The sequence below is a fragment of the Pleurodeles waltl genome, chromosome 1_1 (genome assembly GCF_031143425.1).
Source record: "Pleurodeles waltl isolate 20211129_DDA chromosome 1_1, aPleWal1.hap1.20221129, whole genome shotgun sequence".
Taxonomy (NCBI): Eukaryota; Metazoa; Chordata; class Amphibia; order Caudata; family Salamandridae; genus Pleurodeles; species Pleurodeles waltl.
Window position 1 is genome coordinate 427,173,254 of NC_090436.1, and position 144,179 is coordinate 427,317,432.

Below are 144,179 nucleotides of genomic sequence, written 5' to 3' on the forward strand. Positions count from 1 at the left end.
GCTAAGGTCTTAAATAGTAGGGAAAATGCGGAATTCTAGGGTCAGTTTGTGTGAGGAACGGTCTATTTTTTAAATTATTCCCCCTTGTTGTTCAGCTCATTCAAGTACATTTTGTAGTTTCTTTGTAAATTCTATAAGTGGGTTATATTCAAAGTGAGTGCAACTGGTGGGCTCCTGCACATGTTCTGTGACCTTGTTTTCATAAAATTCTGCAAACCTGCAAACAATATTACAAGGGCACCAACACATCTGCTAATTTATTGTGATTTTCTCATTTTTAGCAGGCTACATTTTTGTATTTTCATAAGGCTCTGAAGCGTGACCTTTCAAGCTGTTTTGGAAATGAAATACTTTCCTCCTTGCATGTTACGCTGCACCAATGTAAGAGATTGGATTATTATTTGGGGAGTGTGACTGCCAATCTCAAGGAATAATCACAACTCTCATTGGGGCGAACATCAATTTAAACTGAGGTCAGCCCTCTAGTAGTCATGGCACAGAGAAGACAGGTCTACCTAAGGGCAACGAGTACAGTATTTATGCAGTACCAAAACAGTAATAAAACAAAAATGGCAAACAATAAAAATCCCAAAGTGAATCAAATACATAGAGTAAACTACAGTAAACAAAATTAGTGAAATGACAGAAATCCAATATGGAAAACCAGAGATCTTTTTTAATATTTCAAGTAAAATAGTGCAGAAATGCAGAGTGCCAAGGATGATCAATGGTCACGGTAGACCAGGACCAAAGTACCATTTGAGACTAACCACAACGGAGCATAATGCGGAAATACCAGCTAGGCTTTCCCTACTTAAAGATCTTTACGTTTGACTTAGTCTTTTAAATCTCAGTTAACCACAGGAACACTGTGCTAAGGCCCCCAGGACCTCAGCGAGAGGAGCTACTCAAAGTCTCACAAGATGTCATGCAGTGTCCAGTTGCCACTGGTGAGCTGGGTACTTCCAAGAAAATGCCTCTTGCAGCTTGCTGTCTCCCTGTAGCTAGCACAGGTCAGCTAGCTGACTCTTGGGTTCACTTCTTTATCCTGAATAAAAGGTAGCAGGTCCAGGCCTTCAGGGTTCCTCTCAGGCCACAGACTACATGTCTAGTCCACTTCTGATCTACCAAAAGTCCAGAAAGTTTTCTGAAGAGCGTGCCAAGGAATGCCACATTTATACTAGGCACTAGCTAGTTAAAAGAGGTGACTCCTGGCTCCTCCATAACCAATGGGTAAATGTTCCCAGGCCCAACCCACCATTTCAGTAGCCTATGGCACAGTCCCAAATTACAATGTCAGGGCATTTTCAAGATTTTTAGTCTTTGGCCCCACGAAGCATGACCTTTAAGGGTTGGGGTGGGAAAAGTGTTTTATGGTAATCTTAGTGTCTTCCACAGGGTCCTTCAGCAATCACATAGGAAATCCACAAAAAATGTCTTTGCATACTGTTCTGGCCCTTTCACCCATACCACAAGTGTTACATGTGGCTCAACAAACCTGTCAAGCTGGATGTGACACTGTGCTGTCAAACGGAGGCCCACAGCCCCCTCTCTGCATATTTTGTTGCTCTCAGGAGAGTCATTTCTGCCCATTCAGGTAATCCTGTTTGCACCTCAGAGACATTTCACACCTATTCAAAGCCAGCACAACAGGCTTAGAGCAGGCATAATCTTATGCTAATTAGCCCTCCAACAGTTTAGGTAGGTAAGAATTAACTTTCTAATCTGGTATTCTAGTTATTTGTTACTGCTATTGCATCTTTGTGAGTTAATTGCAAAGAGCTTCAATGCCCACGTAAGCATGATATAAAATTCCCCAATCATAAACATGCAAAACTTAGTATTCAATCTTAATTAATATTTTTTCAATATACCTCATTTTATCAACCTCATAAGCATGAACGACTGTGTTGCCTTGCCAACATTTGAAATGGGGCTATTCAGATTGCAAACGGATCTCACTGAGGTATCTGACTTCCTCTAATTCAAACATACACACAAGCAACAAAGGACTACCAATGAGTGACTGATTATCATTTAAGCAAGGGATGTGAAAATTGTTCTGTAAGACTTTGTCTTCTTCATATTAGGATAGAATGGTTAGTTCAGATGAAACAAATAGTATTGACACTGGTAGGAATGAAGACAAGGCAGCCTCAAACATCATGTATTATTCATTATCCCTCGTTCAAAACTGATTTTCCTTAGAAATCTACGGCAAACGTGAGCTTCCCCGTACTCTACAAAAAACTGTCTTGTAGTTCAACCAAGAAGGGGTGTTATATTATTGCAGGTTGAAGGTCCACTGTAAAGACAAATGTAATATTAGTTTGTTTCACCAGCACCAAATAGAGAAATACAAGGATGAGGAGTGAAGGAGGGAAGTTTTGTTTTCAGCTCTCTGATGTTTCACCGAAGGGAGAGGTATGCCATTATTTAGCAACATCATATCAGCATCCCACTTGAAAGTGCATGGGCGATCCCAATAGAATAAATGGGTATGAACAGAATGAAGGAATGTCTTGTTAAACATACTGAAGTCTGGTTGGTATGGTCACTGTTTAGAAGTGGATGTTAGGTTGCCCTGTTCAACCATGGGTGTCCATTGACAGGCTTGGGGTGCAGAAACCATACCATATTTTCAAAATATCCCCATAGGGAAGAGCTTGATTGAAGTTCTTTTTCTCTCATTTAGCCGTGCCAGTGAGACCCAGAAGCTGGCACCATACCCCTACCTCCCTTTGAGGCTCAGTGACTGTGAGCTATGGGAGGAGGGAGTGGGAAGCCCTGGTGTACCCTGCAGTACAGCCTCCACCTTTTGCGTTCCTCTGCGCACTCCTTGCATTTGGGAGAGGCAGGGGAAAGAAAAAGGCTGTTTGGTAGAACCTTGAAATCTCGAGAATAGCTGGCCTATACCAGTTTATATAGGCCACTGCTGCTCCATTGTCTTCAATGGAGCTCTCAACATTCCAGTGTTTCTAATAATGTCTTGCATTGCCTTTCCCCACGCAAGGTGAAGCAAGGGCAATGCAAGCCCTTAAGGGATATTTACTATGGTACACAGAGCTGTGTGTAGCATAGTAAATATGGGGTAACACAATGCAGCATAAGTTGCTGTCTTGTGTTACTCTACCCTGGGAAGGCATTCCATGGGTGTTCCCACGCATCCACCCATGGTTTTTGGCTCATTCCAAGATTTCCTATCAATAGTAAAGCTGGGAAAATGTCAAAGTGCTACGCCTTCCAAGGGGAGGTGTAACTAGGAGAACGAGGAGTGTGCTGCATTCTGCCTGAAGACAATGTTGGGGTTGGTCTGCAATGTAGATGGCAATCCTCTCGGGAAGCAGGTAGATTAGCACCAGCAGAGCTGTATGTCAAACAAATAATATATCCCAGGACTGTTATGGCTGGAATGCCCTCTGCCCCTTCTGGGTCAGCGAACCATTTATATAATAAAGGCATGGTGTGTTGGAAGCACAGCTCTGATGCAATGCTGTGTCTAGATGTTAGAAGCTGTTTCCTGAACAGCCAACACAAGAACTAGGATATTGTGTACAATGTTCCTAGCCTTGGACAGAAAGTACTGCTTAAATGTTGTGTACAGTCTAGCAAGCAAACAGAGAGAGGAAAAAGACCCAGAAGATTGTTTTGTGCAGGAAGGTGTCCCTTCCTTCACAAAAACAATCCTGCCCGCAATGCAGGCACCCTTCCATCAAGGTGCAAGGGTACCTCGGTTGGCCCTTGCACACTCTAGTGCAGCAGCACAGAAAGAGAGTAGGAATGAGCCATATCTTATGAGATTTGGCGCATTCCTGCCCTCTGCATTTGGCACAGCACAGCTAATTGTGTTGCGCTGCATCTAATGTTTAGTAAATCTGCCCATAAGTCCTCAAAGTCAGAGGGGAAGATCCAGCTCAGCTCCACTGTTATATTTGGACTAGAATCCTTTTGTACCACCATTATGGCAATGCTGTGTATCTTGGTTTCCATAATCCTGCATCAGGAACCCACTGAGGTTGCATAACATGGTGGTCCTTCTTGTGTAGGTCTTCCCAAGTGCAATTATGTGCCTGCTTTGTACCGGTCTGGTCACTGGCTGCTCATAAAGCAAAACATTCCATTTTAAGTGCTCTGCTTTGGGCAATGATGCTAGCATACACCGGACCTCAATTCCCTTGTGGTCCTCCTTCTCCACCCCCTCACCTTTCTGCACAAGCCCAGATTGATTGTTCTCTCAATTTGTTGACACTACGTGCTTGAAAAGGTACTTTTTTAAAATCTACATTTCTGCTTCTAGAATTACACAGTTCAACTGAGAGAGCTAGACCCCCTCCAGTCCAGCTCTTTCAGATCTCCAACTTTTTTACTGAAAGCTTTTCAGTCTCATGTCTTCCTTTAGCCTTTAGCTCTGGTTCTTCTCCTTTCTCTCTTCTATGTGATTTCCTAGTGCAGTACAGACCTCCAAACAACAGCTGTGCCTTAAGATGCTTAGTATAAATTCTAAGATGTTTTAATCAATTTTCCTGGCGCACCATACTACATTGTCAAACATCAGCAGGACTAAAGTAACTAAAAATGCCAAAAATGTGCTCTGTATTACCTAAAATCCTACAATAGTGAAACTTTTTCCCCTGAAGATTGCAAAGGAAAACCCACACTTCCTTCCAGTGCCCCAAATGTATGTTGTGGTCATTCCTGTGGCCACACCCAAAAAATCTATATATGTGGTTAGGGGTCTTGTGTAGACCTCAAAGCTCCTCGAACACCCTTGGAATGCATGCTGCAGGTGTACAGCTTTCCACACGCCATGCAGATTTCCATCTCTTCAAGATTTTGAGGTCAAAGCCCAGTCCAAGATGCTGCACCCATAAATTAGTTTGTTCAGGTGGTAAATGCACTTGCTGAATAGATCTGTGCACAACCTCTGCTCACAGCCTGTATCATCATAAAAAAGGTCTCAGGGGGTCAATGTGTCAGATACAGAGTATTGCTTGTAAAATATAGGTCACAGATTTGTATTCTATGTAAGATAGCTCAGTGGGTTAGTGAGTGACAAGTACATTCTTTGTTAACCCGCAGGTCACAAGATACAATCATAGCAAAATAGCTAACATCAGGTTTAATAATTCTAAAGATGGTAAAATGAGTTTCATTGGGTATTCATAGGGTTATAAAACCAGAGATCCTCTAATCCCTCCACATAAAAGTCTATCTATAATTTCCCAATTACAGGCAACTTGTGACGCATGTGTCGCCTGTGATAAAGAAATTGCATAACCCCTCGGCATTAGTAAGTTATTACAGTTTAGTTCCGACTCTTAAAGCTGCCAGCAACAAGGGTGAAAAGCAGGTCATGGAGCATAATTGCCGCCACCGTTTAAACAAGTAAAATGGTACTGGGTTTTCTTTGTTCTCATGCGTATTTATAAATTAAAAGGCATTGATCAGGAAGCAGATCTTCGTGGTGAGGTCTGTGCTACAGGCCCTTATCCCTTGCACGACTGGTCGCTCGGAAGTAGTGTTAATCCCTTGTGGATTTTGGTGCTCCCCATTGAACCGTTTAGCAAGTAGAACCAATTTGTTTCTACAAAGAGAGGTTTTGAACCTCAAATATTTTATTTTCAGAATTGTATCATACAGAAAATGATTGGACTAGTCCAGATCAATCAATTAATGAATCAATAAATCAGCATTGAAAGCTTCGTTAAAGGGTAGAAATAAAAAAAAAACGAATTAAAGTTTGATGAGCAAATTTCAAAGTCTAAAATGGGAGAGAAATCTGTCATGTATTCACTTCCAAGGGTCAGTAAGAAAGGCTCTCTGCACATGCAAAATAATACATTTTTATGGGGCTCTGAACGATTTCAAAAATGATTACTGTTGTTCATGATCCTCACAAATACTAACCCAATCTAAAATTTGCAGTGTGAAAAAGTTGCAAACTAATACGTTTAGAAAACGGGTCATAATTCTACAGCACGGAGCTTCTTACAAACACCACCTGTGCTGGAACAAATATAGTTATAGCATTTGTGATTTTGCTAAGCACAATCGCGAGTTAAGACTATTTCTTCTTATAACAACTTGTGAAGGAGGCTGTCCCTACCCATGAAACACATTTAAACTTTATTCTACTCAGGCATGAAAATACAAGTTTATCCACGAGGTGCTGTCAAACGTCACAAAATGATGGAGTTTCAGGCCAACAATCTCTGTTAACCAGAGTTCGAGTTTCCATTGGTGCAAAGCATGAGATCTCAGAACAACTTTATCAACAGCAACATGTTTATTTTTTTCCAGATTATAGGCCATTCCAGAAAACATGGAATCTCTCCATATTTCAAGACAGCAATTTTTAAATCTGATTTACACAAAACAGACCCTATTTTTTTGGCAAAAAAACACTAACTGCTTTTTGGTGTATTAAATTTTGCACTACAGGTTCTGCTTTTATTCTTAGTGTTTGAAATAAACATACAAGAGCTACACACCAAGGATTTAATCAGCGTGTGGTAAGGTGATGATATGGCCATGATTTTCTAAGGAGTAAAACACCCCCTGGTGCACATTTTAAGGATATTACCAGTCACCGCAGAGATCAATGACCTCATAAAGTAATTCCAACTTTGGCCTTGTTCCTCTATATATTTATGGAACTCCTCAGTGACTTGCATTATCCTTATGTGTGGCAGGGGGTACTTTATCCCATATAAAGTGCCAAAACCAAACTAGTATTACTAGTACAATAAGAAAATTAATCATGTAATTATACAGCCACATCTTACACAGATAATTAAAATGAATCACAGTTTATCTCTTGTCAAACTGTAAAGTGATATGTTGAGAGCCATTGTTTCCACTAGTGGGGTGTAAAAGGTGTGATCTCCAGTACCTGAGGGCAAGTCAGCTGTCAACTGAATGTTTCACTGGTGACTTACTAATAAGGGCATCAGCGCTCAGCCCTATTTGTTTCCTACCCTTTTGTTTTCAAATATACTACCAGTGAATAATAGACTATGATTCCTTATTTGTGTAATAGAAAATAAAGGTCGGCTCTCACTAAGGGCAAGCAGTCTGAAGGAGTTAAATCTTATGGATGGCACAAACACCATTCATTAGAGAAATTGTCCAGGGCTTATAAATTTCCATTTCTGACCCAAGAGGCTTACCATGCGTCAGTGCCTCCTTATTTTTGACCTATTGAAGTGTTGCTGATAAAGGTATCCTTGGGCATGTTAGACTTTGGATGAGGTGTAGCACCTGGTGTTACAGGAACAGTGTCACCTCACCTACCCCACTCATGTCAAAGGATGAGTTTGGGGAGATGGTTGGGGACGGAGTGGGTTGAGGGGGCAGGGGGATGGGTCAGTGAGCTTCATGGACTCCTCCATGGCACATGTTGAGGTAACAAAAGCAGAGTCTGAGCTGTAGCGGGGAAAATACAAGTTTGAGTGTGCAAAGTACATCAGCATGGCCGGTAAAGAAGGAGCTGAAGGTAAGAAGAAAAAAAAACTTCAGAACTGTTTTGCGCAGGCAGGTTAGACCATGTGCATGCATGTTTCTGTGTGCAGTATAGAATGTAAAAAATACACCTCATGAAGAACAGTTTCAGGTTGAAATAGGTTATTTATTGAAAGCCTGCGTTTCACTATAGTACATTAGATTATATTGATATTGACATCTGTCAAAAGTAGTAGTTGACAACACTGCCATGAAAGAACCAAGAGATGCTGATTTGCCATGTGCTCTGTGTATACTGCCAATAATATTCTTATGTGCAAAGCAAAATTATTGTGTATCAAATCATATGAAGGTGAGTTTTTTATGTAGCAAGCAATGCATGTTTGGACCTTCACTTCATCTATGAGTGGGTACCATGCTATTAGTATTGAAGTTGGGACGTCCCCCAGGCTCTTGCAGTTCCTTTTGTCCAACTTCTCCAATGTCCTGGCCAACAGCTTAATTAGGGTAACATCCTGAAAAGAGCAGCCTTATGCTCATGTGAGAAGACCTAATCTAAGGGTGTCCTCTCTAAATGGTCACTCATGGATTATGGTGATTGACTGTGAAAAGTGTTTGATTCCCTGAACTGTGACTACCGGTTTCAAGTCCTAAAACTTACAAACCTTAGTCATAAATTCCAGTTATAAATCGGTCTCCTGTCACGGACCCATGTGCATGAGTCTGGATCAATAGAGAGCTATCCACCCACTTCCTACAGAGGCATGCATCAATGTTTCTTCCCCTCTTCTCATTATGATTTACAATAGATAATAAACCATTAACAGCCCAGATGAGAATTGACAGTCCTGCTACAGAGACTTGACTGGGGTGGAGGGAGAGATGATCAAGTGTCACAGTGTGTAGACAATCTATTTTTATATACCAAATGCCCCAGAGGGAGGGTCCAGAGAGAGAGAAAACCCTCAACAGCTTTGGTATTGTGTCCACCCTTCTATTCAAATATGACCAGTTAGTCATCTACCTGTTACAGGAGGGAAAACAAACTAAAAAACCCAACTGACAATAGCCAAAGATAGTTTTAAACATTTAAGGATGCACATCACTAAAGACCCCCAATGAGCCCAAGATTGTTTCACATATTTAAGGATGCATGTCACTAAAGACTCACAATGAGGGCAGGACTCAAACTTGGCACCTCTCTTGAGTGCTACCAAAAATGACTTGTGCTGCCTACTTACTCTCCCCTTCCTATCTTGATTGTTGACAGAGTTACCATATTTAAAATGGTCTCTCTCCTAAATCCTAAAACTGTTGTACATGCTACAGAATTATCCATTTGAATTCCCACTGTGCCTTTCAAAAGTATGTGAATACTCCAGAATCTTCCTATGGTCCCATGAGACAAAGTGGTATTTGAAAAATGTGTCCAGTCATGTTAAGATAGGTTCTTGGTGATGCATACATACAGTTATAATACGGAGGCCCCACTTGTTGGTGCCCAATGACTGGTTATTCCATCAGAGAATTGATTCGGCCACAGGGAGAAGATGCCAGAGCTGTCAGACTGATCATTCCTCATGCCCTATTCAGAGGCACAGCAAACTAGCTCACTCCAAAACCATTAAAGTGGTTTTTGACCGTTTTATAATTGTATATGGTTTGAAGGCTTACATTTAGGCTCCATTTTAGCTTTCATTTTTAACTTAGCATCTTTTGTTCTAAATGGTGGTTTGTGCACTCATAATGTGCCAGACACACATTTATTCCTGGACATTGTCACCCTGTAGTTGGCACAGTTAGTTGGAGAGTCACACACTTAGAAAACAATGCCCTTGTTGTGTTTTTGTGCTTGTAGGAGACATCTCATTCTCTCCCGACTAACTAAAGACACTGTTATGCACCTCTGGCACAGAACAAGAAGGATAGTGTTTTATTATTTAACCTTTTAGATGCGGGCGTAGGCCACACTCCCTCCCTGGTGCGGGTGACGACCAGTGGCCGACACCAGGGAGGGGGGTAAAAATCCTCCGGTGCAATGCACCGGAGGATTTTTTTTTTTTTCACCGTGGGAGACGCGGAAGAGCTTCCGCGTCTCCATCCCACCCCCCTCCCGCCCCCTTATGACGTCAGCGCGAGGCGCGCTGACGTCACAGTTTTTCCCCACCGGAGAAGGAGAGAAGCAGGTAAGCGTTCTCTTTTTCTCCGGTGGGGAAAAAAAGGCCAAAACGGCCTCCCCAGATGCCAGGGAGGCATCGATGGAAAGGGGAGGCTCTCCCCTTTCCATCAATGCCTCCCTGGCACCGTTTCCTGGCCATGGATCGCAGTGCGGCTGCGATCCATGGCCAGGAAACGCCCCTAGGCACCAGGGATCTTCTTTGGGAGGGTCGGCCCCCTTGTAAAAGGGCCGCCCCCCCCCCGGGGGCAATATTTATTTATTTACACGGTTTTGGGGGGCGATCGCGCCCCCCACGATATAAAAAAAAGTTTTTAAAAAAAAATGGCGGGGTCGGCCCTTGGAACACGGGCCGACCCCAGGGGGAGAAAAAAAACCATGTAGTTTTGCCTGGGGGGGCCGATCGCCCCCCCAGGATAAAAAACAAAAAACAAAAACAAAAAATGTTGGTGGCCAGCCCTTGGGGTGACCATCAATGGGGCCATTTTTTTTTTTATACATGTGTGCTTTGCCAAGGGCAAGCACACATGTATAAAAAAAAAAAAAAGGTTTGTGACAAGAGTGTCTTGTTTTCTCTCTCTCTCTCATATATATGTGTGTGTATATACATATATATATATAGACATAGATATATATATATTTTTTTTTTTTTTTTCAGGACAAGCATTGCAGCGCCCATGTGCTGCTTTTCTGACTTGTTGGTGTGTATCTGGGCTTCTAACAACGCCCATCACTATCACTCGTTCGTGGGCTTGCCCTTCAAAAATCCTTTGATTACATTGGAAAATTATTTACCTTTGTCCCTCCTTGGGGAGGTTTTGTTACCGCCTTGGCCATCGCCCCTGGTACATGGCTAATTGCACTTTTGCTGTTACGTTTAACTGCGAGCGAACTTCTTTTCCTTTTGTGTATCTCTTCACATGATGCTCATGGTGGCCGTGGCGCTGTGAATCGGCTCTCTTATGTGAAAGAGTTTAACTTTCAATTATCAATTTATGTGGCAAGAAAAGTTGGGTTAGGAGTTTATAACGCTCATAGCTCTAACTCGAGCAGATGCGAGACCCATTGCATTGTAAATGCTTGTTATTCTTGTGTGTGTTGTTTTATAATGGTGAACAATTTCACCGCACTCCACGAGGACCGTGATCAAGACTCCTTGGTGAGTGGAAACACGTTGGCGATTATTGACTGCAATAAAATACACATTTATTTGTACCTCGTGGAGTGCGGTGAAATTTTTCGGCATTAGATAATTTCTAGATTGGTCTTCTCTGTCACTGGGCACCGGCAGTGGAGTGTGCCGCCCAGCAACCCTTCAACCACTTTGTTTCTAAACATATATATATATTATTATATATGTGCGCAACACAAATTGGTTAAAAAGATTGTTGCGAAGCGCACTCCACTGCCGGTGCTCAGTGATGGAGGAGAGCAACCTCGAAAATATTTTGTGAACAAGAATCTCACCGCACTCCACGAGGTTCAAATTGACATGTTTAATTGCAAGTATAAACAATGAAAGAAAAGAGGGACTCATTTACTGTGATCAAGACTCCTTGAGAGTCGAAACGCGTATGCGGCTGTTGCTTGCAATAAAAGATGCCAATTTGAACCTCGTGGGGTGGGGTGAGAATCTTGTTCACACTATATATATATATATATATATATATATATATATATATATATATATATGCATGTCTTTTCTGTAGTGGCAGTTGCCATAAAGTAGCTGAGTGGATTAGTAAAGGCAAGCGTTACCTGCGCTTTAAAACAAATGTAATGCCAGGGGGACTAAGGAGATATGAGTGGCACTTTTGCTGGGTAGTACTGAGGGAATTAGAAGAGGAGGTAATGGGAGGCAGAGCACCAAAAATGACTGTTGCACAGGGTGTGTGGTAAGGTGAAGTAATACATTATTTTTTTTTTTTTTTTCAGTGTTTTCAGAGAATCTGCAGAATTGGAGAAGAAGTGAAGGTAAGGTGACGACATTTCCTGTTGTACACAACAAACATACCCACAAGCAATTTTGTGACTATCTGCCTTCTACGTAGGCTAGTAATTTAGAGGGACAGTTTAGCCAGTTGCAGAGATGGCGTCTCGTTGGATGACTGCTGATCAAGCCCTAGCTCGGGTTATGGAGGACAGTTCTGATGTAGGCTCAGAGACTGAGACAGCAGACACTGAGACAGCATCTGAGGGAGAGGACAATGGGGCAGATTCTGGGAGTGATTTTTCAGTCGGCGGAGTCCCATCTGACAACACCTCTTCCAGTGAGTCTGAAGGAGACAATGACGAAATCCGTGCTGTCCCTTCACAAGCACATTCTGGGCAGCGGGACCACATTGGGTTAGCCGAACCCAGAGAGCACGTGCTTGCTGCCGCAAGCACAGAGAGAGTGCTCTCTTGGCAGCCCCCCTGTTTGGTTCAGCCCCAAATTCCACCTTTTACTGGTGACGCTGGATGTAAAGTCAATACAGCTAACTTTTTGCCAGTCGACTACATCTATCTGTTTTTGGATGTTGACTTTCTTCAGAAAGTTGTGCAGCAAACAAATTTGCGTGCAGACCAATTTCTGAGGGAGCGCGGAGGCACTCTAGGACCCCGTTCTAGGGCACACCAGTTGACTCCCACTTCGCTGGCGGAGTTGAAGATATTTTTGGGCCTTACGCTCAAAATGGGGTTAGTGCAGAAACCCACCTTGCAGTCCTACTGGACGACTCACACGGTTTGGGTAACTCCCATCTTCGCACCATACATGAGCAGAGATCGTTTTTTGCTACTGCAGCGCATGCTGCATTTCAATGACAATTCTGCTGCATTGCCCCGGGACCATCCAGATCATGACAGGTTGTTCAAAATTCGGCCTGTCGTGGAACATTTGTCTGCCAGGTTTCCAGAGATCTATACTCCTGGAAAGAATATAGCAGTCGATGAGTCCTTGATCCTGTACAAAGGACGGCTGCTTTTCAGACAGTACATTGCGAGCATAAGAGCTCGCTATGGCATAAAGCTGTACATGCTGTGTGAGAGCTCTACTGGCTATGTGTACAGCCTGAGAGTGTATACAGGGAAGGATTCTACCCTAAACCCTGTAGGTTGCCCTCCCGCGTTAGGGGTCACAGGTAAGATTGTATGGGAACTTGTCCAGCCACTTCTTCACAAAGGTTATAACCTTTATGTGGACAATTTCTATACAGGAGTAGAGCTGTTCAGTGAGCTCTACAAAGCTGGCACTGTGGCCTGCGGTACAGTTCGTTGTAACCGCAAAGGATTCCCGCGGGAGCTTGTTTGCAAGAAGCTCCAGAAATCACAGAGTACTGCATTGCGTTCTAATGAACTGCTCGCAGTCAAGTTCCTAGATAGGTGTGATGTATACATGCTCACTACAAGTCATGATGAGAGCACTTCTCCCATCACGGTTTGGGGTCAGATGGCCGAAGTCCACAAGCCCATCTGTATACTCGATTACAATAAGTACATGGGTGGAGTGGACAAGAACGACCAGGTTCTTCAACCATACAATGCGTGTCGTAAAACTCGCACTTGGTACAAGAAACTGTTTACCCACCTGATTCAGATGGCAACATATAATGCGTATGTTGTTTACCATCAGACAACAACAGGAAGACTCATGACTTTCCTTGACTTCCAGTTGTCTGTAATTGAAAGCCTCACTGCTGTTACAGAAGAAGCAGCAGCCTCCACCTCATATGTTCTGGAGGAAGTGGCAAGGCTGCAGGAGCGACACTTTGCTGATCGCATACCTAAAACACCCAAAAAGGATCGTCCATGTCGTCGCTGTAAAGTGTGCTCAAAGCATGGAAAGCGGCAGGAGAGTCGGTATTACTGTCCCCAGAGTCCATCACAACCAGGCCTCTGTATCCCTACTTGCTTAACGTTGTATCATACTAAAGCAAAGTTCTGGGAAATCGACTGAGGTTGAGCTGCTGTTGGGTAATCCTTTCAGTGGCAGTGCATGGATACCGAACGTCCATGGGCCACTGCTTCGTTAGGCAAGGAGCCACAGAATTTTACTTCATCATGGACTTCCTTTTGGCGTGGTCGGTGTTCTGTTCAATTAACATGCATTTTCTTCCCCCTACTGCATATACTAGTGGACAGAACATATGCCACATTGCCACGGAGTACCCTTTCTTCACCTGCATGTCTACCTTACTTTCAACAGTAGATATGCTCTCTCAGTTCGAGGAATCACTTTGTACGGCATACTTGGAAACCCCCAACTTGCTTCCACAAACTAGTATAGGTTCACTTGGCTATTATACAGGATTAGCCAGGACTCTGATGAGAACAGAGACATGGATGGGTAAGGAAAGCTTATGGTGGGAGTGCCTTCACAGGGTTATTGCACAGGTAGAAGGCAGATAGTAAAGGTAGTACAGATGTACATCATCTACACCTATGGATCCAAACCCATTGGTGCCATCCCAGCACTCAAGGAGAATGACTTGTATAGGTCAGTGTTTGACCTGCTTTTCATGTTCATCCTCCATCAGAACTTAGTAGATGTTCAGTTTGCTGTATAAGTGCATTATAGTCACATCACTGCACATAATGTTGGCTGGGACATATGCTACGTTCTCATGGACTCCCCTATGTACCAAACACTACCCTTTTCCATAGCCTATGACCTTCTCTTTAGGGAACATCATGAGAAATCCCCAGCATGTCTCCCTTAGTTTCAAAGGTAGATATGCTCACTCAGTTCGAGGAATCGCTTTGTACGGCATACTCGGACACCCCCAACTTGCATCCACAAACTGGAAGGAGTTGGATTTAGCACAGAGAGTGCGTTAAAGGCGCATGAAAAACATGTCTTCCTGAGCCTCAGGTGGCTGTCACAGGAGTCATTAGTAAAGATTTGTTATGCATGCATTTGGTAATGTTAAGGAAGAAGGAGGCAGTTACTTGACAGGTGGTAAAATGTAGTCAAACTTATTCCGTTCTGTGGCGTGTGAATGTGATGGGCCCTTGTCTGGCAGCGGTAAGTTAATGTGAGTGCAGTGATTGGTTGGATTGGGCCTGTGGCTGGCGATATGAAAGGGTTGTTTGTTGTGTGTGAATGGCGTGTGAATGGACCATAAAGAGGTTGGTGCCTGGACGCGGCTTTATGGCCCACCTTCAGAAGGCTTGGTTTCAATATTCAGATACTTTGATAAGTAATCATGCTTTGAAACCATAATTTCTGGAGGTGCTAAAACCAACCAGTGTGAGTGGTGGGTTAACTTTAACAAACTAGTACCAGGGGAGTCCAAGGGTGCAGGACTTGCATGGCTCTCACCAGTTTTCCTTCACCCAGAACCCCTTGAAATTACATTATGTGCTTAAAAAACACATTTTCCTTGCATTCCAATGAGCAGAAGTCCAGGGATCTGCAGGGATCCTCAAAATTCCTACCACCCAGTGTTTCCCCACTTGTCCTGATAAAAACACAACCCCGTTTGTGTGCCTGCGCCTAGTGCCTGCTTCAGGAATGAATCACTCCAGGGTTAACAGTAGACCTCAAGCAAGGACTACCATTGACCCTTGTGTGATCCATTCCTGTTGCGGGCGCTAGGCCTACCCAGACAAGTGAGGTATCATTTTTATGGCGAGACTTAGGGGGACGCTGGGTGGAAGGAAATTTGTGGCTCCTCTCAGATTCTAGAACTTTCTGTCACCGAAATGTGAGGAAAACTTGTTTTTTTAGCCACTTTGAGGTTTGCAAAGGATTCTGGGTAACAGAACCTGGTCAGAGCCCCGCAAGTCACCCCATCTTGGATTCCCCTAGGTCTCTAGTTTTCAAAAATGCACAGGTTTGGTAGGTTTCCCTAGGTGCCGGCTGAGCTAGAGGCCAAAATCTACAGGTAGGCACTTTGCAAAAAAAACACCTCTGTTTTCTTTCAAAATATTTGATGTGTCCACGTTGCGCTTTGGGGCGTTTCCTGTCGTGGGCGCTAGGCCTACCCACACAAGTGAGTTATAATTTTTATCAAGAGACTTGGGGGAACGCTGGGTGGAAGGAAATTTGTGGCTCCTCTCAGATTCCAGAACTTTCTGCCACAGAAATGTGAGGAACATGTGTTTTTTTTAGCCAAATTTTGAGGTTTGCAAAGGATTCTGGGTAACAGAACCTGGTCCGAGCCCCGCAAGTCACCCCATCTTGGATTCCCCTAGGTCTATAGTTTTCAGAAATGCACAGGTTTGGTAGGTTTCCCTAGGTGCCAGCTGAGCTAGAGGCCAAAATCTACAGGTAGGCACTTCGCAAAAAGCACCTCTGTTTTCTTCCAAAAATTTGGATGTGTCCACGTTGCGCTTTGGGGCGTTTCCTGTCGCAGGCGCTACGCCGACCCACACAAGTGAGGTATCATTTTTATCGGGAGACTTGGGGGAACATAGATTAGCAAAACAACTGTTATTGCCCCTTGTCTTTCTCTACATTTTTTCCTTACAAATATAGGAGAGTGTGTAAAAAAGACATCTATTTGAGAAATGCCCTGTAATTCACATGCTAGTATGGTCACCCCGGAATTCAGAGATGTGCAAATAACCACTGCTCCTCAACACCTTATCTTGTGCCCTTTTTGGAAATCCAAAGGTTTTCTTGATAGCTATTTTTATCGGGAGACTTGGGGGAACATAGATTAGCAAAACAACTGTTATTGCCCCTTGTCTTTCTCTACATTTTTTCCTTACAAATATAGGAGAGTGTGTAAAAAAGACATCTATTTGAGAAATGCCCTGTAATTCACATGCTAGTATGGTCACCCCGGAATTCAGAGATGTGCAAATAACCACTGCTCCTCAACACCTTATCTTGTGCCCTTTTTGGAAATACAAAGGTTTTCTTGATAGCTATTTTTTACTCTTTATATTTCAGCAAATGAATTGCTGTATACCCGGTATAGAATGAAAACGCACTGCAGGGTGCAGCTCATTTATTGGCTCTGGGTTCCTTGGGTTCTTGATGAACCTACAAGCCCTATAAATCCCCGCAACCAGAGGAGTCCAGCAGACGTAACGGTATATTGCTTTCGATAATCTGACATTGCAGGGAAAAGTTACAGAGTAAAACGTAGAGAAACATTTATGTTTTTTTAACCTCAATTTCAATATTCTTTTATTTCAGCTGTTATTTTCTGTAGGAAACCCTTGTAGGATCTACACAAATGACCCCTTGCTCAATTCAGAATTTTGTCTACTTTTCAGAAATGTTTAGGTTTCTGGGATCCAGCATTGGTTTCATGCCCATCTCTGTCACTGACTGGAAGGAGGCTGAAAGCACAAAAAAATTGCAAAAATGGGGTATGTCCCAGTAAAATGCCAAAATTGTGTTGAAAAATTGGGTTTTCCGATTCAAGTCTGCCTGTTCCTGAAAGCTGGGAAGCTGCTGAGTTTAGCACCGCAAACCCTTTGTTGATGCCATTTTCAGGGGAAAAACCACAAGCCTTCTTCTGCAGCCACTTTTTCCAATTTTTTTGAAAAAAACTAAATTTTCCCTGTATTTTGGCCAATTTCTTGGCCTCCTTCAGGGGAACCCACAAAGTCTGGGTACCTCTAGAATCCCTAGGATGTTCGGAAAAAAGGACGCAAATTTGGCTTGGTTAGCTTATGTGGACAAAAAGTTATGAGGGCCTAAGCGCGAACTACCCCAAATAGCCAAAAAAGGGCTCAGCACTGGGGGAGGGGGGAAACAGCCCAGCAGCTAAGGGGTTAAACAGCATCCATGCTGAAGTCGGCAAGTGGCACTTTGCACTGACTATCATGGAACTGCAATGAGCTAACTGAGATGCAGCCCTGCTTGCCCTAACCTTCATCCTGAGAAGAAAGATGGCAGTGCAAGAGAAATGTATGGGCTGCACATTTAGATGAGTGTATGCATTAATGTACTAAGACCGGCTTCCTGACACCTAATGCCAAGGTATGGGGTTAAATCATTCCAACAAGCCTGGGAGCACGGTACTCCCCTTATAGTCTTGCCATGGCAGTGACGTTCCAGTCGGAACATTGCAATACACGGTCCTGCCGGGCTGCCCGGCTGGAACAGTGTTAGGATATTGGCCTCAGCTCCCTTAAGAGAGCTGAGGCCAATACCCTAACTCTCCAGCACCCTCGAAAATGCGAACTGTCTGCAAAGCAGACAGTGCACATTCCAATGGTCCTGGGCAGAGCCCTCTTCCCCCCAGACACAGGCTGTCTGCCAGCCTTTTCATGGCAGGGTCCCCGCCCTGAAATGGCTGATGGAAAGGAATTGTAATCAGTCAGGCCATGCTGAGTTCAATGCCACCATGGCTGATTACAAGCCCCACCACCTTCACAGTCGGGATCTATGATCCTGGTGAGGGCGGCAGTCTTCAGATGGGTCCACCCACCAAAGTCACAATTTGGCAGCCAGACCGCCACAGCCGCGGCGGTCCAACCACCACCGCAAGTTTGGCAAACTCATAATGAGGCCTTTAGTCTCTAATGTGAACTTTTGTTGACCTAGTACAAAGTACTTCCGAATTCATAGGAACCATATAACAAGAACGTGTGAGCTAGCTGAGCAGATTCTCACACTGGAGTGTCATTGTAATATCTATGGTGGGTTATGCCTATGGCCACAGTCACATAGTATTTCCTACAACTAACCAATGAATTTGAAATGCAGAAATCCAAGTTTAATAGCTACTCACAATTAAAATGCATGCTAGGGAGGCATCAAAAGGTGCTGGATGATGTCTGCAGCACAACTCCCTTGAAGCTCAACTAGCACGTGGCTTGCTTAAAGCCTTGTGTATATTTATTTATATATATATATTAGTATGGACAGCATCCTAGAAGTTAAAACGGATGGGGAGACAGATTATAGGCCCTTTAGAAGTCACTATTTGGTGGGAGACTGAGATGGTGGCCCGAGACCTTATGATTCCCACTAACCTCCTTGTAAAATAATGTGCCTTCATATCCCAACCCCGACAAAAGTCCTTCAACTCTACATCATTCCATACCCCAAATTGGCACTATTGGGAATAATGGAGGAGGAATGTTTCCCATGGAGTGCCACGACTCTCATGCGCTTTGATTTCTTCTAGTGAAGCAGGTTATCAATAGAATTGAAAATTCACCACAGGCCCTCCTGTACAGGAATGGATCACTGGAATTGACAAGTGTGTCATGATGGAAAAACCCACATACCAAGTAAGAAGCTTCCCCTATAAATATGTCAAAAGTTTGGACCCCTCAATGACCTATTTTGTGACTACCTTGAGAATTAGATATGTCCTTACACAAAGAGTTTGATCTGTGTATGTATTATAGTGCGGTGGTTATTTGTTATTGTAGGAAGCAGTCATGTCATACGTGCTCCTAATGTTGTTCCATACGCTGTTTATTTGTACTTGTAACGGTGCAAACACAAAGTTACAAATTCATATTTCTTCATTCTCCCAATGCTATATGGCAGAATATCTTTAATAAATCCAAGTATGACATTGTAATTCAACGTGACAATTTAAAGATAAAATGCCAATTCAAATGGCCTGGCAACACTGTCATGTATGAACCAAGAAATATACATGCACACCACATATATAGCCAATATTGTTGCGTCATGTGAAGCAAACTTATTGTGTAATAAAGTATACAAATTCACATCCTAATCTTAACTTCAAGGCGGTCTCAAGATTTGATGATGTATTAAACGAGGCATGGTGACTAATTTTACTAGAATCAAATAATTAAGCCAAGGGCAGAAGTCTGGACTTCAGCCCAAGTGTCCTGTTAAACTAGTGTGCATTTTGGCTACTGAACGGATAACTTCTCCTCTCTCCTATTTCTACAAAAGAACAATGCTTTGTATTCAACTTGTTTCGTGACCTAAGTTAGTTCACTACCGTTAATGAAAACATGCATAGGTTAATTCAATCTTACATGACTGAAGTATCAAATGGCAAAATGTCGTTCTGGAAACATGAGCAAAGTACAGCACATGAGAAGGCAGGGCACTACATAAATATCAATCTTACTCTATCCCCGAGCTTCACAAACATTAAAGAGGGAAATGGGCAGCACCTCAATAAACCCATTCACAATACAGAGGACTCCTAACTCTGCAAATCTTCCATGAAACACAAACACACTTTGCAACCTAGTTTGTCTACAGACACACACAGCAGAAAAAGCACCTTTTTGATTGTATGTGCTGCTGGCCTGTGTCTAGTGGTTATGGTTTTTAAAAACTGTAGTAGGTTGGAAAAGTGATACAAAAGTGCCATGCCAAAGCCAGAAATTCAGTCTGAGCCATGCTTGAGCATGGCTCATGTCCGGTGTGACTGTATGTATGTATAAGAGTGTACAGGCTGGCTCCTGGTATGGATTGTAATTCTAGTCACTGATTTGCCTTACTGCCTTCAGTGGTAAAATTACGGTCTCTGGCAAGTTGGTGGTAGTTATTAGTGTTTTGGAGCCACACAAGGCAAATGGACTTTCTCTGGGCAAGTGGAACTGCAATGCTACTGGGACAAGTCAGCTTTGAATGTCACTCCATGAGAGTACTGGAATATATCCTGATTGCCATTTCAAAGTTTTTTCATCTAAGAAAAAGTATGCGAAAATGCGCTCTGAAACGCACAATTTTACCAGTTGCACCTCACTGAAGGGCGGGGCGGCACGCAGAGAAGGGTGGAGGGGGGAATAAACATCCAATATATATATATATATATATATATATATATATATATAAATATATATATATATATATATATATTTTTAAACTTTTACCTTCACTCTCCGTCGCAGGGACAGGCTCCCAGCCTGCCCTGCGACCAATACTGACACTGCTCAGAACAGCATCAAGATTGGCTGGGAGCACCCAGCCAGGGTGCTCCCTGGCAGACTGGGAGCCTGTGCCTGCTCTCTCCAGCCCGGCAGCACAGTTCCGGGCTGGAGCAAGCACACTGCGTATGTGTGTTTGGCCAGCCTGAGACGGTTCGTCACCTCCAATGCCCCCACCTCTCTACAAAAAAACAATAACAGTTTATTATCGTTTTCTTGTAAAGATTTAGCAGTTGCCGCTGCTGGCATGAGGTGGAGGGGGTTCAACAATCCTCCACCCTAACGAAGGAGCCACCCCTGGATTTTACCCAGATTGTTCAAAATTCTCAGAGGAAGAATTCTGTGACAGCTGAGCTGCACTCTTAACTCTTATACCTTGCAGTTCGGGTAGGTGCTACGCCCGACCACTTTCAACCACCGCAGGCTGCCATTGGATTGCTTGTCCATGAATTGAGACATTTGCTTTGGAGCTGCGTTGGAGGAGAAGCCCGTGCCCCTTGAAGGCTGAAGTCAGACGCACACGCTCAATGTGCGCTGATGCCAATAAATGTGCACCTGGGTCTGTACATTCATCTGTGTGCGAGGCAGTGGAGGTGAATTGCTAGGACGGCCCGCGACCAGGCTGCAGTTCAAAAGGAACTTCCCGCACCGGAATCTGAGAAGTTCTCAGTGTATTCCAGCAGGACCTCTAGCAAGGGCACAATGCTTCTCCTACCATAAGAAAAGATATAGAAAACAAACAAGCACCCCCCTTTGAGGACTTTTCCCAGTTTGAGTCCTAGAATTAGGTGGAGCCCAAGTCAAATGGTTCTGCTCCTCTCTGCCCACTGAAAGATAACATGTTCTATACGAAAGGGGATCGTATCCTGCTCCATGTAATCAGCAATCTCCAAGTAAATAGCTTGTGCTGGTAAAGCAAATGAGAACTCAAAGTCACAGTGTACGAGCGGCATGAAGCTAAGCTTCCCTGTTTTATGGGCCATACTACTCATGAAAAAAATTCTCGGTGTGTAATCATGCGCCTCAGATGAGTCATGTGTTCCTCGCGTTATCTTGAGCACACTTTGTTTTCTGCAGATATGGAAAAAATTGCACCGCCAAGCATCATATTTCTGTACGTGGAAGAAGACTATTAAAATGCAGATTTGCTCATTTTGTGAACTTTGGCCCACCACCCTCAAATCATGCTATATATATATATATATATATATATATATAAATATATATATATATATATTTTTTTTTTTTTTAAACAGTTCAGCTCTTTGCACTTGTTGTGGTGAAAGGGATTGTGCCTTTCTTCCTCCGGAAAAATCATTGCTTTTGGGCTCTTTGAATGTGCACTGAGAAGAACCTTCAAGCATTTTATATCTCTTCTGATGCCACTCAACACATGTTGACTTGTCACACACCTTTGGGCAGTGATTGTCCCTCTCCACATAATAAACCTAGTGCAGATGCAATGAGCTACTTCACACTGTAAGGAAGGTATCTGTTGCAATCCCTGCTCTGACTGGTTAAGGAACACCAAACATCCCAAAGAGAAATACTACTAAGTAAGAATTGCCTAGAGTGTGGAACAGGAGCTAAAACGTGTGCATGGGGGTAATGTGCACCAAGGACACTGAGCTGAGCACCAGCTGCCCCTCCAACCCCTTCTCCCCCCACCCAAAGGAAGTTTGCTGTGCAATTCTCATTTGAAACTATTGTTTGTCTGATCACAACTGATGAGGGCTTCTTTTTTTAAAAACTATTGAAGAGACGAGATAAGACCAAAAAAAAGACAGAAAAGTTACTCAAAAGCCTCTAGTTTAAATGTGTGAAGCCAGCTTCATCTGTTTTATATTCAAGTGTATTTCTGAGTCTTCTTAGGAGTAGTTTTTATGAGAAGGACTTTAAAGTGTGTGATAGCATTTCAAGTTGGTTCATGTGGGCCTTGACCAACAATGTGGAAGAATAGCTGAAAGTTATGTAATGGGGCAGTCTGTAACCAAGGAGAATGTGATATGAGCACCAACTCCCAGCCCACTGTTGAGCTCAGAGTCCCGTGAACAGGACCTCATCCTTTCCACCTTGCACAGCCCTTATGTTTAAGGTCATTTCATCTCTAGAGCTAGGGTTTCTCTTAGTTAGGGTTTGGTCTCCTATGGGGCCGCAGTTCCCATTGGACCAGGTCACCTGAGCACTAGTTATTTATAAACCGAGTTTAGGGTGTTCAGCAGGGGCCTCCAGGTGAAAGGGGTCAGAGTGCAAGTGTTGTCTACTAGGGCCTGGAAATGGCCTAGAGAAAAGCTCTACATTTCCACATTTTGAAATCTAGATAAACAACCACTCATTTAGACAACGTCTATCTACCACCACCCCATAGCTATCAAACCATGCACATCACCCATATAGCCACATCAACGACAAAACTAACCACCACACAACCAAAACAAAGTGTAAGACCTCAACTGAAGGAACTAAAAAACACAATGTCATGTATGATAGCTAGGTTTCCTAATCACACCTTCACATCAGAGCCCTCCACACTCCATTCACACCACCAGACAACATTGCAGCTACACCACTAGCTTCCACAAAAGCCCCCCTCACACACACACACACACCTTAAGCCTCAAAATTCTCTAACCCAACAAACTTCTCTCCACCCCAGGATGAAACAAGGCAACCCTCCTAGTCCACCTACAGAAATACCCACCCAGGCCTTTTTTCTCCTCCCATACTAGACCACACATCTCCCTCAGAGATCACTATGAAAGTAGGCGGAAAGAAGCAGACATTAAAATGCTTATTCTTCAGTGCAAGATTCATGAATAAAACGATACTTGAACATTTTTGATGTACCCTCAGAAACCACACCAGGTCTCACCTTCATTGTACAGAAACATGGCTTAGCTAATACTTTTCACATGCACACCACAAAACCATAACACCCCAATTTTGCAGCATCAACCAAAATCGTACTGGCAAGATTGGAGGAGGCCTTGTTATCCATAAAAATCAGTAACTAAAATAACACACAACAACCACACCATTAGCAGCAGTGAATCTTTGATGATGTGACTTCACCCCATTGCAACTATCAAGTATTCCTTGCTTTTCATATAGAGACCACTCAGCATTGCACACCTTAAATATGTTACAGGATACCGCGTCCAAATAACATCTGAACCACCCAAACCTGTACTTTCTTCGAGACCTCAACATATGGTTTGGCAAGAAGAATCCAACTACAATCACAACCAATCCTGAAGCCTCCAACAAATTGTTCTCCAACTCACACCACTAGACACACTTTGTGGGTGTCAAATATGCCCCTTTGGTACATGCTATACTACAGACAACTCCCCCATAAGTTAGAGCAACCACATCATCATCATCACCTTCAGGACCAACACACCCATCAAAGACAACACTTCAAAGGTTCCTAAACGACCAACAAAAATCCTCAGACATACCGTGAGAAAATCTAGATCTCTGCAAACAACTCCTATTTTAAAGAAATCCAATAAATATGGGACCTCAAGACACACACACCTTATAAAACTGGATCTTCACCGTACTAGACAAACAGATACCTATACAACCACATCCAAGGTGAACCAGAAAAAAAATAAGTGGATTAAAGACAACATCAAACAAATAAAAACATAACAACATACTAAAACACAGGTGTAGAAAATAAAGAGATGAACAGGATAATCTCAAGCTATGCCACAACAACAGAGCTTACAGAAGAGTCATCAGAACCATGTAAAGACACTACTCCACAAGCATAACTGAACTGGACTGCCCATCTAAGGAACTCCACAAGAATCAAGCAGAAATTCACAGTCCAGAGTGCTAAAACGGAGAAATACCACAATCACAAGACATCTGTGACAAAATCGCCATGGAATAAAAATTAGAAAGTTAGCTTAAGCATAACACCACTAAAAACACGACCCAACCATCACAGAAAAAGACAAAGCAATCCTACACCACTATGTATTTTTGATAACCTCTCTGAAAAGGATTTCCTCAACATAATCATCACTAGCAGACCATCAGGATCACCTTCAGATCCAGGACCTCCAAACATCTTCAAAGAAGGCTTTCACACAACCTGTGCAGGAGTGGGCATAACCAGCAGTGTACTCAACAAGTTCCTAGAACTATGTTTATTCCCACCCTAGCTGTAAGCGTTCTACATTAGAACATTCTGAAAAAAGAAAACTCTCAAATCATCTGACCCCAGCAAACTAAAACCCTATATCACCCATTTGTAGGAAAAATATTTGAAACAGTAGTGTTTACTCAACTTTTACAGAAGAAAATGACTTGCTGTCAGACTAGTAATTCAGCTTCAGATCAGGCAGTCACAGAATCAGCCAAAACAGCCATTTGGGATTAACTAAACTCACATTGGACAAGAACAGAGTGGCCGCTTCGTTGCTTCTGGATTTATCAGCTGGCTTTGACACCACCACATGTCACTGCAAAGAAGTCATCACTTCGGAATATGTGAACATGCTTTAAAATAGATTGCTTTTTACCTCCGAGACAGTGTAGTTCCATACCAACTTTCACAACAGCTCATCACACCCAATACTGTTGTCCCTCAGGGTTCCAACATTTATGTTAACTTATTCAGCATCCACCTAATCCCTTTCCCAGAACTGATTAAACCATTTAACCTCACCTGTTACTATGCAGATGACACAAATCATTCTAAAAAGAGATGGCCCAAAAGACCTCTACAGATAAAAACATGATGACTGCTTTCACACCATAAACTCATTGATGACTAACCACCTAAAGTGCAACACAGCAAAGACAGATCATGACCTATGGGCAATGGCAAAATACTAACCCACTGCCATATTGCCAATGAACTCAAGGCCCCCTCCAACAGCTTCAAGAGAAATCAAATATAGGGGTAACCATGGTCTCAAAACTATCCATGATACAACATGTCAACAATGTCACAGAGTGTCTTCTACACCATGAAACCAATGTATCCCATCTTACCATACTCTGGACACCAACAAACTACAGCTGTGACTATGCTAACCACCTATTCTTTGATGCACCAAGATTCATCAAACGCAAAATAAAATTAATCCAACATCCTGCCGCAAGAAGCCTCCTCTGCCTTCACCCAAGAGAATGCATGACTTCAGTCATGTAATCACTTTACTGGCTACCTACAGCTAGAAGCACAATGTTCAAGGCATAGAGCAATGTCCACAATGACATTCAAGGAAAATGACCTTTATACCTGTAAGTTAAGTTCATGCCATACAAACAAAACATGCTACAAGCTTGCAACATGGATCATCATACCATATGACCTTATCATAAGAAATTAAAAGGAGGCACCGCTTTCTCAATACAACCCACAAGACTCTAGAACTCACAAGCCAAAATTAGAACCCATCCAGAGCATAAACGCTTCAGAAGTCAGTTGAAAACATGGTTATTTCCAAACCACACTTAGCACAGTGAAACAAGAGTATTTCATGGTGTAGCTGTAATGTTTCTTTTCCACCATGTTGGAATAATAGATTTGCTTTTTGTTTGCTGCTGAAACCAAACTCCTTCCTACCTGTCCAGCACCTGGAGACATTGAGACTACCTTGGCAAAATTCTTACCTCTAATGCCTGAATACCAGAGTCAAATGATGAATGATAAGCAGTTACCCTTTTTAAAGTATCAGATGCGGTATTACACTGCAAGTGCAAATTGTTATGAACTTAATATTTTTGAGCTAGAAATAATTTAGTTGAAATCTGCAAGCTCTGCAACAGACATGGGTTGTGTGTCAAGTGTGGTGCATTCATGGTAACATGGATAACACCACAATCTCAGAATCATGAAAATACAGTAAAATAATTTATGCTACGATTGAGTTACTACGAAGGTTGATTTGTTGCTATAAGCAAGTGCTTGTATTCAGGTATGAGATGCCTTATTTAGGGAATCTGATGTGGGTCAGGGAGACTGTTACCCATGGAGGAGAAAGACATTCACTCTGGGATAGGGATATATAGGAACCATGCCAATGTGCACACCCCACTATCCACCCACTCTTTCCCTGATTAGTTTCAATGCTACAATAGGTTCTTGAAAGGTTCAAACAGCTTATTTTACAAGATAATTCACTAACGTGTAACTCAGTCAATCTCTCCAATCTTATATTGTCTCATCAACCACCAATTACACTCTTTTACAAACAAAACTAAGTATAAATAGACAGAACCAATAGGACAAAATCAAGTCTCACCCATCAAATACCAAACATTTTCACTTACAATACATTGATAACACATTCACTCAGCATAAGAACATATTGACACTATTGATAGCACATCTTCTCAAGTAATTTCTAACTATGGTCTGCAATGAATATTTGAAAAACATTTGAAAAGTCAACACAACTATGAAAAGTACTGTGATGCCATATCAATGGTAGATTTTAAGCGAAATAAAAAGAAACATCATATCGGACCCGGGGTAGTCACTAGGACCAAAGGGAGACAGAGTTTGCCCAACTCTTGAAAATGATGACAAGCAATAGGATATGCCCATACAGGCTAAGAACACAGACATCAACACTAGTGTCCACGCAGACTCATACCAACAGGATGTAGTAAGGTTGTTGACAGCATTGTCTCCTAATAGGGACATCCACTACAATAACCCCAAAGCAGAAGACAACAGGAATGGGGCAGAGGGAACACAAAGGTTCCCTTTTTGATGAGAAACCTTAGAAGAACCACAAACACAAACTTAATGTAAAGAACAAAACTCACAAGGCTGGGAACAGCTTTAAGACAGAAAGCAGGACACAAGCACATAGCAAACACTCACCCTTATAGTGGAAGTTCACAGAATGATCATGCGTCCATTGGGGTAAATCCCCTGTAACAAACTTCCATGATGCCATCTGAGGCAAGGAACAGCACTCTGATGTGCTCTAAAGGGCGCATGATGCAAAATATATGAAGTGTGCAGCGTTACATCAGCTTTAATAAGTGTGAATAATTAAGACAGTCAAAATTGATAACATGAATACCTGAGGATTGAAAATTTATTAATTGAACGTTAATGGGTCAATCAACGAGTAAGATTAAGAATCCTAATGTGAAAAGCCCCATTATAAAAACTACTGAAATGCCTTTGGCACATTCTTAGGGCCCTATTCATAAGGAATTAAAAATCAGCACTCCTAGAAGTGCTATTCTATCGCCGATGCAACTTTAAAATAACTGCACAAAACTAGGCAGTAGTGCGCTTGGACCCCTGCACCAGGCACAGCTTTTCATTTTGCACTACTGGGCGAGTTTTAATTATTCTTTAATAGCTGTTATTCCCCCATGCCTAACTGTACATGTACATTTTCTCTTCTTGAGGAAACAGGAAAAAATGTTTCCATTGGAATAAACCCCTTGTCTTAAACCCCATCAGCATTTTAAACGCCATCATTGTTAAAAGAGCACTGTTACCCTTCCCCACCCCCTTCTCCACACCCCCAAGGAAACTTACTTTCCTGAAGTAAATCTTTGGCCATTTTTGGGTGGGAAAGGGTATTAGAGTAGTCTGTGAATTCCAACAAATGTGTGTTTTGGGGCATCCACTAACTTTCAAGGCAGTCTTGATCCTCCCAGTACTACGCAGTTGCACAAAATTCTGCAGTAGCAAGGTTAGGAGGGTTGTGAGGCAGAGCGGGACGGGGATGGGATATTCAGCTGAGTATTTAAGAGTCAGGCGGGGATTTCACAGCCTCTTCCAGATTCTTCCACTCCGCCAAGGGAATAATTTTTGCAGTATGGCCACCCACCCTACAAGACATGAAGGTTTTGGGGTCGGGTACACCTGGTGGGTCTTTTCCATATGCCATTGTAGGACAGGTTGTGAGGGTGTTGGGTGGTAGTTGGAGAGTAGAGAGTCAGATGCCAGTGGATCCACCCCTCAGAGGGCGGGAGAAAGGAGCAAAGGAGAAAGAAGACATTCTTTTTGTGGGATATCTGTGGCATGAGAAGGTGGATGCATTGGAGGATGTTTGGGAATGAAGTGAGGAACACTTTGGGAAAGGAAGAAGGTTATTGTGAGAAAGTGGAAGGAACTAGGGACACATTATGCCGTGAGGTTGGTGGGGTGTAGAAGAGAATCATGCTTGATATGTTTTGATGTTATAAGTGTTGAATTGTGTTTTATATGTTTTTGCAATCCTGTCCCATTCTATAAATAGATGAATCATACTAGATGAAGAACGTGAGCATTAAAAACATAGTAAATTGAATCTAAAATATGACAAGGTCTTCAGCAGTGGCTTGTCTGTTTACGCTTGCGAATCTATCTAGCTTCACACATATGAACTGAAAATGAACAGAATAAAAGAACATCTTTAAAACACATTTGCGTCAATAAAAATTAGTTAAAAGTAATTAGCAATAATGTACATAAAATCACCAGCTTTAGCATAATCAGACGACCTGAGTCACTCTCACTTGGGAGTTTTGTTAAAGACAACTGGTTAATGTTTAGAGATAGATTTTGCATTCCACTGTGTTCCTGTTGCACTTGTCTTTTTGTCCACATACACACAATTATTGTTTCACATTTCATTGTGTGGCTAAGGAGTGATGTGGTAGAAGGGAAAGAGATAGCCGATTCTACTCTAGTCTTAATTTTGTAGCAAACGCTAAAACAACCCCTAAGTAGTTTCAAAAGATCAAGTTAAACATTACACTTGGGTGTGTGCCATGAATACTTTAACCACGTGTTTCCTGAAGTTCAGCAGGTACACTACATTAATTCTTTGCTAAGCAGCAGTGAAATATAAACGTGATTGTCTTGGTTCTCGTTCTATATTTGAAAAAAAGCTAAACACTTTAAAAATACTCATTTTCGAAGGCAGGATTGGACCCGCGTTAAAACCCACTCTCTAGTTAGGTCTCAGTCCTGAGAGGGGTGTGTGGGGAAGAAGAGAGCAAAAGTGGTGAAGGTGGCGTTGGCATGTTGGTAGATTCCACTTTTTCTTCATATTTCGGAGGCGGGTCGGACACGTAGTTGGGACCAGGAAGAATGTCGGAAGGGCTAGTCACGGAAATTGTATACACAGATTCTGGACCCCTGTCCTCTGCTCTGTCCGGGCTAATAACGCTCAATCTGTAAAGAAAAAAAACATGTCACCTGCGATTTATATTCACCCCACATCACACACCCACAACTGAGCCATAGAATTATCAGATCTACTGAAAACAGAGACGCACACTCTATTGCCAGGTCTCCGGATGTTCTGACTCCAGGGAACCTTGGCAAAACTATTCAGGTTTCTGGAGGGTGATGAGGAGATACGCGAATGGGTTTTATTTTCTTTCTACCAAATTGAGTCCATTCACGGCCAAATGATGACCATAATGCCTAATGAAATGAAGGTGGAGCTTCCAGAGACACAAAAGCTAGAGGTGTTTATGTAAAAAGATAACAACCAGTTCAGACATTTGAGAATTTCTGATTTAAAAATATTTGTGTTGAGCTACAGTAAAGAGACTATAGAAAAACTATAGAAAAAGCTCAGGCTGCCACGTAAAGATATTAAAAATTATATTCTCTAACACAGGAAAATGTGACGAGAGAGGTAATGTAATGATTGGACCAAGCTGGAAATGGGAAGAAGGTAAGAATGAGGGAAAAGTTGAGGAAAGATAAGCGAGACAGTGAGTGAACAAGAGGTGACCGGAAGGAGGAAGCTGGATGACGAATGATGAGAAAAATTGGTGTCTGAGGCCTGTCTCCTAGCAATCCCTCTCTGTTTTGAATGTGCATGGTGAGGGTTGGAGACATCACCACACCAAGCAAGACAGGCCTTGGCAGGAATTAGCGCAGTCGGATCAGTGTGGAGTCGGCCCATGTATGCATGGTGGGCTCCTGCTTAAATAAACTTTGTAAAATCTACTGCATTCTTTTTACATGACAATTCAGTCTATTTGATTTAAAATATAATTTAAGAATATACAACACGAACAAACTTGTCGGGTTTTATGTTGTATTGGTTGTGTTACGTTTGTATAATAAAAGGGGCACAATACCAGATTTTGATGATTTTCCTGATTTTACCTTTCGTGGCTTGCCCCAATTAAATACTGGTCAGGTGACAACACTATGGTGAGTAGCTCTTCCAGATCAGGCTGCAATTTATAGTTATTCTGACCCATTATAAAGTCAGGACTACAATTCCCAGAATGATTCAACTCCCTAGACTCACACTGAGAAACTTAAGAGCTCCTTGGCCTGATGCCAAGGCAACACATCCCCCATCCCAGAACTATCAAGTTTTACAGATCCGTGCAGTGGAGGATTTATAAGTTGAGCATAGCAGCTAGCAAGCGCTGCTTTTTCCGACGTGTTGGTATGTATCTGGGCTTTTAACCACACCGACTGCACGCCCATCACTATCACTCGTTCAAGGGCTCGCCCTTCAAAAATCCTTTATTTGCGTTGGTAAATGCTTTACGTTTGTCCCTCCTTGGGGCAGTTTAGTTATCGCCTTGGACATCGCCCATGTTACATGGCTAATTGCCCCTTTGCCAATATGTTTGACTGCGAGCGAGCTTCTTTTTCCTTTTGTGTGCTGCTTCAAGCTGATGCCGTGGCGATTTGAATTGGCTCGCTTATATGAAACTATCACTTTTCGTTTTCAATTTATGTGGCAAGAAAAGTCTGGTTAGGAGATTACAACGTTAATAGCTCCACTCAAGCAAATGCGAGACACATTGCATTGCAAATGCTCGTTTTCTTTGCATTCTGAGAGTTGTCCTCCTTTGTCCACTGCTTAATTTTAGCCGGTGGTTGCTGGTAGGGGGCACTTATTTTTGGGCACCAGCACTTATTTTACTTACCATATCAGATATTTACTGAGGAGAAGAGCAGGCAAACATGTATCAGAAAGGTGTGATGAAAGGGCAGTTAATTAAAGAGGCACAAGAAGGTTTGAGATTACCAGCCTTAGTGTTTGGTGCACCAAGAGTTTAAGCAGAGCACTGCTTTAACCCACTATAAAATTAAGGCTTCAATTCCGAGATGGCAAGGAATACACCTAGAAAGTATGTGTTATTCATGCGTCGGCATGGAAAACTTGAGATCTATGCATTCCTTAAATTCTAGAAAAGTCAGTCTGAATGTTTATGGCTGAGCTGCCCCTCCTCCCTGTCCACAACAGACAGACCCCCCACCCTTTTTATAGTCAGCTTTGCAAATTCTGAAGTTTTCCAGGTCCCTGAATGAGCAACTGCTATGTATGAGGTCTTTATTTGGCATTCTGGGACTTTAAGTCCCAGTTATCCCTTTATAAGATCAAGACTATTAGTTTAAGAATGCAAAGTACAAATCAGGACTGGATCACCTACTCATCCATGGACCCAAGTATCTTGAGAGCTCTGCTTAAGCAGCTGTCTGTATTGTGATCTCCTTCTATTAACCTGCTGCTGTAGATGAATGCGTTTATAAAGGCCGACAGCACCAACTTTTTTATGAGGACACTTAACTGCCATATGTATCCGTCGTTAATACCTTCATTAGAGCTCAAAATGCAAATACCTTCTACTCCAGTAGCTGTGCATCGTACCTCCCATGGTGATCCCTTGCTCCCAGGCTCAATGTAATCATGGAATTCATAACATGATATAGCCCTGTTGCTTGTCCATCTATGGTGGCGAACTCCTGGTGTTGCTTTGCCAGCCTCCTTCCAGTCCATGCACTGTGCTGCTCTTCTGCCCTGCCCGATTTCAAACCACCCACTAAATATGCATCCGATGCTCAACTGCCTGTCCATCTAACGCCCTGTGCTGCTAGTACCAAGCGGTCCGATGTCATTTTTGTTTGGTAATGTAAATAGTTGCATCCAGCCAAAATACCGGGCATCCATCTGGACTTTCTTTATTTAAAAAAATGAAATAACCAAATGGGCAAACTGATAACGTTGTGTTTTTTTTGTTTTTTTTAAGACCAAACCTTCTAGAATGCCCTGTCCTTCTAGAGTGCCCTGTTTGGTAAAACGAAATCCCAGGACCCGAAAGGTGCTCCACGTACAAGAATTTATCTTGCAGTACCTCATACTAGCAAGACAGTTTTTTTTGTTGCCCAAAACACTTGGGGTGGTAATCCTGGAAGTCCAACTGTGTCTTGGGGGAAGTTATTCTACATTATCCAGAGTAGAAGCTGCTGTTGGCTGACATGGGGTCACTGACCGCATTACAGAAACTTGGTATCCTTCAATTTCTGAGGCATGGTGTGGTGGGCACCACAGAGTAAGACACTGGCTTTAAAATTAGGTGTTCCTCCTATTATTGTAATGTATACCTGTCCATTACACAAGTATTTTCTCATTTTGGATAGTAACTGTGGCCAGCGTTTGTTCTTAAAATGCAAGTCAATCCGTTGCCACCATGTGTCTAATAAAGATAACTAAACTGTCATTTATTTTCCTTGTGGGTAGGCTGAGGCATTGTTCTTATTATTTGGTATTATTGCACGGTGTATATGACGCTTTCTCTCGGTCCTATGTGAATGGTGGCATGATGACAGGTGTACTGTAGATGGTCATTTTTACCTCTTGTTTTCAAGGGCACGGGTGTGGTACTGGAGGCACTGGCAGGTCTCTCTGGAGGGATTTTAGAAGGCAGTATGTCTTGTGGAGGTGAAAAGAGCTGTTCTGCCTGGCAGAGGGGCCCAGGGACCTTCTCTGTTGTGTGTCAGGCTGACTCTTACTGTGCGATAAAGAGGTAGGTGAACTATTTTAGGGAGGAGGGTGTTGGAGCTACTGTATCATGTGTGTTGATCAGTGACATCTTAAGAATTCTGGGGGCTCTGGTCCAAACAATTTGGAGTCCTCGTCTTAGAACAACTCTGAATTTATTATCCATTGTCAACTCATTCAAGCCCTCAGTAGCAGCAGGTAAGACATTGGTACAGCTAAACCCTGGGAGCTAATACACCATACCAACTGCAACAGTGATACATTTATATATCTGATCTCTTGCCCGTGTGGCCCAAGATAAGCTGGAATGACAACACTCTAGGTCAAGAACCACATCAAACATTAATGTACGATAAGGTGCAAGAGACAAGTGACCAAGTTAACCAAGAAAGGCCACTCAGCAGAGGACCTACGATGGACTGTTCTGGATAAGCCAGACATGCCCTCATCAGTGACCAACAACTCCTGTTTATTAAAGAACAACGGTGGTCTATCTATGAAGTGGCAGGACTGGCCTGAATGATGCCATCCCGTGGCTGTCTATCCCCCGATGTATACAAATAGCGTTTGCAGCATGGACAAAACACGAGGCATACATAGCCCGACAGTATCGGTATAGATTGCATTGCAGACATGTGAAAAAGGTTTCTAATCACTATGCACTCTTCAGGTACCCCTTTAGTAGAGTACTTCCCAACATAAGGTGAACCACAGCTGAACTTATGCTCTGCGCCCCAAAAAAGAGCCTGGGTGACCACAGGTTGACTAGACAGTTGCGACTTAATATAGATCATAACGTGTATTAAACATAGCTACACAGTCTGGGGGGTTATGTCTCTCGGATCTGTAAGACAGGACGTGGTGCCAGCATGACACCGGTAATAAACCTTTGCTTCAGGGGAGGTTGGTCCAGCATCCGGGCTAACTCACAAATACCGGCGTGTGAGCCGTCTGTAGTCTGGCAATCTTAAATTCAAAACCCACTAAGCCTTGACGCGAGTGTGTGCGGGCTCTTTCTTAAACCCCGTAAGGGTTTTATCTTGTGAAGCAGGTAGTGTTACCTTTACGAGGTAACAATTTGGGAGCGGCTCCATCTCCCAACCTTCTGCGCCTTTCGTCATGAAGTCCGACGGGTGCAGCAATAGTATTAGGTTGGTCACGTGGAAATTTATAAAATGTATAAATACTGGAGTGTGAGCTGTCTGTAGCATGGCAGTCTCAAGTGCAAAACCCAGAAGCTTTTTGTACAAGTGTTTGCGCGCTCACTTGTAATCCAGTAGGGGCTTGTACCATGTGTAGTTAGTTATCGCTACCTCCATTAAAGAATTACGTGGAAGCGACTAGATTTCCCAAGCTCCCTTGTTATTTGGCATTCACTCTGACCGACGCAATAGTATTAACTACCCTTACCAGCTTGCTAGCACCACGTGACATGCCGGTAGACAGCTGCTCTCAATTTAGCCATTGTCTTGAGTGGTATAAAGACGTCCGACTGTTTATTTCTTCCCAAGGCCGTCGGAAGGAGCACGTACGAAGATGCATCACACTAGGTGAGGATGCCTTCACGGCGTCGTTCTGGGTAGACAAAGCGGCAGTAGGTTATTTTACCGAGGTGTCTCAGGGTGGGGAATAACATTTTAAAGGCTACCATTTATGCTGTGGATACAGCGCACTGGTGGTTTGATCCAGTGCACTGGTGGTTTGATCCAGTCACCACTTACGCTGGCCCCTTTGTCACTTTCAAAACTGGCCGGGTGGGCTTGATTTATCGACCCCAGTCCAGTTCCAGCAGAAGGACACATGCGGCTGAGCCGTGGGGGATGAAGGCTCCCAAATTTGAGTATTTAGCTTTGAGACACTTTTTGTCATCCCACCGACTGTACAACTGGGACACACATTGTGACAAAAATGAGACCAGTGAGGCATTTTAGTCTGAGTTGCAATATAGAAATGCCTACTGAGATATGCCTCATCAGTTCAAGGAAACTGTGTATTATCTTCACCTGTCTTGGGTCTCGCCTACCTTTTTCAGGTTCTTACAAATTTCACTTTTGTACCTACTACTATAGAGGTGAACAGTACCCCAGAGCTCCTCGACAGGGACTGAGGTGCGGTGTTGAACCCGACCAGTTACTGGTAAGCGACACTGTTTGTTTTTTGAAAAATATTTCACAAATTGTGTGTATATTTTCATTAATCAAATTAAATATTTCATTAGATTGTAACTTCAAGTACCCATACTAGATATACTATAGGCTAACCTATGTAAGGGGGTAACTTGCCCTAGCTTAATGATAGGTGCCTCGGTATAAAGTTTTGTTATAGATGGGACACTAAAATCCTCTTAAATTGTTATATTATTTTTACAGGTTGCGCCTTTGGAATGTAGTAACCGCGCTAGCCTTTTTGGTGCCAGGAGGCACTGGATGGTGCTGTATACATCTTGTACACAAATTGGTTGACTTGTTTTTAAGCACACAGCAAGGCAAAAATTCATGTTAGGTCCTGAAGAAAGCCACTACACCCATGTGGAGGGTGACATGGAGACACACGTCGACCTCCTTGAGTGTGAACAGACGTGGCTACGATCCTGTCCTGTCATGGTTTTAATCCTAATCCAGAGATGCACGACTCTGGAGTTAGTTTTTAACACACAGTACTTTCAGGCTCTTTTTACACAGTAGTTTATACTTTGCCCCTACACCACACCTTGCTCTCCCACACAGGTTGTAAAAACCTCTTGAAAACATCCGTAAGAGCTCCCCACTCCTAGTGGAAAGGTTGTAGCCTGCACCATGATCAGTTGTCACGTGGTGAGGAGGTTCCCAGTGATTAAGCATGCCACCTCTGGGTGGGTGAGGAAATTCGTCCTATAAAAGGGGATATTCCTATCACAGCTAGGTCACATCATTGATATGCTTTTCATTGGCTTTCCTTTTTCTTTTTCTGCCTTTATTCATTCTCGCCACAGACATAGGGGTTTGGTTCTCTAATGATATCTGGTGATTGCCCCATCACCCATAAAAGCATCCTCCTGGTCTTCAGCCGAACAAGGGATTTCCTTTTGTCCCTTATAGCAAGCGCTGTACTGGACTAGCCTGCCCAATTTAGTCCTGCTGATGTCTATGCATTGCTGCTGTGTCTTGTATCATTTACTTAATTAAGAAAATTGACTCTGAATAAGGTTAATTGGTGCTGTAGCCAGAGGTGAACCCCCAGATATACCACTGCATTTAGAATCCCTCCCCCCACACAGAGACATACAGGCCTTAGAACAGGTAAAATGGCACAGAAGTATGAGAACTCACTGCACTAAAATTAGTTCATTCACAATGTACAATGAGCTGTGACATTTTAATTATTATTATTTGCATTAGGGCCCATGGCTCCCTTGTTACACCATAGCTAGGAAAGGGGTTAAGACAATGTAGGGGTAGCCAAAGATGAGAGGAACTAACAGATCCTAAACAGAATGTGTAAAAAAAAAAGTCAAACTCCGGGATGGAAGATGCAAGAAACAGAGGAAGACGCCAGAGTTCCACTTCCTCCAAATGTTCCTGTGAAGAGTCCTCTTGGGCGGTAACCTAGAAGTTCCTACTGCAGGAAATATGTATATGCACTGGTGGGGTTTATACTTGAGGAACTCAAGCATGAGGATCCAGCCGTACTGGGCAGGACAATAAGGAAGGGCCCAAAACCTGTGTTAATGTGAGAAGGAAAATGTTGAAGTTACAGAGAACTACCACACTCTTTACCTACAAAAACCCTGGTGGCATTTTTAAAATCAATGATTAATAAAAACAAAAATCCTCCTTTTGAAACCACCACTTAAAGCTTCAGATGCGCTGGGACTAGGGGTGTGGGAGTGCTGCAGGACCCCCATAAGACTTGAAAATGAACTATAAAGGGTGTCCTTCAAAGGTTTTTACTCTGGTAGCAAAATTTGGATTATTAAAGAAATACTGTCAAATGTCTCCTATGCTTTAGTGAGGTAATGTTAAAGGACTGCATCCCAATTTGAAAGATCACTCCAGCGCCAACACATTCACTGCTGCTGATTGACATGCCAATAAATGCATGGGGTGTAGGATGTATGTCATGCTGATCCAGGAAGAGATTGAGTGGTCCAAAACCCATATCTCTCACCAAAGGAAGAAAGAAGAGAAGTGACACTTTGAGGGGCATAAAAGATGCCCAGTGAAAGGAACTGTCCATGCTAACCAGAAGACCCACGAAGTGTTGCATCACCCCAGACTGCCTTGACAAAGTAATTTTCCTATCACCCCTGGTGTTGCAGGCATTACCCTCTTGTGGTTTCAGTACATCACCTGTGAGAAGGTCTCACTGGTAAATGGTAAGGTGCCGAGTAAGCTTTGTATCTTGGATAAATTACTGCAGTGTTGTAAAACGCAGTTAATAACTATTGGCATGTGTACAGTTAGCACCCGGAGGAGTACAGTTTAGGCCTCTATTATCATCTAGTGCATTCTAAACTTGCCGATTAAGATGAATAAAGTGCATTTCAAACCTGGATTTCTATACGGAATCAAGATGTTTACATTGCTCAAATTAATACCTGGATTTGAACTGCTGGTATTATTCACTTTTCCTCCAATGTACAGTTTAGCTTCCTTGGTCAATATAATAATACACCTTGAAAATAAACACTGTTGCAAAACAGAACCACACATGACTTAACAACGGTGTTGGAACAACAATAACGTCTTTTCCACGCATGCCTTTACAAAGAATATTGTTGTAAAAACATGCTGAGTAAAGGCACATGCAGAAACGGCATGTGTGGTTCCGTCAATGCCACCCTCCCACCCCTAATAAATAAACTACCCTGACCCCCACCCACCCACCCTAAGCCCTAATAAAAAAAATAAAAAATAAAAACTACCTGACCCCTTCACCCCTGCCCCAAAGAACTAAACTATCCCACACCCCCTACTCACCCTGAACCCTAAAATCTTCCACCACCCCCAAATAAATACCCAGACTCCCCCACCCACCCTAAGCCCTAAAAAAATGAAAACTACTCTGACCCCCCACACTCCTGCCCCTAAAAACTAAACTACCCCTGTAGGAAGCTGGCCTGGTGTGTGGTGGGTACCTAAGGTACTTACACCTTATACCAGGTCCAGGTATCTGCTATCAGTGAAGTGTAGGCAGTGTCTAGAAGCCAGCCTCTCTAGAGGTAGCCGTGGATTAGCACCAAAGCTTATCTAGGAGACATGCACAGCTCATGCAAAACCACTGTTGTCACACAGCACTTGCACACATGAAAGAAAACACAAACACTCAGTTGTACAAAAACATAGGTATTTATTTTTGTTTACACAATAGCACAAAATACTAGAAGAGGTCCCTCAGCGACAGTCTACAGGTGCAGAGACAGGACCCACAGGAGTCCCACAGGATGGGGACACAAGTCATAGAAGGAGCCCACGCAGCACTACAGAAAGGGATCCCACGCCACAGGAGGAACACGCGGAGGGCTGTGCGTCACAGGAAGGAGTGCTGGGGACCGGAGCTACACATCACCTGAAGATCCCTTGGAAGAGATGCAAATAAGCCTTGGCAGCTGCAAGAGACACTGCACGGGGGTACTGTCCTGTGTGGGAAGGCAAGGGCTTACCTCGACCAAAGTTGGACAGCCGGTAGAGCTAGTACAAACTGAAAACAGGACGCCTTCAGAGGGTGCATAGCGGGTGGAATTGTTGCTATTGCTGGCAGGGGCCCTGCAAACAATGTTGCAGAAGAGTTCTTTTCTTGGAGGCAGCTTGTGTCCTGAAGGTTCCAGTCACAGTTTTGGAGGCCAGGAGTCAAAGTGGATGTTGCAGTGGAGTCCTGCTGGAGTCTTGCAAGCCGAATCTGAGGACCCACCCAAGAGAGACCCTGAAAGGGGGATTGGTCATCTAGCCAGGTAAGCACCTATCAGGAGGTGGCTCTAACATCACCTGCCAGGCCAAGCAGATACTCCCAGAGTTCCCTGCCAACCTTGGAAACAAGATGGTAGAACCCAGGACCCTCTGGGGGAGCTCTGAGCATCACCCCTGGGGTGGTGATGGACAGGGGAATGGTCACTCCCTTTTCCATTGTCCAGTTTCACGCTAGAGCAGGGACTGGGGGTCCCTGAACTGGTGTGGACCGGTTTATGCATGGAGAGCACCAAATGTGCCCTTCAAAGCACACCAGTTGGTTGGGGAGGCTACCCCTCCCAAGCCAGTCACACCTTTTTCCAAAGGGAGAGGGCGTTACCTTATTCTCTGAAAGGAAATCCTTTGTTCTGCCTTCCTGGGAATAATCAGATCATGCAGCAGGAGGGCAGAAACCTGTGAGGGGTGGCTGCCCGGAAAACCCTGTCAGACTGGTGGTAGCAATGCTGGGGATCCATCTAAGGAGCCCCCAGAATGCACGGAATCATACTTCCTATACTTGCAACAGTATTGGGTTATGATTCCAACATGTTCGATGCCAAACATGCCCAGGTTCGGAGTTACTATTATGTAGTTGGACATAGGTAGTGACTTATGTCCAGTACTCACGTAAAATGGTGTCCCTGCACTCACAAAGTCCAGTAAAATGGGCCTGGAATTTATGGGGTTACCTCTGCTAATGTAGGGATGGCCTCACACACAGGTACCGGCAACCCTGCCCTCTGGGCTGGAGAGGGCCTAACATATGTGTGACTTATAGTGACACCTGGTGCAGTGACCATAGTGAAAATGGGTGCATGCACCCACTTCACGCAGACTGCAATGGCAGGCCTGCAGAACACTTTGCAGAACACGGTGACAGAGTAAGTGCTGCAGCTCATAGGGATCCCCTGGTACCCTAGTGCCCGGAGTACCTAGGTACCATATACTAGGGACTTACATGGGGGGGGACCAGTATGCCAATTGTGGGAGGAAAAAGGTACAGTTACCAAAATTTACAGGAGAGAGCATAACCACTGGGGTCCTGGTTAGCAGGAGCCGAGTGGACACAGTCAAACACACTGACAACAGGCAGAAAATGGGGTGTAACCATGTCAAGAAAGAGGGCACTTTCCTGCAACCCCGACAACCCCCACCCACCCTGAGCCCTAAAACCTTCCCCACCCCTAAAAAGTAAACTGCCCTGATCCCCCACCCACCTTAAGCCCTAAATCCACCCTACAGCTTAAAACTACCAAAACCCTGCCCCAACTCCTTACCTCACCATGTCCTCTCCTGATCCTTCCTCCCTTCAACCTTCCCCACCCTTAAAAAATAAACTACCACGCCCTTAAAAAAATAAACTACCCCAGCCCCCCACCCACCCTAAGCACTAAATCCAATCCCACTTACCTCAACGCATCCTCTCCCGATCCTTCCTCTTTTCCAGCCCTTCCTTAAACCTTTCCCGCCCCTGAAAAATATACTACCCCACCCTAAGCCCTAAAAAAATTAAATACCCCAACACCCCCACCCCTAAAAAATAAACTACCCAGTCCCCCACCCACCCTAAGCCCTAAAAACTAAACTTCTCTAAACACATCCACTCCTAAAATAAAAGTAGTCCGACCTCCCACCCCTAAAATTTACCCCCAGCCCCACTTGCCTCACCGCATCCTCTGAGTAGTTTTGCACATTCTTGGTCAAGGCAGAGGTAAAGGCATGCATTGTTGCGGCAAGCGTTGTTCCGCTTGCATAGGAAACGTCCGCATTGTTGGCAACGCATTGTTTAGGACGTTTCCCAATAAACACTATTAATGAATGCTGGGACAAGAGTGATCATCAGGCGGCGCATGTGTTTTTCAGATCCTTGTAGTGAATGCGGTTCATCTACTCACAGGTACTTTTGACTTGAGCAGTAAGCTTGGTGACTTTCATCGGACCCTCATATGCCCCAGACTGGATGTCATTCAGCTTAATTAACTTCTTGTGCAGTAACCCTCATGCCGGTAGACTCTGCATCTCGGGCATGCTTCCTCAACCACAAACCAGGCATGGAATCCAGTTTTCCAGCTGTCAAGAATTAGACCATGAGCCTTTGAGTGATTTGTTAAAAATCTGTGCACCCAAGGCCCCATCCCTACATTAAGCTTCCAATATCTTTATAAGGTTAATCATAAAGATGTGCTATGGAAAGCTCCTGGTCACAGGGATCGAATTACAAATGACTTAAAGTTGTCACAGGGATGGTTTTGCCGATGGAAACGGAGGTATCCAAGGGCAATAATATAGTGGTAAATCAACAGTAGCAGCTTTCTAAGCAGCAGGGTTACAGAATGGTGCCTACATCACACCCACACGTTATACTGTATATGCATTTGAACCTTTTATCTTAGAGACTGTCTATACACCAGGCTATTACTATGGTTGGGATCAATGGCACCTTTAGCGTAGAAGAGAATGTGGATTCAGGGCACCAAGTGTTCATTGCTAAACAGTAAATACTCCCTCCTCCAACAGTTTTTAAGAACATTAATTATATTGTGATTTTTTGTTGAATGCAAACCTTACTCCAGAAACTTCAGAGTTCTGTACAAACACTGCATTTTCTGGGAAAGCACAGAAGGACAGCTCTATGCATAGAGATTATAATGTAATCAGTAGTAACCGTTCTAGCCATTTCAACAGCAGAGCCATTCAGGAGAAGTAAGCGCTAAAATACCTGTTAGGTGACAGTTCGCTCTATAACTATAGCCTTGAAATTGTTTATTTGAAGAGTATAGTTGATGGTTACAAAAGTAACATGTTTTTGGTGAATACACAGTATGCAGGGTGGGTGGAGATCTTGATGGTTTTCAAATAATCACACTGCGATACCCAGTAGACAAAGCATTGTTATGCATAGGAACTGCAGAGAAAACTCTGCTGGGACCATGCAGTGACTGGCATTTGCGCCACTGGTTTTGAAGGACAGATTTCATGCTATAGGAAGGTCTAGACATTTTGTGCACAGTACAGGTCCTGGGGAGTCCAAGCAAATGGCATGCAGTTGAAACAAGAACGTTAGGTATACTTTGAGGCCTTGCATGTTTTTCTCAGAGTTAGATGTTGCCGTTTGAGTAAGATTAGGTCCATGTCCTGACTGCAGAGGTTGAGTTTACTAATTTGGGTCTACACAGAGAAATTTGAAATGATGGTGTTATGTACACAAAATATGTACCACATAGTGGCTGCAGATGTCATGGTTAACAGTAAAAGACCAAACCCTGTCCATGCTCCAGGCACAGGTTGTCTATTATTCTTGAAAGTGGTGCCGTGATCTCATGTTCATGCTGCAGATTATTGCTGGTTATCCTTGAAACTTGTAGGATGGCACTCTCCTTAATAGCAGGTAAGTTCCTTTATAAGATAAAAGGTAAACGTTCAAACGTGCAATTTTGACCTCCTGGTCAGCGTCTGTTGCCCCTCCCAGTGTAGCAGCTCCTCCTGCTGCTGCCTCTGCTTGGTCAAAGTGAGAGCTAGCCTGACTCAGTTTGAGGCCCTCCTCCACCCGCAAGCTCCTGCCTGCACCTCATCCCTGGTGGCTTAGTGCCCATCTGCCAGCAAGTATCTTCTTTCTCTGTCTCTCTTTACTCCTGCCTTTACTTGCTTTTTAGTTCATTTTTCCTTTTCTGTCTGTTCTTTAATTTTCTCCCACTTACCTCTCCTCCATCCCTCCCTCATTCTCCCCTTGCCGCTGCTCCCCTTGCGGCCCCACCCCACTCCCCTTGTGAAGCCCTTCTTAATGGCAGCCACAGCATTGTGAGAGGGCGGCGACTCTGACCTCCTGGTCAGCGTCTGTTGCCCTGCCCAGTGCATCTCCTCCTGCTGCCTCTGCTTGGGCAAACAGAGCCTGCCTGACTCTCAGTTCAAGGCCCTCCTCCACCCGCAGGCTCCTGCCTGCACCTCATCCCTGGTGGCTTAGTGGCCATCTGCCAGTAAGTATCTTTTTCTCTCTATCTCTCTTTACTCCTGCCTTTTTACTTCTGCATTTACTGCTGTTTTACTTCGTTTTTCCTTTTCTCTCTTCTTTCCTTTTCTCCGTCTTACCTCTTCTCCTTCCCACATTCTCCCCGTGCCACTGCTGTCCCTGCAGCTCCGGCCGCCTCACCCTGCAAAGCTCTTTTCCCACACTCCTAACTGACCGGATCTCCCGCCTCCCTCCCCTTCTTAATGGTGGCCACAGCACTCTGAGATGGCGGTGACTCTGACCTCCTGGTCAGCATCTGTTGCCCTCCCCAGTGCAGCTCCTGCTGCTGCCTCTGCTTGGTCGAACTGAGAGCCTGCGTGTCTCTCAGTTCGAGGCTCTCCTCCACTCAGAGGCTCCTGCCTGTGCCTCATCCCTGTTGGCCTAGTGATCATCTGCCACAAAGTATCTTCTTTCCCTCTCTCTCTCCGTCTCTTTACTCGTACCTTTTTACTTCTGTTTTACTTTGTTTTTTCTCTTTTGTCTCTTCTTTCATTTTCTCCCTCTTGCCTCTTCTCTCTCATGTTCTCCCCGCACCGCTGCTGCACCTGCGGCCCAGCACCCTTCCCCCTGCAAAGTGCTTTTCCTGCCCTCCGACCCGACCGGACCGGACCCCGCTTCTCGCTCCCCTTCTCAATGGCGGCCACAGTGCAGCCGTGCAGCGGGCGCACCAGAGGCAAACTCATCTGCACCTGGACATGCCCAGCACAATGGACCCTGGTTCTTGCCCCGTCGGCAGGTTCAACAACAGCACTCTACGCTCCCTCATCCTGGGAAGATCAGCAGCCTGCCACCAAGCCGACCCCAGGAACACCCGTGGACCTTTTTCCTTGCCGCACCCGCTCCAGCATCCTCCAAGGGCCACCCCATGATCCTGCACCAAGCACGGACAGCCACCTCACGTGCATACTCAACATACGCTCCCTCGTCAAACACGCAGCAGAAGTCTGGGACCTCCTAGACTCAACAGCGCCGGATGTCGCCTTCTTCACAGAGACTTGGATCACCCCCACCACCACCCTGGACATATCCATGGCCATCCTGGACAACTACAAAAATCAGCCACAAGGATAGAGCCAAAGAGCCTGAAGGAGGCATTGCCATAATCTACAAGAACAACTTCCGTCTGACTATCACTATCGAGTTACAGTCTCAGTCCATGCTCGAGCACCAACATTTCCAGATCCAGACCAATCCAAACATCTCCCTACATTGCCCCCTCATCTACAGGCCACCCAGACCCTGACCCCTGTTCTGCAAAGATATCGCCGACCTCGTTGCCCCCCCAGGAACTCACCTTCTCCAACTACATCCTACTCGGCGACCTCAATTTCCACCTTGATGCCCTCTATGACCCCAATACCTCAAACCTGCTGGACAACCTCACAACCCTCCGCCTCAACTTGTCAACATCTCCACCTACAGAGCCGGACACATTCTCGACCCTGTTTTGTCAGCAGGGGACAACATCACCATCTGCCACACCTCCAAACACCACTGGACCAACCACAAGAGCATCTACTTTACCTACACAAAGAACAGAGCACACCACCACAAACCTGTCCCCCAGGCAGACTCTGGGGCAAAGTCACAGAAGCACAGCTCACCAATGCTCTAAACCACTCCCTCCCACCAGACACAGCAGACGCAAATGAAGCCGCTAGCAAGCTACATCTCTGGCTCTCAAACTGCACCGGCAACGTAGCCCCCCTAAGGAAATCAGAAGGGAATCGACAGAGCAAAAACACCCAAGTGGTTTATGCCAGACCTACAGGAATCAAAGCGCACCTCCAGACGATTGGAACAGAAATGAAGGCTCAGCAAATCTACTGAAGACCGCAAAGAATAAAAAAATGCAGTCACCGTACACCACCAGAACATCAGAGCCACCAAAAAAAGCTGCCTTTCAAGCACGCCTCAACACCAGCACTCAAAACAGCAAAGAGCTCTTCGCCATCGTCAGAGTTCACGAACCCTGGAGCAGACAGCCTCCCAAGACCTCTGCAATGACCTTGCCACCTTCTTTCACCGTAAGATCCATATACGAAGGCTTCAGGAACTAAAGCCTGCCAGCACCATTTACCGCCACAGACCTAGGTCCTCACCAGACACTGAACTCCTGGACCCTCATCACTGTAGGACACCCATGAATTATGAACTCCATCCACTCGGGAGCTCCCTCGGATCCATGCCCTCATCACATCCTCAACCTGGTCGGTGCCACCTTTGCACCGGAGCTCTGCCGAATCAACCACCTATCCTTTGAAACCACCACATTCCCCTCAGACTGAAACATGCCAAAATCAGCTCGCTACTCAAGAAACCCACCGCCGACCCTAGGGAGCTGCAGAACTACAGACCCATCTCTCTGCTCCCTTTCCCAGCCAAGGAACACAGAAAGCTGTCAACCAGCAACTCACCGAATTCCTCAAGACACTCCGTATCCTAGACCCATCCTAGTCCAGATTCAGAAGCAACCACAGCACTGAAATCTAACTCTTAGCAGCCACTGATGACATACGCATCATACTGGACCGCAGAGGCACTGCCTCTCTCATCCTCCTCGACCTTTCCATCGCATTTGACACGGTATCCCACTCCACCTTTGCTAAAGGCTGCACGACGCAGGCATCTGAGACAAAGCCCTGAAGACACTTGCTGAGGAGGGCCCCAAGGATCCCCACTGAGCCTGGCACTTTTCAACATGTACATGGCCCGCTCGCTAAGATCACCAAACAACATGGGCTAAACACAGTCTCCTACACCAACGACACCCAACGGATCCTCTCCCTGTCCGAGGAATCTGCTCAAGCCAAGAGGAATTTCCACAACGGGATGAGATCAGTCACCATCTGGATGGGAGGTCAGCTGCCTCAAGCTCAACTCGGTCAAGACAGATCCTCGTGATCGGTTCCACCCCTTCTGCCCGGAACGACTCCTGGTGGCCCACGTTTCTAGGTAACACCCCCACTGACCATGCACGCAACCTGGACATCATCCTGGACTCCTCTCTATTGATGATCTGTCAAGTTAACACCGTCTCTTCATGAAGCTTCCACACACTGTCTCCTGCGGAAGAGCTTCAATTGGATCCCCCCCTCTCCCGACACGAGAGAGTCACCCACGCACGCATCACCAGCAAACTGGACTACGGCAACGCACTATGCCGGCATCACCAAGAAAGCAGTAGCCAGACTCATCCTGGACATCCCCAGATACAGCTGAATTTCCTCCCACCTCAGAGACCTACATTGGCTCCCAGTCAACAAGCGCATCACATACAAACTCCTAATCCACACCTTCAAGGCACTGCACAACATAGGACCGGCATACCTCAACCACTTCCTTTCCTTCTACGTACCCAACAGACGTCTCCGTTCCTCCCAGCTCGCCCTTGCAGCCGTTCCCAAAATCCAGAAGAGTACAGCAGGATGAAGATCCTTCTCCTACCTAGCAGCCCAGACATGGAACACACTACCCCTCAAGCTCAAGCAGACCGCATTACTAAAGCAGTTCAGGAAGGACCTCAAGACATGGCTCTTCAACTGAGCAGCACGCCTACAGTCAGCACCTTGAGACCCTATGGGTGATTATCCACGCTTTACAAATCCATGATTGATTGATTAAATGATAAGCTATCAAACGTAAAAGTATATTACAAAAATTAAAAAGCATAGATTTCTTTTACAGCAACTTTTGGAAGGACCTTTAATCTCTATATGTTGATTACTGCAGTGAAGCATGAAGAACCCAATTATGCTTTCTTTCAACTAGTTCTCAGCTCTGGGTTTTGGCCCAACGTGCACCTCTCCTTGTGACATAAACCTTACCCTTTAGTATTAGGGCTTTGAGAACAAAGCTCTCTTTAGGAAACATACAAGTTAGTCTCTGAATACTAATGAAGTTATCTTTCAAATGTGTATAACATTAGAATGTAATTTATTTTAAAGTTAGACTTGACATCTTGGGACAGGAAGATTCTCCTGCGTGTTTTGGTGAATGTGTGCTTCAAAGATCTGCCAAAGTGCCTTTGCCAGGCCCCACGTTGACAAAGTGCTTGATATGTACCCAAGGAGTATCAAGTGGCTATCACCTTTTTTTATGAAACTGTACAACATGCAATTGTGGCTATGAGACCAGTGGAATCCATTTTGGACTTCCTCTGATAAAGCATGGCACAAAATAGAAGCTTACTAATCTCTCTTCTCCCCCGTCCCCCAGACGAGCAGGGTGTATTCCGGACTGTCCATCAGATTTTGTGAAGCACCAGATATTAACGGGTAGGAGAATGAAGACATGGCCTCCTATAGAAATTCCCTTTCAGTGGAGGCCTGCCAATTGTTCCCACTTGAGTGTATCCTTTAGAATATATGGAAGGTATTGAGGGGAGGGGGTAAAGACAAAGGCCGCATTTGTGGCTGCCACAGCCACTAAATACAAGTGGAATTTGCTGGTTAACTGCAACGCCAAGAGAGCAGGCAGGGTCCCCAGTACACATCGCATCTAGCAAGGACCTTGTGCCAGGGTCCCAATGCATTCAAGAATGTAAATACTTTATGAACCCTGCTTCTGAGGCACAAGGAGATTAGATCTCACTCCTGACTACTAAGAAGTCAGATGCCATTAGGAGTTTCAATCTGCAAAGAAACAGACACTAACTGGCTTGCACTTCCCACTGGGAGCCTGCATCTGTTATTTGCCTCCCATATTACTATTGCTTTACTATTGCTTTGCCTGTAACACCTCCTTAGAACTAAGTATATTCCCTGGCATAATCAATTTATGTGGTGTTATATACTTGGTATAATAAAGCACTTTATCAAAAAGCTAACACAATGGATGGGGCAGATGTTAAGTTGTGTGTGATTTTGGAGTTCTGAGTCTCTACCTCCACAATACCTCCCTGGAAAGTGCTGGAATGATTTCCTAGCTACTCTGACTGTCAAGTGCTAAAACTGTGTTTTTTGGTGCTCAGTTCTGAGAAACAGATTAGGTGGGGGAACATGGACACCGGTGGTAAAAGGCCTCAACCACCTAGATTGTGGCCTTGTACCGTGTGTACCGCAGGACTCCCAAAACTGGCATGGCCTTAACCACCTGGGTTCTGACCCAGTGACCTGCATATTCCCCAAAGACCCCCAAAGCTGTTGGGGCATGATGCAACAAGACCACCAACATAAAATCTTTACTTTTGTTGTCTGGCAAAATCAATAATATAAGTTTCTATGTATCAGTGAGACTATATTAACTACACAAAATCACCTGTACGGCCATCTAACTCCTAAATTTAAATGTCAGATTTTTCTAAATATGTCCCAAGATCATCCAAAATAATTCTACTGAGGGCCTGGCAGACTGTGTGTATGCTGTCACCCGATGTGGCTTGACAAAAGATCTAGGTAGTACACAGAAGAGTGTATGCAAACCCAACCCTCATTTGAGCCAAATGTTTCAAACTTAAATGGTTTAAAATTCTACATTTTCACTAGCAACAGATATATATATATATTTTTTTTAAACAGTAGTAGCCTCTCTACCAACCTTCACGCTACCTCCTTACCCACCTCTTCTCTTCCTTTCAAGCTTGTTACAAACCCTTGCTGATGATAAACGCGATGAATGCCCCCTTGCACCTCTTACACCTTGAACCTACCCTATTTGCTTCCCAATCCCACTACTCCCTTAGACCAACTCTCTTCTAGGCTGACTTTATCGATTTTTTTTTTTAGTTGACCATTCTTTTGCATTGTTCAAATTATTATTATATTCTCCTTTTATTCATCTGTAAGGTGAATCATTTACTTGCATTTCATTGTCATTCGAACCAACTTGAAATACTCACAGGTATAATTAGGAAACACAACATGTAAATGTTCACTGAGTAGGAGCGAGGGAGGTCATGGGCTCGATTACAGTTAAATGTATACAGTCCACTTCAAGTTTGCTACACAGCAGATTCCAAAACCTTCTCTTAAAGTGATAAACAAAGACCAGAATCTCATTCAATAGTTCAGGCCCTCTCAGAAGACTAGGTCTCATGGTATTCATTTGAAGACCTGATGTTTTATTTCTAAAGAATACACTTCTAAACTTGTCATACCTGGCAATGCATCCGAAATAGAACCCTTCTCTTTTAAAAAAATCTAAAAAGGGGTACAATTCTGAAAACAGCCTTCATGATGTATATGGAAATTAGTGAGGAATATTATATTCTAGCATACACTTGCCAGGGGTGAAGTTTAATTTATCAGATGAACTCACTAAGGGCCTCATAACACTTATGTGGACGGTGAGACTGCCACATTCGCGTGCAAGGTCAGACTGCCACTCTCCAGGCGGTTCATCACCCAATTATGACCCTGAAGGCAGACCTGCCAGGAGACCGCCGCCCCCACCAGGAACAGTGTTCCCAAAAGGCTAACGGCAGTCTTGGTTGTAGTCTGCCAAGGCAGCGCTGAGCTCAGCCTGGCTGATTACAACCTTGTTCTCAGCCAGCCTTTTCATGAGTTTTCCCACCATGAAAAGGCTGGCAGAGAACAAGGGCAGCCCCCCCGCCCAGCACCCTTGGAATGCGCACTGTCTTGTAGACAGTGCGCATTCCACGGGTACTGGTTGGCCTCCTCTGTGCTATGAGATAGCACTCGGCTTCGTTAAAGGCACCAAGTGCTATCTCGTAGCACTGTCCCTGCCAGTCTGACTGGCGGAACATTGTAATAGGGTGGATGGAGGATGCCACCACAGTTTGGTGGTCCTGCTTTGTGACTGCCAAACTCACAATGAGGTCATCAGTCCTAAATGTTCCAGCACACTCTTGCTCGGACACCAAAATGCTACAGAGAATCTCAGAAATCAGTGATTCAAAATCCACATTTATCGACTGTGCCTTAGAGTATAGTCCTAATGGAAGCCCATACCGGTTAAAATTTCTGAATAGCGACATGTCTTCATTAGAAAATACACTAGGGCATAATTTTTAACACCTAACCCTAAAATGCTTTGTTTTGAAAGCTTCACCAAAAAGGGCATCTTCTTAAATGGAACGAGCACTGTAACAACAACACATACCAAGAGCACACAAAACCTAGAGTACCGGGTGCAATGCGATGAAATGCTACGCTACCTTACTGTGACAGGTAGTTTTCCAAACAGCCACTGAACCCACTGAGCTATCAGTGTGGGACAGAAGTTGGGGAAAATACATTTATTAGCAAAATGAAAAATATTGACGGATATGGGTTTAAACATGCAATGTCCTATTGGGATAATAACATGTTTCTTCACAGTTAATATTCTAAAAAGCGTTTTTGGTAAAATTGGCAGGTTATTTATAAAATTATTTTCAACTTTTTTGACAATAGTCCCATGTGATAGATTTCAGCGATCAAAAGTGATTAACAGTATATACAGGTGATTATTAATGTTGAAGGGCTATTAACTACATTGTAGGGCATAGAAATGTGTGCACGGACGGCCTCCAAAAGATGACATTTTCTACTTATTATGTAGATAAAAAAATATTAACAGGTGGCGATGTGGCCTAAGGCCAAAGGTGCTGGCTTTGGAACTGGGAAAGCAGAGGCTTGATGTACAAAACCATTTTGCAGCCCCATAGCCTGCAATTCTCAAAACTAATAGGGTTTGTGACTGCAAGTACGAAACTTCGGGTTCAGAAACACGTTATAGAGTCGCAAAATGAGTTTATAAACTCATAATAAAATCGCTATTTGGAAGAACTGTGTTTCCAGATAGTGATTTGTTAAGGTACAGATCAATTTTCTGCAACAGAAATCCAGCTGCAAAAAAATGAATTTGTACAGACACCCCAAAGGAGGTGTTAACCCATTTGGCAATGGGAAAGGGTCCACTTGCTACCCCATCCTCTTTGGTCATGTTAAAAAAATGTTTGTTGGGGGATAAGTCAGTGGTGCAAAGGACCATTGCTATCTCTCAAAGAAACAGAAAAGACATTTAATGCAGCCTTGTTTTGTTCAAGGAAGGACTGCATTTTAAAAACAAACTGACCCCAGCAAGCCACCAATTCCTCATCCCTGTGATGGCATCCAATCATAGAGAGTCACAATTTACGACTTACCTCACGATTGTGTGGGTTGGATTGCAACCTACTACAAATCAGAATTTTGTGAAGGGACCCGTTAGTAAATAGGTTGGTTTGCAAAATTCCCTACCATTTACAAAAAGTTGGTGTGCAATTTGGGACTACTTTTGCCAATGGACATTTTGTATCTCATGCCCCACATTATAGTCTACCCTGCGATTCTGGGCAAATCACTTAGGGGGTCATTACGACCCTGGCGGTCGGAGACCACCAGGGGTAATGTAGCGTCCGTACCGCCAACAGGCTGGCGGTACGGAGACCGTTTTAGCCCCGGCAGTGATAATCCGCCAGGGCAGCGCTGCATGCAGCGCTGCCCTGGGGATTATGACACCCCTACCGCCAGCCTGTTTCTGGCGGTTTGCACCGCCAAGAAGAGGCTGGCGGTAAGGGGTGTCCTGGGGCCCCTGCACTGCCCATGCCACTGGCATGGGCAGTGCAGGGGCCCCCTAACAGGGCCCCGGCCAGCTTTTCACTGTCTGCATAGCAGACAGTGAAAAGCGCGACGGGTGCTACTGCACCCGTCGCACGGCCGGGTCCATTAGGAGCCGGCTCCTATGTTGCGGCCTCATCCCCGCTGGGCCGGCGGGCGCAAATAAGGTTTGCGCCCACCGGCCCAGCGGGGATGTCGTAATGGGGTCCGCGGGAGTACGGCCGCATTGGCGGCCGCACGGCGGTTACCGCTTGGCGGGCAGCGGTAGCCGCCCGCCAAGGTCGTAATGACCCCCTATATCTCCTTGTGCTTTAAAAACATGAATTTAACCTTGTGTAATGTAAACTGATGCTCATGTAAAGCACTCTGATGCCCTTGGGCCAAGTTTGTTCTACATAAAACTGCAAAAAATATTAATATTTAAAAAATTAAAAACGTGTATGTAAGAACCGTAAAAGTCCTGCAAAAAGTTTCAAACTGTTTATACTTTAACCAGCCACACTTTGTCTTACCTGCCATTAAATATACTGCTGTACGATGGAGGGTTTTCACCATTTTGCAAGCGGATGTTCAGACTGTTGCTCCATGGGGAGTGTGGTTCAGCAAAATAAGGTGGAGGAGGTGGTGGAAATGCCAAGACAGCATCACCTAGGGAAACATTAAAATCATCAGTGGGCAATATTTACTGTGTGTGACATATGCATTAGGTGCTTAAACCTCATGTTGTTTCACCTATAGCAAAGCAGTTGTTCCAAAATATAGAATGAGCCTCCAGGCATCTCAACTGGGCTACTTAGTCTGGTTAATTACGGAAAATACTGCACTTGTTTTTTTACATTTTAACCAAGTAATTTTCACTTACTTTAATGGGATGTACAGTGCTATTCATCATGCAGCAAGAATATTGTGATATGTATACACAATATACATAGAGACATGTCCCTGCTGGATACGTTCCCAATGTTATCTCACCAGCGGTGTAACAAAGGCCCCGTAGCCTCTGCAGTGCCCCCAAACCGCAGGGGGGCAGGGGGACACTGAGGCCAGTACCCTTGCCTGAGAGCTTGTGAATGAGTCCAAAGGATGGCCGCTTCATGTACTTTGAAGACAAGTTTTGTTATACCACTACATCTCACATTTCAAAAACTTGGATTACCAAATGCAAAATATTACCCCTGAGACTACTATTGTAACGAAAGGATGAATAGGAGCATTGTAATTGACTGAATCCAGACAATCACGGAAAGGATTTCAAGGGAAAGATCCCTTGCCTTCCCATTGGAGACATGGTGCATGTGAAACCTTAAAAAACACACTCAATGTTAAGGTCACTCACTGCACTCTTGCAAGGAACTCAACTTGTCTAACAGTCTTAATTGACAAAATCTATGGAAACCCTTCATGGGGTTTTTAAAAACATAACTTTGGATTGATTAATTCAATTAAATAATTATATACTGTCATTTGTCCAAGAAACTAGAGATGTATAATAATTCTCGTGCCAATCACCATTAATATATAAGTATTTGTGAAAATGATCATGCTTTATTTTTTGTGTGTGCATCACAACTCTTCATGTTACGCATCTTCCACATGTTATGTAAAATCTTCAACTGGCTATCACTGGACACAAGACATACCATCACGCAGGCATTAATTACAACCACATTGGACTACAGCAACTCACTACACATTGACATCCACACTGGCATCCAAACCCACACCACACCATTCCTAACAGAGATTCACTGGCTCCCCATCCAGAATCACTTGCAGTTCAAACTTTTCACACAAGCATTCAAGTGAATACACAACACGGGACCCGCATACCTCATTCACCGGCTTCACTTCCACCATCCCACAAGACAACTTCAGTCAGCATCAATCCCACTCCCACATACCCCTCATCACCAGAAGCAGAATGTGAGGTCAGTCATTCTCCTACCAAGCTGCTAAGTCCTGTAGCAACCTCCTCCAACACACCAAGGGCATCCTCATCATTTCTTGAATTCTGCTAGAAGCTGAAGACCTGGATATTCAAAAAGTCTTCTGGGACTATCATGATTGCCTATATTCAGGTCCAGTCTCACACACCTACACTCACCTACTCAGCTCCTGGATACCCTCACAGGTGACCAGCAGCGCTCTACAAATCCATCTTACATTACATTGCACAAATTCACACAGACAAGCGAGGCAGAATCTCTGTGGAGGCTAATCCAACAGAAGGGAGCAAAATAATTGAGCGAATTAGCAAACTTGCAAAATTCACCCAGGTTCCGTTTCCTGTGGAGAAGAATCATGGCTGTTCCAGAGACAAAAAAAGAAAGTGGAAAAGATAGTTTTAGGTGGACTGTGAGGAGCCAAGTAAATTTATAACCATAATGATATTTGCATTACAGTAAATACCTAACTCAAAACCCTGACAGTGCTCTTGAAAGCAACTTCCTCAATATTGAAGCCTGTGTCCAACACCTGCTGGCACTGTAGGAGGTAAGTACCAAGCACAGGCTACACTTCTGGATATTTTGCTTTGCTATACTGCCGAAGGTTTAGCAGGCAGTAATTAACTTAATGCATTCACCATTACGGTAGTTATATTAACTGGCCTCTGACATATTTCTGGTTTCGTGCATTTCTCACTGTATGTATCAAGGAATTTTTGTTATGCAGGGATTTCTCCCTTTTCTTTGCTTTAAAAAAAAAAAAAAGGAAGCAGGCGTTTGATGCGTAACCAGTGGAAGTGGGCAGAATTGCAACAACTCTAACATCAGCTTAGCATAGATAAAAAAAAATATAAAATGTTGCTCACTTCAAGCCAGTGAATGTTACAGTCTGTGTGGACCGCAACTCTGAGTATGATAATGCATCATGAGGGTGGGTAAAGCTGGGTCTGTGGATTGACGGATGTAGATGATCTGTTCCTGCTTGCGGGCCTATGCCTCTCTGGGATTTTATTATATGTGGGCCCTTAGATACAAGAGTGAGTGTTAGGTGTGCGTAATACATGATTTCTGTTGGAATAGACGTGTGGAGGATCTTAGAGTGTATGGGAGTTCTTTTGACAGACAGATCACTCTCAACAGACTAAAAGGCTCATATAACCATTTTTCTTTTTAAATATGTTGGAGTACATTGAAGGGATGTGTGCGTTGACACGCCAACATTTCCATATGTGATAGAGCGTTCCGTACTAATAAATTACCTGTATTTGGACGCTCTTGGGTCGATGAATCTTTTGACCAAGTGGGGCTCTCTTCACCCGAGATCAATCAATTCAATCAAACCAATAATCAATAACGAACATAAGCAATGCCCTGATCAACATAACACTTCACAATTAATCCAGAAAACATTTCGGTGAACCATGACCTTTCGGTCATGAATAACCACACCAGTTTATTCAAAGTTAATGAATTTATTTCCCTATATTAACAAAGCTAGCACGATATAAATGTGTCTCAACACCAAATGATATATGTAAATGAACATTAATAGCTGTCCATAACGGCAAAAAAGATGCAATCTATGCAGCATTTGAATAACAATGCATTCGATAATAGCAAAGCAAACCACTAAAACTATAATCTGTAATGAGCTAATTGCATACATTAGTCAGCATAACAAGGTCTCAAATTGCATCGTGCAGCAAATGAATCCTCATCTAACCTCAAATTAGCATCTGCATGTGGGACTTCATGCAAAAACAATTTAGCAACATTGATTTGGAAAACTCCTAACTAGGGCTCTTATCAAAAATCAGCAGTTGGTTACCTAAAAGAAACACAATGCAATTGTACATTTTCCTTTCATATTTACCAAATTCAATCAGCATTCAAGGAAGTCTTCGTCTCACAGGTACCGGTTTCCGATCAGCATGGGACAGGGGCAAAGGGGCAGGGTGGACGGGGCAATTGCCTCACAGCGGCAAGATAAAAGACAAAATTACTACTTCATGCAAAGGGACGAATCAAAGTTAAAGTCTCTAGGGCGAGAATTACTTAAAGTCTCTTTCTCTCGATTAGAGAAAGCATCAAAGTCTCATTCAAAATGGCGTCGAACATCAATTGGCATCGTAGAAGATGGCAAAATGACGAAGTCGGCAAGATGGACCATAATGTCAGCAATGTCCTGCAAAAGGCGGGTAATGGCTGGTAAAGGCTAAAAATGGCTGCTTTCCTCTTGTGCACCAGGTTTAAATAGACAACAGTTCAAATCCAGTAGGGTCTTCCATTGGTGAGTTCATAGGTTGGCTTCAAATTGTCCAATCAAAAACTACAGTTCACAAGCTTCTACCTAGGCATACATTATCCTTGGAGTCGGGAACGTAAGTTGCAACATATTTTACCAATTAACTCACTTTCAGAGCGTCCATTGTCTGCACCTGCAGATTGACCTTGGAGCAAAGAAGAAGATGCCAGGCTGGCACGAAACCTTAAAGATAAGCATGTGAACCGATCTCACTGGAAAAGTACAGCTTCAAGCAAGAATACACATTTTATTAGCACGTTAGAAAAACACGAGCATCTAAACCGTGAGACAAGGCAACTAGGCCAAAGCCTCCACTAAAGTTATGCTAAGTTAAAACATTTCAAACAAGCAAATCATAGCACACGTTTACGGTTATGTCAGATTAGTACAATTCTAATACATCACGTTATATAAAGCACGCTTATAAATGTTGGCGAACTACTCTGAGGGCACATTTGTCCCCGTACAATCTTTATTAGTTCGGTTAAAGTCACACTTGATTATTGCAGTACTACGTTTATGCGCTAATAAATGTAAAACCTTAATTTCTGCGTCATCAATCCCTCCTCTGATGACTACTTGTCATCACACAAAACCATTCCCACAAATTTTATTCCATTAAAATTCTGTCAGTTCTCTCTGCCTTTTAGTTCCCCTTGTTCTTGCTTTGTATTCTTCTGCCATTCTTTTCATCATTTTCTCTTCCTTCCTTCTCTTAATTCTTGCCATGATCGTTAGTATTCCCCTCTTTATTCCCCAAATCCCAAAGATGCAAATTAGTACTATTAGTATTCCCTGTATTATTTTTAGTAATATTCCATTCCAAATGCCACCAAGCCAATTTCCCACTGAAGCAATTCCCTTTCCAACCTTCTCCCAAACTCCTGGTTCTTTCAATTCCTTCAAGTCTGCACTCTCTTTTGTTAGATTTGCAAGCATTGTTTTAATTTTTACACTGTTGTCTGGTATATACGTGCAACAGTGACGCGCACCAAGCATTTTGCAAACGCCGCCAACCTTTGCTAAAAGAATGTCTAGGGCAAGCCTGTTTTGAAGAGTCATAGCTCTTTCTGCTGCAAGTTCAGCATCCATCAGGATTATAGCACCTGAAAACTTTGTCAACATGTTATCCACTATAGTAGACAACTTTCTTATTTTGATGGAATTCAACACAACTCCCAATGAAGGAATCATGGCTCCAAATATATCTCCTACCACAGCAGCTGCGGTCTCTCTTTTCTGGATACGATGAGATCCAGACGTCTTTGGAATCACCGATAGGTCATCCAGTTGATAAACCTTTGGGAACACTATACCCAAATAACATCTCCCCCACCATCCCTTTGGGAGACGATAATAGGCATTATGCCCACAAATGTAATATACACCCGGTATGACAGGGTCAAGTCCGTTCAGCATGGATGTCCATTTGGCCTTAAAGATGAACGTATGTTTACATTCACTCGCTCCCACGAAAATGTTATCATAATAAGATTCACCACGATATATACAAAATTTCCCTACATGCCAAGCATCTAAAGCTATTCTCCCTTGTGTTTTTATTGCGGCAAAAGCATAATGATCTACTGAAGTCCTCTTACTTAGCTATTTTTCTAATTTCGCATTAATTTGTGCCCTTCTATCATCTGTGCGATCTAAAAAGCTTATTTCTACTGCAGTGAGCGAGCAGGTAAGGTTTTCCCTATGAGCGTGAGCTGTTTCAAAAGGTTGCATTGGCTCGAAAAATTCCCTCATTATTTTAGCATCCCAATCTTTAGCAATCTGGCTTAGCTGCGTTATTATAGGAACATATGCAAAGGTAACATCATAATTTGAGTAAAAATACTGTATGTTAGTTTGACCATAAAATCTAGAAGTTACTAAACTACATGTAATCCCATATGTAAGAGGCATGTGGTGATAAGTCACCCCTTCCTTTACCGATGTCGGTATCTGTGTACACACATAATCTTTCGCATCCATAGTCTCAACATATTCTGTTAGTAGGCGATAGAAAACATTATACGAAAGTTCCTTTTTATCATGCAAGTGTCTCTCATCTAATTCTAGTCTTTTCAATGCGGTTAGTTCAGTGACAGTAACAGGAGCAGAATTAGAAGCATCAATTTTCTCATTCTCACCCTTACCACGCGTTGCAAGCACTATTGCCATTATTATTAGTACACATGCAGTAATCAAGCCTATACACGCATATTTACAATATTTCACTCTACTGTTTTGTGTCATGATCTGTATAGAATCAGAGAGCTAGAAGCACCTATAAAAAAAACGATTTAGCAATTAGTTACAAAGCTGAACGAGCGCAATGTTCACACAGTTTTCTTCAGGAGCCCAGTCACTTATCTGTTAGCAGCATTTCTCTCAATTCGGCATTAACTCAGTCTTTTTTTTTTCCAGTTAGCAACGTTGTCTCAAATCGGGTTTAAGAGTCAATCAGGTTATCAAAGTCTTATCAAGTTAGCAAATGTCTCATCTGGTTTAGCAATGTCTCAGCTGGTTGTATCACGTTAGATTATAGCAAGCAATGTCATTTATCAGCTTTTTTTTTTTTTTTTTTTTCTTCAGTCAATAGTGTCCATAAAACTTTTCTTTTCTATTGGTATCTCTTCTTCTTCGTTCTCGAGGCTAAGAGATACAAATTCGTCAGTCCAATCGTCATTGACTACATATGCCCATTCTGGACCGGAATATCTCCTGTTTGGTATCCTTTTCCTTTTCAATTTTGCATCTCTCTTTGATTCTGCCTCACTGGTACTTTCCTCTTTGGCCAAGTCTTTTTCTTCACTTGATGTTGGTATCACGACAGACACTTCCTTTCTTTTCTCTTTCACTCTTGGCCCTTCACCGTCATTCAACGTTTCTCTAGTCCTTACTTTTACTGGTGATATACTCGGTTTTCTCTTTGCACTGTGTCCACTTGATGGACCTGCGATCTCCTCTGAAGAAGTTTGAACAGTTTCGTTCTGTTCTGCCTTGTCCCCTCCTTCTGGGGAGTCGATCACGTTTTTCTTTTCTTTTTCTGTACCGTCTGCTTCTGGGAAAGCCCTCCTCTGATCAGGCTCTCCTGCTTCTTCACCTCTTTCGAGCCCTTTGTCACCGTTACTTTCTTCAGGCTCTTTGTCACTTTCAGCTGCTTCAGGCTCTTTGTTACCTTCAGCTGCTTCGTCGCTGTCTGAGGTTTCTCCTTGGTCTTTCCCAAGTGAATCGGTTGTTTCGTCCTCAGAGAATATTTCTCTCTCTTCTATTTCTGCCTGTTCGCTTCTAGTTCTGTTTTGCTCTGTCTCAGCGCTTGGCACTTTGTTATCAGGTACTGGCAGTCTCAGCGCTTCAACTTCCTCATCTGTGGGACACAACACTTTCTTTGTATGACTGGCGTGAATCCAGTTGGGAACTCCCGCACACTTCACAGTGGTAGTGGTCGTCAGGATCACTTGGAAAGGGCCTTTCCAACGGGGTTCCAGACACGACTTCCTCACGTGCTTCTTTATCACGACCCAGTCACCTGCTTTCAGTGTGTGTCCTGGACCTTGGATCGGTGACAAGGTGGTTGCTTCCACCTGGTGAGAGAAAGAGCGAACCACGTCAGCCAGACCTTTGCAGTAGTCTAACACCATATCATCTGTAATATTCAAAAGCGCGTTTGCGGGAACTGCAGGAAGTCTCATGGCCCTGCCCATGAGAATTTCGTGCGGGGACAATCCAGTCTTTCTGTCAGGGGTGTTTCTCATTGACATTAACACCAAAGGCAATGCGTCAGGCCATTTCAAATTTGTCGATGCACATATTTTCGCCATTCTTGATTTCAGTGTACCATTTATCTGTTCCACCAGTCCTGAGGCCTCTGGGCGATCGCTACAATGCAGTTTTTGCTCAATGTTCAGCGCTGCGCAAAGTAACTTTATCACCTCGTTATTGAAGTGACTTCCTCTATCTGATTCTAAAGAGATCGGGAATCCGAAACGTGGTATCAACTCCCTCAACAATAGTTTTGCAACTGTAAGGCTGTCATTTCTACGTGTGGGGTATGCTTCAATCCAGTGACTAAAAATGCACACAATCACCAACACATACTTCAGACCTCCATGCACAGGCATCTCAATAACGTCCATCTGCATTCTGCTGGACGGGCCACCCGCCCTACCAATGTGGCTCACGTTCACAACCGTTCCCTTTCCTGGGTTCATCTGTTGACAAATGACACAACGATGGCAAACTGCTTCTGCAACTTGACGGAATCTGGGGTTAAACCAATCAGTTTTGAACAATCTTATCATGGCATCTCTCCCTAGGTGAGCCTGCCCATGATAGAACCGCGCTAGCTGCGATAAGAGACTATTTGGTAAAACAAATTTTCCTTCATTTGAAACCCACAACTCATCTGGTCTCTTTGTACATTGTGCCTTAATCCAGGAAACTCTTTCATCCTCTCCGACGCTATTCTGTAATGCTTTTAGCTCATCCATTGTATCCACGACCTTCAAGGCAAATGCTTCAGCTGGTTCGAGTTCTGGTTCACTTATCGAATTCCATTCATCCCTGAGCAATATACAGTTCAAGGCACAAAATCTTGCGACTTGATCCGCATATGCATTTCCCAGGGAAACATAGTCCTGTCCTTTTGTATGAGCACTACACTTTACCACTGCAATTTCGGCTGGCATCTGAATGGCATGTAACAATTCCCTTATTCTCTCCGCGTTTTTCACTGGGGACCCTGAAGAGGTCAGGAAACCTCTCTGTGACCATAGTTGCCCAAAGTCGTGCACAATTCCAAACCCGTACTGACTATCAGTGTAAATGGTAACCTTCATCAATGTAGACAGTTGGCATGCTCTTGTAAGGGCTACAAGCTCTGCTACTTGTGCGGAATAGACTCCTTGAAGCCAGGACACCTGTTACAGTACATACAGCATATCCTGCTTTCAATATTCCCAATGCATCTCTTAAACATGATCCATCAACAAAAACAATTTGGTCATTTTCATCAAGCTTAGTATCCTTAATGTCAGGTCGAGGTTTTGTGCAAAATTCAGTCACCTGAAGGCAGTCATGCTCGACGTCTTCAGCGTTCTCAATTTCAGCATTTTCACCGGGAAGCAAGGTTGCTGGATTCAACGTAGTGCACCTTTTCAGCTGCACATTCGGTGAGCCCAGAATTATCGTTTCATACCTTGTGAGTCTTGCTCCAGTCATGTGTTGCGTTCGGGAGCGGGTCAAAAGTATCTCAACTGAGTGAGGGACCATGACTGTTAATGGGTGTCCCATCACTATTCCTTCACTCTGAGTGAGGCTGATACCAACTGCTGCTACGGCGCGCAAACACCCTGGAAGTGCTGCTGCGACCGGATCCAAAGTAGCTGAAAAATATGCTACTGGTCTGTTTATGCCACCATGGGCTTGGGTCAAGACAGACAAAGAACATGCATCACGTTCATGACAAAACAATGTGAAAGGCTTTGTGTAATCAGGCATACCTAAAGCTGGAGCCCTGCACATGCATTCTTTCAATTCAATAAAAGCATCCATCTCATCTCCTTTCAGCTCAATTTCATCCAAGGCATCCTTCTGGGTCAGTTTCAGTAAAGGCTTTGCTAGAGTTGAGAAGTTGGGAATCCACTGGCGACAGTAGCTCACCATCCCCAAAAACTTCCTCACCTCCCTCCTCGTCTTTGGTGGACTCATTTGAAGTACACTTGTTATTCTTTCCTTCATTATTCTCCGTGACCCTTTCTCTATCTGATGACCCAAGTATTTTACTTTCTTCTGACAGAACTGCAACTTTGAAGGAGACACCTTGTGTCCATTCCTTCCCAAATGGTTCAGTAGAGCAATGGTGTTGGCTGTGCAGCCACTTTCTGTCTTAGAATTGCCATTCGAGTCAACCCTAGTACAGTACATCGATGACTTACTGATTGCATCTAACGCTTCCAAGTCCTTCTTTAGAATCTGATTGAAAATTGACGGTGACTCAGAAAACCCTTGAGGAATTCGACACCAACTGTAAACTCTGTCTAAGAATTTGAAACAAAAGAGAAATTGGCTGTCCTCATGAAGAGGCACCGAAAAGAATGCTTGTGACAAGTCGATGACGGAGAACCACTCGGCATCGCAAGGGACTTGAAACATTATCACAGCTGGATTCGGTACTACAGGGCAGCATTTAACTACGATGTCATTTATTTTCCTCAAGTCCTGCACAATTCGGACCTTTCCACTCGGCTTTATCAGTCCCATGATTGGTGAATTACATGGACTGCTTAACACTTCTTTCAGTACTCCCTGTTTTACAAACTCGTCAATGAGTTGGGCGACTTTCATGAGGGTGTCTTGTGCCATGTGGTATTGTGGGGTCTGGGGAAAGGTTACATTGGGTTTTACGGTCACTTTCACTGGTTCCACTCCTTTCACCAATCCCACCTCTTTTCCGGTCATATCCCACACTTCCTTTCCGACTGTTTCCCGTAACTCAGCTGGAATATCTTCTTCAGTTATCATCGGAAAAAGGTTAATCAGAGGATATTCTTCATCGACAGTTTCCATCTCATCCCCTTCTACACTGTCCTCTTCTTCCCCATCACTGCTCGTCTGAATTCTAATTCCATTGTGCGAACACATAATCGAACATCCCAATTTGCACAATAGGTCTCTCCCTAACAGTGCTATCGGGCTTGAGTCACATACCACAAAATTATGTATCCCTTGATAGTTACCAATGCTGACTGGTACTGGGTCTGTGATTGGGTTCGTCAGGTGCCTGTTTGCTACTCCCACTACTTGAACTGTTCTCCCTGAGAGTGGCAAATTTGGTACTTCAATGCTCCTAACAGTTGAACGTGTTGCTCCTGTGTCAACCAAGAATGAAACACGATGACCCATGACTCTTCCCTCCACATATGGACCCTTTTGATCAACGTCCAAGGATGCTGCAAGCACACAATTTCCCTCCTCATCTGAACTTTCACTCTTCCCATACATTGTTTATTCCATTCTCACTGTGTAATGGGAACTGTTGTACTGTGCCATTTGTACTCATCACCTGACCCGAGACCTGTGGAGGAACCATCACTTGCTGCTGACTCACTGGTGCCAAGGGTATTTGCATTTGCTGATTAGGTACCATGGGAAACTGCTGTTGCATTGGCTGCATTTGCGTCATCTGCATACGGGGCATCTGCATCTGCTGCGGCTGCATGGGCTGTAATCCCTGCAGCTGATTTATGGTCTGAAAATTTGGGTTTGGACCTCTCATTTTCGGTCCCCTCATTGTCTGGAATGCATTGACATCATTGTTTTGCTGACCAACACCTGCACCTTCCTGCACCACCATCGGGCACTCGCGTTTCCAATGTCCGACGATTCCGCACACGTGACACGGCATCACCCTTTTCATTGCCTGCACACCATTCGGAATCACAACAGTGTTCAAATCCGGACCATTACTCCCAAAGCCTCCTCTGCCTCTGCCTCTCGCCTGTGGCTGAAACACCATATTTCCCTGCGGCTGCGGTATCTGCTGTTGAAACCCTTGCAACCCTTGCAAACCTGTCTGAGCTGCTTTAAGTTGCATCATCATCACTTTCTCTTTCAACCTTTTCTGTTTCACTTCAATTTCGTCGCTACAGTATTTCGCATAATTCAACACCTCATCAATCGGTTTCGACTGCCAACAAATCAAATGCGTCTTTATCATCTGACTTATCTCTGGTCTCAGCCCTTCCACAAATCTAAACACAAAATGAAGCATGTCCTTCGCCTCTATTGTTTCCGTGCCACTGTAGTTCTTGAACGCCTTCAACAACCTCTCATAGTAACCATGAATCGACTCTTTAGCCTCTTGGGCAGTTCGATCAATCTTCTGCCAATCCACATTTTTCGCGGCAACCTTCGTCTTCAAATGCTCAATCACCTTATAGTACAAGCTCATTACCATAGGCGATGGTGCACCCGTATCTCTGTCTCTCTCTGGTTCACTTGTCGGCCAACCTACAGCCCTTTTGCAGTCTTCCCACAAATCTGCCGGAACCACAATCTCAAAGAGGGTGTTCAGGTCCTCCCAAAGACATTTTGCAAGCTTCACAAACCTATCAGTCTGTTGATACCATTCAATCGGTTTCTCTCTCAGTTTGGGAAAATCGTCCGTAAAAGACTGAATGTCGCTTCTGTGCCACGGTACATGTATTAATTTTCCCCCTGCTGTCTCCCTCATTGGTAACATGGTTATTGCATCACTACTCTGTGGTCTTTTCTCCTTGTGCTCTGTGACACTGTCTTTCCTCTTTTCCTTTTTCTTTGCCCATCTGCTTTCCCACTTGTCTAAGCACCTCCACACTTGTGCACTCTGCAGCAATGCTCTAAGGTGCGTTTTCATGCCTGCTGACCTCATGTGTTCAAAGTCTGTGGTCCTGAAATCCAATCTATAGCTCCTGCTCAAGTGTTTTGTCTTGTCTATCTCAACCCCGTTTTTGTCAGCTATTTCTTGCAACCTTCTATGTACCTTGTTCACTTCTCTCGTAATCCTAGGACATAGATACCTCAGCTCTTCTTCCGAGTAGGACTCAAACCGATTCACACCCATAGTCCCTTCCACCAATTCTTCTGCTTCCATGTTCAACCTGACCCTATTCAGATAGTCTTCTTCTCCCTTCCCACTGGCTGAGCCTTGTGTGGAATTCAGACTGTTGAACCACTGTGTCAGCTGTTGAGCATTCAACCCCATCAGTGTAGCGTTCACATCGACTGCCATTGATGGTTGCGGCGACTTTTCAGTGTTCGATGATAGCGGTATCATCAGTGGGGGACTCGACCTCACCACTGTTGACTGAGCACATATGGGACTAAACTCCATCAAGGACCCAGATCCAGTTGGCTGAGCCGCTATCGGAGTTGTCTCTGGAGTGTTTTCTATGCACCTCCTTTCCGTCCCATTCTGCACCACTGATCCTTGACCGCTCATACCAGAGTTAGGCTGAATGTACAAAGGTACCGGTGGACCTACAGTAATGGGTAGGGATATCGCATCTGGGTTCTGTCCATTCCCCAGGTTCTGAGGCATGTTCATTCCCACACTATGGGTCATCATTGCCGGCATGCCCGTCTGACTCCCCGTCATCTGAGCATGTGCGGTTCCCCCCTGCATCTGCTTTTGAGGCATCAAAAACTGGGTTGATTCAGCTTGTGCCAATGTTGGGTTGCGACCATTCTGTACTCCCATTACGGTTGGATCTAGAATCATTCCCGTACCGTTGTCACTGCTGTAGTACCTTGGGACCTGCGGCTGATAATTTTCTGCTGTTTTCAATATAGGCACTAGTACCGCCAACGCCGATTTCACACCTCCATTCTCTCCATTCGCAAGCTCCGAGATCCCGGGAAAGTCGCGGGGGACTTAGGGCATCATCATTCTCTCAATCTGTTTTACCCAAGAAAAATCTAATTCAACACCATATACCTCTCGAGTGGGGTCCCAAAATGCCAAACCGTCCTCTGCTACCATCTACTGATAGAGCGTTCCGTACTAATAAATTACCTGTATTTGGACGCTCTTGGGTCGATGAATCTTTTGACCAAGTGGGGCTCTCTTCACCCGAGATCAATCAATTCAATCAAACCAATAATCAATAACGAACATAAGCAATGCCCTGATCAACATAACACTTCACAATTAATCCAGAAAACATTTCGGCGAACCATGACCTTTCGGTCATGAATAACCACACCAGTTTATTCAAAGTTAATGAATTTATTTCCCTATATTAACAAAGCTAGCACGATATAAATGTGTCTCAACACCAAATGATATATGTAAATGAACATTAATAGCTGTCCATAACGGCGAAAAAGATGCAATCTATGCAGCATTTGAATAACAATGCATTCGATAATAGCAACGCAAACCACTAAAACTATAATCTGTAATGAGCTAATTGCATACATTAGTCAGCATAACAAGGTCTCAAATTGCATCGTGCAGCAAATGAATCCTCATCTAACCTCAAATTAGCATCTGCATGTGGGACTTCATGCAAAAACAATTTAGCAACATTGATTTGGAAAACTCCTAACTAGGGCTCTTATCAAAAATCAGCAGTTGGTTACCTAAAAGAAACACAATGCAATTGTACATTTTCCTTTCATATTTACCAAATTCAATCAGCATTCAAGGAAGTCTTCGTCTCACAGGTACCGGTTTCCGATCAGCATGGGACAGGGGCAAAGGGGCAGGGTGGACGGGGCAATTGCCTCACAGCGGCAAGATAAAAGACAAAATTACTACTTCATGCAAAGGGACGAATCAAAGTTAAAGTCTCTAGGGCGAGAATTACTTAAAGTCTCTTTCTCTCGATTAGAGAAAGCATCAAAGTCTCATTCAAAATGGCGTCGAACATCAATTGGCATCGTAGAAGATGGCAAAATGACGAAGTCGGCAAGATGGACCATAATGTCAGCAATGTCCTGCAAAAGGCGGGTAATGGCTGGTAAAGGCTAAAAATGGCTGCTTTCCTCTTGTGCACCAGGTTTAAATAGACAACAGTTCAAATCCAGTAGGGTCTTCCATTGGTGAGTTCATAGGTTGGCTTCAAATTGTCCAATCAAAAACTACAGTTCACAAGCTTCTACCTAGGCATACATTATCCTTGGAGTCGGGAACATAAGTTGCAACATATTTTACCAATTAACTCACTTTCAGAGCGTCCATTGTCTGCACCTGCAGATTGACCTTGGAGCAAAGAAGAAGATGCCAGGCTGGCACGAAACCTTAAAGATAAGCATGTGAACCGATCTTACTGGAAAAGTACAGCTTCAAGCAAGAATACACATTTTATTAGCACGTTAGAAAAACACGAGCATCTAAACCGTGAGACAAGGCAACTAGGCCAAAGCCTCCACTAAAGTTATGCTAAGTTAAAACATTTCAAACAAGCAAATCATAGCACACGTTTACGGTTATGTCAGATTAGTACAATTCTAATACATCACGTTATATAAAGCACGCTTATAAATGTTGGCGAACTACTCTGAGGGCACATTTGTCCCCGTACAATCTTTATTAGTTCGGTTAAAGTCACACTTGATTATTGCAGTACTACGTTTATGCGCTAATAAATGTAAAACCTTCATTTCTGCGTCATCATATGTCATTACATACATGCAGAGAACTGATCACACGCCTCGTTAAAAAGAAACCCCAATTCACAACATATTCTAAAATATATTACTCATGAGTGCACCTTGTATTGTACTTATGGAAGGGGCCTCTTTAAGGAGGATATCTTTGGGCCTGGTGTGTTTCTGCCTGTGCGTTTTTGGGTGGGGTGTTAGAAGTGTGGGGCGAAGGGTTGTGCAGGATCATCTACACTATGACCTGTGTTCCCCATTGCCAGTGTCGTGCATGACAGCCAACCTCATCCTTTGTACATGCCCACACCACTTTCTTAGATGGCTTAAATCTCCTAGAAAACACAAGCTCAAACACAACAAGAGACACCCTCCTCAACCTCAATGATATACTCAATTTCAAAGGAAGTACACACAGCTGGTCGGACCTGGAATTCAAAGGCTGTGTTTCTGGTGGTTTTTGTAGGTCCAGTTCCCAGATAAACATATAGGATGTTTTATTTTCATAAAAACAATGCCGCAGACAGTATTTGGAGCATATACTTATATGCAAGACAGAAGGCACCCAGGGGCACTTCCTCAATCAAGTGCGTCATTTCAGACTTTCATTAAACTCTTGCAAGGTATTCAATCTTTGTAGCCATGTCCTGACCCAAAGATTTTGCTTTGCATCTTTATTTTATTTGGTTCTTGAAATACAGCTTCAAAACCCTACATTAGGGTGGCTGAGCTCTTCACATAGAAGTGTGTCTATATTTGCCTTGAAGCCGCGCGCAGTGGTCACAGCAACTGCCTCTGGAGCTAAAGATCTTGGGCAAATCACTTAATCTCCCCATGCCCATGGACAGCGCCCAGACACCATCCCGGGTGATAAACTGCGCTATATAAATCTACACATTACATTAAAGACATACACATGCGAGCAAATATTAGGACCAGTGAGTGTTTAAACATTGAAAAATAAATATAGACCAGATGGAGATTGACCAGAGCAACTATGTGGATAAAATAAAAAATAAAAAAAAATCAGGAGGACAGAGTGTAACACAAAAAGAGGTTGTCAATGTGGAAATTTTCTGAATGCCAATCTTCAACATGCTATGGCTTCGAGACATTACTCGAAGACACAAGCAGTTTCTGGGAGAGATTGTTGTTTTGTCTGTCAACACGATAGTATGTTTGAGTGTGTGTGTGTGTTCTTGATCTTGCTGCACCGCCAATAACAGACGACACAGTGCACGTTCGTTTTTGAGCAACGGCCCAGCGGTCATGGTTATCGCTACTCAGGGTCTTCCATCCAACTAACCACACCCGTTTGCCACACCACATTTATTACCTAATTGCACGTAACCCACGGGCAACAACACAATACCAAACAAGGAGGGGTTACGTCAGCAACACCCCTCGCAGCCAAAATATTGTAGTGTACGCATCCCCGTTTCGTCATGGGTGCGACACTAAAATGGTCTGGGATGGAGTGATTAATTGCACACTTCTTTGACAAGCAGGCTGTTTTTGTAGGCAAATAGGAGTTTCAAGCAATGCCACATTATGGATAATGATACACAAGATGTGCTCAAATCGTTTGGCATGTAAGGGACGTGTACGAACATGCATAATGATCCGATGCGAAGCAGACGAAGGGCGCAGAGCACATCAAGGATGGAATATCGTATGTTATGAAATCACTGGAAAATAAACAATGAAAGAAAAACTGAAAGTGAATGGATTTGAGTGATTACATATAAATGAAAACTGTGGTATTAATCGCATATAAGTGAAGAAAAAAGGAGCAACCCAGAAAAGGGACCAGAACAGAGATGATAGTGGGTAAATACGGCCTGGTTACTGGACCATTAGCTTCTTGACATTTGTACATGCCCCCCCCAAGATCAAAGAGGGATACCCCAAAAGCACACTGATATAAGAGGAAAGGAAGAAACCTAGTATTAAGCAAGGGAGTTCACAGATACAGGTTTTCACCATATGGGCTGCAGCATGAAAGGTTGCTTTGGGAGGAGCCAGGCATGAATTGTTTTTGAAATGCTCATCACCAGTGGTGGAGATTAATAATTATCTCGTTGGGGGGGCAGGGGGCGAGATTTCATTTTAGCTTAACAGCAATCATCCTGAATTGTACCTCCTTCAAGACAGTGGTAAAGTCTAAAGGCCATTAGGGAAATGTGCAATCGTTTCATATATAACTAACTGTCATCAGCATACTGGTGACAGGAGTTTCTGTTTTACCAATTTGTTTCCTGATGGCTCCACAGAGATAATGGAGAAATAGGGGGTATGGGAGGATGGGGCCTTGGGAGACATCAAAAGGGACAGAGTGAGGTGTGGAGCGAGAAGATCACATTTTTATGCATTGGAATCTGTTTCAGGGGTATGGCTTGCAGCATTTGAGCACTGTTCCGACTACACCAACTTTGTGACTGAGTTTTGAGGAGTATGTTGTGGACAACAATGTTTAAAATGGTTTGCAAATTGAGAAGGAAAAGGAGGGATGAATGGTAATCACCAAAGAAGCAGAAGGTGTCCGAAAGGTTTTGCCTTGAATGGAGCTAAAAACTAATTGAAAGTCCTCTGACATATTGTTATTGTTGGTGTATTTTGTCAAGTTGGTTGACAATACAGCCAAGGAGCGGTTAGAAATTGGGTCCCAAGTTGGCAGAAGTATGCACCCTGTGCAAGTAGAGACTACAATCCTAGTCAGGGTAATCGCACCACAACCTAAATTATCCTGCGGTCACCCTCTGGGAACTTGGCACCGTGCAAACAGGTTTAACTTAGTAGGCAATGTGTAAAGTAATTGTGTAATACCTCATATAGTAACAGTGAAAACACCACAAAAAGTACTCCACACCAACAGGCTCTGTGTCAATTCAGTAGGTGCTGCAGCAATTTTCCAGCCTCGAGACAGGAGCTGCATCGATTCTGCAGGCAGTGTGTCAATTTTCTGGCGCAATGGATTTTCTCTCTATGGTGAAGTTTTTGATGGCCTCGAAACTTCTTAACAAGAGGCAAGTTCACTCCAAGCCCTTGGAGATCACTTTTGGGGGAAGGCAACGCCCTTCCAACAGTCAGGGAGCAGTAGGGCAACAAGGAGAGCAGTCCTTCCAGAAAAGCAGGCAAGATGAGCCCTTTGGGCAGCTCAGCAGTCCTTCTGATAGAGTATAGTTGTAGGTCCAGAAGTGTCTGATTTTCTTTTTTTTTGGGGGGGGGGGGGGGGGGGGGGAGAGTGGGGGGAAATCACAGACCCAGTATATATACACCCAACTGTACCTTTGAAGTGTAGGAGACTTCAAAGGGTGGTTTTGAAGTGCACCAGATCCCTTTTCAACCCAAGTCCTGTCTGCCAGGAGATCTGTGGGTGGCACAATCAGTGCTGCAGGCCCACTAGCATTTACATTATAAGACCTGGACACACGTAGTGCACTTTACCAGGGAATTATAGGTAAATTAAATATGGAGACTGGGTATGAGCCAATGTTACCATGTTTTAATGAGCGCGCACATGCACTTTAGCACTGCTTAGCAGTGGTAAAGTTCGCAGCGTCCTAAAGCCAGCATAAACTAGGCTGAAAGAGAGGAGGAAGAAGGCAAAAAGTTTGGGGTGACCCTTCAGAGAGGACCATTTTTCCAACAGGAGCTTTATGAAGAAACTGAGGCCTGTGATTGGTCCAAAATTGCATGTGTAAAATCATGGGAGCCATTCAGGCTTAGCATTAGTATTATAAATAAACTGGAGACAATGCTGCTTTCTAAAGTAGCCATCAAGTGAACAGCTCCCAAGATGTGGTTGAGGAAGTAAATCATGTCTTCATGAAAGTACCAACCTTGGCGACAAGAAGCTTCGACCTCTGGAGTCTGAGGGATTTTGCTGACCGCATTCAATATTTAAGGTAGATCATCATATTGAAATAGTTTTAAAAGCAAACATTGGTGAAAATGGAGATCAACACGGACTACTCAGGTCACAGATCCTGCAGATTGAGTGTTAAAAGACCCCTAAAAAAATTAAATCACTAAGGTCCAAAAGATTTAGAATATGTCGGAATTTACCTGCACTTATAGTAAATGGCATTATAGAAGTGAAGCAAATAGTTAACCAAAATAATAAAGTAAAACTACTTTGTACTTTATTTCAGATGCTATGTTACTTTACTGACAGAAGGTAAGTACAGACAGGAGGTATTCACATGGTTTGTTATTATTCTCAACCATTGAAAATCAGAGTACCCACAGGAAGAATTACAAAAATCTAAAAAAAAAAAAAAAAAAAAAAAAAGACCCGAGAGACATGACAAAACCAACAAAGTTGCCTGCTGAACAGCCAACAAATCCCCTTCTGCCCCTTCAGCCTCGCTCCACCAGGCTGCAACCCAGGCTTCATAGTTCTAGTGGCAGCCCATCTTATGGTTTGAGTGGGAATGAGAACTTGGTGGGAAATCTTCTGTTTGAAAATGCCACTTTTAGAAAGTGGGCATTTTCTTCCTTAAACCATTCTTTGACTCTGCCTGCCTGTGCATTCCCTGTCTGGGTCAGAGTGACAGTTGGGCTGTTTGTGAATCTCCACTAGACAGTGACACAAAGAGAGATGGGGTGTAGCCTGCATAGTCTGATGGGCCATCTGGAGAGGAGTGGAGGAAGAAGGGGTCACTTGCACCTGAATGGGCTGTGCCTGCCCTCACACAATGGTATCTCCGACCCCCTGGTGTGGGTCTGGAGCCAGGCCTGGGCAAGGCAGGATCCTGATAACACAGGGACTTCTCATTGAAGTTGGGCAACTTCAAAGGCAGAAAGGGGTAGAATCTGACCCAAAACCCCAGACTTTAGCTTTTCTTAAAGATTTGCTTCTGGAACTAAGAGGAACGTCTGCCAAGGAGAAGTGCTGCCCCTGCCTGTGACGGTGCTTTGCTGGGCTATCCTGCAGTTGCTGCTTTTGCCTGTGAAAGGGGACAAAGACTGGATTTAGTGCTATATTCCTGCTTGAGAAATATCCCCAAGGGCTTGGGCTGAGCTTGTCCCCTGTTCTGAAGTGTCAGGGCCATCAAAGACTTCCTCTGCCAGCACCTGGACCTTCTGCTGAGACTCCTGCCCTGCCAAGTGGTGCCTAATCCAGACCCAGGGCTCTTGAAAGGAGAAGATGGTAGAAAAACCAAGTGAACAGACTTCAGACGACTCCAGACTGACACCGCTGCTGAATCCCATGACGCCACCTGCAACCGAAGCCATGTTTCCTTGCTGGAGTGCGATGACTCTGCAGGCCCAACATCGCTGCAGCTTCGCCGAAGTCCGCAACTCCATGGAAGTCACGCACCCAGTTCATGACAGCCAGATATCGACTCCACCGAAAGTTCAGATCTATTGCTTCGCACCGACACCGCCTCACACCCACCACTCCACAGCAAGGACCAGACAACTTCACGTCACCTCCGCTCCTTCACTCTGCAGCACCGGAACAGATGCTGCCTCGGATCCAGCTACACTACGATCCCCAAATCAGTACACCAGCTTGTTTCCTTATTTTCACAAGGTACTCTGGGACTCCGTGACCAGCATCATTGGCGTCGGACAGTTGAGGACGACTCCGTCACAACACCATGATATCACCAATGCAAAGCATTTGGGTTCCTAAGCGCTATATTGTAGTTTAATCTTTTAAAAATTCAGAACTTTGTGTATGTTGGATTTTTGACATTTTGGTCTTGTTGTGTTCAGATAAATATTGGCTATTTGTCTAACCTGGTATTTAGTCATTTTGTAGTGTTTTCACTGTATTACTGTGTGTATTGGTACAAATACTTTACACATTATCTCTGGGTTGAGCCTTTCTGCTCGTGCCAAGTTACCAAGGGGGTGAGCGGGGGTAAACTGGGTGTGTTTCTCATTTGCCCTGACTAGAGTGAGGGTCCTTGCCTGGACAGGGGGTAACCTGACTGCCAACCAAAGACCCCATTCCAAACACCTTCCCTCCCAAAAAGGTTAAGTGAAGCAGATAGTTCTGCTACACTTCAAACATTCGCGCTCAGCAGTTTGGAACTGTTCTTTCAAAGCAGCAATCCATTACTGGGTAATCAAGGCAAGGAACCAGACAATCTCCAGTGCTCGTGTTCAGCCTTGAAGCCTTAACACGGAAGTCACCATTAGCTCTTTGCTAGTTACTTATTAACTTATATGATGGAAAACAATTCCTGACACAGCAGCTTTTAGAGAAGTCCGTCTCTCCAGTGTGATGCAAACACATTCCATCATAACTTTCCTTTTAAGAGAAATACAGGGCAGCTCCTGGGACATACGGTGAAACTTTGACACGGTTTATCCTACAAACAGAGCTACATTTGTACAAGTCTTAGTATAATCCAGCGGATCTCATCTCCATCATAGTGCTCAACGCGAGACCAGCAGAGCTCGACCCACGCCAGTTCTTCTCGAGGAAAACGGAAGAGTGATGGGTGAGATGATTGAACTAGTCCCATCCTCTGGAAAATATTTTGGCACCATTCCGGTCCAGGTGTGTTTTTTGGTCCACTATTCCAGTGAAAACAAACCACCCCACGCGATCGCCAGTGGCAGTGATTAATTCAGACATTTCATCCATCACTTTGTTATTTGGGGCAACAGGTGACCTTCAAAATAGCCGCTAGGATACTCTTCATAACTGTCACTCTTCGGACTAAAGGTTTTTGATCAATTGTAATTTTATAGCCCATGTTATTTTGTGTTATGCACCCATAACACCTGAGCCTCCCGGGCACAACTTTTATTCAAAATCTGAATGTAGCCCACATGCGCTGGAACCCGCTGTGATTGGTATTGGCCAAATATATATTCCATTGTCAGATTATAATGTGCCAGAATGGTTTCACACACTTTAGGCTTCAACGACTGCTGTCGTAGGAGACCAACAAACTAGGACTCATTCTCTGCCAACATTAGTTTAGCTGTTCAGTTACCCAGATGCTGAGCTATGTAGCTTTGTAGTAAAAATATTTATCCAGAGCCAACATTTGGCTTTAGGGTGTCAGGCAAAACACTAACACTTTGGTGCCTGCAGCATTGTCTCTCCTGAAACTGTAGTTTTGGTCTAAATTAAATATTTGCTGGTGGCAGCTGAGGAAATATTTGATTAAACACTATGAAAGTCCTCAAATTTTCAGTTTCTGTCCAGACTGGTCTACGGGGAACTAAGCAATCTTTGTACCAAATAGTGCCAGTTCGCTCCTGGCACCAGAAACCTTTACTGTGCAGATAAATTGAATGCCAGGGACTTTCATTCTAGATTGGTCTCGCTGGGTAGCAAGGTCGAGCCATCAAAACTTACAGTTTTAGAGTGCTGCAGGTTTAGAAATTCAAAAATAATTATTAGTGTAGAAAAACGTATTTCAGCAAAGAAACTGACCTCTTGACTAGTACAGTAAACTTACGGCTTGCCCACGGCCTTTAGAGTGGTACTCGCAATTGATAAATAAATTATATATGTATTTAAAATCAGTAGAACTGGCCAGGAGCAACAATCGCTTATGTTGGGATTTCGACTCAAACCTTCCCCTGTGCATGATGGATTACATTATGGGCAATTTCTTACTAGTCCATTCATGCTTTCACCAGTCTTCGTTCACACCTCCATGGCATCATGCATATTAATTCTCTTCCTTTATGGATCATGCTCATACAGACTTCTCCCTCACCATCGATCCTATTTCCACATAAAAGCAGCAGAGATGTTTCATATTTGCAGGCTATGTGATCTATGTAGGTTGAATCTTCCAGTTGGCTTCACTCAGCAGTCCCTACCCAAAGCACCAAACACTGGCAGCATGACAGAATTAAACAGTTATTAAATCGGATGCATTTTGGATGGCAAGTATATGACTGAGTAGCTAGCTATTGTACACACACAAACTGATATTTGCTGTGGGGTAATACGCTTTGAAGCTATGCATGCCTAAAGAAGACCTGTGACAGCAAGGTGGCTTAATGTCAGAGACGTTCGCTCAGGCAGCATCACACACCTTCCAAGCACACTGCTCGCAGTCCTCCTTTAGTCCGGGGTCCTACTTCTGTCACGATGCAGGTGATCACACATGAGTTGTGTATGTACTGTTCCATCAGATCTTTCCTACTTCACGGTAGAGTTCCACAAGTGTGACATAAAATAGATTTTGTTCATCTTACCACACTTCTTGGGAGTCTCCATATATCGGTTTGTCACTTTTGCATCAAATCAGTGATGTGGTACCATGAGTGGGAGCCTTGCCCCGTGCTCACATCAGTTACTCCGAGATATTCTCTATGTGCGAGTTGGTATTTTGTCTCCTTCAATCTCCTCTCTGTGGGCCATCTGACTCCTACATACTTAGGGTCTTACTGTTGGTCCTTCTGAAGCTAGAGTACTATAATGTAGCATACGTGTACCACCTTGGGCGCCAACAGCTATGCACAAAATGGCCTCTGAACAGAAAAACAGCTGACAGACGACTGCAGTCTTGCCTGGTAGAGTTATGGCACAAAAGAGAAACAAAGAAAATAAAAATAAGAATAGTTCTTCCTTACACTTGCGTATTAAAAAGAACATGAAATAAATTAGTATAGTTTTACATCCATAACTCATAAAATCTAAGTCGGATCTAATTCAACTACATAAGAAGTCTCTCTTGTGACATACTTTACCACGTCGCCATGCTTTAATGAAAGATAAGGACATTCATCCATTTGTTTTCCCCTCCCCATCCATGAAGAAAATTAATAAATCTCAGTGACTTTTTCAAATGAGAACTAAGTCCTTTACAAATATAATAATGAGTGCCATCTCGTGCCGCCTCTTCATCTTTCCAAGCCCATTAGCTTTTAAAGCACACATCCATTCACGTTACAGCGTATCTGTGCCGTGAGCGCTTGTAAATAGCCATCACCAGAACAGTCATATGCAGCATTATCCCAGAGCTATACCCTTTAGTGTCATTGGACTTTAGTAATTGGATAACACAATGTAGGTTCCTAATCTGCACAGTTTAGTTTCACCAAATTCCAAGTTAAAGCTTGTTCTAAACAAGCAGGGGCACTGTTTTCCTACCTTGCGGTATTGCCCCTAGCTACCTTGCTATGCTACTGTTAAAGGGACTGACAAATTTGCGCAGTTTTGGTTTATTTCAGCAGAACATCAAAGTGCAGAATAAAGAATATTTTCAATTGCTCTTCTTTCTGTACTTGCCTGTAGTGTACTGGCAGTGCATTTATGTGGTGTTGCACCACTGACTGAAGACTGGCTGCCATGACCAGGCTCCTCTTGAAAGTCTAATGAGCAAGGCTTCATGTTTCAAGCGGTTGTTGCGTGCTTGTTTTATTGCTTGCATGGGAAAATGTAAGCTTTATCCATATTCCTTATTAGATTTTTTGCAGGAGGAGTCAATTTACAAACAAATAATAACATTTATAGTTAAGAACTAGCCATCTTTCAGTAAAACCCAAAACATGGCATGACCCTGTATCAGTGCAAGACTCTGGTGTAGCAGAGAAATCACTCAATGGACAAATTATATGGATGGATGGATGGATGGATGAATGAGTTGGTGAAAGGGTGAGTAAGGGAACGGATGTATGAGAGGGTGAAAGATGGTTAGGTAAAATGATGAGTGGATGAAAGAATAGGTGGGTAATAGGATGGGTGGGTAAAAAGATGGATGAGTGGGTCGAAGGATGGATGGGAGAAAGGATGGATGGGAGAAAGGATGGATGAAAGGATGTATAGGTGAGAGGATGGGTGGATGACAGGATGGCATAATAAACAAAAATCTGAAAGGATGGATAGGTGAGGATGGGTGGATGAAAGGATGGCAAAGTAGATGGTGTAGGAGGCGGACCCTCTATGTAGTGTGCAAAGTTAGGCACACTGTAGGGGGTCCTTGCAACCACACTTTGGTTTACAGGGGTAAAAACTATATCACCTAATGCTCTAATTTTTAAAGGTAGTTTGGTCGAGCAGTTAGGCCAATCTTGGAGAAGTGCAAAGCATTTGTTTTACTCACAGTATTAATCTTCCAACTCACACACTCAAAAGAATAACTCAAAACCAATTTATAAAAAATAAGTCAGATTTTTATGTAATGTTTAAGACCAAGATTATCAAAATTGGTTAAGTACTTTTTGAGATATGAATTTTTTAAGTTCAATTAAAATAGTCTCTTGTGCTTAATTATGCACCATAGAATCAATAGAAGATCACCTTTAAAAATACATATAAAATCATACAGTTAGTTTACTAAGTTCTTCTTTTACAGGTTGACCGTGGTCATCAGTGGGCACACTGTGCCAGCTAGAGAAATTTGGGCGGCTCCCGGTTCTGGCAGGAGCAGGTCTCTGGAGCTGGTGGAGGGCCACTGCAGGGTTCCACATGGAAAAGCACCACACAGGTAAGTTTAAAGAAAGTTCCTTGGGGTCCCCTTAGAGTGTCAAGGTCGCAAGGGGTGGTGGCCCCTTAGGACACAGCAGGTTCTTCGCTGCAGGGCACAGGACGGTCGGGTGCAGAGCAAATTGGTGAGCCAGGAGCTGTGTGCAAAGATCCCCTCTGGAGCAGGGGGTAAGATGGTTCAAAGGTTGTTTGCAGGACAACAGGGGCACTCTGGCGGGAGGTCCAGAGTGTTCCTGAAGTCTCTCGACTGGGGCTTTCTCCTCGTCCTTTTTCAGCCCCTGGGTGGGCTGGTTTTTTGGGCGTCCAATGTTAGGTGACCAATACTCATGGTTTTGATACGGTTTGACCACTGGAGGATGCAGTACCACTAAACTTGGCACCCTTGCAGGGTTTGTCCTTGCAGTTGTTGGTGCATTGTTGAGACCAGCTACAACTTCTGGTTCAGGAGTTAGCGGCTGGTCAGTGAATTGACCCTCATTGGCTCGCTGTTTTTTTTGCTGTTGTAGAGTGGTACCTCCACTCTGAATGGAGTTCTATGTCAATAATAAGGCCTTGAGATTGAGGTTCTTTAGAGTTTTTCCAGTCGTCCAGCAGCTCCTCATCTGTGATGGTCAGGTACTTGGTGCAGGTGGCAGGGTTTGGCACCTTTTCTATGTTGCAGCAGGTCCACAGTTCCTGTGCCTTGAATCTTCTTAATGCTGGTCTTCTTTTGTCCTTTGAATAGGATTTCCTGGTCTAGGGGTGCCCACTAAATACTGTATTAGTGGGCATTTTGGGGGGGGTTGGGGAGGGGTTGCGGCCTAGCTTTGGGTGGCTACACCCATTACAGTGACCGCTTCCTGTGGGAAGGGTCACTTCCCTATCCCCGATTGGCTATTTTCCTTTTACTCAAGATGGAGGAAAATGAAATGTAGTATCCTCCTTGCAGGCAACACCATTGATGTGATGCATGCCAGGTGGGGCCACTCCTCCTACTCTGAGTTTCCCGCTGATGCTCCCACCAAAAGTGGGGATTTGCATGGGGTTATCATTGCTGCTAGCAGCAAGCCTGGGGGTCGAGTTTCAAAGGCGGTTAGCCCTCTGAATCTCACCATCAGGGCACTGACCATTCCTGAGAGAGGGGGTGTTAGCACCTCCACCCAGGAAGGGCTTTGTTCTACGACCAGAGAGACTGATCTCTTCCCCAAGGTTTGTAGATTAGGTATCTCGAGATGGCAGGAAGGATAGAACCAGTCAACAACAATCAATCAATCAATCAATCAATCAATCAATCAATCAGTGAATTTATAAAGCGCGCTATGTACCAGACAGGGTTTCGAGGCGCTGGGGAGGGGGGGGGGGGTGCTGCTAGCGTTCGAAGAGCCATGTCTTGAGGAGTCTCCTGAAGGTGAGGAGGTCCTGGGTCTGGCGTAGAGAGGTGGGGAGAGAGTTCCAGGTCTTGGCGGCGAGGAAGGAGAAGGATCTGCCGCCAGAGGTCTTGCGCTGGATTCGGGGGACGAAGGCGAGGGCGAGGTTGGCAGAGCGGAGTTGGCGTGTGGGGACGTAGAAGTTGAGTCTGGTGTTCAGGTAGGTGGGTCCGGTGTTGTGTAGTGCCTTGTGTGCGTGGGTGAGGAGTTTGAAGGTGATCCTTTTTTCCACAGGGAGCCAGTGGAGGTCCTTCAGGTGGGGGGAGATGTGACATCGGCGGGGTATGTCGAGGATCAGGCGGGCGGATGAGTTCTGGATGCGTTGGAGTCGTTTGATGTCTTTCGTTGGGATGCCTGTGTAGAGTGCGTTGCCGTAGTCAAGTCTGCTACTGACGAGGGCTTGAGTCACCGTCTTCCTGGTCCCTGTTGGAATCCACTTGAAGATCCTGCGGAGCATGCGGAGGGTGTTGAAACAAGGAGGAGGAGACGGCGTTGATCTGTTTGGACATGGTGAGAGCAGAGTCGAGGACGAAGCCGAGGTTTCGTACGTGGCTGGCTGGGGTGGGTGGGGGGCCGAGGTCGGTGGGCCACCAGGAGTCGTTCCAGGCCGAGGGGGGAGCGTCCGAGGATGAGGACTTCCGTCTTGTCGGAGTTGAGCTTCAGGCGGCTGTTGCTCATCCAATCGGCGATGGATTTTAGTCCCTCGTGGAGGTTGGTTTTGGCGGATCTTTGGTCAGGGAGAGGACGAGCTGGGTGTCGTCGGCGTAGGAGATGATGCTAAGGTTGTGTTGATGGGCCAGTTGTGCGAGGGGGGCCATGTAGACGTTGAACAACGTTGGGCTAAGAGAGGAGCCTTGGGGGACGCCGCAGATGAGGTTGGTGGCTTTGGAGCGGAAGGGTGAGAGTCGGACTCTCTGGGTTCTGTCGGAGAGGAAGGATGAGATCCAGTTGAGGGCTTTGTCTTGGATGCCGGCTTCGTGGAGACGGGTTAGCAGGGTGCGGTGGCAGACTGCGTCGAAAGCGGCTGATAGGTCGAGGAGGATGAGGGCTGAGGTTTCGCCGTTGTCCATTTGTTGTCTGATGTCATCTGTGGCGGCGAGGAGTGCAGTCTCAGTGCTGTGGTTTCGTCTGAATCCAGATTGAGAGGGGTCTAGGATGGAGTTGTCTTCTAGGAAGTGGGCGAGCTGTGCGTTGACTATCTTCTCTAGGACTTTCGCTGGAAAAGGGAGGAGAGAGATCGGTCGGATGTTTTTGAGATCGTTGGGGTCAGCCTTGGGTTTCTTGAGGAGGGGTTGGATTTCTGCGTGCTTCCAGCTGTCCGGGAAGGTGGCGGTGTTGAAGGAGAGGTTGATGATCTTGCGGAGTTTGGGGACAATGCCAGGGTAGTTACCTTTTGCAGTGAGCATCTCTAAGGTGACCCTGAGTACATTTAGGGATAAATCCAATACTGGTACCAGTTTGGATTTATCATTCTGAGTTGTTTGATACCAAACAATCCAGGGTTCAGACTGGCCATCATCTAGCTTTGAAACTCGCATTGACCAGTGTCTACCACATGTATTAAAATGGCAGTTATGCTCACTCACTATGTCGCAGGTTTGGCAAGGACACGGTGGGGGCGTATTGCTCATGCAGCTATGCTCTCACATATAATATGGTGCACCCTGCCTTAGGGCTGGAAGACCTGCCAGAGGGCCATCTTACCCATAGTATATGCAATGTATTGTGGACAGGGCACACAGACAGTGTGCCAATTTGAGTTTGTATTTTAGTTATGCATCAGGACACCCAGCCTGCAATGGCAGTGCTGAGGGCATCTGGATGCATGGCCCTAGAGGATGGCAGAATCGGTGCCGATGCCCTCAGGGGCCTACCCAAAGTACCCCATGCCCTGGGTACCTAAGTACCTTTTACTAGGGACATAGTGGTAGCTAAATGTGTATCCAATTGTGCCAATGCATCACACCAGATGTAGGGGACAAATCTCTGGCCCAGGGAACCTGGTTAGCTGGGGCCCTAGGCACTACAAAATATAGGCTACACCATGCACCAGGCAAAAAGTGGGGGCTAACCACGTCCAAAAGAGGCCTTTTCTCACAGATGGAAATCTGAGAGAATGGAAAGATAGATATGTGAAAGGATGGCAGAGTAAATGATAATTTTGCAAATGGATGAGTGGTTGAAAGCATGGCAGAGTAAATGGAAATTTGAGAGAGCGGACTGGTAGCATAATAATCGGAAATTGGAGGGGGTGGATGGCAAATCAAATGGAAATATGAGAGGATGGATGGATGATGGGTGGATTGACAAAATAGATTGATGAGAGGCTTTATTGCAGGATCTGAAGTCAAATAATGTATGGATGTATTGACAGATGCCCACATAGATGGTGAATGAAATGGTGACCGAATAAATGATGAAGGAATCAATTAATACCAAAATATAAAGGTGAAATGGTGGATATCAGCGGTTGAATGGAATGAAAGATTGATGGAGAGATGCTTTGATGGATGTAGATGGATGGATGGATGTAGACACAGAACTCTTGTAGAAAGGTTTGGGCTCACTTGCTGTATTTAATTTTCTTGCTACTCGCAAGCAGCAACCACTGTATTTTTCGGCGTTGGGCTCCTAAGCCCCTGCTCTACAAATTAATATTTTAAATATGCATGAACCCGGACCTTTAGTCACAAAACTTATCCAAACACAATACTTTAAGCAGGTAGAGGCAGAACGTGCTGCGCCTGCCACTGCTGCAAATGTTTTAAATACAAATAATACTTGGGCGGGAAAGAGGACAGCGGCTGAAATGTGCCCGTGTGCGGAGGAGAACTTCACTACCAGGAAAAGCAGATGGAAAAACCAACCCGAACAGGCAGGTGTAAACCTGCTATGGACAAACAGAACTAGCAACAACCAACGAAAGCCGACACGATAACAATCACGAAACTGCTAATCCAGTTTGAAGGGCCTTACTTTGTATAGAGTAATGAACGTTGCACGGCAGCTGGGAAGGACTGTTAATGATTTCACTCGTGTGCTCCCGGTGTACTTTGAAAAACGAATTAACATTTCGCAGAATAGGAAAAAGACCGTTTGAAAGAAAAAAATGTCGAACAGAGAAACAATCAAATAAACAAATGGATTCCATCCAATACTATGACCACTGGATTTTTTCAGATTCAGAGCAAAGTTTACCAAACAGCAACGAAGATAAAACAAATTTCAAAAATGCAAAGTGGTGAAAAACACGGGAACTGAACACATTAGATGACATTGGTGGTATTTTTTGCCATTTTTCATATAGTTGCTTGATGAGAAAATGAAAATGGACGGTCTTTCACCCACCAAAATATTCCTATTTGACCACTTTAGGATAATGCCACATTTTCCACCGACAGAAATCATTCCAGAAACAGTTGAACTGATTTAGGTGTGTGGCGCAACATGCACTCTAATAAGGTAGTGTGTTAGAGGTTGCAATCGTTTAAACTACGATGTTAAAAATATTTTATTGATTGGTTAAAAAAAAAAAAAAGTAGAACCCTATGCAAAGCCCCACCATGCTCGAGGGCCATGGTAGAAACAAGGAAACGATCTCTTTGTTTTAGCAGCAATGAGAATCCTGGTGCTCTCTAGCCACACTTCTTTTCAGAGACCGTGGCACGTTCCTAAACCATGCCTGTAACTTTTCTAGACTAATTATCTGCAATGCTCTACTACAAAAACTTCCAATAAGTTAAGCCTTACAACAAAACATAACAACTTTAAAAACCTCAAGCGTTTATTGTTCTAACGGTAAATACAGCGGTCTGATGGATTCTTGACCCTAAATCAAAAGGGCGCCCAAGCTTCAAATAACGTCATGGCCTACAACCTCGACTCCGGGAGGACCCACAGTCCAGGTGTCTTTTCCTCGCATCCTCCTCAGACCAGACGTGGTGGGTGCATCAATGTGGTTATTTTACAATGAGTCTGCAGAGTCTTCCTGGTTTCCTGCTCCCAAATACAGCTCTTGCTGCCACAAAAAGCTTTTATTTTTCTCTTTAGCCTTATCTTGAAATGCCTTTTTTCAACGGCTCCAGCGCGTTCTTAGAGTGTTCTGTTGGGCGGGATCAAAGGTAAGGGGCGTTCGGGTATCACCACCAAGAGCGACACGGGGCCTCTCAAATGACAACACGACAGGTTTAACTTTCCTGAAACTGAAGTAGACGAAATTGGCCAGCACAGGATTTAGGCTGCCATGTTGCTGCAAAACTCCCTCAGTAGAATCTTGGGTGCATTTACATGACTAACGGAGAACAGCAGGTTGTGTTTCCTCGTAAAATAAGCCGCGTCTGGTTCCTAGTAATGCACTTTTTAATCTTACTAGATACAATTCAACATTGACTAGCCAATGTAAAGCTGTAAGTTATTGGTGCTTGGCAGTATGTCCATCCAGGGGTATGCTGAGTATTTAGTTGCCTGCAGGCAGTCCCCCTACATTTTCTGAACGCTGTTCTATAGAGTTCCTGCACACAAAATACTAAAAAGTACCCAAGACATACCGTTCAGCATGAAACCATATGGGCCCTTATCACAAGTGGTCTGGGAAATGGGCCGGAATTTCCCCACTCTTAGAGTAACTGGTACTGCGTGAACCTAGTATTGCCGTGGCTGGGGGAAAGCATGGCTCATTACACGTTGGGCCCTTAGGGTCCACTAAGAAATAAAGAATTACTACTAGGGATGGGGGCCCTCAGCAATTCCGGGACTGATTCCTCTATTAATTCCTAATTTTACCTTTTACTTTCACACTGAGAGGTTGGCCATCTTCTGCAGCTGAAAGTGAAGTGACTGCAGTGTTTCTGCAATCTCATTAGAAAGGTGGGAAAAGTAACTGCTGTTATCAGACTGCATGCGAAATAAGATGATATTCATAACGAGGGCCTTGATGTGTGAGCAGATGTTTTTCATACAATGCAATGGTACATACCTTAAAAATGGGAGTGCTAACCAATAGCACCCAAATTCCAGAGCATTATGTTATAAAACAATGCTCCAGGTGGGGGGAGAACCTAAAGGTAGGCCCATGAAAAGGCTTGGGTGCTTGATGACTACAGCAGTTTGATAGTAGCGGCAGGCGTAAGGCAGAAATGTTGCAACAGAATAGGAAGGAAGTAGCCGAGTAAGGGAGATGCCCGACAGTGTGCATTGGACAGTAGCGCCAGGAAAGAAGTGGCAGCATGACGGAAGAATGAAGACATGGAAAAGTCACCAGAGAATAAAGCTAGAAGACAAGCCAGAAAGCCCAATTTCGGGCTGAAGGAGAGCACACTTTAGGGGTGGTCCTGGAGAACACAGCCAATGAGAAGCAAATACAGTCCTATGAGTTTACTAGGAAGTACGTTCACTTTGTTCTGATGTTTAAGGCTGTCGCTGGATCATGTGAACATTCCACTCCAGACCCACTCCAAAATTGTATTAATTTGAAGGTAAACATTATATGAACTTACCAATTATAATTTTAGTCACTAAACTGTTGTCTAACAAACAATTACTAGTCCTATTTGAATTTTTAGTCATTTTATTACAATCACTAAAGTTAACTATAACTAAACTTCAAGTATTAACTTACCTACTGTTATCTGGAACGGCACCGAGGCAGGCGCTGGCTGTTCTTCAAGAGACTCCTCTTCGTTTGGTGTTGGAATGTGTTTCTTCTTGATATGAGCCACCACAAAAAAGCTCAACCCAACAAGCACAATCAATGGTCCCATTATCTGCAGTGAAAGCAACCCACAGCTTTGGAACTCAATGTTTGGCGTGCTAGTATTGTTCCCTTGCTGGTGGTGTGATCCCGTGCTGCATCCAGGAACCCACATGCCTAGTACACTGATCAGAAGTCCACTGGCTAAAAACAGAAAGCCAAAAATCAGAAACTGGGCAAACTGGTTGTTTTCCCCACAGAGAAAAAAGCTCTCAGTGTCCACTTGGTCGCCTTGCAATGGTCTCTGCCTAAAGTAAAGCCTTGCTCTAGACTTGGCTACTACTATGGAGCCCAGACCAAGAGCTGCAAGAGAAGGCCCCAAAACCTTCAGCGTCATGCTACACTCATGGAACCCCTCCACCTGGCATGCCTGGAAGCCAAAGATTGAAAGCAAAAGTCCAGCACAAAAGAGAAATACCCCCAAAACAAAAAGGACAAAAACAAACTTGGAGGCACGCCCAGCATTCCCATCTCCAAAACACATGGGCATGGAGAATGGATACATTGTGGAGAAGCTTCAGTTCCACTGGTCAGATGCAAAGACTGTCAGCAAGACCTAAAACAAAAAAGGGAACAGAACACATTACTTTTTCGTGCTTCGAAGCAATGGTTTTATCGTCACATTTTTGTTAGATGTGTGTAGATATGCAACTGAATCTGTGTACCAAACAAAGACGTGCTAATACAGCAAAAGTAAAACTTGTAAAAACTGGGAAATGTAGCACAGCCTATAAAGAAAGAAACACATCCTTGTCAGTGCAAAGGACCTTTTATTACAAGTCAGACACAGTTCTTGGGGACCTAAATTACATTTTTAGCAGTTATATCTCAATGCAGAGATCTGTGTGGGAGTCGCTGGCTACATTTACATGTACATACCTGCCACAGAGCGGACTATCACTGCTCTCACCAAAGCCCATGCCATCCTGATATTCCATGTTGTATAATATCTAGCTCAACCCACTTGCCACAACTAAAACATTTCTTAGATAACTCTGCTATATAGTAATATATTGTTGTAACAGATAGCGTCATCACTTGCATTCAACAATACTCACTACAGAGTACCTGACCAACCACACTTCAAATTCGCCTTACTCAAACAAGGAAACTAGATAGATCTCCTGATACACTTGTGTTCACAACAAGGCACCAAAGCGAAATACTGGAAAAGAGCTGCCAACTGAGAACTCCCCTCCACCAATGCCAGACACCTTAAAAGCATTCAAATAAAGTAAGTTCCACCATACATCATGCGCAAAACGTCAAACCATAGCCACTTTCCTGGCTAGTGATGTAGTGATGCAGTCCAGAAATAATCTGCACAAGGTAGGCAGTGGTCACCAATGACTCAGATCACAATATCCCCCCCACCCCCCACTACAGCAAATACATATCGCAAGACAAAAATATTGCTTTCACTACATCAGCCAAACCACTGCATTACAACATAAGTCTAGGTAGGTAGCTGTGGATATTAAACTAGTAATTATATACTTACCTTGCCTACGTAGTGGTAAGTGGCACAGTACAGTTGATAGTTTTGTAGGTCATTGTTTGACCTGTCCCTTTCTGCATGGTTATTCCCCAGACTTTTTGCCCTTTCTCTCCACTTTTTGCTGAATTCGTTTTTGTCGTCTTCAGGACTCTGAGCACTTTACCACTGCCGACCAGGGCTAAAGTGCTTGTGCTCTTTCCCTAAAACATGGCAATATTGGCCTAGCCACAATCAGCATGTTTAATTTACTTATAAGTCCCTAGTAAAGTGCACTAAATTTGCCCAGGGCCTGTAATTAAATTCTTCTGGTGGTCCTGCAGCACTGAATGGTCCACCCACTTTAGTAGCCCTTTAAACAGGTCTCAGGCCTGCCATTGCAGAGCCTGTGTGATTAGTTTTAAACTTCCATGTCAACCTAGCAAGTTAATTCACTTGCCAGGCCCACACTTTCCATGTTAATACATATAAGGCACCCCTCAGGTAGGCTCTAGACAGCCCAAAGACAAAGGACAGTGTATTTAAAAAGTTGGACCTTTACATTTTACATGTCCAGGTAATGAAAAACTCTTAAATTAGTTTTTCTCTACTAAAAGGCCTATCTAGCCCATAGGTTAACATTGGGATTGCCTTTTTACATTTTATAGGTGTAGTTTCAATTGGGACAAGATAGATATTTTGAGTTTGCGGTCTCTGGGCAATTTAAAAATCACAACTTATGGTAAAGTTGGATGTTAAGCTGCAAACCTGAAAATGCCACTTTTTGTTGGCATTTTCTTACTTTAACCATTCTGTGCCTCTACCGGTCTCTGAATACACATCTGGGTGGGTGACAGGTAGGCTCTTGTGCCTTCCCTCCAGAAAGCCACATACAAAGGAAGCTTAGGTGTGCCTGATGGTCCATCCACATCCCGATGTGCCATTAACATCTTGATGGGTCATCCTGAGCAGGATGGGAGGGAGGCACTGACACTTGCACATAAAAGGGCTGCCTCTGTTCTCACACAAAGAGCTGCATAACACCCTGTAGTGTATCTGGAGCCAGGGTATCAAGGGCAGGGACTTGGCCGACTCCAAAGGCCTCTCTTTGAAGCCTCCCCCACTTCAAAGGCCTAAATGAGTCTTAGTACTGGGCCTCAGACACCAACAAAGCAGTACACCTCTAGACAGGTGGAAATTCTGTCAGTAAGAAGGACTGCTGTGCTGAAGGGACGGTCACTCTGCTTGCTGGACTCCTGATTTGCTGTGCCTGCCCTGCTGCCCTCCTTGCCTGGGAGTGAGAAGGAGTGAACCTACAGCTCTACATATCCAGAACCAAAAGTGACACCAGGGGCTTGCTGGCTTTCTTCCTGTTCTGACGTCTCAGGGACATCAAAGACTTCACTCAGTTCTGCTACCGTTTCCAGACTCTGCCATCTGTGAGTCCTACCCTGCCAAGTGGTGTCAATCCAATCCTGGGCCATTGGAAGTAGGTTCTGAAGCTGTTTTCTACAGAAATTCATGCATCATCACTGTGCCAATGAGAACCACCAAATCTCTCTGCGACACCAACGCATCTCCACTGCAGCTGATGACAAAGACATTGCAACACCAACTGTTTGGCTTGGAACCAGCGCATCAACCTCAGACCCAACACATCGTTGGCTGCGCAGCTTGATGACATTGCCTTTATCGCAAGGGGTTCAACACCACACCACTATTCAAGGATCAATGACTGCGTGGCGAGACGATGACGCATCCCCTAACTGCACGGATCTGATCCAATACATCACCTCCGCATTTCTCCTCTGCTCCTTGCATCGGATCTTTGACATCTACACAACCCTCCATACAAGGTACTCCTTCAGAGGGACAAGGTTGGTCCCTGTAGCCAGCCCGTGCTCCACCACAGTCGGCCTCAACTTTAGATTTACCCCAGTCTAGCATGACCAGATAGCTCAGATTGGCACTTGAAGCGTTTAAGCACTACATTTACAAATATTATTTAAAAATTCACATCTCAACATAAGTATTGGATTTTTATTCTTTTGCTCATTAAATTACGATCTATTCTTTCTAACTTGGTGTGGATTATTTTTGTGTGACTTTTTCCACAGTTAAGTGTTGCACAAGTACTTTACACATTGCCTCTTAAGTTAAACCTGCTTGCATGATACCCTAGGATGAGCACAGATTAATTTAGGATGTGCATCTGACTTATCCAGGTGATGATTTGTGGTTCCGGATTGGACAGGTTGCATACCTTTACCAACCAGAATGCCAATTTCTAACAGTCATTATTAACAACCTCAATATAGTGTCATACAACACTGCAATTAACACACTATTACGATTTAGAAGGATCAAACTCATTTTACTTTCACATTAACCAACACACAACTAAACTACAGACTTAAATCTCCATCAACCATGCACAACCACAAAACCATAGACAATTGATGGATAGAAGTCCCAGACCCATATGAAAAGGGTGCAGAGATTATGAAACCCCTCCTGTGATAACAGCCATAAACACTACACAAATCAGGTAATCTGTTGACTTGGCTAACTAGGAGGGAGGAAGAATCAAGATGGGTGGAAGAAATCCACCTTAAGAAGGGGCTTGTGATCTGAACAGATTGTGTGACAACACATGAGTTTGAAAGGTTCTACACCCCCTTACATACAAGCCAACACGCACTCCCCCCTTCCCCCTTGGTATGGCTGATTTTCTATGCAAGTTACACTTGCATGTTCTAGCCAGACAGGGCAGCCGTAGAAGAAGAATTCTCCCTTGAGAGCTCACCAAAGAATGCCAAATGGGAAAGCACCTGGGCCTAATGGCACTCTCGGAATATTGGTCTGCATGTGCTTAATATGCTCAAAGGGGCAAGCAGAGAGGGGACACTGTCTGCAGATCTTAGTCACATTGCTATAGCTGTGATACCAAAACTTGATAAGCCCAAGAAGAGCTATAACACCGTAAGACCCATTTCTCTTAATACAGAGGTGAAACTGCAGGCCAATTGACTGGTGAAAGAAATCACCTCCCTGGTGTATTCGGACCTATAAGGTTTCATGCCAAAGAGGGTGACTCAACGGAACTTGCGTTCTGCAGAACTGGTTAGATGTAGTGGGTCATGAACAAAAAAAACACTGGCTATTTCTTTGGATGCTGAAAAAGTGTTTGATTCTTTTGATTGGACATACCTCTATTAAATACTCCTCACTTTTGGATTTGACCCCCAGTGCTCTGTAAACAGGCATCAATGTTCTAAGGTACACCCATGGAGGCAGTCTAGGTTAATGGGGAGGGGGGGAGAGAATGTCCACCTCATTCCCTTTGGGACTGGATACTGGGAAGGAGTGTTCCCTATCGTCCCTCCCCTTTGCCTTCTGCACATAACCGTTGGATGTCGGGTGCAAACATGGACAGATATGGCAAGCATTCCTGATGTACCAGGGCAACAGGAGAAATTGCTGCGCTATGGCGACAATATCCTGCTGTATTTGTTTGATCCAGAGATGGTTATTCCAGCAGCCTTGTTGTGGGTGGCCTAGTCCTGACATCTGGCTGAACACAATGGAGGAGGGTACTTGAGAAGGCAGAACATGGCTGAAATTGCCAGTTGAACTGTACTATCCTATTACAGGTCTACTGTATTGAGGGGGTTGGGCATAGTCCCCATTAAGATAACAACAGGTCATATGTGGGTTCCTTTTGGATGTCTATCGTTTCATATTGCAAAACTCTAAATAAAAACATTTAGAATAAAAAAAAAATAAAGCTATCCTTTCCCTCTAATTAAGGTACCTTAAAAATAGAGGCCCAAGTATTTGCACAGTTCCTAAAATCCAACAAACCACCTACATTTGCCACTTCTGCCCTTTTGCCCACTAAGCCAGAAAGGGAAGTTCACTGCCAGTTCTTTACAAGGAGCATTTAAGAAAGGGCACCATTTCGTGCTATCACTTTGTTATACATTGCTTTTTAGATTAAAAAAAACCACTCAGGCCGGGAAATTTTCTAAAGTAGTTTCTGGGTTGTCAGTTTAATTTTCCAGAAGACCAAATGAAAATACAGTCTTTATTGATTTCTGATACAGACACTTTCTAATTTGTATCAATGATGACCTCTTACTCTTTCTTCAACTCCACTTGCAGCACAAGCCTGTTGACTTGGGACACTAGAACAGATGAATGGCTGTTTGATTGTAGGTATGGGGAGCAAGTGGCCTTTGAATTGCAGGAGGTGCTATGGAGAGTTATCTTCTAGCCCCTTAAGTCATGCTCAAAGAAGGATTGTACTGGTGGGAGACATCAGCAATATAGTGATGGTAATTCTAAAAAGTATTACACCATGAGCTGACCAAATGGAGTATAAGCTACCATCTAACTCACACAATTCTAACAGAAAAGAACATTGGGATGCCCTAATTACTTGGTGGATTAAGTCACAAAGGATGAGGAATGCCTTGAAATCTCAATGATGCCCAAGTAGAGTATCATACCTGATTAAATAGTTAAGAAAGTCACAGAAAATTGGCAGCTGGGTTCTGATGCGACAGCAGTAAGGGAACATCTACACTATAAACTCTGAATGACCCATTATATAATACATTTTGTGACCGTTTTAGTAATTCCCCCTGTCAGCCTTTGCCACAATTAACTATGGAACACTACCACTCTCAGAGACTCTTTGGCCCTAAGAAGCAGGACTTTTGACTGGTTCTCTTCCACTCTATCCTAACCCTGAACCACTGGTCAAGATACAATGGGCCAATTTTAATTATTCTATGTGGAACAGAATAATTTGTTCAATCTCTGTTCACTCTCTGATGTTAGCTAATATTAGCTGTATCACCCATGACAGACATTTAATCATGGAATTGAAATAAGGCCAGTGCTACACAGGGCCCGTTCCAAGGAAAACTAAATTGGGGTTACCATCTGGAAAGGGTCATCAGCAGTTTCACTCCTGGATATCAGAGGTTACTCGACCCAACCGTGACTCCTATTCTTTCTGGCATCAGTTTTAGTCTCTCCATGTTAAGCCCTTGAGATTTACCTTGGACTCTAGGTAAGCCTCATTGATCAATATCTATATTTTCCACTATAAGGGGGATTTAGGGTGTGCTTACCACACACAATTGCTAGGTACAATATCTGGCCACCTAGAGGCCATACCTAGCTAGGGTGCCTGGGTTGGTAAATGTCACCAGCACCTCAAGAAGGCAATATGGGAACATATTACACAAGCTACTCAATGTATATTTTAGTGCAATCAGCATGAAAGAAAAAAAATATATATATACACACATATATATATATATATATATATATATATATATATATATATATATATACATACATACATACATACATACACACACATACACACACACACACAAAAACAGAACTCTATTGAAAAAAAAGTTAAATATTTGATTTCAGAATGTGCTGGTCTGCTAGTGAATAGTTCATTTCTCAGTCTCCTCTCCAACTGATCTCACTGATTCACACAAGCAAAAAATAGAGGGGACACAACATCTCTTATAAAACTATTTACCAAGTTAGGAAGTGCCACACTGACTGGTCACATGGGGAACAAATTGGACACATTTCACCGTAAGGCAAACACGGGCACACTCTTGACGCCATTGTTTGCCCCACGGTGAACGTCTTTCTTTTGAATTGTGCCCCTCATGCCCACGCTGCCCTCCCTGCCCATGGGCATTTCAATACCTCCAACTGCAGCGCTAATTAATTAGACACTGCAGTGAAGGCAGTGATATGTTTGTCAGCAAAATAAACGAAGCACGAAGTCCTCATACCATCGAGAACTAAGATTCAACACAACTCCATACTTCACAAACTCACACAAGCAAAAAAAAAAAATAAAAAAAAAAAAATACTCGCAGATTGATAACACACAACAATGGATAGTGGGATTTCGTGAAATACTTTGATCATTCATGGTGTAATGATAGTTCTGGTAGTATAGTAGTAACTCTTGCTGCTATGCTATAATGCAGACTCCTGCATTAAGATGGTAATTTAGGACATATTGTGGGCATGTATTGCATGATGGTGCCTACCTTAGTATAGTACCATGACTTAATGAAGGTACTTTCCAACATATTTTGGGCTGCCACATTAAACTTCAAGCAGGTTCCAGGAGGAACTAGTGACCATATATAACGTGTACACTAGCGCACATGCTTAGCTAATCCTCCCTCAAACTCAGGACAATAACGTCTTTGCCAGTAGCCAAGATTCGGCAAGAGGGATGGGAAGGCAAACCCTATTCAATGTGTACATGCTGGTTGAGCAAGTGTCCTAGATGAGCAACTGTTGCAATGTGTTATTTTTTTCCAGTGTTCGCAAACATGGGAAAGGTTAAAAAAAAAAAAAAAAAAAAAAAAAAAAAAAAAAAAAAAACTAAAATAAAACAAAAGGAAATAAATAAGCATTTAAAGCTTACCCGGTGTCTCAATATCTCTGTTTTAATGTGGCTATTTTTTAAATGTATAGTTCAATGGGGTGTGCAATCCCCCCTGTAGTGAATCAGACATTCCCACGCAGTCATTTAAAATGTGGTACGTTACAAATCGGTTTTTAGAACACATTGTAGCTTTCGATCGTGCTGTTTTACCACGTGCTGCTTTAGTACAGTGGGCTACTACCTCCGTACTCCTAAACAAAGCGTCAGACTGCTGAGTCTGCTACCTCCCTCTATACACCAACAACATCCACTCTTTTCAGTTAAAGAAAAGCTGGGAAACATAACAATTCGAAGCTATCCAAAGTCACCAGCACTTTACTTTGACTGAAGAGAGTGCGTTATATATGTATTATTTACACACACATTTGGCATACGTTTTCTTAAAAGGTCTATTGGAAGGGAAAGCACCCGAACCCCCTTTTTATGCACACATATTTTTAGATGTTTTGAGGAACCGCCAAATTCCTTTATTTTTAAATGTACACATATATATTTAAAACTCCCTACTTCTCAGTTCTTACAAAAAAGGAACAAATAAACCTTTACTACCCTTTACCCCTACCCATTCCTTAAAAAATAAAAAAACCTCTTATCCGCTACCCATCCCCTACACCATTTTACTACTTCCTTTACACCTATTCATTCCTTAACCCTAAAAACCCCTCACCAACCTTTACTCCTACTGTTTCCTTAAACCTAAGAAACCCTTATTACACTTTAACCCTATGGATCCCCCCCAAGACCCTGTACCACCCTTTATTCCTACCAATCCCTCACACATAAAAACGTCTTACCACCCTTTACTCCTATCCATCCTTTAAACCTAATAGATCTCAGTATGCTGTTCCAAAAATGATTAGTCCTTATAACTGTTCTAATGACATGTTCTAAATGTATGTATGTGTGTGTGTGTGTGTGTGTATATATATACACACACTTGGATAATATATATATATATATATATATATATATATACATACACACACACACACATATATACACATACACACACATACATACATACACACACACACACACACTACCTATTCCTATTGGAGGTCGCTAGTAAGTAGTTAGGACCAGGTTTCCATGGAAAAAGCATTTTTTGACTTGCCTATTTCTTAGGCACAGTTTAACAAATCTTCAAGAAATTTTCCACAAAAAAAAAAAGAAGTGTGCGGTGATTCTTGTCGCGCATGGGAAGTTGAACAGTGATCCATCAATCGAAAATGAAGTTGGGGAAAGGTTAAAAATAAAAAATAAAGTGTACCATGTTAATTTCCATAGGAGTTTTGTAACATGAGTACAGCCCGAACTGCTGAACAGAATTACCAAATTTGGCAGAAAGGTAGCTTTCAGTACACAAATTACGCTACCAGTAATTTGCTGTAAACCTGTTCAGTAGTTATTGAGAGATTTAAGGAAATCTAAATGTGTATATTTGTGGCCTCAACAACTTTGTGAATAATAACGAGCTTGTGCAGAGACATGCAGAGTTCCGATTGGCTGCCAACACTTCAACCAGGAAGTGTTGGCAGCGATCTTGGGACTCTGCTTCAGACTCCCACAAACAAAAAAAAGTTTAAAAAAAATAAGACAAGGGGCTAGAGGGTAGAATCACACTGACCTCTTAGCTCTGGTGCTGGGATCCCAGCAAGACCCCAAATGCAAGAATTACAACAACAACAAAAAAAAGTTGCTGTGATCTCGCAGTGATGTCTAAATTTGTGGGAAAGATTAGAAAAGAAAAGAAAAAAAAAAAAAGAAAAAAAACACACACACATGCAGGCTGCCACACTTTTTAAAGAAAACCCTTGTGGACCGGCACCTCCCCAGGGATTTAAAGAAGATGGATGCGGGGGGGGGGTGAAAAGAGAGCTGCATGTCCTCCGCAGGCCCAGGGACCACCACCACCACCACCACCACCAACCTGGGGAATCTAAGTAAATGAATGCGGGGGCTGTCGGGCCCCTCCCAGCCCTGGGGACCACCACCACCTCTCTGGGGCTTTAAATAAAATACAGTGCGCTAGGTTGCACATCTTTCCCCTCCCCCCCCCCCCAGCCCCAGAGAACACATCCTCCCCGGGGCTACAAAAAAAAAAAAAAAGAATAAAAGGGGGTCCGGAGCCCTGGGGATCACCACCTCCTCTGGGCTAGATTATGCTGGAGGAGGGCAGCCAATAATTGTCCTGGGAACTGCCACCCCCCCAGGGCAGGCTCCTGCTAGGTCCCGGTGTGCCCACCCCCAGGATATAGCAGTTTTCCCTCACTTGACGGGAGCTTTGACAACTCCCTCCAAGTCAGATTAAACACTGCACTTTCTGCAAGAGCTCTCACTTGCAGAAAGTGAAGTTTTCATCCATTTCCCTAAACACAAATATGCGTACAGGTAAACAGATGAAAACATTGCTCTCACAATCAGGGAGACGCTCCCTGCTTGTGGGAGCAATGCCTGCTCCTGTAGTATGGGGAGCTGGCTAGGACCGTGGGGGCCCGAGGCTCCCTCTGCGGTCACTCCCTCTCTCTTCCATCCTATAGTGGGATGGAAGAGGGAGAGAGTGTCATTGCAATGGTCCCTCCACACAATGACTTCAAAGACTCAGACTGGCAAGATATTTTGCATGATTATCGTTACCTTTAGATGCAGAGCAGAACAGTCTAATTTCTGGCCTAATAGTCACAGTCTTGTGCCGTCACTCAGTAGGCTGAAGGCTCAAATCCTAGTGTTGCTTGGCAGTGTCTCTGTTTATTTTCTAGAGTTTTCACTGTTAAACGTTCCTAGTGATGGAACATTGAAGTCTTTTTACCCTCAAAATCTGCGGGTTGAATGTCGTAGTTAAGTCTGGACACTGCACAGTAAGGAGTCACCTCTGGCCTAGTGGTTAAGGTCTCAGACATGCCCACTAAAGGTTAAGGGTTCTAGTCTAGGTGAGTCTGTGGTCATTTTCTACTTTAGTTTTTTACACCTATAAATATTTAAGTTACATGCTGTAAGATCTCACAATTTTTAATTGACAAAAACATTTTTCTTTTCAATTTGTCAGGAAAGATTTAATTGTAAGTATATCATTCATTAAAGCCTAAATCGCGCTCTCTCTCTCTCAGGGTTGGGTGGTTGGGGGGGGTAGGGATGTTAGCCACATGGACTGGCTGCAGGCCAGTCACTGTGGCCAATCCCTATAACAAACCGACCCCACCCTCACCAGGCCAATCATAGCCCCGGGGCACCCAGCCCCCAAGGTGTGGCCTAATTATTTTCTTGGGGTGTGGGGGGGGGGGGGAGGGGGAGTGGATTCATCCGTCTCCCTGCCTGCATCACGTTGGGCAGTAAAACAGAGGAAACCTCTGTTCGCACGGAGGGAGAACTGTTGTGACTTGGTAGCAGCTGTCAAAACTAGTGCCATGACACAGCAAACAGCTATATCCCGAAGTGGGCATCCTGGGAGATAGCAGGGGCCATCTCTGAGGGGAGAGGGGGGAAGGTGGCAGTCCCCAGGGCCATCTGTGACTCTGAGGGGGGCCTCCTCTAATGTGAAAAGCCTCAGGAAGGTGTTGGTCCCCGGGGCAGCAGGAGGTCCCCCTCGCAGATCATTTTATTTACTGCCATGAGGAGGAGATGGTCCTTGGGGCTGCAGGAAGGGCTGTATGGCCCCCACATACAATTACATGTTTGCGCTGGGGAGGGGATGGCCCGGGGGAGGAGGAGGAGCCCAGCCCTCACATACAATTGCATGGTTGCCCCCACAGAGTTGGTGGTCCCCGGGGTGGGGTGGGGGCACACAGCCCTCCCCACATACCATTGCATGAATGCCCCGGAGAGGTTGCTGTTCCTGTAGCAGTACAAAGCCCTTCCTTATTTATCACATGCACCTGCGACCTGGCCCACCTGGGGACCAAAATAAAATAAATAGAAACAGAAGGTTTTTTTTTTGGTTTTTTTTTTTAATGCTTTTTTGCCCTGCCTCTGAGACCCCAACACCAGAGCTAATGGGTCAGGGTGTCTCTACCCTGGCACCTCTTTTTTTTTTTTAAATACTTTTTTTTTTGGAGGGACAAGGCTGAAGCTAAGTCCCAAGATGGCTGCCAACACTTCCTGGTTGAAGTGTTGTCAGCCAATCAAAGTTGTGCATTTCCCTGCACAAGCTCATTATTCACGAAGACTTTGCAGCCAGAGGCATACAAATTTGGATTTCCTTACATTTCTCAAAAACTACTGAACGGATTTACAGCAAATAAGCAAAAGCATAATTGCGTACCGAAAAGCTAGCTTTCTGCCAGATTTGGTTTCTTTCCATCCAGTAGGTCGGGCTGTAGCCTTGTACCAAGCGTCTATGGGAACTGACATGGGAAACACAACTTGTTTGACCGCTCCCTTTTTCTCGCTTGACGGATCACCACAAAACTTTCCATGCACAACAAGAATGGCTGGGAAGATTCAAACGGTGCCAAAAATACAGGCAAGTCAAAAAAAGCTTTTTCTATGGAAACATGGTCCTAACTATAACTACCCAGTGGTGACCCACACTATATATATATACATATATATACACACACATATACACATACACACACACATATATACACACACAATTTCAACATGATTTGGTTCACAACTTTGGGTATGATGTATTACGCTATTGGAACGTGTATGGCTTGTTTGTTGCCATAGAAGAGGTTTTTTTTTTTTTTTTTTTAAATTGCGAAGTGTAAAGCATGCAGATATAGCATGAACTGAAAAGACTTTGTGCTACCAACGGGGGAAAAAAAGAGAATTAAAAAAAAATTGAGTTGCAATTTATGTGATTGTGTGCCCATGTGGGCTGCAATACGTGGGTAGCACGATTTTTTTTTTGTTATTATTTTTTTTTTAGGGGAACAAACGGATTCTTGAACATTGGAGAGCAATTGTAAACAAAGATGCAAATTACCCAGTAGCTCGCCACTGCAACTTGGTACATGAGGGTATGGTGAATAAAATGACATTTATTGGACTAGATAGAGTGTTGGGCACCTCCAGGGGAGGCGACAGAGAGAGGCAATTAAGAAAGCTGGAATCAGAGTACATTAATCGGCTTAATAGTCGACATCCTTGGACGAGGAACTTTATGTTCATATTGGTTAGTCAAAGATGCAGGTATATGGTTGTGAACAGTTGTTCAGGGCTTTATTTAATTTGGTTTGATTGTTATATGTGGCCATCCTACTAGTAATAATAGAATTGTTATGAAGATGTTTGCAATTTCATTATTTGGATGGAAAAGATGTTTGGGAATATGGTTTATTAGATCATACTATTTTAGCTATATAATATATAAAAAACCTCTATGTCTATGATTTGAAAGAGATTATATATTGGAGTTAGGAGGGGCCATATTGTTTTTATATTTTTCCTTTGTGGGCCAATGGAAAAGACCGCAATGGTTCAAACGCGTTGCCCTATTTCTGTATTTGGAAAATTGCTTAATATAACAAGGATCTACTGGTCTGAATAAATATTTTGTTGCATGGAGTGCCAGCATTTGAATTTTGTTTGGTGAAACATTGGAATGGGTCCTGCGCCCATATTGGAGAACCAACCTCGCTAGGCGAGCGCAGGAAGAACAGCAGGATTTTTCTCAGAATATATGAACAACTTGCGTTTCATTATTGTGAACAAGGCCAGTGTTTGCAGCCAAAAACATTAAGCAGCAGCTCTCAATAAATCAAGAGGTTACGGAAAAGCTTGTAGTGTTGGCCCCTGTTTTTTTCAAACAGTTTGCAACATACACACATATATATATATATATATATATAAAAATAGGTAGAAATGGGGTCTGTTGTTGGCAGAGTTATACACCCTTGTCCAAGTAGGGACCACAATCCTAGTCAGGGTAAGTCACAACACAATCCAAATTATCCTGTGCTCACCCTCTGGTAGCTTGGCACTGAGCAGTCAGGCTTAACTTAGAAGGCAATGTGTAAAGTATTTGTGCAGAACGTATACCATAACAGTGAAAACATCATAAAAAGACACCATACAGGTTTAGGGAAAAAAATAGAGAATATTTATCTGAATAAAATACGGTTAAAACGAAAACAATCCAGTGTACACAAGCAAAGTTATTAATTTTTGAAGAGTAAATCCAACTAAAGCACATAGAAACCAAATATCCCCAGGCGGAGTTAGCACAGCGCCATTGACGCCCAACAATCGGACACCACCGGTGCCGGTCACGGAGTCACACGGTCCTCCAGGTACAATACCTTTTGAAAACAAAGAACAAGGACGTCGCACGGAATTGGAAAGAGGCATCGCTGGAGTCGGTGCAGCGTCAGTCCCTTACAGCTTCCAAGGAAAGAGACATTGGTTCCACGCTGCAAAGCAGGTGGAAGTGAGGCATCTGATCCGTCTGAATGCAGGGGGGAGATGATGCAGCGTTGTCCGTGATGAGTAGATTCCTTGTGACACAGCATGGGCGTTGCTTCTGGTCCATCAGGACGTCATGTGTCGACTTCACAGTTTGCGATGACCCTGAGTGACGTCAGCTGAGTCGCAGCAACATCAGACTTGCATTGCAGGCCACAGTTGTTACGTGGTGCGAGGTCCACAGAGCGGGAGCAGGCTTTGGCGTCGCTGGAGTCGGGTACTAGCAAAAAAGCTAGTAGTTGAAGTAGTTGCTGTTCCTGAGACTTCGTAACAGGAGGCAAGCTCAATCAAAGATCTTCAAAAGCACTTTTGGGGGATGGCAGACTCCTTCCAGCACAGACCAGCAGGGCAGCAGTCCTTCTCAGCAAAGAAGTCTAGAGAGTCCTTTTGGAAGCCAGGTAGGCCTACTGATAGAGTTCAGGTGCAGGTCCAGACGTGTCTGAGTAGTGAGGGCAGAGATCCACTTTATACACCCAAAAATGCCTTTAAAGCGGGGGAAACTTCAAAGAGTGGTTTTGAAGTGCACAAGTTCCCCTCTCAGCCAAGTCCTGTCTGCCAGGATCCCAGTGGCAGGTTATCAGTCCTTTGTGTGAGGGCAGGGCACTGGCCTTTGAAATGTAAGTTCCAGCCCAGGAAGACCCATTCAGTACGCAGATGAATGCAGATGTGACTGAGTGTCCCGTGTTTTTGGTTGCCTGGGTGAAATCCAGAAGGGAGCTGTCAACCAGCACAGACCAGATGTTGATTGGAGACAGGATGTATGGCACAGGTGGTTTCAAAGAAATGCTCATTTTCTAAAAGTGGCTTTTCTAAAATAATAATATAAAATCCAACCTCACCAATAAGCAGGATTTTCTCTTGACATTCTGGCCATACTAAATATGACCTAGTTACCCCTTTCAGATAAGAATCTACCACTCAAAACACATACAAAGGCAGGTCTAATGCTAGTCTATGAAAGGAGCAGGTCTCACAGTAGTGGAAAAAGAACTTAGTTTTCCCTTCCAGGACCTGTCCTGCCTTTTACCTACATACCACCCTGCCCTATGGGTTACCTAGGGCCTACCTTAGGGGTAACATATATAGAAATAGGGGAGTTTAAGGCTTGGCAAGTACTTTTAGATGCCAAGTCGAAGTGGCAGTGAAACTGTACACACAGGCCTTGCAATGGCAGGCCTGAGACATGGTTAAGGCGCTACCTATGTAGGTGGCACAATCCGTGGTGCAGGTCCACTAGTAGCATTTAATTTACAGGTCGTGGGCACATGTAGTGCACTTTATTAGGGACTTATAGGTAAATCAAATAGGCCAATTGGGGATGAACCAATGTTATTATGTTTAAGGGAGAGAGCATATGCACTTCAGCACTGGGAAAGTGCGCAGGCAGAATCCTAAAACCAGCAAAAAGAGTGTCGGGAAAAGTGGAGAGAGGTAGGCAAAAAGTTGGGGGATGACCACACTAAGGCTGTCAGGTCTAACAGAGGGATATTATTATATATATATATATATATATTTTTTTTTTTTTTTTCACTTAAAAAAAAAAAAAAGTTAGAGACATCTTAAATGTACAAGACTATAGAAATTCATGTGTTATAGTTACTAGAGAGAACTCTAGCTGTAATTCATGCCCTAAGGTAACTATAACTCGCGCCCTCGCCATGCACTGCTAATTACCTGACATATTACGGCACTTATGACATCTTTCATAACATGACTGATAATGTAATATTTGCAATAAAATGTTTGATGGAAAAACTGTGCATGGTGGGGGGTAGGGGTTATACTTACCCTAGGGCACAAGTTATAGGTACTGAGATAACTAACTATACCAGGTGAATTTCTATGGTTTCGTATGTTTAAAATGTGAGCCTAAATATAACAACATCACTGTAACCTTTGTTTTGTTTTTAGTGAATAATACTATATTATATATATATATTTATTTTTTTTCCCCCCATTATCACTGGGAAAAAAAGGTTACAGGGACGTCCTAGTTAGGTTCTGAATGTCCTCGCACAAAAACATAGAAATTCAGCAGTTATAGTTAACTCTGGTAACTATAACTTGTGACCTAAGGTAACTATACTCAGGCCCCTGCCATGCACAGTTTTCTGCTCAATATTTTCATTGCTAATGTGCAGTAATAATATCCCTGGTGCCATAGAAGGTGTCATCAATGATGTACTATGTAGAGTAATTAGTTGTGGATGGCAAGGGTGCAAGTTATAGTTATTTGAGGTAACTATAACTGCTGAATTTCCTTGCATAAAACCATAGAAATTCAGAACCTAGCTATAACGTCCTTTTTTTCAGTGAATTTCCTTTTTTTTTTTGCATGCACAGAAGTAAATATAACCAGTACCGTGCACGGCCAAAGGACGTACACGGCAGGGGTTGGCTGCAGGGCCTGGCCTATGTCCAGGTCCAGCTGCCAAACCTCCTGCATGCACCCAAACTGAACACAGCCTTCGGCCATGCACAGCATGAGGTTGAATACAGTGGGTGTTTTATTTTTTTCAATTTTTCTCCGGATCCGTGGGTCCACTAGTGGATCCGTTGGTCAGACGAAAAAAGAAAATCCCTAGAGAACCCCTTTATGTGTCATACGGGGGTCAGGATACCTGTGTTTTTCTATCAGGTTGCAGCCTGCCAATCTAGGCCTTCTATTCCCTTGCAAGCGCAGATCTGGGCCTGGATCCACAGGTCCAGATCCCTATACATCTATGTTTTTTAAACGCTAATACCTCAGAAACTACTGAACGTATTTAGGCCAAATCACAAAAAGCGTGCTTTCTGGACCAAGAGCTAGCTTTCTGCCAAATTTGGTATAATTCCGTTCAGTGGTTCGGGTTGTAGCCATGTTCAAAAATTTGAAAAATCCCATTGACGTAGAATGGGTAAAAAGTGTTTTGGGATTCCCCCCCCACCCTTTGATGGATCACCCCAAAACTTTCAAGATAGCAGCTGAACTGATAAAAGTATAAGTTATGAACATTTTGTGAAGATTCAAACGGCGTGAAAGTTATTGTCAAAACAAGAGGTCATAATTAGAACTACCTAGTGGCGACCACCACTAGGTGAGAGATATATATATGTCAAAAACAATAACTTACCTAAGTAGTAAAATATCACATTGTAAAGGGATCTTTAAAATATGCTCCAAGTTACTTATCTGAGTGGTGAAGACAGTGGGAAATGTGTTGCATTGAATAAAAATTTTTAAAAATAAAAATAAAAAAACACCACAACATTGTTCTAAAGGTTACATATCCACTGTAGTCCTGTATGGCCCACCTCTTCCAGTTTTAGCCAACGGCCATAGGTTTATTGTTTCCCTTCACACCATCTTTAACAGATACGTTTGTGCCTCTAGATCACAGTCTACAATCAAACTGTGAAGCGTTCCCAAATATTGATAACATTCAGCGATAAAAAAATAAATAAAATAAAAAAAAAACACTTAATTTTCATTGCATAATTTTTGCAAATGTTTACGAACCATAATCGAAATATAGCAAACTGATGCGTACTCAACACAGTTTATTTTTTGCATAATATCACAAACATGATAGAGTAAAAATATACCAAAGGAAATGAAAGCAAGCATTACCACATTTTGTGTACTTTCATTAAGGGATGCTTTGGGTATTCATGGCTAAAGTTGTGTAAGGAAATGTTCATGTGTCAGACCCTCCCCCACCCCCTAGGTCACAGTAGGGGCAGGGGGGTTCGCCATCCTTTTGCACTGCGCAACTGACCAATATTTTGGGTATCTTATAATTTTTACCCACGTTGGCATATCTGCATCAAATTTAGCAGGTTGAAAGCCTGGATTACGAACTGTGTTTTTCGCAAGTTTGGTACAGATAGGACAAGCAGGACGTATATGGGCTGTTGCATTACCCTCAACTACAGAGACTACATGAGCGTCTGTAAAATATATTTAGAGTGGACTGCTCGAATAGCGAAATAGGGGAGATCTGACAGACACACACTTATAAGACGCCACTGCACTTTAGGTATTTAGCCTGAAGTGTTCAATTGATGTGAATCAAAATTTTAAAGTCCTAGAATGCTACTGATTGTGAACTTAATTCCCAGGAACATGTTCCCCATAGAGCCATCTGCCAATTCCAAATAACACCCTAATTTTATATCTAAATTAAGGACAATACATTGCACACCATAGTCAAAATAGTGCCAAAGCTATACAGAGATAGTTATTAATTTGCACAGATGTTGTGCACCCAGGGCTGGGCTTTAGCGCATGCAAGCTGGGCCCAGGCCGCCAATATTCTGAGGGGCGCATGGAGCTGTGTGCATTAAGGTTATGCCAACAGCAGCACCCTTCTCATCTAGCTACAGCCTGGTCCCTGCCTGCTAGTTAGTTTCTGTCTGATAAGCCAGTTTAAAGTGGTTGTAGTCCTTCATTATTATACCTAGTGTTTTTAACAACCCTTTTCCCCCCTTCCTTGCCCTCCCTTCACCTTCTGACCTCTGCTGACACAACAAAACCATCATCTGCCTGAGATGGCTAAGCTATCAGTGATTTAGGTGAGCTTAGGAGGTCCAGGGATGCTTGTGTTCAGGGGTCAGTTGCTGCTCATCCAAGTAACATCTTGCCTGGCATGTTACCCCTATTTTTACATGTATGTCAGTTTGTTTCTGCCCGTCTCACTAGGATCCTGCTAGCCAGGACCCCAGTGCTCATAGTTTGTGGCCTGAATGTGTATTCCTGTGTAGTGACTGTCACTGAGGCTCTGTTAATCAGAACCTCGGTGCTGATGCTCTCTCTGCCTTTAAAATTGTCACTATAGGCTAGCGACTACTCTTCCCACTTTCAATTGGCACACTGGAACACCCTTATAATCCCCTAGTATATGGTACCTAGGTACCCAGCATATTGGGGGTTCCAGGAGATCCCGATAGGCTGCAGCATTTCTTTTGCACCCATAGGGAGCTCAGACAAACCTTTACACGGGACTGCCACTGCAGCCTGAGTGAAATAACGCACACGTTATTTCACAGCCATTTTCACTGCACTTAAGTAACATATAAGTCACCTATATGTCTAACCTTCACTTGCTGAACATTAGATGCAAAGTTACTAAGTGTGAGGGCACCCTTGGACTAGCAAAGGTGCCCCCACATAGTTCAGGGCCATTTCCCCAGACTTTGTGAGCGCGGGGACACCATTACACGTGTGCACTACATATAGGTCAATACCTATATGTAGCTTCACAATGGTAACTCTGACTATGGCCATGTAACATGTCTAAGATCATGGAATTGTCCCCCCATTCCAAATCTGGTATTGGGGAGCCAATTCCATGCACCCCCAGGTCTCCACTATGGACCCCGGGTACTGCCAAACCATCTCTCTGGGGTTTTCTCTGCAGCTACCGCTGCTGCCAACCCACAGACAGGGTTCTGCCCTCCTGTGGTCTGGGCAGCCCAGTCTCAGGAAAGCAGAACAAAGAATTTCCAGAGAGGGTGTTACACCCTCTCCCTTTGGAAATAGGTGTTAAAGGCTGGGGAGGGGTAGCCTCTCCCAGCCTCTGGAAATGCCTTGAAGGGCACAGATGGTGCCCTCCTTGCATAAGCCAGTGTACACCAGTTTATGAAACCCCCAGTCCCTGCTCTGGTGCAAAACTAGACAAAGGGGAGTGACTACCCCCCTGTCCATCACCACCCCAAGGGTGGTGCCCAGGGCTCCTCCAGAGTGTCCCAGACCTCTGCCATCTTGGATCCAGAGGTGTGGGGGCACTCTGGAGGCCTCTGAGTGGCCAGTGCCAGCAGGTGACATCAGAGACCCCTCCTGATAGGTGCTCACCTGACTCGGTGGCCAGTCCTCCTCTGAGGGCTATTTAGGGTCTCTCCAGTGGGCTTTTCCTCAGATAACGATTTGCAAGAATTCACCAGAGTTCCTCTGCACCTCTCTCTTCAACTTCTGCCAAGGATCGATCGCTGACTGCTCCAGGACACCTGCAAAACTGCAACAAAGTAGCAAGAAGACTACCAGTGACATTGTAGCGCCTAATCCTGCAGACTCTCGACTGTTTCCTGGTGGTGCTCGGTTTGTGGGCTGCCTGCTTTCATCCTGCACTGGAGGCCACGAAGAAATCTCCCGTGGGTTGACGGAATCTTCCCCCTGCTTCAGCAGGCACCAAATTTCAGCATCACCGGTACTCTGGGACCCCTCTCATCCTGACAAGCATGGTCACTGGAACACAGGTGGTGGACCCAAGTGACCCAGACTGTCCAGTGGTCCAACAGACCAAATTTGGGGGAGGTAAGTCCTTGCCTCCCCTCTCCAGACAGTAACCCTGTGCACCGCATGAACTGCAGCTACAAGGGCTTCTGTGCACATTTCCACAAAATCCTGCATGCACAGCCGAGCCTAGGTCCCCAGCACTATGTCCTGTGATGCTCAGCTCCCCGAGTTGATCTCCGGTGTCGTGGGACCCTCTTTTGCAGGGTTGAGATGACCCTGTGTTCAGACTTCTTGAGCCCGTGTTCAAGGACTTGAAAGGGTGCTACCTTCTTGTGCATAGGCTCTCTACATTGCTGAGGGTCCCCTCTGTCTTCTCTCCCAAGTGGAGACATCCTGGTCCTTTCTGGGCCCGGGCAGCATCCTTTGTCTCCAACCGGGACTCTTGCAGCTAGCAAGGCTCGTTTGCAGTCTTTTGCCAAGGAAACAACTCTGCGTCTTCCAGCACTCCGAGGGACATCTTCTGCACAAAGGAGAAGCTCCTAGCACCTTTCGTTATTGCAGAATCTTCAGCTTCTTCCATCTGGAGGCAGCCATTTTGCACCTTGATCCAGGGTTTAGTGGGCTCCTGCCCCCCCGCCCCCCTCCCCCCTGGACACTTTCACAACTCTTGGACTTGGTCCCCTTCCTTTGCAGGTCCTCAGGTCCAGGAATCCATCTTCAGTGCTTTGCAGTCTGTTGTGGTCTTTGCAAAATCCTTTATCATGACTTTAGTGTGTTTCTGGGGAAATAGTAGTACTCTACTCCTACTTTCCAGGGTCTTGGGGTGGGGTATCTTGGACACCATTAGTGTTTTCTAACACTCGCAGTGACCCTCTACACACTACACTAGCCTAGGGGTCCATTCGTGGTTCGCATTCCACTTTCTTAGTATATGGTTTGTGTTGCCCCTATGCCTGTTGCATCCTATTGTATTCTACAGTGTTTGCACTACTTTCTGACTGTGTTACTTACCTGATTTTGGTTTTCTGTGTATATTTTGTGTATTTTACTTACCTCCTAAGGGAGTATTTCCTCTGAGATGTTTTTGGCACATTGTCACTAAAATAAAGTACCTTTATTTTTAGTAACTCTAAGTATTGTTTTTCTTATGATATAGTACCTATATGATATAAGTCTTATAGTAGGAGCTTTGCATATCTCCTAGTTCAGCCTAAGCTGCTCTGCTATAGCTACCTCTATCAGCCTAAGCTGCTAGAACACTACTAATATGGAATAACTGGACCTGGCACAAGGTGTAAGTACTATTGGTACCCACTATAAGCCAGGCCAGTCTCCTACAGTGGACTGCTCGAATAGGGAAATAAGGGAGATCTGACAGACACACGCTTATAAGACGCCACTGCACTCTAGGTATTTAGCCTGAAGTGTTCAATTGATGTGAATCAAAATTACAAGTCCTAGAATGCAACTGAACGTGAAATTAATTCCCGAAAACATGTTCCCCATGGAGTAATCTGCCAATTCCAAATAACGCCCTAATTTTATATTTAAATTAGGGACAATACATTTCACACCATAGTCAAAATAGTGCCAAAGCTATACAGAGATGGTTATTCATTTGCTCAGATGTTGTGCACCCAGGGCTGGGCTTTAGCGCATGCAAGCTGGGCCCAGGCCGCCAATATTCTGAGGGGCGCATGGAGCTGTGTGCATTAAGGTTATGCCAACAGCAGCAGCCTTCTCATCTAGCTACAGCCTGGTCCCTGCCTGTTGGTTTCTGTCTGATAAGCCAGTTTAAAGTGGCTGTAGTCTTTCATTATTATACCTAGTGATTTTAACACCCCTTTTGCCCCCTTCTTTGCCCTCCCTTCACCTTCTGACCCCTGCTGACACAACAAAACCATCATCTGCCTGAGACAGCTAAGCTATCAGTGATTTAGGTGAGCTTAGGAGGTCCAGGGATGCTTGTGTTCAGGGTCAGTTGCTGCTCACCCAGGTACTGACCCTGGACCGTGTGCACCTGCACTTGTTTTTGAGGGCCAGGACTTATTTTCATGTTAGACTTCGACCCGGAACAACAGAGAAAACTGAAAAAAAGGATTAAGAAAGACAAGGAAACAGCGGCAAAGGGATAAAGCATGGATGAAAATAACTCGAGATAAAGAGATAAAGCGATAAATGGAAGGGGAGTGCAGAGTAGTGGAAGAAACAGGCAGGACGTGAAACCAGAACTAGCAGCCCAGCGGTGGGTTCCTAAGAAACATTTTGAGCCCTTGAGCATATGCTTGTTTTTCTAATTTAAGCACAGGAGTAAACTGTGAGTGCAACGTGAGCACGACTTAATAGTTAACAGAACAGGAACAAATAAATAGTTTTAAAAAGGCAGCACAACACAGATACTACATCCTTCGCTTCCACTTCAGGAAACGCGAGGGTACGTTCTCCACCCTTAATGAACGGCTCCTACCTCCCAGAAGAGCGCGAGGCGCTGCCTTCCAAGTCTCCCACTTCGGAGGGGGCAAGTATTCGTCACCTGCAGGCACGCCAGTGTCATCTGCGGAGACAAGCACACAGCAGCGTAAGAACACGAGTGGAAATCTTTAATGCAAAGAAAAAGTATTTCATTGAGCAACGATTTGGACACGGTGTCTTCTAATGGCCGAGGCCGAAAGGACCAAGGTGTGTTTTTGCTTCAGTGAAGAGATCAGGTTTCACGTCATTAAAACGTGGACGTTTAGTCCGTCAGCGAACACACCTCCGGCAATGTCTGAAGTGGAAAAACACAGATTCAGCTCCTCGCCGTTTCAGAATCCGCACTGGCAGGGGCGTAAGGAGGGTCCTTGAAACCACTGAAGGGCCCCTGAAGCCACTGCGGCGCCGAGAACCCGCATGAGGCCGAGGCCTATTATCAGTGAGCAATGGGATGTCAGCCCCCTAAAACACATATGGGATTCCATCTTTTTGCACGCACTCAGCTAGTATAACGTTTAACATAAAATCGTGTAACGTCCTGCATATTATCAAGGCCCTCATTTTATGAGGCAAGGTCAGGTGTTTGTTTCTAATAAAACATTCACTAAAGGATAGCATAGGAGAAGGAGATATCTATACAAAGTAAACAAACAATAGAACAGACCTGTAAACTGGTGCTTCCCAAACTTTTTAGAACCATGACCCATTTTTAAAGCGGCAAACGTTAGCGACCTACTTAGCTTTTTTTGGACAAGAGGCAGGCACTCTCTTAATATATCTCTTAATGTATCTAAAACATCCTGTGGTAGCATACGGTCACTTACAGACAGCAGTTTGTACAAATTTAATGGCCATTTCAACCTACAAACAGTTTTACAAATAAAACTACATTATTAAAAATTATAACGTGGTTTTAGAGAGTAATATCACTTCTCTATCATCAAGTAATGTGTCTTGATCGTATTAAAATCAATATTTCCACTATACTTCAGAATTGCCAAAAAATGTGCTTCAGTTTTGCTTTTGTAACTGCGGAATGTGCACCGTTTGTTTACAGGTATTTACATTTTGTTGTGAGTTACAAAAAAGGACATCTTACAGCCTTTCCTTCTGCATTCCCTGCACCCCAGGAGGTTTGTTAAATAATTCACTTTAATTTTCTTTCTCTAACCATAAATTGAGACTGTGTAAACACCAATTCCCATGTTAAAAAGCATAGGCAGCAGTTTGTCAGAAGATATAGCCTGACATATGGCCGCTGTCTTTGAAGCAGAGCAAGTGGGACAAGATAAATCTAGATTTCAAAGGGATCGGTATTTACTGCTTCAACTTTCAAGACCCACCAAAAATCTGTTCACAACTCAACAGTTGGTCACAACCCACAATCTGGTCAACACTGATCTAAACAGCAGCATTAGATTTAGGGGTGAAGGTGTGCTGCAACCCCACCAGAAGTTAAAGATTGAGATCAGCCGCAAATCGGTTTACTTGCATTTTAAGTGCTTTTCTTTATCTTATTTAGAGATCAGCAGGTTTATAAAGCATGGACTAGACCCCAGGAAGTTACGGAGTTCTTTACAAAGGGTTACGTTGCTGCATGCACATAGATAACAATGGAGAAACAGAAACATCACTAATTACATCAAGAGACCGCCCTAAAGTTGAAAATGAACAAAAATGTGTTTCAAGACATTTAAAAAAAAAAAACACCACACACACACGCAGTATCTGTGACTAAGCAAAACAGTAACGCCGGGAAACAGATTACATTATCGGGGATACTGTTGCTGGTAAATATGTTTTTCAGTTTCCTTTTGAAGTTTTCATAAGAATGGAATGTTCTTTTGACTGGTGAGATGAAGCTCCAAACTTTCGGTTCAATAATGGATCAAGGTTGCTTTAGCGTTTTAACCTTTTTGAAAAGAGGAGTTTCCAGGCAAAGTTTTTTCAAACTCCTAAGTGACCCCTTACTACTGCAAATGGACAGTTTGTGAGTGAGGTATTTCTGATAGCAAGTATGTACTGATTCTCGGCGATGCAGACTAATTTGAGGATGCTTCTTGCTTTTTTAAAGGAGCTATTTGAGGGGAGGTAATGGAGGAGAGATGTGATATTTCCTCCTACCCATTGTCATTCTGGCAGTCGTAGAAGAGCAGATTTAAGCCGGGCAAAGTGGCATTTCTCTGAATTTCCATGACCTAATCAAGGGAACCTGAGAGACTCAATTACTTGGTTTAAATTGCCTATTAGAATGCAGGAGTTGTAGTCTTCAGAGGAGCCCTGACTGGTACAATATCCCTTTTGTTATCACATGGAGATTCAAGTTTTTGTTTTGGAAGAAACCTAGAGCGATTTTGCACAGTCTACAGATATCAGGTTCAGTCTAGCCTGCTTACAGTGTTCAGCCATTCTTGTGTGGGTCTTAAGCTTTTATGGAGGGGTAAATCAGTAGGGAAAAAAAACAATTTATTGGAGTTTAATTAAGGGGACCAGTCACCCTCAACTGAATGTCTGTTAGGGTCCGAGCTATTAATCCCCTGTCATTCAGAGAGAGAATTATATAATTTTTCTTCATCCACTCGGAGAAAAGGCATCTTGACTGTTTAGTAGCACGGCATGAGATTCTATGTGCAGATTAAATGGAGTGGAAGGAGACAGGCTGGAGTCTTATGCTACTACTTTTCCCCAAATAGAAGTAAACAAGCTCTGAACGACACCATTTATTTCTATTCCTTCATGGGGGAAGTTGAAAATGTTGGAGTGGTAGGCCATGAGAACCCGGCTGACAGGCCTAACAGAAGATGACGACCAGAATCTCCCTTGTCTAGTACATGTAGAACATCATCAATGGCTTGTAGGATTGTCACCTCAGTGCTGGAACCCGCCATGAATCCTGGTTGGGACTCATCTAACAAGTTGTTAGACATGACAAATTGTGTCATTTGCCTGTCCATGCAGCTCTCTAAAACTTAGATCAGAAAGATTTAGGTAGACACTGGTCAAAACAGTTTATGTCCGTGGTATCTATCTTTGATTTTCTGACCCTTGGTGTAACCTGGTTTACTTTGAAGCAGTCTGGTACCTTAGCACAGCTAGGGAGGCATTATTCAGGATTATCCAGTAAGTAGTCAGAGGGGAAGATGTTTTTGAAGAACACAAAACTCAGAAATTCTGAAAAGTGAGACAAAGGCTTGTTTTAGCCATGGTCTTCATTGTTTCAATAAGGATATTTCTGAAGTATAATTAAGTTACTTTAACTTTCTTGACTTGTCCGAGGTTTGTTTTAACTACATGTGGTAGAGAAATGAAGATTAAGCGTGTTCACATTTTCTGCAAAGTTGTTAATAAGTCTTGTAGTTTGCATTAGGATTGTTAATTATCTTTGTTGAGGGGACTGTGTATTGCTTTAAAGTTTCAAACAGTTTTTTGGGGGTGATTATTGTCATTATTAATCTCCATTCCCACAGATGATGCTTTGGACTCCAAAAAATGCTTTTTTGTATTTTCATTTCATTTTGTAAATTTTCTGAGTTTTCAGGCAATGGATTTTGGAGTCAACCGCATTCTGCTCTTCAGCTCTCCCTTTGTCTGTCTAGTTCTCTTGTGTACCATTTTGACACTCTTCGATCCTTTGTTCCTCTTACTTTTATTGTGGAATATTGCTCCTGCTCTTAGTCAGGGAGTCAGAATATCCAGCCGTTAGCATGTTACCTCTTGATTGGGCGTAAGGGAGGATAAGAACTAGGAGATTTTGTTCTCCAGGTGGATATTTTTTAGGTCTCCTATGCGGTTCTGTGCTCTTGACTTACATGATGCGACAGTAATGAGGAAAGGGTTGGTCCAGTCCAGTCTCTAGGAATTGGCGTCTATCTTTATTACTCAAAGTGGTGCAAATAGAAAATCAAAAGTGGATACCTATGAGTGTTGGAGTTGTGCCTTTGATGGAAATCAGAGAAAAAACAATGAGAGCTGTGTGATGGAGTTTTTCCACATTAACCCAATGAAGTTTGACGTACCCTATATAGATATTTTTGTCAGCGAAGATAGCTCTTTCAGTAAGGAACTATTGGTTTTAACTTCCAATGGAACATCAAAACATGGAGAATTTATCATTGTCACTCTTACAGTGGATGCTTTTTCTGTATATCACTGCTACTCTACCAGTTTTTTTATTGGATTTAATCAAGCTGATGATTCTGGGCAAAATTTAAATTTTTTAAAAGCAGATCTACAATTATGTAGCAAGTGCTTAAGCTGAGACTTTATGGAGCTATAGGGATATAGATATGTCATCTCGATTTCTTAGCTTTTCAGAGTGGATAAATGTACATTGCTGCACTGGGGAATGTTTCCAAGTACCTTCAATGATTGATGTGTTTGAGCCAATCAAACAGAAAATATCATTTAGAGAAAGCCACATTATAACAGATCCCATAAGTCTTATTGGGTCAAGAACAGAGGTTGTTCTTCTCATATGTGGTTCACGATTCTTGCAAGGTCTCAAACTGATGTCGGAGGTAAAGGTAAAGCTCATCTCAAATGCACTCTATAAAGTGTACAGGTAGAATTTGTGTTTTTGAGATCAAAACAAGAGGGAGACCTCACTTCACAAGTTATCAACCTCACTAACTTTACAAGTGTGTCCATTTTTCTGGATAGGTACTCGAGCTGTACGTCACAATGTACACACTTACATGGACTATTAAGTCCCTTATTGAGGGACATTCACAAAAGAGGAAAAAATCAGTGGAATTATATGGATTTATCCTTCTTAGTAGATGAAGCACTTCGGAAAATATTGCTCATCTCTCCTGCCTAGAGCGATTCTGTGAATTTATGGGCGATTACCAGCATTTTTGTTTGAAGGACAAGATATTATATCTGTTAGATTCACATGTAGTTCATCTGGAAGGGATGGGGCTTAGTGGGAAGGGAGAACGTGGATTATCTGAGTGTCATGCAGAATATACGTAGGAAGTGGGAGATATTTTGTCTGTGGGGCTGGAGCATGTAATCTGCTATGTGGAAAAGAGGACTTTTTATGGGAGTGGAGAGGAAAACTTTAAGGTGACATATCCCGTTTGGTGCTAATTTTCTATTGTTTCGGTCCTATAAATGAATTATATGTCTGAATTGTTAGAGTTCCTTTCAAAAGCCTAATTATTACTTTCATTGGTCGAAGTTGAGACCTCTGAATGTGTGGCAGGGCACTTTTATTAATCTTCTACCACACGTTGTTTGGAGTTGAGTTAATAGTATTTTCTATGTGTAACAAAACAGACTGGCAAATGTCACATTACACTGTAAAGTAACAGAGCATCTTTTATAAGAACGATGTTTCTTTCTCTTAAAATATGCCAGTGTTTGAAATGGGCATAGGCAAAGCCCACAGTTCTCCCCTTTGGGACCCATTGGCTTTGCCCATGTTTTCTGGTGGTGCTGTACAGGGTCGGGCTTTATCCTGATTCTATGCATCATCAAAGAAAAATAACAATATTAAAAAAAGACGGGAAGATGTGACCGCAGTTGGTCGTCGCATCATTCCACTGGTGCACGCATGTGTGATGATGTATGTGCACACCAACGGCATTAAACAAGTGCCACTTTATTATATATTTTTTTATTTACCAATCCAAAATGACAGATACCACAAGAATAGGTAAATTAAAAAAATAACTTTTTACCAAAATGCATGTGTATGTATGTGTGTGTGTGTGTATATATATATATATATATATATATATATATATATATATATTACAAAATCACTGCCCGTGTGAGAGAGGGAGAAGAGAAGGAAATGAGGAGGCATGTGTGGGGGTAAAGAAAGGAAAAGCATCGGAAGAGGGAGAAAGCAGCACGGGGGAGAAGCACTCAAGGAGAGAGGAATATAGAGGGCGAAGTGGGGAGGCAAGAAGACAGAGCACAAGCTGTGGAGAGAGCACAAAAAGGTGATACTAACATTTAGATCTGGAGATTGCGGTGACAGGATCTGTATTCAAGGGGTATTCCGGCGGTTGCAGTGCATTAACAAGTAATGTGATGTGCAGAATGCTCTGAAGTGATGGGGTTGGTGTCACTGCTAGACTTTTCAGGTGTATGTGTGCAGAGTGAGATGTAACAGGGAAGAGAGCAGTGCTGGGGAGATGAGTACTCAAGGCAGGAGGAGAGGAAGGGGAGAAGAAATGGAGAGGTAGCAAGGAAGAGAAAGATGGAGGAGGAAGAAAGAGCGGGAGAAAGAACGAGAGAGAAAGTGTGTTGCAGATTATTTTTCTATCTCATGCAAGTGATCCAGCTTAAGTGTGATGTCAACCAGTTCATGTTGGAAGTGGATAAAGGAGTTGTGCTTTGGTTAGCAGTATGTAGCAGAAATTAAGTATAATGCGGGTAAGTGTACCTCTCATGAGAATCATGCCAATGGTAATGGATGGTTGAAAATCAGTTTGTGTGTGGTTTTAGTGCCGCTGGGCTGGAACAGGAAGCTGATTATACAGAGTGAGGCTGAATGGTAGAGGTGGGTACTATCGGGATGGCTGTGTGTTTGGTCCATCACAGCATAATGCCCTGTACCAGTGTCAGAATAGCGTTGCGACAGTTTATGTGACTGACTACCTTGATTTATCCTGGTATTATGCTGTTTGTTTTCATTCCCTGTGGGTATTAATGTGGATGAGTTTGTGGAGGAGGGTGAGATACTGATCTTGTTAGTAGTAGGGATAGTTGGCATGCTATCAGTGTTAAAGTTTCTAGCCACTGTACTAACTTTGACTGTCACTGCATCAAAGGATGTGGTGAAGGTGGAATTAAGGAGGGTGATAACAGAGGATTTGAATCAGGGCTCACATTTCTAGTTATGGTAAAATGGGTTAGTGCTTTTCTTTTGTGTTCTTACAATCCAAGAAGAAACAAAAGCATAGTATATTAGTCCATGAGCATATGTCCCTAGTAAAAATGGAAATCATGCAGGGAGCCCAGATTTAGAGTGTGGTATTTGTCATGAATTGAGGTTCTAGGTTACCAGCAGGGCTCTGAGTTTTTAGCACACATACTGAAGTTTGATCTGGTATGAAGCTCTGTTTTTAAAACCTACTATCCAACATAATATCGTACAAAAAAATGCGATTTCAATTGTCCTTGAGAACAGATTCTACAGGGTACAACCACAAGATGCCGTCAGGGAGCATCACTCAGTACTGAGGGAAGTTGGGAACATATGCCATTGCTTATGAAAGTTTGCAATAGTAGTCCATCCCATTTGGTTGCCAATATATCAAGGTGCAAAAAAATAATCACCCTTGATGCAAAGTCAGTAAGACTGTGGAAAACGCTTAGCAACCCACACCAGGAATACGTGCAAAATCACACTTTTGTGCAAACACATCCATTCAACCAATATAAGTAGCGTTGTGTTAGGGAGTAGAACCACTTTCAAATGAATCACGTTTATGTGCAAAATAATCCTTGGTGCTAAGTCAGCTGGAGTAGGTACCACATGCAAAATTACTATCTGGCGCTAAAATGGCACTTTTGGTGAAAATTATAGAAATGACATATCGTTTGGTTGACAGCAAATTTAGGACCAGAGTTATCCGTGTTGCTACATCACCAATAGTGGGGAAATCCTTTAAGAGCACAAATCATACTTATGTGCAAAATCAGCGAGCGTGTGGAAACAGTTTTAGGAGCACAGATCATATTTAAGAGCTATAATTCATTTGGATGTGAAATCACTCTTGGAAAAGGCGTGCAGATGATCAAAATGTGTTTGTTAGCAGGATGTCACATTAGTTGCAAGAGGCGTGCATCAATATAGCATCACATCTGGCTGACAGCACATGTAGGTGTTAAACACCCATGGTGTAACATAAGCATTGGTGTTGAAAACATAGTAGCACAAATCACATTTAGGCGCCAAAAAAAAAAAAAAAAAAAAAAAAAATCACACTCGGTACCTGAAACTAATGGTTTGCAGGGGAACAACTGAGGACTGGAGACAGGGTCTATAATGACCCGGAGCGAGATTACGTCAAGTCTGTACGTGTTTGCCGCCAACGAAGAACGCACATAGGCAGACCTAACTGTGGTGTTGGGCAGGTAGAGAGATTTCTATTACTGGAATAAACTGCTTTACTCCTTTACCGCATTAGCTCTCCAATTAACACCCGGGTATTCCAAGAGCCCCCTCATTTTGGTCAGGTGAAGAACTGACCAGCATTCCCACTCCCAACACAAGCGGTTTCAACAGCTCCGCCAACACCGACCTGGGCTCGATTCACAATCATTTTGTGTGAGTACATTTACACCTGGTGTTAATATAAGCGTTGTTGCAATTTATTAACAAGATTACAAGAGAGGGAGAGAATGGGGGTGGGGGGTGAATCCAACTCTTGGCTCAAGGTGCATACTTAAGAGATAACTGCCCGACTCCTGTTCAAGCACACACGAGAACAGATGAACCAACTCTTTTTAAATATTGTCTGTATTGAAAGATGGTAACTCGTGGTCTATGTATTTTGTTATAACAAGAGGATGGCCATAAGTAGCAAGAAGAGGAGCAATAGAAAACTGCAACCTGCCGTCTGTCGATGAAAAGAAAATCGCTGCTGGTGCGAGCTGCGCCACCTGCCGTTCAGAGAGCCGCGGTGAGCGAAGCCCTTTAACACATTGGGGCCCTTTTGGGAGGTGCAAGTCGCTGGTGGCCACGCTAGAATGAGAAATAAGGAGCTACCCGTTGGGCACTGATTATACGCCATGTGATGTCGGTGCTTTGAAATACAACACATATTCAGGTGGAAAGCAAACCTCTGAAACTTCATCGACAAAAAAGAAAAAGTAAACACAAGAAGAAAGAGCGGTGAGCTTTCTACCACTCTTGGTTTCATTCCTTTACTTTTAATGTGAAAATTAAACGTGAAACTACAAGTCCCAGCGTCCTTTGATGCTTGATGAACAAATAATCTGATAGGGACTGTCCCCCTACCACCCCCCCCCCCCCCTTAAAAGTGTTCTGAACGATATAAACGGTGCATTATGCTTTACTAAACCGAGATCCTTAAACACTTCCCTAAAGTAGTCTGTTTTACTCCTTTGTAGAAGGCACATTGCCCAAAACACACCCGTCAGCTCGAACAGTTCCGTGTCGCTACTATAACGTGTACATACGTGAACAAATTATAAGACCAGTCCATTTTCTGTAAAGGAAATAGAAAGAAAAGTATTCGCCCATTTTATTCCATATTGACTTGCTCCCGAGCACTCACCTGACTAGATAACCGGTCCCCCATAGACCCCCACAGCAGAGCTCCCATGGGTGCTGACCGCGGCTCGCCCTTCCTGCACGCGCACTGAGCGGGAACTGCTAATGCCAAGCACCTGCTTCCACCTGGCCACAGTCCAGGTAGCTCTGGGAAAAACAAAGGCAACGTACCAAGTGGAGTTACGTAAAAGGACAACAATCAACTTGGGCGGGGCGTGAGGTGGAGAAAACACACAGATGTGTGTGCCCAGACTTAGAGAGTGCAGGTAATAGCATACTCGTTATTACGAATCACTACAGCTGTTTAAACATTTCCAGACTCTTTCTTGCCTTGCATTGTGTTTAACCTAAGCAGACAGTGCAAGTTCTAAATCTTTTTAACTGGCGCCTAGATGGAATCAAGCACTAACCACCAGGGGGCAAATAGTGGTAAACAATGACTAACGAACCACCCCACTTGCTCGCCAACACCCGCAAGATTTCCCCTAGGTAGAACGTGGCAGGCTTTTTTACTGACAAACACAACACGTTCTGAGCCTGGCAGCTCTGAGTGGAGGAAGAAGCTTTCTTTATGGCCCAATAGAGTAAAACCGCACTAGGCAACTAACACAATGTGGTCTTGATTGTGAATAGCTCAGTGTGTTTTAATCCCTATGCAAACCCATTTTGGCATTGTTGTTTGAATTCTACGTCGTAGTTATTTGCAACACCCTTTACTTACAGCCGGTGCGATAAAGTCCCTTCGTTAAATTTTAGTAAATCAGCTCTGCCAGAATATAGGAAGCTGCTTTGGAACACGCTCTGTCTGATGCCATAATTATCGCAGCTGATGCAAACCTGACATTAAGGTATTCATACTTTATTGCAGAAGATAATTATCGCTTATGCTGAGTGGTTTTTTTTAGGAATAGAATGTGATTTTTTTTGCTTACTTCGCTAAAATCCACCTCTTGGTAAATACTGGCATTTTTCCCCTTGTTAAATTCAGGCCTGTTTTATCTGGCGAAATGTAATAAAGGGTGCATAGTCATCACACCTGGGTGCCGCGAAATAGTGTACCATTTGTAATTGCGACTCCTACGCAAACAGGGTTTTAACAGGCCACCTTTTAAACAGACCCTAAAAGAGAAGAAGGCTATAGTATTTAAAGTGACAAGAGAACTTCGGTGCAGTAAACATCAAAAATTACATTAGTCCTCAAAACTCATAATTGTGGCAATTTATTGCACCCCATAAATTCTTAACCTCTTAGCTGCTGGGCCTTTTCCCCCCCTAGTGCTGAGCCCTTTTTTGGCTATTTGGGGTAGTTCGCGCTTAGGGCTTCATAACTTTTTGTCCACATAAGCTAACCACGCCAAATTTGCGTCCTTTTTTTCCAACATCCTAGGGATTCTAATGGTAACCAGAGTTGGTGGTTTCCCCTGGAGGAGACCAAGAAAATAGCCAAAATACAGTGAAAATTTAGTTTTTTCCAAAAAAATGGGAAAAAAGGGCTGCCGAAGAAGGCTTGTGTTTTTTTCCCTGAAAATGCCATCAACAAAGGGTTTCTGGTGCTGAAATCACTATCTTCCCACCTTTCAGGAACGGGCAGACTTGAATCAGAAAACCAAATTTTTCAACACAAATTTGGCATTTTACTGGGACATACCCCATTTCTACTATATTTGGTGCTTTCAGCCTCCTTCCAGTTAGTGACAGGAATGGGTGTGAAACCAATGCTGGATCCCGGAATGCTAAACATTTCTGAAAACTAGACAAAATTCTGAATTCAGCAAGGGGTCATTTGTGTAGATCCTACAAGGTTTTCTTACAGAAAATAACAGCTGAAATAAAAAAATATTGAAATTGAGCTGAAAACAACAGCCATTTTTCTTTATGTTTTACTCTGTAACTTTTTCCTGCAATGTCAGATTTCTGAAAGCAATATACCGTTTTGTCTGCTGGACTCTTCTGGTTGCGGGGATATAAAGGGCTTGTAGGTTCATCAAGAACCCTAGGTACCCAGAGCCAATAAATGAGCTGCACCTTGCAGTTGGTTTTCATTCTATACTGGGTATACAGCAATTCATTTGCTGAAATATGAAGAGTGAAAAAGAGGTATCAAGAAAACCTTTGCATTTCCAAAATGGGATCAAGATAAGGTTTTGAGGAGCAGTGGTTATTTGCACATCGCTGAATTCCGAGGTGCCCATACTAGCATGTGAATTGCAGGGCATTTCTCAAATAGACGTCTTTTTTACACACTCTCTTATATTTGGAAGGAAAAAATGTAGAGAAAGATAAGGGGCAATAACACTTGTTTTGCTATTCTGTGTTCCTCCAAGTCTCCCGATAAAAATGATACCTCACTTGTGTGGGTAGGCCTAGTGCCCGCGACAGGAAATGCCCCAAAACACAACATGGACACATCCTATTTTTTTTATAGAAAACACTGCTGTTTTTTCCAAAGTGCCTACCTGTAGATTTTGGCCTCTAGCTCAGCCGGCACATAGGGAAACCTACCTAACCTGTGCATTTCTGAAAACTAGAGACCTAGAGGAATCAAAGGAGGGGTGACTTGCGGGGCTCGGACCAGGTTCTGTTACCCAGAATCCTTTGCAAACCTCAAAAAGTGGCAAAAAAAACAAGTTTTCCTCACATTTCGGTGACAGAAAGTTCTGGAATCTGAGAGGAGCCACAAATTTTCTTCCACCCGGCGTTCCCCCAAGTCTCCCGATAAAAATGATACCTCACTTGTGTGGGTAGGCCTAGCGCCCGCGACAGGAAACGCCCCAAAGCGCAACGTGGACACATCCAAATTTTTGGAAGAAAACAGAGGTGTTTTTTGAGAAGTGCCTACCTGTAGATTTTGGCCTCTAGCTCAGCCGGCACCTAGGGAAACCTACCAAACCTGTGCATTTCTGAAAACTAGAGACCTAGGGCAATCCAAGGAGGGGTGACTCGCGGGGCTCGGACCAGGTTCTGTTACCCAGAATCCTTTGCAAACCTCAAAAAGTGGCAAAAAAAACAAGTTTTCCTCACATTTCGGTGACAGAAAGTTCTGGAATCTGAGAGGAGCCACAAATTTTCTTCCACCCGGCGTTCCCCCAAGTCTCCCGATAAAAATGATACCTCACTTGTGTGGGTAGGCCTAGCGCCCGCGACAGGAAACGCCCCAAAGCGCAACGTGGACACATCCAAATTTTTGGAAGAAAACAGAGGTGTTTTTTGAGAAGTGCCTACCTGTAGATTTTGGCCTCTAGCTCAGCCGGCACCTAGGGAAACCTACCAAACCTGTGCATTTCTGAAAACTAGAGACCTAGGGCAATCCAAGGAGGGGTGACTCGCGGGGCTCGGACCAGGTTCTGTTACCCAGAATCCATTGCAAATCTCAAAAAGTGGCTAAAAAAACAAGTTTTCCTCACATTTCGGTGACAGAAAGTTCTGGAATCTGAGAGGAGCCACAAATTTCCTTCCACCCGGCGTTCCCCCAAGTCTCCCGATAAAAATGATACCTCACTTGTGTGGGTAGGCCTAGCGCCCGCAACAGGAAACGCCCCAAAGCGCAACGTGGACACATCCAAATTTTTGGAAGAAAACAGAGGTGTTTTTTGAGAAGTGCCTACCTGTAGATTTTGGCCTCTAGCTCAGCCGGCACCTAGTGAAACCTACCAAACCTGTGCATTTCTGAAAACTAGAGACCTAGGGGAATCCAAGGAGGGGTGACTCGCGGGGCTCGGACCAGGTTCTGTTACCCAGAATCCTTTGCAAACCTCAAAAAGTGGCTAAAAAAACAAGTTTTCCTCACATTTCGGTGACAGAAAGTACTGGAATCTGAGAGGAGCCACAAATTTTCTTCCACCCGGCGTTCCCCCAAGTCTCCCGATAAAAATGATACCTCAATTGTGTGGGTAGGCCTAGCGCCCGCGACGGGAAACGCCCCAAAGCGCAACGTGGACACATCCAAATTTTTGGAAGAAAACAGAGGTGTTTTTTGAGAAGTGCCTACCTATAGATTTTGGCCTCTAGCTCAGCCGGCACATAGGGAAACCTACCAAACCTGTGCATTTCTGAAAACTAGAGACCTAGGGGAATCCAAGGAGGGGTGACTCGCGGGGCTCGGACCAGGTTCTGTTACCCAGAATCCTTTGCAAACCTCAAAAAGTGGCTAAAAAAACAAGTTTTCCTCACATTTCGGTGACAAAAAGTTCTGGAATCTGAGAGGAGCCACAAATTTCCTTCCACCTGGCGTTCCCCCAAGTCTCCCGATAAAAATGATACCTCACTTGTGTGGGTAGGCCTAGCGCCCGCGACAGGAAACGCCCCAAAGCGCAACGTGGACACATCCAAATTTTTGGAAGAAAACAGAGGTGTTTTTTGAGAAGTGCCTACCTGTAGATTTTGGCCTCTAGCTCAGCCGGCACCTAGGGAAACCTACCAAACCTGTGCATTTCTGAAAACTAGAGACCTAGGGCAATCCAAGGAGGGGTGACTCGCGGGGCTCGGACCAGGTTCTGTTACCCAGAATCCTTTGCAAATCTCAAGAAGTGGCTAAAAAAACAAGTTTTCCTCACATTTCGGTGACAAAAAGTTCTGGAATCTGAGAGGAGCCACACATTTCCTTCCACCCGGCGTTCCCCCAAGTCTCCCGATAAAAATGATACCTCACTTGTGTGGGTAGGCCTAGCGCCCGCGACAGGAAACGCCCCAAAGCGCAACGTGGACACATCCAAATTTTTGGAAGAAAACAGAGGTGTTTTTTGAGAAGTGCCTACCTGTAGATTTTGGCCTCTAGCTCAGCCGGCACCTAGTGAAACCTACCAAACCTGTGCATTTCTGAAAACTAGAGACCTAGGGGAATCCAAGGAGGGGTGACTCGCGGGGCTCGGACCAGGTTCTGTTACCCAGAATCCTTTGCAAACCTCAAAAAGTGGCTAAAAAAACAAGTTTTCCTCACATTTCGGTGACAGAAAGTACTGGAATCTGAGAGGAGCCACAAATTTTCTTCCACCCGGCGTTCCCCCAAGTCTCCCGATAAAAATGATACCTCAATTGTGTGGGTAGGCCTAGCGCCCGCGACAGGAAATGCCCCAAAACAGAACGTGGACACATCACATTTTGTCATAGAAAACAGTGCCTACCTGTGGATTTTGGCCTCTAGCTCAGCCGGCACCTGGGGAAACCTAGCAAACCAGCACATTTTTGAAAACTAGAAACCCAGGGGAATCCAAGATGAGGTGACTTGTGGGGCTCGGACCAGGTTCTGTTACCCAGAATCCTTTGCAAACCTCAAAATGTGGCTAAAATACCACGTTTTCCTCACATTTCGGTGACAGAAAGTTCTGGAATCTGAGAGGAGCCACAAATTTCCTTCCACCCAGCGTTCCCCCAAGTCTCCCGATAAATATGATACCTCACTTGTGTGGTTAGGCCTGGTGCCTGCGACAGGAATAGATCACACAACGGTCAATGTTGGTCCTTACATGAGGCAGCTGTTGACCCTGGGGTGATCCATTCCTGACACAGGCACTAGGTGTAGGCACTCAAGTGGGGTAGTGTTTTTATCAGGACAGGTGAGGAGTCACTGGGTGGTAGGAATGTTGTGGATCCCAGCATATTCCTGTAGTTTGTGTGACAGAAATGCGAGAAAAATAGAGTTTTTTTTCAACTTTTCAGCTTTGCAGGGTATTCTGGGTAAGAAAACTTTGGGGAATCCACACAAGTCACACCTCTGTGGACTCCCCCGAATGTCTAGTTTCCAGAAATGTTTGGGTTTAGTGTGTTTCTCTATATGGCTGCCGAATCCAGGACCAAAAACACAAGTGCCTGCCTTACAAAACCAGTTTGTTTTGCCATAGACAATTTTGATGTCTCCACAATATGATTTGGGTGGTGGAATTTGGGGCTGAACTAAATTGGTGAGCTCCCAAGAGAGCACTCTCTCTCTGCTTGCCGCCGCATTCACCTGCTCTCTGGGTTGGCCTAACCCACTATTACCCAGTTGCACGAACAGCTTGCGAAGGGACAGCAGGACTGTCCTCATCACCTCCCTCATAATGTACTGGAAGAGGAGTTTTCGAATGGGACTCCTCTGACTGAAAAATCACTCCCAGAGTCTGCGCCATTGTCCTATCCCTCAGATGCTGTCTCAGTATCTGATGTCTCAGTCTCTGATCCTATGTCAGAGCGGTCCTCTATAACCCGAGTGCAGGCAGCAGTCATCCATCAAGATGCCATCTCTGCTATTGGCTAAACTGTTGCTCTAAAACACTAGCCTACGTAGACAGTCACAAAATCGATGGTGTGTGTGAGATACGTGCAACAGTAGAGGCCACCTTACCTGCGCTTCTTCCCTCAATCAGCACGTACTTTCAAGAGACTCAAAAAACACCTTGTCACATACCATTCGTCACAGTCTTTAGCACCTCCTGCGCCCAGTCCAACAATCATTATTGGTGCTCCCACTCCCTCCTCCTCGGATTCCCTCATTACCACCCAGCAAAAGTGCCCTTCATCTCTCCATAGACTTTACTAATGTACTCAGCTATTTACATAAAATACAGATGTGCTCTTTGCAGTAGGCATATAAACCTTCTGCGCTTCTTTATGGCACTAAAACTGCCACTAGACAAGTCGGACCCTTTTCCCCCCAGGGAAACCACACACATATTGACAAAAGTGATGTATATATGACAGCCAACCACCTGAAACTCAACTCAAGCAAAACCGAAATAATCCTCTTTGGCCCACACAAAAACACCTGGGACCCCCCATGGTGGCCCACCACGCTAGGCCCTGCACCCACCCCCGCCAACTACGCACGCAACCTCAGCATCATCCTAGACTCCTCCCTCTCTATGTGCCAACAAATCAACGCTCTTACCTCCTCATGCTTCAACAAACTCCGTATACTGAAAAACATTCAAATGGATCCCCACAGAGACCAGAAAAACTGTCACTCACGCACTCATCAGCAGCAGGCTTGATTACAGCCCTCTACGCCGGCACCACTCTAAAACTCAAGTGCAAACTACACGCATCCAGAACTCAGCAGCACAACTCATCCTCGACCTCCGCCGACACGAACACATCTCTCCACACCTCAAATCCCTCCACTGGCTCCCCATTGACAAAAGGATCACCTTCAAGATCCTCATCCTCGCACACAAATCACTCCACAACACAGGCCCTGCCTACCTCAACGAGAGTCACCTTCCACACCCCCACACGAAACGTCCGCTCAGCTGACCTCTCTCTCGCCTCTGTCCCCCGCATCAAACACACCACCACCGGGGGCAGATCCTTCTCCTACATTGCACCCAAAACCTGGAACGCACTCACAACCCACATTCGCAAGACCCAAAACCTACTTCTTTTCAGGAAAGGCCTCAAAACCTGGCTTTTTGAACAGTGAACCTCCTAGCCCCTTTCCCTCCCCCCCCCCCCCCCCCAGTGCCTTGAGACCCTCACAGGTGAGTAGCGCGCTTTATAAATCTCTTTGATACAGATCTACCTATATATATATATATATATATATATATATATATATATATATAAATATATATATATATATATATATCTACATATATATATCTATAGATATATCCATGTACTTAGATATATCTAGCTACATAGATATATATATATAGATATATACATATATTTTTTTTTAGTTGTTGTATGGTTTCCTTGGGGGCCAAAATGGCCCCCAGGGAAACTCTACAACATCTAAAAAAAAAATTGCCCCCACAGGGGGTCACCCTGCCCACGGGCGACCCCCTGTCATTTCATATATATATATATTTTTTTTAAATCCCCTGGGGGGGGGGCGCGATCGCGCCCCCCCTCTCCCCAGGGGGCACCTACCTTTTTTTTTTATAAAAAAAATTTATGCCGGGGGGGGGCGGCCCGTTTTCCGGGGGGGGCTGCCCCCCAAAAGTGAAATCCCTGGTGTCTAGTGGGGTTTCCTGGCCCCCGATCGCAGCTGTGCTGCGATCGGGGGCCAGGAAACCGTTTCAGAAGGCCTCATAAGAAAGGGGAGACTCTCCCCTTTCTTACGAGGCCTTTTCAAAATGTTTCCTGGCGACCCCTGATCGCAGCTGTGCTGCGATCGGGGGAGCCAGGAAACCTGAAAGTGTTTCCTGGCCCCCGATCGCAGCACAGCTGCAACCGGGGGCCAGGAAACACTTTCAGGAAGCCCTCTTAAGAAAGGGGAGTGCCTCCCCTTTCTTACGAGGCCTTCCTGAACGTGTAAAAGGCCGTTTTCCCCATGAAAGCAGGAAGCGGCCGCAAGGCTGCTTCCTGCTTTCATGGGGAAAACACCTTTGCAACGTCAGCGCGCCTCGCGGCGTGCTGATGTCACAAAGGGGCGGGTGGGGGGCGGGGGGAGACACGGTAGCTTCCGTGTCTCCCGGAGGGAGTAAAAAAAAATAATAATAATCCTCGGGTGCGACGCACCCGAGGATTTATTAATGCCCTTCCTGGTGTCGGCCACTGGTCGTGACCCGCACCAGGGAGGGTGTGTGGGCGTCGGCCAGTGGCCGACGCCCGCACCTAAGAGGTTAACGAGAGGAGTCAAATTATATCAGATGCAATAAATAGCACCTTCTAATTAGGGTCCTGGTACCAGGGGCGGTCCTAAAGTTTGTGGGGCCCCGGGCAGAATAGGAACATGAGAAGCCTCTGTAAGATGTGACATCACAGGAAGTGACATCATAGGAAGGGACATCAATTGAACATTCATGTTCTGGAATTGTTGAAGCAGCTTTTCAAGAAACTATCATTTTGTGGATATCACCAAAATGGCTAAAAATATAAATTAATGATCCTAATAAACAATGTATATATTTTTAAAAGCTGTCTCATCTGTTAATACTTAACATTAATCAAACTGGCTGAAAAAAGCTAGACCTAGGTCTCTCCAAAGCTGATATGATTGCTGCAGTGTTCACTAATTGGTTCCAGATTAGGGGATGGTTAAAATTCTAAGTCAGTTTGTCCCAGAACTATACAGTAGATCTTCAAGTGACGCCTGAGCCCCCCTTTAAGTTAGCAAAGTTCAAGATAGGGCATTTGGGTTTCAATAGGCATGGAGGATCACACAAATAGCTACATGTTAGATGGGGTAAGTGACCTGCAAGAACTGCAGCAAACAGAATATATGTCACAGATGTCATACACAGGTGGGTTGACTAACGTATTGATCAAATCAAATCATTAACATTTATAAAGCGCGCTACTCACCCATGCGGGTCTCAAGGCGCTAGGGGAAAAAGGGGGTTACTGCTGCTCGAAAAGCCAGGTTTTTAGGAGTCTCCGGAAAGCGGAGTGGTCCTGAGGCTGGTGGGGAGGGAGTTCCAGGTCTTGGCCGCCAGGAAGGAGAAAGATCTCCCACCCGCCGTGGAGCGGCGGATGCGAGGGACGGCAGCGAGGCCAGAGGAACGGAGAAGGCGGGTGGGGACGTAGAAGCTGAGGCGTCGGTTGAGGTATTCTGGTCCCTTGTTGTGGAGGGCTTTTTGAGCGTGGGTGAGAAGTCGAAAGGTGATCCTTTTGCTGACTGGGAGCCAATGCAGGTGTCTCAGGTGTGCGGAGATGTGGCTGTTGCGGGGTACGTCGAGGATGAGGCGGGCCGAGGCGTTTTGAATGCGTTGCAGGCGATTTTGAAGTTTGGCTGTGGTCCCAGCGTAGAGGGTGTTGCCGTAGTCCAGGTGGCTCGTGACGAGGGCGTGGGTCACGTTTTTTCTAGTGTCGGCAGGGATCAAGCGGAAGATCTTGCGGAGGGTGAGGAAGCAGGCGGAGGACCCGGCGTTGACTTGCTTGGTCATGGTTAGAAGAGGGTCCAAGATGAAGCCGAGGTTGCGTGCGTGGTCTGTGGGGGTCGGTGCGGTGCCGAGGGTCGTGGGCCACCAGGAGTCGTCCCAGGCGGACGGGGTGTTGCCGAGGATGAGGACTTCCGTTTTTTCAGAGTTCAGCTTTAGGCGGCTGAGCCTCATCCAATCTGCGACGTCCTTCATACCCTCTTGTAGGTTGGTCTTGGCGCTGGCGGGGTCCTTGGTGAGGGAGAGTATAAGTTGGGTGTCTTCGGCGTAGGAGGTGATGATGATGTCGTGCTTGTGTATGATGTTGGCGAGGGGGCTCATGTAGACATTGAAGAGTGTCGGGGTGAGTGATGAGCCTTGAGGTACGCCGCAGATGATCTCGTGGGTTCTGAGCGAAACGGAGGGAGGTAAACTCTTTGGGAACGGTTTGAGAGGAAGGAGGCGATCCAGTCCAGGGCCTGGCCTTGGATCCCGATGGAGCGGAGGCGGGTGATTAGGGTGCGGTGACAGACGGTGTCGAAGGCAGCCGAGAGGTCGAGGAGAATGAGGGCGACTGTTTCACCGTTGTCCATCAGGGATCTGATGTCGTCTGTGACTGAGATGAGGGCGGTTTCCGTGCTGTGGTTGGGTCGGAATCCGGTTTGTGAAGAATCGAGCAGGTTGTTGTTTTCCAGCAAGGTGGTCAGCTGTTTGTTGACGGTCTTCTCTATTACCTTGGCTGGGAAAGGCAGGAGAGAGATGGGGCGGAAGTTTTTCAGGTCGCTCGGCAGCCGTAGGTTTCTTTAGTAGGGCGTTGACTTCGGCGTGTTTCCAGCATTCGGGGAAGGTAGCAGAAGAAAAAGAAGAGTTGATGACGGCCTGGAGGTGCGGGGCGATGATGTCGTCGGCTTTGTTAAAGATGAAGTGAGGGCAGGGGTCCGAAGGGGCGCCGGAGTGGATAGAGTTCATGGTGGATTTGGTTTCTTCAGTGTTGATGTGGGTCCAGTTGTTGGGGGTGATGGCCGGGGGTGCGGGTTCGGTGGTGTTAGGTTGGGTCTGGTGTCCGAAGCTGTCGTGGAGGTCGCTGATCTTGCGATGGAAGAAGGTGGCGAGGGATTCGCACAAATCCTGTGAGGGCGTGACGGCGTTGGCGTTGGGGTTGGAGAACTCCTTGACGATGCTGAAGAGTTCTCTGCTGTTGTGGCTGTTTTTGTCCAGTCTGTCGGTGAAAAAGTTCCTTTTAGCTGCGCGGATCAGGTGGTGGTGCTCACGGGTAGCGTTCTTGAGGGCGGTCATGTTGTCAGCGGTGTGGTCCTTGCGCCAGGCCTTCTCGAGGGCGTGACAGGTTTTCTTTGATTCTTTGAGGGTGTCAGAGAACCAGAGAGGTTTTTTGGTGTTGGTCTGTCGATGCGTGCGTTTGAGGGGAGCAAGGTTGTCTGCGCAGTTGGAGATCCAGTTTGTGAGGCTGAGGGCTGCGTCGTTGGGGTCGGTGGTGAGGGTGGGTTGGTTGGCGGCGAGTGCGGAGAAGAGTTGCTCTTCGGGGATCTTGTTCCACTGTCGACGAGGGATGGGTTGAGTGCGGAGGTGGTGGGTCTCGCGTCGGAATGTGAAGTGGACACAGCTGTGGTCGGTCCAGTGTAGAGCGGAGGTGTGGCTGAAGAAGATGTGTTTGCTGGCGGAGAAGATAGGGTCGAGCGTGTGTCCGGCTATGTGTGTGGCGGTGTTCACCAGTTGTTTGAGGCCGAGGTTGGCGAGGTTGTCGAGCAGGGTGGTGGTGTTGGGGTCGTTGTTTTGTTCCAGATGAAAGTTGAGGTCGCCTAGGAGGATGTAGTCCGGTGAGGCAAGGGCAGGCGGGGAGATGAAGTCGGCGATGGCGTCCCTGAAAGGGGCGCGTGGTCCGGGAGGACGGTAGACGAGGGATCCTCTGAGGGTGGTCCTCGGGTCGGTGCGAATCTGAAAATGCAGGTGTTCAGCGGCGAGAGGGGTGTCTTCGGTGGAGGTGGTGACGCTGATGGAGTCTTTGAAGACGATGGCGATACCTCCTCCAACTTGGTTGGTGCGGTCTTTTCTGGAGATCTTGTAGCCTTCGGGGATGGCGGTGGTGATGTCTGGAGCAGAGGAGGCGTTCATCCAGGTCTCCGTGATGAAGGCGACGTCCGGTGCTGTGGAGTCCAGGAGGTCCCAGAGTTCAACGGCGTGCTTGTGGACGGAACGAGCGTTGACCAGGATGCACTTGAGGTGGTTGATGGTGCGTGGGCTTGTGGTCGTGGTAGTTGCGTGGTGGAAGATTCGTTTGCAGGAGTTGCAGGCGAAGGGTCCATGGGTGCGTTTGGGGTGAGCTTGGAAGCAGGTGTTGGAGCGCCCTGGGTTGAGGGCGTGGAGGGTGGTGGGGTCGTAGCGGATCAGCGGGGCTTGGGAGAGCTGGGGACCAGGGATCGTGGCGCTGGGCGTGGGCCAGGCGCGGACGGGCGCAGACGGGCTTGCCTCTGGCGCGCCTCCGGCGCGCCAGCAGCGCGGTCGCGCATCGGCCGCCATATGAGGTAGGAGGGGGGGAGGGGTCAGCTGGGGGCGAATGGGAGCTGGGGGCGTGCAGGAGGTCGCGGTGGGAAAGCGCGAGGGAGGGGGGACAGGTAGAGTGAGAAGAGCTGGGGAGGGGGGTTTAAGGGTGGAGGGGGGTGAGTGTTAGGAGGTTTAGGAGATTAGGGAGAGAGATAGGAGTAGGGTTGTGAAGATAGGGGAGGAGGGTTGTAGAGGTGGGTGAGGGTGAGAGGTAGAGTGAGAGGACAGGAAGATAGGTAATAGAGGGGGTGGCGGGAAGGGGGGGAGAGATAGAGAAATAGATAGAGAAAAATATATAGACCGAGAAAACGATAGATAGAGAAATAGATAGATAGAGAGATAGGTAGATAGGAGGAGGTGGAGAGTGAGGGAGTTAGATAGTGGGATAGAGAGACAGAGAGATAGGTAGATAGGAGGAGTGAGGGAGGTAGATAGCGAACGGGTTAGATAGGGGTGATAGAGAGGGGGAGGCGAGTGAGGGAGGGGGATGAGGCAGGAGCAGGAGGGCAGGCGCGGGGAGAAGAAGACGGAGGAGGCAGAAGAGCCAAAGGCAGAAGATAGAAGACAGAAGACAGAAGAGCAGAAGACCGGAAGAACAGAAGAACCGAAGACCGGAAGAACACAAGAACAGAAGAACAGAGGACCGGAAGAACAGAAGAGCAGGAGACCAGAAGATCACAGAAGAGCAGAAGATCACAGAAGAGCAGAAGATCACAGATGAAGATACGGAAGACGAGGAACAGAAGGCAGAAGACAGGCAGAAGACCTCAGAAGAAGATGAAGAAGAAGAGAGGCGACAGGAGAGGCAGAGAAGCACACAGAAGAAGAGAGAAGACGGGGAGAAGAAGAGTACAGAAGAAGATTACAGACGAGGAGCGAGGAGGAAGAACAGAGAAGAGGAAAAGAAGCAGGAGCAGGAGAGAGGGTGAGTAGCGCTGGGCATGGCGAGGGGCTGGGAGGTGGGGGGTACTTACTGGGGGGTGGGTCTCAGGAACTCAGGAACCTGGAGGAGCTGCAGCGGCAGGGGGAGCGACCTACCCTTGGGTCAAGGGTCGCTACCACTGTCGCGCAGCGGGCGCCATATGAGGTAGGAGGGGGGGAGGGGTCAGCTGGGGGCGAATGGGAGCTGTGGGGCGGGGGCGTGCAGGAGGTCGCGGCGGGAAAGCGCGAGGGAGGGGGGGACAGGTAGAGTGAGAAGAGCTGGGGGAAGGGGGGATTAAGGGTGGAGGGGGGTGAGTGTTAGGAGGTTTAGGAGATTAGGGAGAGAGATAGGAGTAGGGTTGTGAAGATAGGGGAGGGGGGGTTGTAGAGGTGGGTGAGGGTGAGAGGTGGAGTGAGAGGATAGGAAGATAGGTAATAGAGGGGGTGGCGGGAAGGGGGGGAGAGATAGAAAAATAGATAGAGAAAAATAGAGAAAACGATAGATAGAGAAATAGATAGATAGAGAGATAGGTAGATAGGAGGAGGTGGAGAGTGAGGGAGTTAGATAGTGGGATAGAGAGACAGAGAGATAGGTAGATAGGAGGAGTGAGGGAGGTAGATAGCGAACAGGTTAGATAGGGGTGATAGAGAGGGGGAGGCGAGTGAGGGAGGGGGATGAGGCAGGAGCAGGAGGGCAGGTGCGGGGAGAAGAAGACGGAGGAGGCAGAAGAGCCGAAGGCAGAAGAGCAGAAAACCGGAAGAACAGAAGAACCGAAGAACCCAAGACCGGAAGAACAGAAGAACAGAGGACCGGAAGAACAGAAGAGCAGGAGACCAGAAGATCACAGAAGAGCAGAAGATCACAGATGAAGATACGGAAGACGAGGAACAGAAGGCAGAAGACAGGCAGAAGACCTCAGAAGAAGATGAAGAAGAAGAGAGGCGACAGGAGAGGCAGAGAAGCACACAGAAGAAGAGAGAAGACGGGGAGAAGAAGAGTACAGAAGAAGATTACAGACGAGGAGCGAGGAGGAAGAACAGAGAAGAGGAAAAGAAGAAAAGAAGCAGGAGCAGGAGAGAGGGTGAGTAGCGCGGGGCAGGGCGAGGGGCTGGGAGGTGGGGGGTACTTACTGTGAGGTGGGTCTCAGGAACTCAGGAACCTGGAGGAGCTGGAGGAGCTGCAGCTGCAGGGGGAGCGACCTACCCTTGGGTCAAGGGTCGCTACCACTGTCGCGCAGCGGCCGCCATATGAGGTAGGAGGGGGGGAGGGGTCAGCTGGGGGCGAATGGGAGCTGGGGGGCATGCAGGAGGTCACTGCGGGAAAGCGCGAGGGAGGGGGGGACAGGTAGAGTGAGAAGAGCTGGGGGAGGGGGGTTTAAGGGTGGAGGGGGGTGAGTGTTAGGAGGTTTAGGAGATTAGGGAGAGAGATAGGAGTAGGGTTGTGAAGATAGGGGAGGGGGGGTTGTAGAGGTGGGTGAGGGTGAGAGGTAGAGTGAGAGGATAGGAAGATAGGTAATAGAGGGGGTGGCGGGAAGTGGGGGAGAGATAGAGAAATAGATAGAGAAAATAGATAGATAGAGAAAACGATAGATAGAGAAATAGATAGATAGAGAGATAGGTAGATAGGAGGAGGTGGAGAGTGAGGGAGTTAGATAGTGGGATAGAGAGACAGAGAGATAGGTAGATAGGAGGAGTGAGGGAGGTAGATAGCGAACGGGTTAGCTAGGGGTGATAGAGAGGGGAAGGCGAGTGAGGGAGGGGGATGAGGCAGGAGCAGGAGGGTAGGCGCGGGGAGAAGAAGACGGAGGAGGCAGAAGAGCTGAAGGCAGAAGACAGAAGACAGAAGAGCAGAAGACCGGAAGAACAGAAGAACAGATAAACCGAAGACCGGAAGACCGGAAGACCGGAAGACCGGAAGACCGGAAGACCAGAAGAACAGAAGAACAGAAGAACAGAAGAACAGAAGACCGGAAGAACAGAAGACCGGAAGAACAGAAGAGCAGGAGACCAGAAGATCACAGAAGAGCAGAAGATCACAGAAGAGCAGAAGATCACAGATGAAGATACGGAAGACGAGGAACAGAAGGCAGAAGACAGGCAGAAGACCTCAGAAGAAGATGAAGAAAAAGAGAGGCGACAGGAGAGGCAGAGAAGCACACAGAAGAAGAGAGAAGACGGGGAGAAGAAGAGTACAGAAGAAGATTACAGACGAGGAGCGAGGAGGAAGAACTGAGAAGAGGAAAAGAAGAAAAGAAGCAGGAGCAGGAGAGAGGGTGATTAGCGCGGGGCAGGGCGAGGGGCTGGGAGGTGGGGGGTACTTACTGTGAGGTGGGTCTCAGGAACACAGGAACCTGGAGGAGCTGGAGGAGCTGCAGCGGCAGGGGGAGCGACCTACCCTTGGGTCAAGACAGACAGAAGCACCAAAGGCTGACCCACACTTGCTCACATAGCACTTAAACATAGCAATTACTTTCAAACTCCATTTTTAAAAGATGCAAAGAACTGAAACCACTTAAATATATATTCACTATGTGGCTTAAAGGAAAAACAGTTTGTTACCTGGTGCAAAAAGACAACCAAAGCTATAGTGGGAGCCAGTCTTTACAAATACTTTACACCTAGCACTCTGAAGTTAAGCCAACTGCTCATGCCAATTTACCAAGGGGGTAAGCGGGGGTAAGCAGGGGTTAGCTGAGGGTAATTCTCTTTTACCCTGACTAGAGTGAGGGTCCTTGCTTGGACTGCTTGGGGGTAACCGGACTACCAACCAAAGAACCCATTTCTAACAACGACCATTTCCATTATACACAAGTCAATCCACTCACTCCCCAGGTACCTAATCAAAGACTTTTGAAAGATCTCTCTTCCTGAACCTACTGGCTACCTACTTGCAAAGGCTCAGTGTTTGGGAGATCACTCCGTGTGCAATGATGTACTCTATGGAACACCCCCTTGCTTCTCAGCTGCTCCACATCCCTCGTGTTCCGTACACCACTCCTTGTCCTCACCTCCCACAGAAGGCCAATTCTAACTGTGCTCTTGAAAAGCAGTCACTTCCCCAAGCCTCAATGTCACTCGTTGGGGTTTGGGATTATTTGTTGTGGGAAGAGGCACACATCATACTTTCATACTTTGCTTTCCCAGAACGTCCCAGTGTTATTCTGCACATGGCAATAAGCCAGGTGTCTTTGTGAGCCTCAGTCTGACTGACTGTGCACACCAACTTTAAGGCTGTTGCATACTTTTGGGATGTGCACCAGTGGTCAAGCCAGCCCAAGCAAGGAGTTTATCCACAGTAATAAAAACATCTTCTCACCAAGTGGCCTAGTCATAGGTCCATCAGTCAACTGTGGATTCTCTGCCTTTCCTAGTTGAATCTAGCACCTTCCTTGAGCCTCACAGCACCTAAGTCTTGCAGGTTGACTGCTATCCATCGTCACTTTGCAGGACACTTTCCACACACACAGATATTGTAAGATGTTTGTTTGGTACTGGGGGATTATTGGTCGCAGAACAAATTTTTTGTTGTTTCATTCCTTTACTGCCTGCTCTAAATCAGTCCCTTTAAAAGACAGCAATGCTGGCTGAATACGGTGCTAATCTAGAATGATAAATATGACATATATAGTGAGTTCCAATATCTTTATAACCTCCTGGAGTAAAATTTGACTTCTCGCTATTGCCTCCATTGAAGAGGCAAGTTTCTAAAAGGAATAACTTAAACATTTGAAATTAAATAGTCTTAAATTCTGAAACATCAGTTCTAAAAAACAGTATCCATCGCAAATGCTGCCAGTTCATTACCTATTGCCTCCGACCTAAAGAAAAAGTCTCGCAATATACTTCAGCTTTTTTCCCTGTACAGAAAAATATATTGGAACATTTGAGAAAAAAGCAGCAAAGAAATGTCAGATGTTTTGAGCCAGCTGAAGGCGTTTTGAGCAGAGAAACAACCACAGCTTGTTTAGTTTTTACATTGGTAGGAACAAATGACAACGCAAGCAAGATATTGCAAAGGGAGGTGATGGCAGGAGCTATGATCTCTAGATCACCTGCAAGCATCACATTGGGAGTGAGATTTAATAGAAAGGTCAAGAGGAGTCATAGAGTAGACAGAGAGGAGACTGACATTTAGCAGACACATTGAGGATGGTTTAAAATCACAACCCTTTATGAAGGATAACACATGCATCTTTAAAATAAGACTTTTTTAAAAACAATTTTTACAGGAAAATAATGAGATTTTAAACCTCTTCTCCAGCCTCTCACTTTTTTTTGCTGATTCTGCCCACTTACATCCTCTTCACTCTCCATGCTCTACTTTTCACTCCACCTCTTACCCGACCTATTACCTACTCTTGCTGCTTCAGCCCCCTCTTATATCCACATCATCCCTGCATTATCTCCTGCTCACGTATCTCTCCACATGCATCTTACATTCTCCCTTTTATTCTGTCACTTGCATCCAATGCTCTACACCTTTCCTCTCATCTTTCCACCCAACCTCTCACCTTCTCTTGTCTCAACTTTTTTGCTGGTTCTGCCCCTTTAAATCAATCACTTCCTTTTCCCCAGCCTCTTTTTGCTGGTTCTGCCCCTCTGACAGCCACATCTCTCCATTTGCTGCTCTTTGCCACTCTTCTCCCCCAGCCTCTTAACTTATTTCAGTTGTTCTCTTCCTTTGCATCCATCTGTCCCCTTCCACCCTCAACTCCCTGAATGTTTTTCATGTTTTAACATGGAGTCTCCCCTTCTAACATTACTCTCTTTGCATTCTACCATAGGTGGGCAAGTCACTGAAAACTCGAGCCAGAGGTCTGGCTCGGCTCAGTTCAAGGTGCTCTTGTAATCTGGGCCCAAAATGAGGTGAGCTTTCACAAGAGGCGATGTGTCCTTGTGCCTATAGCTGCCCACACTGCATCAAGGGGGACATGGTTTCAATCCGTGCCTGAGCTCAGCATCCTGTGAATCTAGACAAATCTCTGTGCTAGAAATATATTACTGTAGTCTTTTTCTGTTGTGAAGCACTCTTCTGTCCATGGCCAACATTCAGGCTATGTAAAACTGCCAAAAATACAATGTGGACCCTGCCTGTCACCTAGACTCTACTCTCATCCTCCAAGAATTAAATATGAAGTGTGAAGCTTTATTGCCATCAAGAGATACCTGTGTAGTTGCTGAATTGCACAGTGAGAAACTAGAAAATCTAGGATCAGTCCCGGCTTTCCTGCTTGACCAAGTTGTGTGATCCTAGGCAAGTGCTTTATTTCACCTACCTCTATTTTGTTCATTATTACACATCAAAACACATTCAAATACTTGCAGTCAGGGTGTGTGCTGTACAACACTCCATTTGTTTGATGTATAGACTGTAATTTTGCTGCATGCTTAATATGAATGTAACTCACATAAAGGGTACACATGACCCCTTACATGCCTTTTATGGACTTTTTGCATTTGGGGCATAAACCATCTGTTCCACAATCCGTTGCTTTTTTGTATTAAAAAACAAGTTTGTTTCTAGATCAAACAGATCAAAAGTTACTAAAAACACAGCAACACTTCTCTCTGCACAGTGGAAAGCACTTCACAAAGGTTAACTGGTCATATTTTTTATTGCTTATTGCTGTATTTGGATGAATGACAAAATAATGAGGTAATACTGTCACAAAATGTGCTCTCAACTTCGCACTTGTATAGCGCACTACTCACCCGTTAGGGTCTCAAGGCGCTGTACGCATACCACTGTGGAACCCCTCCTGGCTTTTCCCTGTGCGGTGCCCACTCCTGGACAGCCCCAGGGTGAAGCCAGGCATCCAAGCGCTGTTGTGGAGATTAAGCAAGCTATTGCCCAGAGTTACAGAGTGGGACCCATTAATTAGATGGGTCACTGAGGTGAGAATTATCTGGTCCAAGGGAATTGAGCTCAAGACCCACCGAGGTGGGAATGGAACCCTAGTCCTGTGCCAGATTTTTGCATCAGGGTCTGCCGCTCTAACCATTGTGCCACACTTCTCCACTGCATTGTGCCACATAATTTGCTTTTTTCCTGCTGCATAGTTCAGTAAACCGAGCCATCTAGGGCCAGTACTGTTTCTCAGTTCATGTGTAAAAACTCTCACTTTTACTATATTCATCTCAGTACAGTGATATATTCCCTTGTACCAAGGTAAAATGCTTCTCTGTGTTAAAGAAGTGTGTTTTTTAGAAATCTTGATGATGCCTGGCTCCCTTTCCTCCATCCTAGGAACTGGGATATTTTTATTTCTTATGTTGCGAGGCCTGCTAGATACTCTGCTTTTCATTCATGAAGGGGCATGGCTCACTTCATACCTAAGGGCCCATCTGATCGCTGTTATCATGCAAATGCGGGGATTTAATTTCTGATACCCGTTCAGCCCAAGGCTGCTAGGCCCAGAAGAAGGGGGCCACTTCCTTGGGCCTCGTAGCTCTGAACCACTGCTGCTCCCTGAGCCTTGTAACACAGAAGTGTTTTAAAAGGCGATGTGAGGCCCCTTAGCATGCGCGGAGCCCTAGGCAGCTGCCCACAAAGCCCATGCCTAGCGCCAGTTCTGCTTAGTCCCTGATTTTTCACTTCAATACCAAATTACAGCCCCTGTGCAAACAGGCATTTGCACAGGGAATGAATACCTGATAGATCCTGGAAGGTCAAACCCGGTAAGAGGCCCTGAAAAAAGGCAAAACATGCAGAATTCAGTGTGTTAAAAAACTGATTTTTCATTTTATGTTTTATTAGTCAACTATGATGTAGCGTCTTCCCCAGTCGGAAACATGCAGGAGCTGCAGTCAAACATTACTTTATACATTAGCATACACACACCACACACACACTGTGCATTACGGATGTATGACGGAACAACTCATGCACTTACAACGCATGCCTTTACAACGTGGTAAGTGCGATGCATGGTCATTACCACGCATACACTTACCCCAAAATGTTTTTACTACGCATATGCTTTTACCACGCGTCTTTACCACAAAAATGTCATAGTAAAGGCATGGTTGGTAAAGGCATATGCATGGTATAAAGTACAGGTAAGTATAACATACATTATATATATATATATATATATATATATATATATATATACATGTGTGTGTAATATATATATATATGTGTGTAATATATATATATATGTAATATATATATTTCTATAGATATATGTGTGTGTGTATATATATATATATATATACACACACCTTTCCACCCAAAAACCCTACCTGCCCTAAAAATTACTTTACCACCTCAAAACTCATACCCATCCTAAAACCTAAGCAGCCCTTACCACCCCAAATGCCCAAAACCTAAAAATGTCCTTACCAACAAAAAACCCATACCCACCCTAATACCTAAAGATGCCCTTACCACCCAAAAATCCATACACACCCTAAAACCTAAAAATGCCGTTATCAGCCCAAAACCCATACCCACCCTTAAACCTAAAAATATCCTTACCATCCCAAATCCCATGCCCATCCTAAAACCTAAAAATGCCTATTCCACCAAAAAAGCCATACCCACCCTAAAACCTAAAACCGCCCTTACCACCCCAAAACCCATACCGACCCTTAAACCTAAAACTATTCTTACCACCCCAAAGCCCATACCCACCCTAAAACCTAAAAATGTCCCTACCACTCAAAAACCCATACCCACCCTAAAACCTAAAAATGCCCTGACCACCCCAAAACCCATACCCACTCTAAAACTTAAACATACCCTAATCACTCCAAAACCCATGCCCGCCCTCAAACCTAAAAATGCCCTTACCACTTAAAAGCCCACACTCACCCTAAAACCTAAAAATGCCATTTACCACCCTAAAATCCATACCCACCCTAAAACCTAAAAATGCCCTGAGCACCCCAAAACCCATACCCACTCTAAAACCTAAACATACCCTAATCACCCCAAAACCCATGCCCACCCTCAAACCTAAAAATGCCCTTACCACTTAAAAGCCCACACTCACCCTAAAACCTAAAAATGCCCTTTACCACCCTAAAATCCATACCAACCCTAAAACCTAAAAACACCCTTACCAACCCAAAAGCCATACCCACCCTAAATCCTAAAAAAGCCCTCACCACCCAAAAATCCTACCCTAAAACCGAAAATGACCTTACCACCCAAACATACATAAATTTGTATATATATATATATATATCACTCAACCCACGTAATACTTACCTGTACTTACCTTTAATACCTTTACCATGCATACACCTTTACTATTCATGCCCTTACAATGACATTTGTTGTAAAGGCATGTGTGGTAAAGGTATATTCATGGTAAAGGCATGCATGATAAAGCCATGCACAGTAAAGGCGAAATTGTGTTGTAAAGGCATCATGGTAAATGCATCTTGTTGCATTTACCGCATTGTAAGTGATGTTTCCCGTACATTACATCATAGATTCTGTTAACCCTACCCTAACACTTACCCGCACATTATGTACTTTCTGTTCTGAGTTTGTCCAGAACCACAAGAATTCTAGTGCACATCATTGATATGTTACATCTCTTGCTTTGGTAAATAAAGAGGTGGCAGACATCACTAAAGTCACATTTCCTCTATTATTCAGCAAGGCGCTCTCACTTTTCTTTCGGCTCGGGTGATCGGAGGTGATTGAGGTCCACCCTGAGCGGACAACGGCAACATAGGCGCGGACCTGGTGGCTGGGTTGCCTCCTATACGGTTTCAGGACTTGACAAGTGTTGTTGTAGGTGTTTAAAATGTCCCAAGTGATGGATTGGCCAGGACAATGAGCTTTCTCCATGTGCTTTGCACACCACAACCTGTAACAGACGAGCGGTGAAAGGAGTGTCTGGTTTCCATTTTCATTTTTGCTTAACAAATACACAGGCCCTTATTATGATATTGGCGGTAAATCCCACTTACCGCAATTCCGATTGCTGCCAACATACGGCCACCGCAGCGGGTATCCGCTAACCATATTATGACACACACATACCAATCCGTCACTATACAGCCACATACACAAGTCCACCAGCCCAAAGATTATTGATAAACTGGTGGTATGAAAACCCACACTATTACGCCAACAGAACTATGCCCACAACATTATGACCCACGAATCACCACGGCAGACATTCAATGGCAGTAAACCATTGGCGGTACATACCGCTGTGCTCAAAACACACACATTAACAAAACAACATCACATTGGACAATTCAAACAACATACACCTGACACCCATACACACACCACACCCACACACCCATACCACTATAAAACACACACCCACATCACCCACACCCCTTTATGAATACAAACCATTGGCACGAGGCAGACACCACGACCACAGACAAGACCAGAGCCACACACCACCTACACTTATACACCACCCACGCACCCCACATCACACATCCCAACACATCACCCTACACACCCTTACTCACACCACTCACATCACACTCATGGCACCACAACAACACCCAGGTTCTCTGAGGAGGAGCTAAGGGTCATGGTGGAGGAAATCATCTGAGCAGAGCCACAGCTATTTGGATCACAGGTGCAGCAGATATCCATTGCTAGGAAGATGGAGCTATGGTGAAGAATCGTGGACAAGGTCAACATCATGGGACAGCACCCCAGAACAAGGGATGACATCAGGAAGAGGTAGAAAGACATTTGGGGGAAGGTGCATTCCATAGCAGCAAGACACCAACTCGCTGTCCAGAGGACTGGCGGTGGACCCCCCACCTCCTCCCCCACAACTAACAACATGGGAGGAGCAAGTCTTGGCAATCATGCATCCTGAGGGCCTGGCAGGAGTAGCAGGAGGACTGGACTCTGGTAAGTCAGTTCTCTATTACTATCACCCCCTTACCTGCATGCCATCACATACACCCACCCTCACTCCCGTCACTCTGCCACCTCACACACACCCCACCATCACAACCCACTCATCCCAATGCCAAGCCCTGCATGCAACACCAATGCATGGACACTCCTCACAGACCTGCATGGACACCTATCACCACAGCATGCACACTAGAGAGAATCACCTTGCCCACTAAATAACAACTCATACACGGCAAAGCTGCCAGGGCAATAAGAACCATAGAGGGCAACACACCCATGCACAATATGTAATACGCAGAAACAATAACACTGCATTTACACCCCCACAGGTAACCCAGCCAATGTCACCGGCAAAGAGATGCCACCAACATCCAATCCCCTCCCAGAAGAGGCCCTCAGTAATGACAGCAGCTCCGCTCGCCTGGATCTGGATGACCAACCTGGCCCATCAGGACCTCCAGACAGTCGGTTACCCAGGCACACTCTCACACCATCACAGAGCCTCCCCCTCAGGAAACACCACCACAGCACCCACCCAGCAGTCCCATACCTCTGTCCCCAGGACAGGTCAATCAGCAGTGAATCCACCACTACAGGGACCCCAGGCCACCCCACAAACACAGGACCATTTAGGACCAGGGGTCAGTGGCAGTGGGCACACAGTTCAGGGGACAGAGGCACAGGACAACAGGGAAGCTGGGAGGACTGCTGTGCGACAGGGGGAGGACAGGCCCAGGGAACCGACCCTCCAGGAGGCACTCACCGCGATCCTGGGAGCATACCAACATTCCCAGGATACGCTGGGCCAGATCATGGACAAGATGCAGGAGAACATGCGGCTGTAGGAGGGACTGTACCTGGAGTTCAGGGAGGACTGGAAGGCCATTAACACTACCCTGGTCTCCATTGCAGGGGTGCTGGTAGACATGGCCAACAGTATGAGGGAGGCAGTGGCACACCAGCGGGCCCCTGACACTAGCCAGACTACTGAACAGCCCTCCACCTCTGCTGCCACTAGTGGACAGGAGGCCCCCCACAAGACCAACAGGCCACCAGCACCCCTCCCCCTGCAGAAGGAGAACCACCCTGCAAACGTTCCCTGCGATCCAGGCAGAAGCCAGAGACTATTGCCAAGACCCCTGCCAGGAAATAAGACTCTCCTGCTTGTCTCCCTTGTGTTCCACTCTGTCAACCTGTCTACCTGTCTACCTTGAACTGCCATTGCTCCCCTTCCTATGTCCCTTTGGACACTGCACCTGTGATACATAGACTGGACTCTAACCTGGACCTTCCTCCATCATCACCCAAGCCCATTGCACTACCCCCTCTTCTTCAGAGCACTGCAATAAACACACGTTGATAAAATACAACTATGGTGTATTTCAAATGTTTTCAAAATGTATTCGTTTAACCAGGTTCAAACATTGCAATTCAACTATACAGTAATGTTTATATAGGAAAGACCTGTAGTTGGCTGCACTGAACACACCAGGAGCAATATTGGGGCATCAACATCTCCAAAAAGAGATGCCAAAGGGTGCAGTGGGTGGGCATAGACGTAGGAATTCACAGCCTGCCAGTGACAATGTCACACATCAAACTGTCAATTATATGTGAAATAACACTGTCTTACCTGTGTTTCATTAGAAGTATTGACGAATAACTGCACTTCTGTTGTCCTCATCCTCATACTCTGCCTCCTCACCTTCACTGTCCACAGAGTCCACTGCTACCACACGGCCATCTCCAGCCTCCTCCTGCAGAAAAGGCACATGGCGGCGCAAGGCAAGGTTGTGCAATATACAGCATGCCACGATGATCTGGCAGACCTTCTTGGGTGAGGAGCACAGGGATCTACCTGTTAGATGGAGACACCGAAACCTGGCCTTCAGGAGGCCGAGGGTCCTTTCTATAATCTTTCTTGTTCGCCCATGTGCCTCATTGTAACATTCCTCTGCCCTTGTCCTGGCATTCCTCACAGGGGTCAGTAGCCATGAGAGGCTGGGGTAACCAGAGTCACCTGCAACTATCGAGGGACAGCTGTTAGCCACACACTCACCCTTAGGGCCCACAACATACCCATACACCAACATCCACAGGCGGGAACCAGGGCTCACCTATTAGCCACACCCTGTGCATCTGGAGTTGGGCCATTACATTTGGGATGCTGCTATTCCTCAGGATAAAGGCATCGTGCACAGACTCATGCTACTTTGCATTGACGTGCGAGATGAACTGGTCCGCCAGGCACACCATCTGGACATTCATGGAGTAAAAACTCTTTTGATTTCTGAACACCTGTTCATTTAGCTGGGTTAGGGGAACAAATGCAATATTTTTTCCATCTATTGCCCAGTGATGTTGGGGATATGTCCCATTGCATAGAAATCAGCTTTCACTGTGGCCAAATCCTCCACCAGGGGGAAAACGATGTAGCTGCACATGTGTTTAATTAGGGCAGACAACACTCTGGTCAGCACTATTGAGAACATTGGCTGTGACATTCCTGCTGCCAAGCCCACTGTCACTTGAAAAGAAACAGTTGCCAGGAAATGGAGCACTGATAGGACTTGCACAAGAGAGGGGATCCCGGTGGGGTGACGGATAGCAGATATTAGGTCAGGTTCCAGTTGGGCACATAGCTCAGTGATTGTGGCCCTGTCAAGTCTGTAGATGAGGATTATGTGCCTGCCCTCCATTGTTGCCAAGTCTACCAGGGGTCTATACACGGTGCAATATCTCCATCTCCTATTCATCTGCAGCGGTTGTAATCTATGGAGCAAAAGAGTGAGCAGCTGGTCATTATTTGTACATTCTAACCACTGCAGTTCAATGCATATTGTGACTGTAACATTATTTTGGTGGGGTATGTCCAAAATGTGAATTTGTGTACTCTGACACAGTTAGAATCCTTGGCCTGCAACCCCCCCGAAATGGTGTCCCCCTGACCTGTATGGAAGGACAGGTGGAAATTACGTAATTCCGCTGACGTTGTGTGCCGTTTCAGGAGGCGGTCGAGAACTGCTGTGCAACTCCTCATTGGTATCATTGTGCCCTATGGGGTACAGTGGCCAATGGTGATGTACGCCTGCGGTGACAATATGCACCGCCGTGGACGTGAATGCCATTTTCTATCTGTTCACTCACTTAGTACCTGACAGGAGAGGACCTACAATGCATGTGTTGCTGTGACCTGTGTCTGGAACCGACCACGGCTTGTGTTACTGGGGAAAGGGCCCCTGACTTCACCTCGGCGGAGTTGGAGCGACTGGTGGATGGGGTCCTACCCAGTCTCGACCAACAGGTGAGTACACCATGAGTACGATGCATGGGGCGTGAATGCATTGAGTGCTGTGTGTGAAGGCCTCATGTAGGGTGGGTTGGTGGATGGGCCCTGGGCAGCGTGCAGCATGTATGCTGGGCCATGTCTGTGCTAATGGTGATGTGAAGGGGTATGGTGGGCCATAAGTATAACAGGCAGGACTGTCTGACTGATGCTATTTTCCTGTGTGTATTACCTCTGCAGGTCAGCGCCCACAAAAGAATGGTATATGGCATGCCATCACCAAGGACGTGCGGATCCTGGTGGTCTACGGCAGGCAGAGCACCCACTGTTGGAAGCGGTGTAGGACCTGAGACACTAGGCACGGAAGACGGCGGAGGCCTAGCTGGGGATGGCTTCCGCACGAGGAAGGGGTGCGCGACGAACCCTGACCCCCTGACGGACCGCATACTGGCGGTGGGCTAACATGAGCTAGATGGGCGCTTGGGGGCATCACAGCAGCAGCAAGGGGGTGAGTACAGTGCCCTACATTACAACTTACGCCTGGTGGGGTGGTATCCGGGAGGGGGGTGTGGGCCCTGTGGGTGCCCCTAGGCCAGGCCTGGCATTGCAGAGTAGATCCCATGTTGGGCAGGGTTCCGATGTGAAAATCCTCCAACCAAGCTAGTAGGCATCCACTACTGTGCAGGGGTCTGTGGGTCTCAGGTATGTTGCAATTTGCGTTAGGTGTCCCTATCCACGGGTTGGTGACTAGCATTGTGACTGGTAGTGCATTGCCTAATACGTAGGGCTGTTCCCTGTGTGTGAGTGTGTTGTGTACGCCAA

General features: G+C 44.7%; 1 protein-coding gene across 2 annotated transcripts; it reads right to left on the reverse strand.

Moving 5' to 3' along the window:
- Positions 1-27,501: 27,501 nt before the first annotated feature.
- Positions 27,502-117,127, reverse strand: TMEM171 (transmembrane protein 171). Of its 2 annotated transcripts, none has more exons than XM_069224061.1 (5): positions 116,964-117,127; positions 107,699-107,785; positions 84,499-85,186; positions 52,184-52,319; positions 27,502-29,609 (listed from the first exon to the last, which is right to left on the reverse strand). In XM_069224061.1, exons 3-5 carry the CDS (start codon positions 85,133-85,135, stop codon positions 29,390-29,392), a joined length of 993 nt encoding a protein of 330 aa, XP_069080162.1. In that variant the 5' UTR covers positions 85,136-85,186; positions 107,699-107,785; positions 116,964-117,127; the 3' UTR covers positions 27,502-29,389. The 2 variants fall into 2 exon arrangements, with proteins under 2 accessions (XP_069080162.1, XP_069080170.1); XM_069224069.1 differs by lacking the exon at positions 116,964-117,127 and adding an exon at positions 115,656-115,804.
- Between the last annotated feature and the right edge of the window lie 27,052 nt (positions 117,128-144,179).

Coding starts and splice junctions, on each gene's coding strand:
- TMEM171 (XM_069224061.1), bottom strand. CDS start 85,135: ATGTATCCATTCTCCATGCCCATGTGTTTTGGAGATGGGAATGCTGGG. Junction 52,320..84,498: donor GCCGTTCCAGATAACAGTAG/GTAAGTTAATAC, acceptor ATGTTTCCCTAG/GTGATGCTGTCTTGGCATTT. Junction 29,610..52,183: donor AGCAGTATATTTAATGGCAG/GTAAGACAAAGT, acceptor TTTTCTTTACAG/ATTGAGCGTTATTAGCCCGG.